At 36.8% G+C, this 144,179-nt stretch overlaps 1 protein-coding gene and 1 pseudogene across 1 annotated transcript; both read left to right on the plus strand.

Annotated features, from left to right (window-relative positions):
• The first annotated feature begins 57,278 nt into the window (after positions 1–57,278).
• Positions 57,279–62,502, plus strand: LOC123459526. Its single transcript, XM_045146284.1, is given in 3 exon segments — positions 57,279–61,158; positions 61,237–61,664; positions 61,666–62,502. Coding segments are annotated over 3 exon segments (5,037 nt in total). The 3' UTR covers positions 62,395–62,502.
• A 6,465-nt stretch (positions 62,503–68,967) lies between these two features.
• LOC123459409 lies at positions 68,968–96,713 on the plus strand (annotated as a pseudogene).
• Positions 96,714–144,179: the final 47,466 nt, after the last annotated feature.

Genomic DNA, 144,179 nt, shown 5'->3' on the forward strand with positions numbered 1-144,179 from the left:
GGGAAAAGACTTCCGAAACAAATCCTAGGTATCCCAGGAAATTAAACTAGCACTCAGCCAATGGGATCTCATGAAGCTAAAGAACTTTTGCACAGACAAACATACCATAAGCAGAGCCAATAGATTACCCACTGAATGGGGGAAAAAAAAATCTTTGCCAGCTATACCATGGACAGAAGCCTAGTGTTTAGAGCCTACAAAGAACTCAAAAATTATACATTAACAAAGTCAAGAAACCCACTCCAAAAGTGGGGCAGAGAACTGAATAGGGAGTTCTCAGAGGAAGAATTACAAATTGCTAACACACAGTTAAGATAAAGTTCAACATCCCTAACCATTGTAGAAATGGAAATTAAAACAACTATGAGATTCCACCTTACCCTAGTAAGGATAGCAAACATTAAAATATCAAATGAAAACAAATGTTGGTGAGGTTGTGTTGAAATGGTAACACTCTTCATGTGGTAGGAATGTAAGCTGGTACACCCATTATGGAAACCAGTATGGATACTCCTAAAAAGGATGAATATAGTTACCAACAGACCTCTCTGTTATTCCCTTAATGAGCATTTACCCAAAAAATCCACATCACATTTCAGCTCAGAGTTATTTTCTCAACCATGTTTATAGCTGCTGAATTCATAATAGCTCAAAACTGGAGTCAACCAAGGTGCCCATTGTTAAATGAATGGATAATCAACATGTGGTATATCTACACAATGGAATTCTACCCAGCAGTAAGAAAAAAAGTGAATAAGTGGAATTTGTATAAAAATAGTCAAACTTGGCACAGATCATTCTAAGTGCACACACACAATCACAGGTCTCACTTATGTGCGGTTCCTAAGCTGGATCAGCCCTTAATGGCTTCTTAAGGATTGGAAAAAAGATATGTAGGGTTTGGGAGAAGGGTGGGGGACATAATGCTGAATGCAAATTGAACTGGTGCCATATAAACCTATTTCCTGGAAGTTAGACTAAAAGATGGAACCCTCAAGAGGCCCTTAGGGGGAGTATCTGAATGGAAGATCCCTTGAGAGAGTGAGATGAAGCCTAAACTTAAATTTCTCCTGTTTTTCTTTCTTTTCTGATATATTCTTTTTTATTTTCCCTTGAGACTGGCCTGTAATTCCCCTATACCATTTTAATTAACACTGACAATGAGCTGTTTATCAGAGAGCTACAAGGTCTCCCGAAACAAACAATACAGACTTCTTCTGTCAGAGCACTTCATTACCCACCACAGGTTAACGGTAAGATCCTACTGCTGAAGACACCATATGCTGTCAGCACAGACCTTGGAGAAACCAGGTTGGAACCCTGAAGAGAGCCATTCCCTAAACAATTGGCTCATCTCATCAGGGAAGGTGCTACATGAACTACTGGGGAAAAGTGGCCAACATCTGTGCAAGCAGTTCAAAATCTAAGATGGCAGCTCCAATTTGAGGAACAGATTCTGTCTCAATGATGTACCTGCATCAGCAATAAATGAAGGCATTCAAAGTTCTCCTCTGGCCTCCTCTTGTAGTCCCTCTTGTACACCCACCCACCCACCCCTCCCACACACACACATAAACACACGTGGATATATTACTCATGATACATTACACTGCATATAATATGAGTACTCTGAAAACACATAAACACACTCACACATATGAGCAAACACACAAGCAAATATTGGACAAAATTACTTGCATGTGTAATTTCAGCACTTGGAAAGCAGAGACAGGCTGACCACTTTGGTTCTGTGGCCTGAAAATATAGACTGATTAGGTAATTTCCAGGCAAATGTGAGACCCTGTCTCCAAAGAGGAAATGGCCTGAGGAACAACACTGTTAGTGATCCCTGGCTTCCATACTCACATGCAGGATCACACACACACACACACAAACACATGCCATGCACACACATATGCACATAAATGTACCCACACAACAAACACAACTGATCACCTATCATACAAAGAAAAACAATTTAAATAATTATAAAATATAGATTTGGAGCTGGAAAGATGAGTAAGCAATTAAAGTCACTTGCTTGCAAAGCCATCAGTACTTCAGTACAGCCAGATAGAACAAACTTCTGGAGTTTGTTTGCAGAGGCAGGATGTCCTTACATACCTGTAACCTCTCTTCCTCTCTGTCTGCCTTTTTCTATCTGTCTCTCTCTCTCTCTCTCTCTTAAATAAATAAATAAATACATAAAAATATTTTAATATATAAATTTTGCTGAAAAGATCCAAGAGCTGATGAGCTTAAAGGAAATATTTTAACTACTTTTTCTTGAGACAGTCTCAGGTACCTTTGTCTGGCCTCAAACTCATTATGTAAATGAAGATAACTTTGCTCTTCTGATCTTCCTTCTTGTACCTCCCCTGTACTCTCTGTCAAGGTTATAGTTCAGTGATAAAATGCATGCACTGCATGTGGAGGCCCTAGGCTCAGTCTCCTGTATCCTGAACTACAAAAACATAGCACTTAGCAATTATAATACTTTCTATAACTCCCTTTCTTTTCTACCCAGATATTTAATATCCTCACCAAATTATTCAAATTCTAGACTGTTACAATTAGAGGAAATTTTCTTAGTTACTTTAGTCCAATCCTTTCACTTTGGATATCTAAAAAGTAATGTCTAGACACAGAAAATTGTTTCACACATCTAAAGCAATCAGACCCCTTTTAACTTCTGTTAAATGCATGAACAGAAAATCAACTGGGTGTGGTGGTATATGCATGAAGTCTGGTACTGAAGAGGTAGTGCAAGGTGGACCCGAAGACAGAGGTCATTTTCAACTACATGATAAGCTAGAGGACAGCCTAAGCTATCTGAGACTCATAAAAAGGAATTAAAAATTTCCTTTAAATCCCATATCTCTTGAAACTTGTTTATAAAACCTATAGTTATAGTAATATAAATTATTTCCCCTTGTATCAGCTGTTAAATTGTTTGGTTTGTTTGAATATGTGTATATGTGAGATAATCCAATAAATCCCCTTTTTAAATTTTTTTTTTAATTTATTTTTCCAGGAGAGTGAAAGGGAGCAAGAGAGAGAATGAGCATGACATGGTTTCTAGCCACAGTAAACAAACTCCATGTGCCACTTTATACATCTGGCTCCACATAGGTACTAAGGAATCAAAGTTAGGTCTTTAGGTTTTGCAGGCAAGTGCCTTAACTATAAAGCCATCACTTGAGCCCTGTATTCTTTTAGACATATTCGTTCTATTGGTTCTGTTCATCTAGAGGAACATGTCTAATAAATGGCCATGTTAATGTTTATGGGGAAGAAAGTGTGCATCTCTCTCTCTCTCTCTCTCTCTCTCTCTCTCTCTCTCTCTCTCTGTGTGTGTGTGTGTGTGTGTGTCTGTGTGTGTGTAACTCAAGGCACTACATCAAATAAGCCAAACATCACATGTTCTTTCTCATATGTAGATCTTACCTGCAAATGTATACACTTATGTGTGATCTGGAACCAAAAATCAGTGGCCGACACCCATAAGCTAGCAAAAGGTTATAAGGGAAGGAGGAGAGGGAAGGCCTTAAGGAGATGATAGTGTATATATATAAGTAGAAGAACAGATTACAGGGAGGGGAAAGGCCTAACTGAGATCAGGAGAAGAAATTGTATAAAAGAAATATGGGGGTGGGGGGAGGGGAAATCAAAATTCAAGATATTTTGAATAAGACATATGGAAATCTACTTTCTTGAATAATGGCACATCCAGAAGCCATAGATTGTTACTAGAAAATTTTCAGTGTTAGGGATGGGATACTTTCCAGTGAGTTGTTGGTCAGGGAGGTTCCTGTTGCCTCCAAAACATTACAGGTTATTGTTATGGCCCTTGGTTTCCCATGAGAAAGAGATAATAAGACCCTATTGCAGAAGACTTCACATGTCTGAGCAGCAGAGTCGCTGAGAAATCAAGCTGGAGCTGAACAGAAAACCTTGGGCCTGTAGCCCAGCCAACTGAGAGCTGGAAAAAGCTGTACTCTATGGGAGACAGTAGTCATTAGTGATGAAAACAATGGATACTGGAAGTCTCAAGTTTTGCCAGATAGGCTAAATGGCTGAACAGGTGCAATAGTGGCATGTCTGCTCTGGGGAAAATCAACAGCTCTCTAATTGGACTGAAGGCCCACTCTACAGGATAGAATACATGCCTGGTACTGAAAACCTAATGAAAAGTCTATGGCAGGAGAGGTCATGAGCCTTAGGTGTATAAAGCCTGCTGTTGTCAGAATAAATGCATTTATTACTCTCACCAAATTGCCCTGAAAGCACTACACTTAATGTTCACACTCACATTGATGCTACTCTCACTTCTGGTTACAGAAGCTTCTCTTTTCATATGGTGATGTCCACTGGGATGACCAAAAAGGCAACATAGTGCTGAGAAGAAGGGACAGAGGAGCGTCCAGCACTGTAACATCTCACACCCTCTAAGGCTCAGGGTCCATTGCAGAAGAGGTGGCAGAAAGAATGTAAGAGCCAAAGGAAGGGTACCACTCCTTACATACAACTGTACAGACAGAATTTGGCCTAGGTATTCATGACCTTGCAGTTCTTAGCAATACCTACACAAAACTCTCATAATAGGAGAAAAAGATGATGCCATCAAATTAAAATATAGACTAATGGTGAGAGGGAGAGGATATGAGGTATAGCACAGTTATGAAGGGGAAAGTGGGGAAAGGGAGGGAAATACCATGGTTTGTTGTCTGTAAGTATAGAAGTTATATATATATATGTAGTTTCTCAGGTCCCAACCATAGGGTCACTTATGCCTCCAAAATCATTACCATGTGTGTGTTACTAACAAGACACACTGTCATCTCACACTGGACTTACAGTACCCTCTGTATGATTGCCCTGGGGAGCAGAGAACTCCTTTAACATTCTCCTTTAAAGTTTCCTTCTTTCCAAAGTATTTCTGTTCACCACATTTGGTTGTACCCTCATTGCATCTTTCCTCTGCCCCCAGTCAAAACAGAGAACATCTTTTAATACTGTTAATCTCTTTATCAATTACAGCCCAAATGGCTATGGTCAACTTGCGTATGATTTTTTTTTTTTTTTTTTTTTTTTTTTTAGGTAGGGTTTCACTGAAGCTCAGGCTGACCTGAAATTAACTATGTATTCTCAGTGTGGCTTTTAACTATCCATGACCTCCTACCTCTGCCTCCCAAGTCTGGGATTAGAGGAATGCATCACCATGGCCAACTTGCATATGATTTTAAACATGCTTAAACATCTTTCCATTTTAAACAAAACATTTTTCATATCTTCGTCCTCTGCATTTTACTCTCTTTTATTGTAATGCTGAAAAAAAAATAGCTAAGTGAAGCCAATTTATATTCTCAATGTTATTCTGCTTTGGAATTTCTCCTAACAAACAAATTCAATTTTGGTCATGTTCCTAGGATATTGGTAAAATGCAGCAAGAAGTTTTGCCAGAATCTTACATGATCTGCCTTCAACCCAGTCCTTGTTTATTTCTGAAGCCTCATGAACTGAGCATCTACAGTACCTATTTATTTCAGCCTCTGATCTTTCATACTCCTTGGCCCATTGTTGCAATCAGGTTGGCATTACTGGTAGAAATCACCCAACCAAGAGCACCTTCTGGGAAAAACAGGTTTATTTTGGCTTATAGGCTCAAGGGGAAGCTCCATGATGGCAGGGGAAAACAGTGGCATGAGCAGAGGGTGGACATCATCCCCTTAGCCATCCTAAGGTGGACCATGCCAAGAGGAGAGTGTGCCAGACACTGCCATGGGGAAACTGGCTACAAAACCCATAAGCCTTCCCCCAACAGTAACACTGCCTCCTGAAGGCATTAATCCTCAAATCTCTTTCAGTTAGGAATCTAGCATTCAGAACACCTAAGTTTATAGGAGACACCTAAATCAAACCACCACATTCCACCCCTGGCCTTCATAATCTAATATTGATACCTGATGTAAAATGCAATGCATTAAGTCCAACTTTAAAAGTCCCCATAGTTTTTATCAATTCCAGTGATTTTCATAATCCCCATAGTCCAAGGTCTTTTAACTGAGCCATAATCCCCAAAAAAAATCCCCCCCTGCAAAACCCATAATGGCACAGAATAAACATTCACACTGACAAACATAGCAATGGGCATGGCAAAGAAATATTCAACCAATACAAGACTTAAAACAACCAGGGCAAACATCAATTTCTGTAGCTTCAAGTCCAACAACTCTAGTTAGTGACAAATTTCCAAGTCTGATAATTCTAACCAGCAACAAGTATCTAGAATTTTAATTCCACCCCTCCAGCTAGGCTACTCACAGTCCTGGAAAACTTCATCCAGGCCAGCAGCTTTCTTAGCAGCCATCTTATGTTCCTGGCATCTCCACTGGGTCTCCACTGCAAGCCATGGTTCATCTTCATGTCCCCATGGGGTCTCTATGCAAGTAACCAAGCAAACCTGCTTCACACTGCCCATAGCCATTTCCAAAACACAAGACCATGTTGCAAACTCAATGACTCTTTCCTGCATTTCTTATATTCTACAATACCAGGTAGGGTGCCAATTTGCTAATCCAGTGGTGAATAAAGCAGACTTTGAAGAACAGGACACTCCTTGAGCTCTCAGGCCCCTTCAAAAGAGTCTACATTCTTCTTGTTGCCCCAGTACAGGTCAGCTGGCCCAATCTCAAATACTGTAATGTCTCAGACAATTTGCAGGTGAATGTGCACCAATTTAGGCCTATAGATTTCATGTTTTCTGTGCCATATCCCTCTGCTCACACCAGTTCATTTTTACACAAAGCCACCCTGCACAATTTCTCAGGATGTGGGTATAACAGCAAGCTTTTCACATAAATTGCCTCTAGCCCAGTCCAAGGAAAGCTCTTTTTCATCCACATATGCCAAATCTCACAGTCCATAGTTCTTACTGCTTTCAGGTCTTTCAACTATGACCAGAATAGTCCATCAAGCTGTACTTACAGCACTGCAAGGCATCTCTTAGGCCAAGGTTTCAAGTCCTTCCACATTTCTCTTGCAAATCAATTCTAAAAGGCCAAAACCACACAGTCAGGTGTCTAGCAGAAACCCCAGTCTCAGTACCACTTTACTGTTGCAGTCAGGTTCACATTACTGGTAAAAATCAGCCAACCAAGAGCAGCTTCTGGGAAAAATACGTTTATTTTGGCTTATAAGCTCAAGAGGAAGCTACACAAGGCAGGGGAAAACAATGGCATGAGCAGAGGGTGGACATCACCCCACTGGCCATCATAAGGTGGACCATAGCAACAGGAGAGTGTGCCAAACACTGCCATCAGGAAATTAGCTATAAACCCCATAAACCCACCCCCAACAATAACACTGCCTCCAGAAGGCGTTAATTCCCAAATCTCCATCAGCTGGGAATAGAGCATTCAGGACACCAAAGTTTATAGGGGACACCTGAATCAAACCACAACACCCCTTAAGTTCTGATTACAGTATTTTGAGGCTTTCCTAATGTTAAATTTGAGATTGTTCCATATTCCATCTCACAGAGTACTTCCAAAAGCTGAGTAACTCCATGGACATGTTGATCACAGCAAATATCCCACTTCTGTTGAGAGATTTCCCTATTGCTTGATCTGTGGATCCTGTGCTCGGTCCCCAAACAAAACAACAACCAAAACCCAAACAATTCACCTTTTGGGAAAGCCTTGAGAGATGAGGTCACACCTGTTGTGTGAATACTTGGAGACCTAAGGACTGAAGTTGAAGGTCAGTCTGGGGTCCTCTGTGATATCTATTTCCAAAAGAGTAAAAATTAAAAAGCTTACCAGTCATGATGAATAACAAATGAACCTCTTAGAAATAGAAAATATTGTGTTTCTTTTTAAAAACTTATACCATCTTAATCTGAATTTGTAAAGTTGATTAACATCGTCCTTGTTTAGTTTAATAATATTCCCTGCAATTAAAAATATACGCTACTTTTCTCATCTGTTGTCATGTTTAATGTTTGTCTAGAATGTTTATTTTCTAAATTAGTTTTCTATTAATTTAGCTTGCATAATCTGTTATTTATCTATATTGGTTTCATCTATGTCTTATGACAAGGTATTTCTAATAACTACATTATTCTTATGGTATTAATTTTTACTACCATTTATTTGCATTTTAACATTTTGTTAAGTTTTATTATTTAAAGACAATTAAACAAATATAATCTTTATCCAATTTAAAAAATACATTTTCTTATATTTTATCTGAAAATAGTAATTAAATTAATTAAGTAAATATTAAATTATTTTAATTGTCTTAATATTAAATATTAAATTAAGTAAATATTAAATGCTTCTTTCCTCTTTCCCAAAGGACACTATCTGTAACTTTCAGGTAAGGTTCAGGAGTTAAGCAACCAGCAACAGTTTTTTCTAATTTTCCTGCTTTCCTTGAAGTTGCTTCTTGCTGGAATCTTCCTTATCTCTCCTCCCTTAAGGCAATGTTATAACAGATTCTGGCAGAAAGTCAGTAATTGCTATGAGGTGCTTGATTCCCTCCTGCTGATTGTCACCGAAAACAATTGAACATCATTTCCTTGAATATGTTAGTACTACAAACTAGCTCTTTACTTTTGACAACACTCAGTTCCAAATCAGTGACTTTTTCAATTATTCTTATTCCTTCAATTTTTAATTCTTTTATGCTTGAGAGAATGGCTGCTGGTGTCTCAATTGGTTCTTGGAATTTCTATAAATTAGGTAAGCAGTTTCTGAAGAACATTTTAGAGAAGACTTGCTCCTTGATTGTCTTGTGACTTCACTGCCGTGTTAACTAAGGGTACATTGTTAAACAAAAGAAAAAGTAAAACTTACATAAACTGTGTACAGGAAGGTGAGTGACAAATCACACCATAATCTCTTAAGAATATACCGTATTCAGATGTCTAAGTCCTTCAGCATAGAAATCAGTTCAGGTTTATAATACAATCCATTGCACAGTTTGATTTGTTTATTTGTGGTGTGTTTCTGGCTGTTAGCATCCAACAGAATTGGCAAGCTGCTCAAAACACTTTGCGGATGGGGGATTCTCATAATTCGGTGTTGGTCAGTGCTACCCAACTCAGGTGGTTTGAATTCATAATATTCTAAATACTTCTAAGGAAAGCAAACGTTTTGTATTATTGGGATAGACAGCTCTCAACAGAAAGTGTCTTTTCTACTTTAAAAGAAGGAACAAAGTTTCTTATGAGCCAAAAACATAGTTTTAAGTTACCGTAAGTGACATGGTCTGCCAGGAAGAGGAAACCAGAATCTCATGTCTGTACAACTCAGTGCTCTGCAATAAAGCAGTTGCAATAGAAGCAAGATAGTTTTTATTTTTTTCTTTCTTTTTATCTTTTTCCTTCTTTCATTTTTCTTTCATATATATATATATATATATATATATATATATATATATATATATATATGGAGAGAGAGAGAGAGAGAGAATGGGTGTGCCAGAGGCATGCACCACTTCTTGCATCTGCACTTTGTGGCAATAGATGAGCTAACTGTCTGGGACTAACTCTCTTCCAGATTCCAGCCATGTCACTCTATGTTCTGTATCAAAAGCATATGGTGTCTTCAGCAGTAGGGGCTTACCACTAATATCTGATGGGTCATCAAGTACTCTGAAAGAAATCTAGTTTCTTTTGGGAAACCTTGTAGGTCTCTCTGATCAACATCTCATTGTGGACGTTAGCTGGGAGTTACAGGTCAGTGCTCAAGAAAAGAAGGAAGAAAAAAGTAATATAAAAGGATAGAAGAGAGAGAGAGAGGAGAAGATTAGGGTAAGTTTTCATCATACTCTCTTCAGGGCATTATGATTCAGGTATTCTCTCTAGGGGCCTGATGAAGGTTCAACCATTTAGTCTGCCTTTAAGAATGTAGAATTTTATGGTACCATTGCCATTTGGGTCCAATTTTTGTGTCCTCCCTCACTCTTACCCTCCCCTCCCGCCCCATCCTCCCTATTGTCCAGTCCTGGAGATGCTTATTGGATATGTCAGCATCTCAGGCAGATTCAGGTTAGGAGCCAGAGATGAGTGAGACCATTCAGTGATTCTCTGTTCTGTTTCTGTGATTGGTTGAATTTGCTGAGGATGATCTCTTCCCAGTTCTATCATTTGTCTTCAAATTTCATTGTGCCATTTTTCCTTACTCCTGTGTAGCATTCAATCATGTAGATATACCATTATTTATTTATTTGTAGGCAGAAAGAGAGAGAAGAGAATGGGAGCTCCAGGGCCTTCAGCCACTGAAAAGGAACTCCAGATGCATGTGCCTCTTTTTAATTTAAACTTTTTTGTTCATTTTTTAATTTATTTAGTTGAGAGTGACATAGAGAGAAAGAGGGAGAGAGAGATAGATAGATAATGGGTGTGCTAAGGCCTCCAGCCACTGCAAATGAACTCCAGAGGCATATGCCCCCTTGTGCTTCTGGTTAATGTGGGTCCTGGGGAATCGAGCCTTGAACTGGGGTCCTTAGGTTTCACAGGCAAGCGCTTAATAACTAAGCCATCTCTCTAGCCCCTGAATGTGCCTTTTTATGCATCTGGCTTTACATGGGTACTAGGGCATCAAACCCAGGCAGTTAAGCTTTGCAAACAAACATCTCATCTGCTGAGCCACCTCCCTAGCCCTCTTGAGTGTCTATCTTTTTTTTTTTAAACTTTATTTTTATTTTTTATTTATTTATTTGAGAGCAACAGACACGGAGAGAAAGACAGATAGAGGGAGAGAGAGAGAATGGGCGCGCCAGGGCTTCCAGCCTCTGCAAACGAACTCCAGACGCGTGCGCCCCCTTGTGCATCTGGCTAATGTGGGACCTGGGAACCGAGCCTCGAACCGGGGTCCTTAGGCTTCACAGGCAAGCGCTTAACTGCTAAGCCATCTCTCCAGCCCTTGAGTGTCTATCTTGAAGCTATGAACCTTTTTCAATTTCCCTGCAAAGCTTCCTGCATGAGCTTTATTCTCTCCCCATTCCACATGGCAGGATGTCTCTGTATTCCTTCTCAAAATCTAATATAAAGTCTCCCTAAACCATACCCTCTCATCTATGGACTTTTTTTCATTAAGTAGAAACATGGTGTGGACTGATCATATATTGGTACCTTCTCCCTGCCACCACTCCACTGAGGGCCCTAATAATTTTTAAGACAACAATCTTGGGATACCCAAATTTATTGGTATGCTGGTATATACTGATGATACAGGAAATTAGCTTCCTTGTATGCCAAAGCACCAATAATTTGGGGGTGAGTGGCTAATTTAGACAGTTTGCTGCTGATGTCAGGAATTTTGGAATTCTTTGGGAAAGGAGTGGAAGGACTCCACAAAGGGACAGAGATAAGGAAGAGAATAGCCTTCTTACCTGTCATAAAGTTTAATGACCTAGATTTTTCCTACAGACCAAAGGACAATTGCACCACTTACTCAAAGAGACAGACATTAATTTGGGGTGTCTATTACCTCTAAGCTGCCTGGCCAATTTCTGTTTCCTATCACTGGCATATTGGTGAGGAACCCCAAAACTCCCATTTCACAGTGTCCAAGTAAATGGTGGAAGCAAACAAGGTAAAGGAGATAAAGAAGCCTCTACTTTGCAAATCTCTATCTTAGGGGCTCAAGAAATAAGAAGGGCTTTTATGGGATACAGAAGGGTGAAAGTGAAACCAGAGTAGAAAATTTTCATGATACTATTAACTTCCCTTCTTGAAATTCCAAGTAGGTCTTTATCTTCAGTAACAACATATTATTGCTTCTGAACACATTCTTTTCTTTAATGACTGGAAAAGAGGAGTGGGCATAACAGAGGGCGCCACATGAAAGAAGTTAGAGAAAGGAGTGTGAAGGTAGGCAAAAGCCAAAGGGCCCAATGTAGCTCATTGCTTCCCAAATTTCTTCCTTCATAATAGCAAATTTAGTAGGTATATCTTTAGTCTACTTTCACATGTATATAGTTTCTACCTATATATTCAGGTATAGGCAGTATGTGATGTGAGGCAAGAATTACTTTCTATTGGCTCTGTCATTGCAATGAATGTATCCCATGTCATACCTGTTCACGTCAGCCTAAGCAAGGACATTTTTTTAAAAGTTTATATGTATGTATATTTATATGTATATATATATGTATATATATAATTTAATATATAATATATAAATATATAATTAATTGTATATTAATTAATATATATATATATGGGAGAGAGAACATGTCCTCTAGCCTCTACAAACAAGCTCCAGAAGCATGCACTACCTTGTTCATCTGGCTTACATGGGTACTGGGGAATTGAACCTGGGTCTTTTGACTTTGCAGACAAATGCTTTACTGTTAAGCCATCTCTCTCTTTTTCTTTTCATCAGGACTTTTATCCAGCAGAATGTTTAGGGAAGCACAAAAGGCAAACATTAGAAAGTTGCAGATGTGTGAGTCACAGAATAAGGACAGCCATAAACCAATGCATTTGCCAACTGGAAAGGCATTAGCTGGGAGTCCAAAGAACAGCAGGGATATTTTTTTCAAATGTTGTAGATGTTATCTCAGCATTTTTACCTTTATGGTTGGTAGAGTCTCTGTATCTGCTAAATTTAGGGATGAAATCCCTTGTGGCTATTTAACCGTAAGGATGTTAGGTCAGATTCACAGATTGAATTTAAATAGCTACCAAAGCGATAAAAATAGTCCAAGATAATTTTAGCATTCCATCTGTATTCCAGAACATTCCATCTCTCCACAATTAAAGAGTGATTGTGTACTCAGCCAAGGTCAAATAGTATGAAGGATTGTTGATACACATACACACACACACACACACACACACACACACACACACACACACACATATGCGCATACACACATACACACATGTATATACATATATACATGCTTGTGTCTCTGTAGATCAGGAAACAGAGAGAGTGGGGCAGAACACAAGGCTTTGCTCTATTGCTTTAGGATTGTTCTCCAGTGACCCACTTCCTTGAGCTAAGCTCCACCTTCTTAGGGTCCCAGATCCTTCCAAAATAGCACCACTAGCAGATTGTGTGTGGGAAATTTTATTCATAAATTTTAACACACATAAAAATCATGTCTTTTCATGTAAGAAGTCCTTATAGTAGACAAGACTGAAAACTAGTAGCCAAGGAATGCATTATATGATGTATATAGAAAGATAAATTCCTAATAAAGCAAGATGTAAATACAAGTGAATATCTGTGCCTGATTCACTACAGTGACAAAAATATATTATGAGATGCAAAAATGGGACAGCTATATGTGAAGTATATATTCTGATAAATTGTAAATGAACAAAAATAGCTCCTGATTAGGGAAAGAAAAATAGTATAAAAGTAGCAAACTTTAGGATTTTGATTTAGTATAGGCTAGGCACATTGCAGATTTAAAGAAGTTATCTCTAAAAGGATAAAAGCCTTTATGAGATTCTAAAGAGAAATGCCAATATTAATTGCTATTTATTAAACAACTGCTCTTCACCAGGTTATCATTAAGAGGGAGTGGGATAATGCATAGTTTGTTGTTTTCTTAGAATTACAGAAACATATTTTAGCAAATTTGTATATTTCATCCTGTGTAATAATACAAGTGAGTCATGAATTTTTTGTATTTGCTTATTCTTGCAGCTTGAATTTACTGTGTGTGAATACGTATGCATGTGTGTGATAGAGAAAAGAAAGGGAGAAAACAGAAATAATAAAGATAAAATATTATAAGGAATTCTCTTCTTAAATTCAGCATTGAGTTATTCTTCTGCATTTGTACATATTTATAAAATAAGTAAATAATTTTGTCTGAAACGAAATGCCAGGCTGGGGGTGGTGGCACACACTTTTAATCCCAGCACTTGGGAGGCAGAGGTAGGTGGATCGCCATGAGTTCAAGGCCACCCTGAGACTACAGAGTTAATTCCAGGTCAGCCTGGACCAGAATGCGACCCTACCTTGAAAAACAAAACAAAACAAAACAAAACAAAACAAAACAAAACAAAACAAAACAAAACAAAACAAAACAAAACAAAAAAAAAAAAAAAAAGAAATGCCAGGTCCATAGTTTCCTCTTCATTCCTCTTCAATGTAATGAACATAATGTGTATCCACACCTAGAAATGGTTCCTTGGTTCAAATTACAGAGAAATTACAATGGAAAACTAAACAATTTATCTTGATTATTATTTTTATTTATACATGAAATTAAAGCTTATAAAACATATGATAAAATTTTGTTTCTAAAATGTATGCTTTGTTAAATTTAAACATGTATATTTATATTAATTATGCAAAATACATTGTGGTATTTACTTTCATATTGTTGGAACCAAACTCCTAAACAACAGTAGCTCACGGGAGAAACGGTTTTATTTTGGCTTGTAGTCCTGAACTTTATTATGGCAGGGAAAGCATGGTGGAGCAGCAGCAGGCCAATACAACCTCGCCCTACCTGGTGAAAAACAGCCCCAGGAGAGTGAGCTCTGCTCTGGAAATAGGGAGGTGGCTATCATACTCCAAAGCCCATCCCCCACAACACAAATAGATCCTTCAGCAAGGCTCTACCTTCCAAATTACCACCAGATGAGGACTAAGGTTTTAAGAAACACACATTTATGGGGTTCATCTATTCAACCCAATATATCCACTCCTGATCCCCATAAACTCACTACTATTGCATGATACAAAACTGCATTCATTTAGTCCAACTTTAAAAGTTCCCATGGTTTTTATCAATTCTACATTGTGGAAACATCCACGTAGTCCAAAATTCTCTTAACTATGACTCTACAAAACTAAGACATAAGTTAATTAAGTAAAGTGACAGAGAGTAAACACTAACACTGAAAAGTATAGCATGACAAGAAATGGGAAAAAAAAATTCAACCAATGGAAGATCTAAATGAAGCAGATCATATTCTGCAGCTCAGTGTTCGGCATGTTGACCTTACAATGAAGTCTCTGGAGCTCCAATCCCATTCTTCTAGCTAGTCGGCCCACAGTCCAGAGAAAGCTCATTCCAGAGCTGGCAGCAATCGTTGGTGGACAGTCTATACTCCTGATATCTTAAAAATCCTGGCATCTCCACTGCAACCCACAGTTCTATTCTCATGACTCCAGCAGAACTCCAGGCACGGACTCCAACAACCCTGTCACACATTGTCCAGTTGTCTATAAAATAGGAGACTGCAAATCTAACGATCCCTTCTTTCTTGTATTCGTTTACTTCCATAGTGTCTGATGGTATACCAAATGTTTTGAACCTGGCATGGGGAATAATGGTGGCTTTGAGGCATATGAAAACTCCTTCAGCCTTCTTCCTTCTTTCCCAGTCTTGTTGGCTGGCCTAATCTCAGTGGGATAATTTCACACACACACACACACACACACACACACAGAAAAAAAAAAAAAAAAGTAACTTAAGTGGCCTATAGTCTCTGGTCAGAAATTTCATTTCTTTCTGTGTCATATTCTTGTGTTTACACTAATCCAATGCTGCCCAAGTTCTGAGGACATCAGCAGCAAGCAGTAAACCTCTCATACAAACTGCATCTAGCCAAGTCTAGATAAAGCTCTCTTCTTACCTCAGAAACAAAGCCTGCACAGTTCATTCTGTATTTAAGTCTTTCAAAATATGAACAGAAAACACAATTTATAGCACTGGAAGGTATATCTTTTAGTCCAATATGGCAAACTCTTCTACATTCCTCCCACATATCTTCCAAAAGGCATACGGCTAGGTTTCTGATAGCAATGAACTACTATGACTCTTCTGGTACCAATTTTCTGTTGCAATTACTTTCATATTGCTGGGAGAGAACACCTGAGCAAATATATCTTATGGGAAGAAAGGATTTGTTTTGACGTATAGTCTCAAGCGGAAGCTTAATGATAACAAGGAAAAGCTGTTATGGCAGAAACTAGACTTCACCTCCTTACCATAGATATTGGAAAACAGCAGCAGGACAGTGAACAAAACTGGAAAGAAGGAACTGGCTATGATGCCCAAAAGCCCATCCCCTAACAACACATCTCCTCCAGCAAGGATTGACCTCACAAACTGTCATCAGCTGGGTAATAAACATTCAAAACACAAATGTTTATGGGGGACATCTGTTTCAAAACATCATATACATTCTAAACATTAAATTTCAATTTGTTCTTTTTTGGCAATGTTTCTTAGTATAATACAGAATGACATTACATTTAATAATTAATGATGATTTGTTTCCAAGTTATATAGAAGTACTTGTATATATCTATTGCTTTTAATGGATATACATTATATAATAATGGATCCTTACCTGTTCTCTCAGATTTAGACATTTTTGGAATATATATATGCATTTTAATAAAAATTATCTTTCTATTTACTTAGAGTTGATATTCCCAAATATGATTATTATTTTGATTAATTTAAATGAAGAAGTTTCCAATATGTTAATTTTAATAGCAAAATAAAATAAATTATGATATTATAAAATTTTATACTTAGAAAAAGTGTAAAAACAGAAATTGAGGAAACCAATGTATAAAAAGTATAAATGTTTTAGATTTCAGAGATATATTTCTGAAGCATTAAAATTCAATAAAGAAAAGATAATAAATTAGAGATAAGAATACTTCTTTTTTAGCAAAATGTAATGTCTCAAAATTACCAAACTTTGCATTGTAGGCATCATATATCAAGGAAAATATTTTGCTTAATAAATGTCAGCATAACTACTAATGAGAATTTTGGACTTTTTTCATTTCCTTTCTTTCTCTCTTTCTTTCTTTCTTTTTTGTTATTGTTGTCATGGACTCACTAGGTAGCCCAGGATGTCCTTAAACTCAGCCTTTCAATTATTGTAATTACTGATGCATATCTTCATCACCCCCAGCTAAATTGTTAACTTTAAAAGATTAGGGCTGGGAGTAGTTACACAGATGTGTTATCCCAACTACTCCAGAAGCTAGGCAGGGGAATCACAAGTTCAAAATCAGACTGGACAGGGTATTGAGACTTTTTTTGAATATAAACAGTTTAATAAGAGCTAGGGATATAGCTTAGTGCAGATGTGTACTGAGTTCAATCCCCAGTACTATAGAAAGACTGGGAGAAACCTCTTATTTTCATTTGTATAGGACTTGCTTTTGTTTTACCAATTCCTTAGATTTGGAATACATTTTATTGTTTTAACTTCCTAGCTAATCAAAATATGCAGATCCACTGTAGAAGCGATATTTAAATGGAAGAATATATGTTGAAATTGACTAACCAGTAGACATCAGCTATCACTTACATCAGTAAATATTGTGGGCAATAGGGACACAGATAACCTTCTGGGGCTTATGATAGGGGCAAACCAATATACTTAATGGCTTTCCAAGCCAGCACTAATGAGGTTGTTTAAGACTTTTTAAATTTTTAATGGGGTTTTAATTTTTAAAGGAACAATGCCAAGGTTTAATTATACTTCTTTGCCCTCATGGGTATAGATTTTTATCCACAGCTATCACAACCCCTACAACAAGAGTTGTTTCTTGTTTATACCCAAGAAGGAAATTAAGCCCAGAGAAGGGCTAAGTGACTAGCTAGAGGTCACAGAATTCATCAATGAAGTGGCTGTACAAGTTGCAGCAACACAAAAGTCTTTTCTAAGTCTGCCTACCAACTCATGAAAATTTCCACTTTTTATATGTCATTTTCTTTCAACAACAATAACATATTTTTATCATTGGGTTAAACAGAAGATAGCATCTCAGGCATTTCTATTAACAATATTATTTTTATCAGGTTTATTTATTATGAAGAATATTGTCTAAAATTAAGTTCTTATATATTTAGAGTTTTGTCAATTCAGAGTGGTGTAATACCAGGACACTCAGTATTGATTCGTTTTAGTCTGAATTGTACAGACATTGCCCTATCATATGTCCTTGAATCAGGATTGCAGAAATCCAATTGCCCTACCCTTAACCTCTTTCACAAAAGCTGATTTTAGTTATTGTGTGTACAAGGCCTGCAAAATAGCTATGTCCCCTTGGGAATCATGATAATGGAAATTAAACAAACCCAGCTACTGAAGCAAGCTTCATCATTCAATGTCACAAGCAGGCATGGACTTACAGTGTGGAATTTTACCATAACAAACTCCATTTGCTTGTCTTATACTTCGCTTTTCAATGTGAAAATTGTAATTATTTATTCAGCTTCAAAAATTTTTAGTGACGTATTGTTTTCTTGCCATGAAAAGTATGTATTGATTGAAGTCTCCTGACAGAAAATGTGTGTAGTCTGATATGTCAGCAAAACATCCCAATAGCAATGGGTGTGTTCCTATTGATCCTTCAACCTTGGAAAAAAGACAAGGGGCTTTCTAACACACCCCAAGAAATACTCCTAAGAGAAAAGACTATAATTCTGTGCATACAAATTTTATGTCATTTTATGTTGTACATCAATACTTAGTTCATTTCAATTCTCTTTGCAGGTCAGAAGATAGTGTTTATTCTGTGTGAAAAATAAACATATTTGTGTGCTTAGTCTTATACCTTAGAGTATGATTAAAATACCTTGCTATTTTTTCTTTTCCACTAAGTAACCTGTCCTTTTTTATAAGGCTTAAAATTGTTGTAGTGTTTACTTTTTCTCTCTGAGTTTATTAAGAAATGATGCAATTTCTTCTGGTCATTTAAGGCCAGAACAAAAATGGAAAGAAAAGTCTTTATAACATCGAGAAGAACCTAAGGATCTTCGTCTCAGAGAACGGGACAATCTTACAAGTGGAGACAAGGTTCTCTTGTTAAATCTTCTGTTCAGCTTTTTCTCTTAATACATTTTCTGATAAACTAGATGGCAGAATACCAGTAAGATTTAGAAAATTTGACAGAGCTTTAGGCACTTTTACAGGGCTAAGTTAAAAAGAAAATGAAGTTTGAGAGAGAAGATCCAAGGTACTTAATAAAAGGGAAGAACAGAGTGGAGCAGAGAAGTTCAACCCCTGCTTTCCCCTGGAGGCATTCGCACATTGTGCAGTGCAGACCTGGAAGATAGAGTGTCAGGTTGAAAGTAGCTGAAGTACAGAACGGTTTTCAGAAGTCTCACCGTTATGGGTAGCCTGAAGCTGGATTTCAAGAAGAAACAAGGGTCTTAGGCAACTGTGACCCTTCTACTCAGTTGGGATCAAGGTAGGTTATTCACTACTGTGGATAGCTTTTAAAGATAGACCACAACTTGCAAGAATTGAAACGAAGCCGAAGTGCCTGGTTGGATTGAATTATTTACTCCAAACTGAAGCCTCACAAAGGTTAACATGGATCTTCTCTGGAGAGAGGTAACATCACAGTACCAGTTGCTGTCAATTTTCCACTAATGCCCTGGAAGATTAATGATATTAACTTATGCCAATTCTGTGTCCAAACTGCAAAACCTGAATAGCTTTGCCTGAGGGCTTCCTCTGCTTCCCATATCCCTCTGGTCTATTATTAACATGGCAGACCAGCAATGGAGAGGGTTAATCATTTTCCACTCCCCTTAAACACAGCTTACCGAGTTACAATAACAGAAGCTCCTTGCCCCTAGGTGATATATCTATTGGCTACATACTATGAACTCCTTCCCAGACTTCTTCCATAGCATTAAGGAGTATTTCCTATTGAAGTGATCTATTTGCTAATACAACTTTTGTTGGCTTGTTTTTCCCTTCTCTAGCTTCCTCACACTGGCATTTGGCACTTTCTGAACGTCTCAAACAGTGCTCAAATTCTGTTTTTCTGGTTTGTTTATAGAGGATCCTAAATAAGTTAGTAATATGTCATTTTCTACTTCATATAATAGCTAGTTTTAAATTACTAAAAAAGTAGAGCATTGGGAAAATTAGATTGAAGGAAAAACATCACTTAAAATACACCAACAAGGCATACTACATGTTAGATTTTAAAACATATTGACTAAAATAACTGTGCTCTCTGATTATCCTCAATATTTCCACAATACATAATCATGAGTGACAGAATGTAAAATTGAGTGTAAAATGTCCCTCATAGCTTATGTGTTTGAATAATTGCTAGTACCCTTTAGGAAACTATAAGAGGTAGGGCTTCATTGGGAAAAAAAAAAAAAAAAGTGAATTATGGCTAATAGCTTTTAAGTTTACAGCTGGTCACTTGTCTTGCTTCCAGCCAAAATCCTAGCTTCCTGACCTCTGAGATGTGTGCAAGCCCAGCTGCTACTGCAGAGGCCCAGGTTCTTTAGCTACCGTACCTTCTCCACCATGACGGGCTGCGCCCTTCCAAACTGCAAGCTAGAAGTAGTCCTTCCTCTCTTCAGTTGCTTCTTGCCAGGTGTTTGATTACAATGATGAGAAAATTAACAAATACATACATATTCAACAATAATCTTGATTTCATTGTGATATAATTACTGAGGTTTATAAAGTTTTATTTTTAATTCAAACTAGTGATTTTCTAGAACATGAAGGTAACATGAAGGTACAGGGGCTTTTTTTTTTTTTTTTTTTTTTTAACCTTCAGCTTAGTTTAACTATAGCATGGCTTCTAACCAAGCATCACATTTTTATTTAATTTTTATTCAATCTGTCTGGACTAAAAATGAGAAGTGGATTGTGTACTTTTTAAAAACTTCTTAGTACTCATTGCGTTATAACATCCTTTCTCCCTTACTTTGCAGTGTTGTTTAAGAGCAATTGGACCTAAAATTAAATTTAATCTAATATATAAATTGTAATGGAAAAGTTTTAATTTGTTAATTCCATATTTTAAGAATTAACCCAGTCCCTACTCCCATTTACTATACTTAGTGTCTTGTCAGTACTTGATAAAACTCTTGTTGCATGAGCTAACACTGCATATTGGATAGGTAGTTATTTGCTCCATATTGGTCTTCATTATATTCTCTTTCAGGAAATCAACATTTGACTGAAGAAATTTTCAAAGGAGTAGATAATACAGGATAACAAAAGGCCTTTTCCATTCATCTGGATAGCCTAGATTAAATAGTTTTAAAGTTGTGATGGATATCACCATTTATCATCATTTCATATAGGACTTCAGCCCATGTAATTATTTCATCCAAGAATAAAATGCAAAGGTGAATTACCTTAAAAAGGCATTATTTCTAAACCTAATTGCCATGTTAAAATTTCTGAATGTGTGCATGTACTTTTTATCTTGCTTTTTAAGTAGTTAAAGAAAAATGAATTTTTTTTTCTTTTTTGGGTTTTCAAGGTTGGGTCTCGCTCTAGCTCAGGCTGACCTGGAATTCACTATGGAGTCTCAGGGTGGCCTCAAACTCATGGCAATCCTCCTACCTCTGCCTTCCCAGTGCTGCGATTAAAGGCATGCTTCACCATGCCCTGCTAAAATGTAAATTTTATTAAATAATAATTGTGAGCAGTATTTCATATTGAAATTAACTTGACATGCGCAAAATATTTACTTTGGGTAAACGGTAGGAACGCACAGTGTCACAGTGTTGTGTTCTACTGTACTTTAAGCTTCTTGTTGTGTCACTCAGAGTGTATGATCATTAATCTTGTCTATTTGATAGGATCAAGAGTCACAATGGAAACAAATTACTGGACTCTGAGGAGTTTCTGTATTAGTTTAGGTGAGGTTGAAAGTCTCACTGTAAATGCTTGCATTATTCCATGGGTAGGATGCTAGACTGCATGAAAAGGAAGTCTTTGGGAGCAGTATTCATTGCTCTTTGTTTCTTCACTGTGGATATTGCCATGCCTTCCCCATCACAAAGGACTGGACCCTCAAACTATGAGTTGAACTAATCCCCTATGTGGTGATCTGAATCAAATGGCCCCCACAAACTCACCTGTTTCAAATGCCTGGTCCCCAGTTGGTGGCAATTGGGAAGTGGAACCTTATTGGAGGAAGTGTGATGTTGGAGGCAAGTTGTGGTGTGTCATAGGCAGGTTCCCTCTTGCCACAACTCAGCTTGCTCTCTTGCTGGGTTTTCCACCTGCTGTGGCAGAAGTGCCATCACTGAGCTTCCCGTCAAGACTGTAAGCGAAAATAAGCCTGTTCTCATATTACCTGTCTTTAGTCAGAATTTTTTTTTAAATTTATTTGAAAGTGACAGAGAGAAAGAGAAAGACAGATAGAGAGAGAGAAAGAGAGAGAGAATGGACACACCAGGGCTTCCAGCCACTGCAAATGCACTCCAGATGTGTGCTCCCCTTTGTGCTTCTGGCTAAAGTGGGTCCTGGAAAACTGAGCCTCAATCCAGGGTCCTTAGGCTTCACAGGCAAATGATTAACCATGTAGCCATCTCTCCAGTCCCTTTAGCCAGATTTTTTTTGTTGTTGTTGTTATTTCCCCTCCCCCAACACTGCAAAGGTAACTGTAATAGCTTTCTTCCCTAAACTCTTTTTATCAGTTTTTTGTTATAACAAGAAAAGAAAATAATGTATTATTCATTAAATATTTAAACACATGTGACTAGGTATGCATATTTTTCAAAGAATAAAAAAATGCATTATCTTAGCTTTACTTATTGCACTACAAGAATATTTTATTTCTTCTTAAGTAGTTCTAAAATAAAAGACAAGTGAACTGATAAAAGAGTTAAGGAAGAATAGAATCATTCCTGTTCTACGTTTATTATAACTCTAAAATATTAACAATTTTATTACATTCCATATTTGGGCAAGAGAAATAAGAGATACTGGAACTTCCTTTGGCATGGCCGGAAGTGTCCACTTGTGTACATGGAATATTGTTTTCTTCTCTTTGCTTGTCACTTGCCTTATAACAGTTTCAAACAACAATCTAATGGCATCTGGAGACACACTTTTTTAACTGTCTTCTAAACTCCTTCACTTCACAGTGTTTCACACTGTACATGTTGCAAACTCTAATAAATATTTGATGAAGAAAGATGTAGGTACAAGGAAACCAGTCTGCAAGAAGTAGAAGATAGTGAAGTCTATGGAATGGTAATTAGGGAGAAACTCCATGTCAAATGTACACCCACACAAAATCCTACAGAGCAGGCTTCAAAGCGAGAAGCCAACTTTCCTAAATAATCTGTAGTGAGCTAGTTAAGACTATAAACAATGACAGTGTAGAGTGTGCCAGTCTGTGCGCCAAAATGAATATATGATTAAGAAAAGTAAGTAAAATAGTGAGACATGCTTGTGTTTGGCACATTTTTCTTTATATATGTGTTTTTATTTTCCTCCTTTTAGCTAGAAGTTTTCATTTCTCCCTTTTTAGGACTAGTATAATCTCACATGTAACCCCCATTCTGTGCACCTATGCTCAGAAACTGTTCTTCCCTTCATATATCCTTCCACCTTTATCATATAATAATTCTCTTATCATGTTTCATTCATTTTCATAGAGCTGGACGTAGTGTGTTACCTTTGTTATCTGATGAAATCATTCTTTCCATGTCACATACATGAAGAATGCTTCACCTTTCTAAATCCGTTTCATGTGGACAGAGATCAAGCATGTTGCATATTTTACATGTAGACTTCTCTTTATCTCCTTACTCAAATACACTCTCAAAAATGTGTATGATAATTTGAGTTTTGAGGAAGAACTGGGTAAACAAAGAGCCAATTATTCCACTTCTGCATCTTTGGGAGCAGTGTTATAGTTCCATATTTTACCTTGACCATCCCTGTCATATGTCACATCTTCCCTTAGTTTACCACTGCTGACCTATAGCTTTAAGGACAGGAGAATTATTGAGCGCATGTTCTGCAACATATTTGTTATCACAAAGAAAATTACAGTTTGGCCTCACTAGAGAATGTTTTCTTTCTCAGTAGTTCATAATCTGCATTTCATGAATGGATGCCAATTGTTTTCTGACCCTCAAATCACTACATTGTTGATAAAATTATCAAAAAAAAAAAAGTCACAATCCCCAAACTTATTTAATGAGAAGAGCATGTTGCTGAAATTTATTTTTTAAATTTATTTATTTTTATTTTAGAGAGAGAAAGACAAAGGGAGAGAGAGAGAGAGGGAGAGAGAGAGAATTGGCACGCCAGAGCCTCTGCTACTGCAATCGAACTCCAGATGCTTGCACCACCTAGTGGGCATGTGACCTTGAACTTTCCTCACCTTTGTACATCTGGCTTAGGTGGGATCTGGAGAGTCAAACATGGGTCCTTAGGAAAGTGCTTTAACTGCTAATCCATCTCTACAGCCCTGAAATTTAATTTTAATATTGTACAATCTAGGATTTTCTTTTTGTTTTCTCTTCTAAGCATAGGTAAATAAAAAGAATCAATAAAGAATCTAGTTTCAAACCAAAAATGTCTAACAAAACTAATGAAGGGCAAACATCATTACTATCATTTCCAAAGCCAAAACTCAAGTGTGAATTTCAATAAAATGGAACAAAAAAACTCCGGATAGATTCTGTTCTTAAAAATATATTGCTACAAGGAGATGGTGTTTATTCTTTTCCTTATATAACTTGGACCCCTTCCTGGATTTGTATTTTTTTTCTGGACCTTTCTAGTAATCTTCCTGTCATTTACATGGCCAGAGTTGAATACGTATATTTTAATAGAAACACAGCTCATACTATAGCCCCTTTTTAAGGTCTGCACTCATCTTGAAATACAAAGCTACTTAAATGTGTTATAATTTTGGGAGACTTGGGAAATGGCTTACCAGTTATGGCTTTTGCCTACAAAGCCTAAGGACCCAGGACTGATTCCCTAGGACCCACGTAAGCCACATCAACAAGGGGGCACATGTGTCTGGAGTTCATATGCAGTGGTTAGAGGCCCTGGCATGCCCATTCTCTCTTTCTCTCTATCTTTCTCTTTCTCATGAATAAATTAATAAAATATTTAATAAAATAAAATGTGTTATCATTTTGACTTGACGACTTGAATCCTGTAGAAGACAAGAGAAGTTCTAATGAAGTGCTATATAATGTAAACCACAGGAATTATCTGATGAGATATCCTGAGGAATTTCCTTTATAGAGAAAGAGAGCATTTATTGAATGTATGTCTCTTATCTTGGACCAAGATAAAAATATTAGTATTAGGTTGGTTCAACGAGATGTAGCAGAGGGATTGCTCGTTTCTTGATTACCAAAATACAATGTCACAGGAAGCAGGAGGAGGGAGGAAGAAAGAAAAGAGGGGAGAGAGGAAGAGAGAGAGAGAGAAAAAAAGAGAAGACAGAGGGAGGGAGGGAATGATATAGCCTTTGCTCCCAGTAACCTGCTTTGTTCAAGTCATTAAGTATTTACCACTTCCCATTAGCCACATTTCCTAGGGAGAAAGCCATAAACACATGCTTTATGGGACATTTATGCTTCAAACTATAACAAGGACCAATGTTCAGATAATTTGTGCATAATACACACAGTTGAGAAGAAGAAAAATAATTAGTTGGCTTAAGTGCTTCTCAATTTCTAAGAGTTTAGAAACAAGTTTTATGTGTGTGTGTGTGTGAATATAGTTGGTGTATTTTAGTTCTAAAGGATAAGTTAAACTTATGAATTTTCTTTAGAATTCACTTAAATTTTATTAATTATATGCATATCTTACGTAAGTAAAGCAAAATAATTAAAAACTAACTCACAGAACTAAATAATAAAATATTTGTTTCATTCCCCAATAGGAAAAGGCTTTTAAGCACTATATGTAGATCTTAATTTTTTAACTTCGCTCCAGTTTTCCCATTCTTCAAGATATGAACTTTGCCTATCTATTGATATTCCTTGTTCATTAATTTTTTTTTTAATTTTTTTTTTTGTTCATTTTTTATTTATTTATTTGAGAGCGACAGACACAGGGAGAAAGACAGATAGAGGGAGAGAGATAGAATGGGTGCGCCAGGGCTTCCAGCCACTGCAAACGAACTCCAGACGCATGCGCCCCCTTGTGCATCTGGCAAACGTGGGAAACCTGGGGAACCGAGACTTGAACCGGGGTCCTTAGGCTTCACAGGCAAGCGCTTAACCGCTAAGCCATCTCTCCAGCCCTGTTCATTAATTTTTTAACAAAGATTTTTAATATCTTTTATCTTTTTATTTTTATTTGTTTATTTGAAAGATAGAAGTGGGGAGGGAGAGAATTGGCATGCCAGAGTCTCTAGCTATTGAAAGCAAACTCTAGACAAATGTGCTACCTTGTCCTTTTGGCTTGTGTGTCCTGGGTCCTTTGGCTTTTCAAGCAAGTGCCTTACCTCCTAAGCCATCTTTTCAGCCCCCATGTTTATGATAAATAGTAGTATAAATGAGTGCGGTAGAACTAAACAGGGTTATCAGTCATCAGTCAACATTAATTGTTTTTTTTTTTTTTTATGTTCTACAAACATTAGCAGAAATATGTATTTTTAAAGTTCATGGAAAAACTCTAGCAAGACAGACCTACTCTGAGTCCTAAAAATATACTGTAACAAGATTGCTTCAACAAAAATCACAGAAAGCATGTCTTCAGACCACAGTACAATTCAGCTAGATGGTTGTAACGTGTAGAATGCTGGGAAATATCAAATACTAAGAGAATAAACAACACATTTCTGAATGAAACATATGTTATGAAAGTTAATTTTTTTCATGGAAAATGTTAATAAAAATTGAGAAAAACAAAAGTTAATTTTTTTGCTAAATGGAAGTGAAAATTCACCAAGATTATGGAAATGAAGTTAATCTCTTATTCATCTAACTAGAAACAAAGAGAAGACATAAAGTAATGATATTGAAAATTGGAACAGAAATGTCTATTTCATTGTCACTGAATGTGTGAAGGGGTAAATACTATGATAATAGCTGCAAACTTAATAACAAGTGTTAATTGAATGGAATCATAAAAGTTATAAAAACTCAAAACCTTTATGAAAACAAAGATATTGTCAGAATAGAATAGTCCCATATCAACTAAAGGAACTGAATCAATAAATGGCTCACATACTTTTCCTAGTAAGTTATAACAACTTTTTTAATCAGAAAAAACATACCAACTCTCCAGCACCTGTCAAATAAGATGGAAGCAGAGAGAATACTTTTAACTCCCTTTATGCAACTTGTATTGCCAAATTTTAATCTCAGTTAAAATTATTACAAGAGGAAAAGAGTAGAAAAATATTCTTGTTAATATAGGTGCAAATGGTTCTGTATTAAACAATATAAGGCAAATCCAAACATGTTTAACCTTTCTTGGGTGATAAGGTCATATGATAGGCTATGACCTCACATGAGTATTTCATACAAGCTAGTTATTTATCCAAAATGTCCAAGGGAAAAAAAAAAGGAAGATAAAGAAGTAGGAGCAAAAGGAAGAAGAAGAAAAGAAGGAGGTGGAGGTGGCTGTGGAGGACCAAGACAAATCAAAAGAGGAAGAAGAAACAATATAGTTTTTGCAATGTCATAACTTTTTTCTTCATTGTAGAGTAATTGAACTCCAAAGATGTTAGATGAACTTTCTGGGAAGAAGCAAGGAAGACAGGTCAATGAAAGAATTTCCCTCAAGTCTTGCTAAGGGGACAATGAATGTATTGACATACTTTCAGGGGTCTGGGTGACACAAAGCCAACTCCATCACAGAAAAGCTCACCCTAGCATGAGTGATGGCTCATTCAAGCTGCACCTCTGCGGCTCCCTGCCCAACTTTCAGGCAGCTCCATAAGACTGTGTCTCTCCAGCAATAATTTATTTCCTTATAATCATAGGGAAGGTCTTGCAAAACTCATAATTTTCTGAGCTTCCTGAATGTCAATGGACTTTGTTGGCTTCCTCATATCATGATTCCCTCCCCAATCCATGAACGGAATTTACATAAGCCAAAGAGGGAATTGAGTCAGTATTGCAAACTCAAAACTGCTGTTCTAAAGGTCTTTACATGCCATTTAAAAGAATATATTTTAAGATCTGAAAGGAAATGACTGAAATTCCTTTGCTGCTATGAATATTCCACTTTTGAGATTTCACATACATCATATATGAAATTCCTTGTTGGTGAAGTGTTTCTTCTTACTGGAAATAGGATTCACTATGTTGAGTCTCTGTGCAGGTGAGACGCCCCAGATGAACTTCCAGTGCAAGGATATCTTGTTCTCAGATATTTACGTTAATGGCTCCTAATACTACTGGGATAAACAAATTCCCACTTAAATTCATGAAAGGTCTCTTTACAAACTAATTTTTGACTTATAACTTCTGCGTCTCAGGGCTGCCTTATGGCATGTAAACAACTCATTGAATGTCTTGGGAACATATGATCATCTAGTTTTATAAATGTTGAACACAGACTCCAGTGTAGGGCTACAGCATGGAATGCCGCATCATCTATCAGTTTCAAAATTTCCCTTATTTGAAATACTTCTGAAGCTTCCAGTACATGAAGATTTCCTTAAAACTTGGTTTTGATGAATCTATCCTTTGTTTCACAGTCACCATCACTAAAGATGAAGTCTTCAGAGTTCTACTTATAATAGGTTCATTTTAAAAGCAATCCCAAAAGCCAGGCATGGTGGCGCATGCCTTTAATCCCAGCACTCAGGAGACAGAAGTAGGAGGATCGCCGTGAGTTCGAGGCCACCCTGAGACTACATAGTGAATTCCAGGTCAGCCTGAGCTAGAGTGAGAGCCTACCTCGAAAAACCAATATATATATATATATATATATATATCATAAAATATAAAATAAAATATAAAAAATATATAAAATAAAAATAAAAGCGACCCCTACTTAGACCACATTAAAAGCAAAAAGAAAAGCCTTATAGCTAGTATAAAAATAAAATTTTAGTAAAAAACTCTTAATTTTTCTTGACAAAGATCTTATCATATTTTTGGCATAGGGTGCTTAAGAAAAAGATGCATTTAAACAGCACTAATGCTTAAAAGATTGTTATCTTTTAATGAAAAATACCATCTACCGATTTTTTTGGTGAAAAAAAATAGTTTGTCATTTTATATACAGTTCTAAAAGTTGAATTCCTTCCCAATTTTAGACTGCATTTGAATGTTTTATTCTATTTTGACAAACATGAAATTTATACATTCTTTTAACATATGTATTGCATTTATCAATGAATGTAATAAGGTCAAAGATAATATAAGAAATCAATCATCTATACTGAATTGTTTTCAACTACAAATCATATTTCCTATGTTTCTCAATTCCTTTAACATCAAGAGAATAAATATTTCATCATCTGTATCTTATATGTCCAAATATGCTCTGAAATGTATTTTCCAGGGATTCCACTGTGGAAAAGTAAGTGGAATAGACCCATTTAATTGAAAGGAAATACTGTTAGCATATACATCCATTATTACAATCCTGTAACTGCTCCAAATATTAAAATACTAAGTTTTTGGCTAGAGATATGGCTTAGCAGTTAAAAACACTTTGATGTAAAGCCTGACAGTCTGGATTTGATTTCCCAGTACCCATGTAATGTCAGGTGCACAAAATGGTGGGTATGTCTAGAGTTCATTTTAAGTGGCAAGAGATCCTGGCACACTCGTTATCATTCTCTCTCTCCTTCCTTAAAAATAGATAAAAATATTAAAAAATATTAATTTCTTGACTGACAAAGACTGGTTGCTACCACATAGATTTCATTGCTTTAGGTTTCATATTAATATAAATACTTTAATATACTTTTCATATAAAACATATACATTGGCTGGGAAGATGATTATGCTGGTAGACCACTTAATGTGCAAGAATAAAGACTCAATTTACAACTCCCAAAACCCACATAAGTGTTAAGCATGGTGGCCTGCTAGAACTTCAAGTGATCCTGAGAAAAGACAGGGGATCCCTCCAGCTTGTTGGCTTGCTAGATTAGGAAAATCAGTGAGCTCTGGATTCAGTGTGACACCCTTTCTCAAACAATAAGGTCAAGAATGATAGAGACACCCAATATGGATACTTACCTCAACACACAAGTGAAAGCACATGCACAAACAACTACACAAAAATGTATGGGCGTGCACACACACACACCACATATGCATCCACAAAAGAGATATTTAAAACATATTTAAGCATGTATGCTTAAGGATGCTTAGTTGTTATCTAGATTTTTGTATTATTGAGTTCATGACCTCCTCTAAGAATGTAAATCTTTTTTTTTTAATTTCTGAAGGAAACATGTTCACTTGCTCAATAGCATTTTATTGTTTGCATAAATTCAGGTAGCATCAAAATGTCAGGGAACTGTGGTTCAGGGACATCAATTTGAGAAAACTCAATCTTTAGTATAATGATATATATATATGACATATCTGATTAAAGAAATTTAAAACATACCTGTCCTTGTAAAAAATGAATCTCTACCTCTCAGTAATAAACAGCATAACCTTCTGTAGTATAACCTTGTTTTTAAAAATGACACTTATGCACAGAAACAGCTTCCACTAAGTATAATAATTTAATAATCTAAAATTGCAAAGTTAAGATATACAGATATTAATTCCCCTCAGTATAAAAAAATTACCACTTGTAAAACCACTAATACATTACTGCCAAGGATGGCAGATCAAAGAAGCAAAATAGATTATGGAAATCAAATGGAATTTCACTGCGAACAATTAGAATCCCCAAGTGTTTTCAGTGAAATACACATATTTTATCTATAATAATAACATCCCATGAATTATTCATTCAGATTTTAATTCCACATTTGTTCTATTTTTAAAATCTTTCTCTTAATAGCATGTGCCTGTCCTAATCTATATAATGTCCCTTATCAAATAAGCTACATGAATGTAATTTTTGACAAGTGTCCCCCCAAAATTTGCTTAAATAAAATATAATTAGTGTTGAATATAATAGAAATGCAATCATGAAAATATAGTGACCTAAATTAATGAAGTAATTTTCATATAATTTAGGATCTTAAGAATTTTGAATGCAAATCATAATTTCCCCCAATCAGTTTAATTTATACAGTGCAAAAGAACAAAAAATGAAAAGGATTCACTCAGAATGTCTTTAAATTTGTTTTTTAGGGCTGGAGAGATGGCTTAGCGGTTAAGCGCTTGCCTATGAAGCCTAAGGACCCCAGTTCGAGGCTCGGATCCCCAGGTCCCACGTTAGCCAGATGCACAAGGGGGCGCACGTGTCTGGAGTTCGTTTGCAGTGGCTGGAAGCCCTGGCTCACCCATTCTCTCTCTCTCACTCTATCTGTCTTTCTCTCTGTGTCTGTTGCTCTCAAATAAATAAATAAAACATTTAAAAAAAATGTTTTTTATCATTATCATTTGAACATTCACATTGAAAAATATTACATTTACTGGACAAATGAATAGTAATTCTGCAGTTAAAATTATTATATTTCACCTATTATTTTAGGTAGCACATTAGAAAATATGCATGCTTATCATAAGTGATCCTTTTGCGGTAGTTTCCTTAAGTCCCTTGAATAGCTTAATCCTACTCTTATCATGCCTAATACAACTGAGCCTGTCCTAAGTCAGTCAGATTGGTGAACCATGGGTAAAACCTCCCTCTGAGCTAACACCTTCTGGAGGCCACTTATTATTTCTTGCTCATGCACCCAGTCACATAGCATAGCCCAGAAGTTTAACCCACCAATGGTTTAAAGAACTGAAGGTGAGGTTAGACTGCCTGTTATACTGTCTATATAAACTCTGAGTTCTGTGCTTAAGCTTAGAGGTTATTCTTCTAAGCCCCTTCCCACATAAATAAATTTCCTGTGTTTTAGTGCTGGCTCTGTAGGACTCAGTTTCCCACAATATTATAAAGATGATTTATTGGATTAGTTTATAGGATACAGGCTAGAAAGTCCAACAATAGCTCAATAACTGTCTTCCGGCTGCAGAGTCCAACAGCTGTTCAGTCTACAAGCCTGAATTATCATAGCACTTCCAATCTTGCACTGAAGATAGTAAGGATTCCTGGAGAGAAGCAGGTTCAGTCCATGTTGGAAGGCTGATGAAGCTGGGTTCTGAGGTCCAGGAGAAATAGCAGCAACAGCATAGATGCACGCATCAGTAGGTAAGGACAGACATGTTAAAGACACTGTGTTCTTTTCAAGCTTCTTTATGTATACTCCACCAACAGTAGCACGGTTCACTCTAGGTAAACATCTTTGTAACTCCATCAATCCATCCTGGAAACACCCTCACACACCTGCCCAAGTGGAGTGTGTGTTGTGAGATTCCTACCATGATGAAGTTGACAACAGTATTTCACCTCCATAGTCAGTTTGATCTATTTAATCTAGATTTAGGTAAAGATGATTTTATTGACCACCACATTTCTATAGTTGGGAATTCTTTGCATGGAAATGTAGTGGCATTGGAGTTGGATTTATAACAGATAGGCCTCTTCCGTCCTCTCACTTCACTTCATACTACAGGATAAAAGAATGGTGAAGAATGGAGAAAATAACAAGAATTTATTAATGAACTTGTTTCTTGACCCTTATGAATTTGCCTTCACAGCTGGTGGTTCAGGAAGCATCTAGATTGACCTCACAAATGGAAGCTTAAATGATCTTTATTGGCCCACTTTACTAAATCAACAAAATATTTCTGGCAGAGAAGTTCAGTCTGCAAAAATCACAAGTCGTGGTAGTTGTGGGATGGACTTTACTTCTTAGCACAATCTGATATTCGGCTCATTTTCTTCTTAGGATCTACTTTTTGACAAAATCATGCCATCACACTATTATTTTTTTAAAATTATCTGTACTAAGCTATTGTTTGTTTACTGAGTTTTTTAAAAGTTTAAATAATATACCCAAATAAGGAATTTCTCTGCCTGTTGCTAGTCTTGGGCCTTTAATAGCAGCAAAGACTCCAACATCAATTTATCCTTAACTTTACTATATTTTATCATGCCCTATTTTATTACTCAGGCTAAAATTTGATAGCAGTGTAGGAATCACGATTAGCTTTTGACTTCTCCTTTTTATTTCTTATTCTCAAGTTCAATTGCAAAGAAATGCATTACATGAAAAATTCCCACAATAAAAAAGTAGATGGCATTTATGAGTACAAGTATTTTTACACTTTTAAATTATTTTCTAACCATTCTCATAAGTATGAATATGTATGCACTGTTTCATCTTTTTATTTTGTTTTTACTCAATGTAGATTGAGATGATTCCATCATATTATTTAAAACTTGTATCATCCATTCATTCATATTTATTCAAAATGCAGCATTCATTGAGTATCTACTTTGGGTTTTATTCTAAATGTAGTTATATATTGGTAATAAGGATTATGTATATTTTTTCTAATTTTCAGAAGGCAAAATTTCCCATTTTATTTTCTATCACATGTGTTCATCTATGTTCTGACTATGGAAACTTAGTGGACAGACACATTTAAAGATAATTTTCCTATAGGTATCAAAATAATATTATAATCATTTTCTATTTATTAAAGAGAAATTTGTATGGACACATAATGTTTTTGTTCCATCATTTCCCCCTCCTTGTCCCAATTCCACTGAGGGACCTCCTTAGTAAGACTGCTGGTATTCACCATTGGGTTGTGTGTTATGAGTTGTGGGAGCAGCAGCCAGTCATTGTGGAGGGGAGTGCAATACCTCTGGATATTCCCACCCATTCTGTGGCTCTTGCATTCTTGCAGCCCCATATTCTGCAAAATTCCTTGAGCCTTGGTGGGTCAACATTTTCTGGATTTCTGCTTCGGTATGTTTTGAATATCCTCAATGTCTGTCTTCATCATCCTTGCACAGGTTGACAGGGTTGCCATGGAAGTAGCACTCTTGCTCATCTAGCCAACTTCTTTGTGGTTTCACTTGATCCCTGGCTGGTGTGAGAGGGGTGATTCATCTCTTGCCAGAGAGTCAGTGATCTTTTCTTTTCTTGCTGGTAGATTTTGTTTGTCTGTGGTTCTTGCTGCCTTCTGAAGCAAAACAAAAAAGATTCTCCAAAGGAGGTTGAGATCAGCATAGGCTAAAGGGGATAAACATTGTCAATTTCGAGAGATTTTGATGGGTGTAGCCTCTTTTTTGGCCATAAACTACTGGGAGATTCTTGTTGGAAACCATAACCTTGGTATCCATACTTCTAGGTATGGTTCCTTTCCACTGAACAGATCTCTAAGCCAATCAGAAAGGCATCGGTTAGCCACCTAAGCTGGGTGCTACCACTGTACAGGTGTGTACATCTTGTCCAGCTAGTATAGCAGTGTCCCCTGACTGCTCTCATTGTTGTTGACCATTCTTCCCCATCAGCTCATAGAGTGCTTTCTAGCACTATACAGACTAACCATCCAGGAAGTGGCTTCTGTCCATATTCCAGCCAGATCTCTGTATATTCTGTGTCAGCAGCATGTGGTGGCTTCGACAATAGGGTCTTACGTTTTACCTCAAATGGGTAATTAAGTGCTTTGACAGAAGCAGGTCTTGTTTTGGGGACCTTGTCAGTCTCTCTCATCAAAAGCTCAATGTTGTAACAAATTGCTGGTACTGGGAATTACAAGCCAGAGCCAAATGTTTCAGGGTTAGGATTCATCCTACCCTCTCCATGGCCCTTCTTACCAGGTGATTTCCCCCATACTCCTATTGAGAGTTATATCTTTTAATCTATTATCCACAAGTAAGGTTTCTATGGCTCCAATTCATTTAGTATTTAGTTCTGAGTGTATCCCCCCAACCTCCCATTCCCTCCTCCAAAACACATACACCCTATTACCTGTGCCTCAAGCAGCCTGTAATGTAAGCCTGCAACTCAAGTTGTTCGAGGCTATTGATCACAGATGAGGGAGAACATGTGGCACTAGTCATTTGTGCTTGTGTGAGTTTGATTAGTATGATCTGTTTTTTTATTATATATTTATTTGAGAGTGTCAGACAGAAAGAGAGAGAAAAGGCACGCCAAAGCCTCCAGCTATGGCAAACGAACTCCAGATGTGTGTGCCCCCTTGTGCATCTGGCTAATATGGGGCCTGAGGAATCGAGCCTTGAACTGGGGGTCCTTAGGCTTCACAGGCAAGTGCTTAATCGCTAAGCCATCTCTCCAGCCCAGTGTGATCTGCTTTAAGTCCATCCATTCCTACAAATTTCATTATTTTATTTTTCCTTACTGCTGAGTAGAATTCCCTTGTGCATATGCACCACATTTTCATTATCTGCTAGTCAATGAGGCTTCCTCTTTCCCTACATCCTCAATAACATTATTGTCATTTGATTTTTTAATGATTGGCATACTAACTAGTGTAAGGTGTAATCTCATAGTTGTTTTAATTTGCATTTCCCTGATGGTTAAGGATTTTGAGAATTTTCTTAAGTGTTTGAAGAATTATGAACTTAAGAACTTAAGCCATTTGTATTCCTTCCTTTGAGAATCCCCTATTCAGTTCCCTATCCCATATCCCCATTTTTTTTTGAGTAGATTGCTTAGTTTATTATTGCTTAATGATTTGAGTTCTTTGCAGAATTTAGATAATAGGTGTTGGGCTCTGAAAGGCCCAGGCGTGAGGCCTAGTGGAACTTCCTGAGCCTAGCTAAAGTTTGGCGACCTGTCTCTGGCCAGCTAGGACTCAGCAAGACACCTAATGGCTTCTAGCCTGCCAACTCCACGTGGCAATTGTAATTACCATTTCAATAGTTAACATTTATTATTGACCCTTACCTCTTCCCCCATCCTAAAATCCCTGCCTTTATCTCCAACATGATATAGGCAACTGCTCAGAGTAATAAAGCGAGTTTTTTCTGTGAGTTTCTGTATCGAAAAGACTCGGACTCAGTGTGGTTTTTCTCCGATGGCCAGGAGAGGTTTCTGAGTTGTCCGTCGCTCATCATCTTCCTCAACCCCTAGGGGGTACCAGTAGGCCTGGTTCTTCCCTCGGCACTACCTACTTGACCGGGAAGGAGCCCCACAAATAGGATCTGTCAGTAGTGTAGCTGGTGAGGTTTTTCTCTCATTTGGTCAATAGCTTGCTGGCTCTATTTATGGTATGTTTGTTTGTATAAATACATTTTAGATCCCACTGGTTGAATGAATGTTTAGTTTCCTGGGCTACTAGGGCATTGTTCATGAAGTCTTTCCCCACTCCAGTATCATGGAGAATTCCCACTATTTTTCTTCCAGTCAATTCTTACACATTAATATATATATATTCATTTTGGAGAGAGAAAGACAGAGAGAAAGAGAGAGAGATGGGCCTGGCAAGGTCTCCAACTGCAAACAAGCAATCCCCATATGATTGCCCCACTGTGCATCTGGCTGAACATGGATACTGGGTAATTACACTCAGTTCATTAGGGTTTGCAGGCAAATACCTTAAATGTTGAGCCATGTCTTCAGATCTTTTGGCAGTTTTAATCAATACCCTGTCTCTCTTTTCTTCTCATTAATAAATTAAACTATTGTATAACATTATCAGCTTCTATACCTCTTCATGTTACATTTTCTAATCATTATCATTGTTATACATTATTGTTTCTTCTCTCATTTTAAATGTCTTTTTAAACAGTCCAGCTTGCATTCTTTAATTCCAAGTTTGTCTTTCTGTACAGGAGTACAGGTATATTTCTATTTCTGTATTTAACTAGAAGTCCTTATATATTAATCTTTTTGACATTTTGTATCTTAGTATGTTTCCTATTCATTCTTATGCTTAATGACTCACTGATCAAATTAATTGAAATGCATACACAATGGGCTTCTATTCAACAGTAAGAAAAAAACAACACAATGAAATTTGTAGAAAAATGTACAGACTTGGAACAGATCATGCTTATTGAATTCACACAATCACCGAAAGGCAGTTGCCACATGGTCTCACTCATCTGTGGTTCCTCTCCTGGATGAGCTAGAGTTTCTGTCATATCTGATAGTCAACTCAAGGCCCATACAATAAGGATGCAAGGAATTGGGGGGAGGAGAAAGGGAGGGTGGGGTAAAAAATACACAAAACTAAACCCCAAATTAATTGGTACCAGAGAAATCTTTATCTCTGAACATAGACTAAAAGATTGAACCTTCAACAGGAGCATGGGTAGAGCACATGAAAAGAAGGGCCCTGAAGAGGATGAGATGAAGCCTAACCTTAAAACATATTTTTGGCTTTGGCCTGTAACTCCCAGTACCAGAAAGTGGTTGCTACATACAATGAGCTGCAGTACTATTTTAGGCAAATGGGTACACAGTACTTGCATATAATATCAACATGGTACTCCCTTACTACATGGAAATGGCACAATGTAATTCCTAAATTGTGACTATGTAGCAGACAGCTTCAGGTTTGCTGAGATGAACTTCCAGACTAGGCACAAGTATGGAGGAAGGGATATTTATTGAAGCTTACAGATCTAGAGAAGTTCTATAATGGTAGAAGAAGTTGATGCTGCTTTCTTAGGTCTAAGCAGAGAGAGAGAGAGAGACAGAGAAAAAGCCACAGGCCATAAGCCATACATCACACTTCAGGAACTCCAGGTGGAACTAGGTACTTTGCATATTTTAAGATTGGAATTTCAAACCCACCACCACACCTTAAGATCCACCCAGTGACATGTCCTCCAGCCAAGTGGTTGCAGATCCAAACTACAAACTAATGAAACATGGAATGTCCACCTTGAGACTACATAGTGAACCCCAGGTCAGCCTGGGCTACAGTGAGACCCTACCACCAAAAACTAAAAAAAATAAAATAAAACTTTGAATATATTGGGGCCATCTATCCAAAGTACTATGCTCTGGCCCTGGCCCCCAACAGATTTAAGAGTTAAAGTCATCACACATTGTAAATTATATTGAGTCCAATTTCAATGGTTCCCCACAGTCTTGATCAACTTAAGATAGTCCAAAAGTCCCAAGTCTCCTCTGAGATTTAAGATTGTCTTGAAGCTGTGTGTACTATAAAATCAAACAATTTATATACTTTCAATATTTAAAGGCACAGAATAAACATTTTCAAGTGGTATAAGGTGTAACAGAGAACCACTAAAATAACGTAAACTCAACAACCATCAAACAAACATCAAACTTCTGTAGTTCAAGTTCAATAATAACCAGTGACTGTTAGTCTCAGGATTTTTTATTTTCACCCTTCCAGCTTGGCTGTGTAGCCAGGGAAAAATTTTATCCCTAGCCAACAGCCTTTATGGTATCCCTTGCATAGTTTTGGTATATCCAAAACATCTTTAGGTCTCCATGTAAATTATGGTCTATCTTTTAAAGGCTTTTTTTTTGGCCTATTTATAAGGGTCATCATGCCCTACCTATGAGCTGTATCTCAGCAGCAGTTCCTGGAACTGTGTGTATTTTATGACCATTCCATGTATTTTTTGTTTCCGAAACCAGCAACAGGTGTGTAGGATACAGCTGCATTTTTAATTTAGGGATGAAATATATCATGACCTTGAAATGTAGATTCCTTCTCCAGTCAACTCTTTTTCAAAATAATTTTTATTTTTAACAATCTTTCTTCGTCCTCTCCATTGTTTTAATATAAAGATGTTTCAGGGAGATACATCTCTTGTCCTGCCATCATTCCTTTGGGGACTCTCCTCAGTGGGGTTTCAGGTATTCCCCATTGGGTTGTGGCTTATACATTATTGGAACAGTAGTTAATTATTTGGGTGGGGGAGGGAATGCCTATGGACATAATGTCTCAGCCTCTGGCTTTTACAATCATTCTATCCCCTCTTCCACAAAACTCCCTAAGCCGAGGTAGATGAGTTACAAGTCTACTTCAGTGATGAGCTCTTAGGGGCCTCTGGATCTCTGCTTCAGTAGGTGTTGAGTATCCTCAGGTTCTGTCTCCTATACCCAAGCACTGATTATGAGGAACAGCATGGAAGCAGCACTCTTGCTCATCTCCAATTCCTTTGTGGATTCAGCTGTGGCTTGGCTGAAGTATGAAGGGTAGTTTATCTCCTCTGGTCTTGATACCTTCTGAAAAAGAAGAAAAGATTCTCCAATGGATAGTGAAGTCAGCATAGTTTAAATGGAATAAGAATTACTAAGTTAGGGAGAATTTGATATATGTAACCATTCTTTTAGCCAAAGACTGGTGAGAGCTTGACATGGGAGAACATAATCTTTGTCTCCATAGGATTCTGATCTGTTTTTCAATTCAAGTTATGGGTTCCTTTACACTGAGTGGATCTCTTTGCCAGTCAGAAAGCTACTGGTTACCCATGAGGCTGTGTGCCACTATTGCACTGGCAAGTACATCGTGTCAGGGTGTTTGCTTGTGGGTAGTTTAGACCTGTGGTTGCTCAGATTGTTGTTGGCCATTTCCCCCCCCGGTAGCTCATGTAGCACTTCCCAGCACTTGATAGGCTGTCTGGGGACTGGATTTCTTCTGAATTCCAGCCAGGTCTCTCAGTGTGTTCTGTGTCAGCAGAATATAGTGTCTTCAGCAAAAGGGACTTGGCTTTTGCTTCAGGCAGGTAATCAGCAGCTTTGACGGAAAGCTGTTTTGATTTGGGAACTTCATATGTCTCTCCAAGCAACAGCTTCCTATGGGTAGCAACCAATCTCTGGTACTGGGAGTAACAAAGGTATTTTGAATAATCTACATTTAAGTTAATTCAAAGAACGTATTATCTATTACATTTATATGTTTTACTTCCCATTTAACATTAACACAGATTTGGAAGAGTTTTGTTTCTTAGATAAGGTATTTGCATTTAAAACTTCATTCTTCTCAGATCAAAGTTAATGTTTTCTTTAATGCTGCTCACTGTTATGTTGTTTCATTCCATAGAGCTTATTTTTTTGTTTAACTAGTTTAGACTATGCATTTATGACTGAATATATCCTTCACATAATACCTATTACTTTTTTCTATTTTTTTAGGAATATGACACAAAGTCATAAGAAAACTTTATATTAGTATCATGTAAATATTAGCTATTATTTCAATTACTAAATTACTTTGGTAATACTTAGGTTGCAGTTTCATAATATATTATTGGTAAAAGAATAAAACTTCCAGTAGAATAAAATTGCTTTCCTTTTCAAGTCCAATGAACAAATTTATGAATAATTGTAGTTATCTAGCATTATTAGTCCCCAGCAATGGAGATGTAAAACAATTCTTTAGTGCAACTGTTTCTTTGCTTAATTTTAGAGGCAAGTGATTTGTACTTTTTGGTTTTGTTTTGTTTTGTTCTCTGAGGCAGTATCCTAGTCTAGCCGAGGCCGACCTGGAACATACTCTGTAGTCCTAGATTTTTCTTGAATTCACAGTGATTATCCTACCTCAGCCTTCCAAGTGCTGGGATTAAAGGCATTCACCACCTTTCCTGGCATGATTTGAGCTTTTAATAATGAAAAACACTGTAATTATTTTAGCTAGAGTGGTGGGGGCAGATTATGGATTTTGTATAATTAGAACAATATCCAACCCATTTAACTGGATTTTTTCATTTATATATCATATTTTTTCAGACAGGAGGATTTTATGAGGATGCATTATAAAAACTATGAAAATTCAAATTTAGGACTTGCATTTAGAGACGGTTCTTCTTTCTGATGCCATAATTTGCATATTTTTTATTAATAGAATAACATTTATAGTAAAGGGCAGTTACTCATTTATTTTGACATGATCGATATTAATCAATCTTGTGAACTTATAAATGACAGTACATTAGTAGTATAAAATGTAAAACTTATCATCATGCTACACAGGGCTTTTCTAGATCACTACAATAAGCTATAGGTCACACAACAGAAATTTATGAGAATAATTACTTTTGTGGACTATTTTTGTGAAGTTTAGTAGTAGGGAAGACAGTAACTTTTATAGATGTTCTAAAATCTCAACATAGGAAACTTATAGTCAACCAATTACTTTCTTATAAATGAACAATAGGGGTGAATAGACAAATGTGCTGGGCCACAGGAAATATTGAAGGTTTAAAGTTAAAAATGTCCAACTGCTGAGCATTTCAACACTTATTACTTTAAAGTTGCTTAGCTAAAGGCATTCTTAAATATATCACTGAAAATCCAAATATTTTTCTATTAAGTGTTTTCAGCATGACATAAATCTATAAGTTTGGTTTAATGAGAGAAAAGCCGCTTTTATTTCTCTTTCTGGATTACTTAGCTAATTTACTTTGTTGAAATCATTTTATTTTAAAAAATATATAACTTTTGGTTGGCATCATTCTTTCTGGGAAAAAAATACATACTTTGGACTAAACAAACTCTCAGAATAAAAGCATTACAAAGATAAAAAAGAAAAAGAAAAATATATTTAACATATGGAAATACTATTAATCCAAATATATCCCTTATGTTAGAATAAGGTAGAGACTAAACATCTTCTATGAAACAGAGAAATACTGTTTTTAGTTTTAATTTTTTTCCAAAGAAGCAAAGGAAACCCATTATAGATATACAAGTTACTGTACCACAAAATTGCTCTACATTTATTTCTATAAGATCTAAGTAATATTGATTCTTCTAAATAAAACAACAAAATGAAGTATCAAACAAAGAGCAAATTAAAGAACAGCATGCTACTGCTTTGCATGGTCCACTGTCTTACCATCAGTCAAATTGAGTCACATGCATATCATGCATTATGCAGAGCATATTTGGCCACGGACCCAAGCTTGAACAAGGAGCAAAGAGAACAATCACAAGAAAATAGCAAGGTTTCTAAAGTAGCTACGGTTGTTTCTATGGGCGGTTTGTTTCTAAATTTTCTAATACTTTGTTTTCAAGAAGGTAATATCACAATATTTCTATAATGTAACTAGTTAGACTAATAAACTATCCCTTTTTGTGTTTTAGCCTGCTCAGACTGTGACATTATAAAGTGAATTCAAATATTTCTTTGTAAGAGGCTAGTGTGTGTAATTTGAAGATACTTATAAGGACTTGAGACCTAAGTCTTAAACAAATGGCAACCTACTATGAAGATAACCTTAGTGTATATTAGTTTCTTGCTGTGTGGTGCTGAAGTTCTTAGTCATAGTTATTACTTGTATCCATAGTTGTCTCCTCCTGGCTTCCAAGTACCATTTCCTGGCATTCAGACAAGAAGGAGGAATTAGAAAAGGAGCTAGATACAAAGCTGCCATTTTCTCCATTACCATCCTCATAGCAGAGACCTTTTGGTCCCTTCTGGATTTCAGCATTCGTTAAAAGTTTATAAAGTAGAGGGATCAAGCTATCACACAAGTTTGCATTCAACATATCCAATTAAAACTGAGTGCAGGGTATATTTTGCCCAAGTTCAGTTAGAAAGTCATAGAGGCAGGGCCCTCATTCTGAATATAAAACCATCCCAATTATGAACCCTAGCTTTGAAACAAAACCAAAGATTATTTTCTCCAGTGACATTTTCCCACTCACATTTTAGCTAAAAGTAAGAAACCCTCAGCTACAGTTCCACTGTACACTCCAAGTTTGTTCTCCTCATAATGATTAGTGTACATAGTAAATCTGCACTTTCTGTTTCTCAAGGCTATCTTGGCCATGTGTAACAGGGCACGAGAACTTGCACAAAGTGTTGGGTAAAGTCATTCTAGTCCTTTATTCACTTAGATTTAGTTTCTTTGCTTTTAAATGAGAAATCATGCCTTAAAGTATTTTTTGTTCCAAATGTAGATTCTTGTGATATGTCTAATTTTGATCTGGCTGTTCAAAGATGTGGGTTACATAGCATAAGTAAACACAATGGGAATTAGAAAAACACTAAAATGATCCTGTCTTCACCCTTCAGTTGAAACCTAAAAACACCTTAGGAATAGTACCAAATTTCAAGGAAACACAAACTGTAGCAAAATCTACAATCAGAAGTTGTCACTTGGGTTCCAGAGAGTCAAATAGAGAAGAAAGAAATTGAAAACAGTGGCAATATGCTATTTTCTTTATGACTTCCCTCAAAATAGTGAGTCATATACTAGATTTCACAGAAGTAAAGGACAATTTTGTAGCTGAAATCTTTTATAGTCAATGAGTTTAACTATGAACACTAATTTGAAGCTTTTCCCAATGCAAAATGTATTTGTTCACAAAGTGAACACCAGAGAACAATCAAGTAACTCTGGATAGGAATGTGACATTCTTTTCTGCAATAGAACTGATCTATGCAGATGCAAGTTCTCAGTTGTCTTTTCCTATAGCTATGACATGCTTTGGTTAGACATATTAATGAGTAATACTAAAGGAAGTATTGTATCTTTCAAAGGAAGGTATAGTTACCTTTATGTTGCTGAGATGAAACATCTCACCAAAAACAAATAAAAATGAGGAAAGGATTGATGCTGGCTTATATTCACTTGAAGAAGTTTCATCATGGCAAGGAAAAAAGAGGACAGAACAGAAACTGGACATCAATTCTTGCCATGACAGCTGGCAGGAAGCAGCATGAGAATGAGCTTAGCTGAGATGAGTTTGAAACACAGGAACATTGGGTTAATAAATCTCTGACCTCAGTGACTCATATTCTCCAGCAAAGTTCCACCTAGCAAATTACCACCAGTTGGTGAATAAACCCTCAAAACCAATGAGTATGTGGGAGAATTTGATTCAAAAACACCACAGAGCACTTTAATGTCACCAGAGAAGCATGTTTGTATTACTATTTATACTTGAATAACCACCCAGTAGTAAAATCAGAGAAGCAATTTACTAGCTTCTGATTTCTACCTGTAGCTCAGAAATGCACAAATTTCACATTATTTATAGTGCATATTTTAATCATAATTTATTATTAAAATACTATTGTAAATTAAACCTTAGTTATTAATTAGCTAGTAAATGCCATAGAATGCTTGCAATAGTTCCAATTTCTGTGCCATTGTATGCCAACTGTCCATAAATGTGATTTAACATTGAGAAGGGTGCTGAAAAGCTGTCTTAGTGGGTAATGTGTTTGTTAAACAACCATGACAATCTGAGCTTGGAACCCTAGCAACCAAACCAAACTCACCATCTGTAATCCCAGTTCTGGAAAGGCAGAGAAAGGAAGACTGTCAGGACTTGATGGCTAGCTAGTCTGGATGAATAGGTGAGTTTAGGGTTAAGTTCAAACACACACACACACACACACACACACACACACACACACACATATATACATATATACATATATGTATATATATATATATATATATATATATATATATATATATATATATATATGCATGCACTCACACATAAACATTGTAAATGGTATAAACTATATAATAAAGAGGTTAATTTTGAAAATTTCATATTTTATAACAACATTTGTAGGTATAAAATAACATGATTGTCATCTATTTTCAGCATGAGGAGGGAACCTACAATAGTTTTGCTTCTGAATTAGTTTATGTTTAGAAGTCATTTCTAGATGAAATTTAATGTGCACTAAACACATTGGAAATTTCACAGATAGTGCTAACAAATATGTTAGTGTCCCAGCCTGACAAGAAGTACACACCACTACAATGGCAGTACACAGCCTTGGTGGGTAATCAATGGCTTTCTGAGTGGCTAAGAGATCTGCTCAGTGGAAAAATGAACCCATATCTGGAACAGAGAACCAGGTCTGTATCCTATGGAGACAAAGATTTTGCTCTACAATGTCAAGCTCTCACTAGTCTTTGGCTAAAAGAGGGCTACATCTATCAAACTCTCCCTAAATTAACAATGCTCATCCAAATTAGTCTATTTTGACTTCACTCTCTGTTGGAGAATATAGTTTTCTTTTTCAGAAGGTAGTGAGACCAGGGGAGATAAACCACTCTTCACATCTCAGCCAAGACTCAGGCGAAACCACAGAGGAATTGTGGAGACAAATAAGAGTGTTGCTACCATGGTGATCCTGACAGTCAGTGTCAGGGTGAAGGAGACAGATGCTGAAGACAGTTAACACATACCAAGGTAGATCCAGAGAGAGGCTCTTGAGAGCTCATCACTAAAGTTGATGTAAAATATACCCATAAGTTTCAGAGAATTTTGTGGAATAGGGGGCAGAAAGAGTGTTAAGAGCCACAGGATGGGACATCATTCCCAGAGACATTGTCTCCACCAGTAACTAAGTATTGTTTCCACAACACATAAGCCATAACCCCTTAGGGGTTATGAGCAATCTCACTGAGGAGAGAACAGGGAGGAGGGAAAAGATGGTATCAACACATGATGTATACATACAAAGTATGTTTTTAATTTTAAAAAGGGAATTATAAACAAAGTATGGAACATTTAAGATGCAATTACTTGGTACTGTGCTACTATTTTGAAGCACAGCAAAATATCATGGTCTTAGGGACTTAAATAATCAAACTTGGTTTTCACTTATTAAGGCCAGAATTGGGCGATTAAGATGCAAGTATGTGTGTGTGTGGTGGTGGGGTTGATCATAGCATGAGGACTTGAGTTCAGATCTCAAGCAACCACATAAAGTAGGAAGCATTAACATGCTTCTGTAATCACAGCACTCATATGACAGTTCGGGAGGCAGAAATCGTAGAATCCGCCAGAATCTCACAGGCTAGGTAACCTGGTATATTTGTAGCTAATAAAAAGAAAGCCTACTTCAAACAAGAGGAAAGACAATGACCAATACCTAAGGTCGCTTTTTAACATTCAAACAAGTGATGCCATGTATGAGCACTATTCACTCAGATAAAACCCTTGTAGACCCAATTACAGCATATACATACATTTCTTAGAAGATACTGGCAAGAATGGTGGTTTCCCACGAAGCTTTTCATCTTTAATTACAAATGATTGTCTTCCTCTATGTTCTCATGTTGCATTTCCTCTATATCAAAATCTCTGATGTCAATCTGTGTGTCTAATCTGTTTTTAAACACATCAGTCAGATTAGCTCAAGGTTTGCTCAAATGTCCTTAATTTAAGTACCTATTAGTTTCTATTTCTTTTTTAAATTTTTTTGTTTATTTTTACTTATTTATTTGAGAGCGACAGACAGAGAGAGAAAGAAGTAGATATATATAGAGAGACAATGGTGTGCCAGGGCCTCCAGCCACTGCAAATGAACTCCAGACACGTGCGCCCCCTTGTGCATCTGGCTAACGTGGGTCCTGGGGAACCGAGCCTCGAACCGGAGTTCTTAAGCTTCACAGGCAAGCACTTAACCGCTAAGCCATCTCTCCAGCCCTAGTTTCTATTTCTAAAGGCAGGTTAATTCCAAAGAAAATTCAGTAAGTTGACCAATAACATTCATAGTATCGTCTGTGTGTTTGTCCAGATATCCTCTACCAATAGTCACACATAGATAAGAAGTTGTTGGAATTTCAGTCTTCTACTGTCAATGGTACAAAGTCAGCCTGAATTTAGTTTTGGAGAAAGGCATTAAACAACAATGCCATTTATTTGGCACAAAAAGAATTTAATTCACCTCTTTTAAGCTAAAATGTTCAAGTTGCCACTTCTTTCTACCTGAGGGATTACTTTTGCTATCAATTTTGTGTTATTCAAATATTATTTCAATAGGTTATAATTTCAGTCACATGAAGTGCTGACTTCTGTGCTTCATATTAAAGTAGATTGTGGAAGAAAATGTGCTTGATTAATATGATGATATTTAATCCAAAGCATCATTAAATCAGAATTATACAAAAATCAGCATTAATGTGTAGTGTTTTATTTATGAATATTGTTGTACTTTAGAACAGATGACATGCTTCATTTAGACCTTTTGTTTATGACAATGAACTTTATATCACAATAGTGAATAGAGAGCTAGCTAGAGATTGTTTAAGGAGCTTGTAGGAGGCATTATCAAAAAGGATGTGACTACAGGAATTGCAGTGACAGAACAGAAAAATAATTTAATTGCTTATAATAGTATAACAAAAATTACTTATTTGTTTATGAGTAATACTAAATGGGGGTGCCTCATATGCTTCCTCAACAGGTGTGTTTACACAGGGCTACAAAAAACACACGACTGCTAGTTATGCCATCTACTGAAGGACAGAAGACACTCACTATTTAAGGAGCTCACTTACACTTTTATTGATGGAGATTCTGGCCAATGTTCTACAGACACTACTGTTAGGACATTGCTGTGTTTTTAAAATATTTTATTTTTATTTATTTATTTATTTGAGAGAGGGAAAGAGGGAGAGAAAGAGACAGAGACAGACAGAGAGAGACGGGGGGGTGAATGGATGTATCAGGGCTTCTAGTCACTGCATACGAGCTCCAGATTCATGTCCCCCTTTGTGCATATGGCTTACATGGGTCCTGGGGAATTGAACTGAGGTCCTTTGGCTTTGCAGGCATGTGCCTTAACTGCTAAGCAATCCCTCCAGCCCCATTTCTGTGATTTTATGATATACACAGATTATAGTTGATAACTTTAACATACCCTGGATTATGATAGTAAGCCAGTTAATTTCAGACACATCAAATTTCAGACATCAAATTTCAGACATTGTTTTGGTTATCTGAACAACAAAATAAGGACCAATTAGTTCACTGTAACAGGAGAAATTTAACAAAAATATAAAAGAATATTTTCAGACAACAGACAAAAGCACAGGTTTATGATCTCTGAAAGAGAAGAAGCTGAATTTGTAAACACCACCAATAATGGAGTTACAGGGAAACATATCAAAGTGAAAATTGCTAACTCTCATTACATAAAGATATGGAGATAGAAATGTATGAATGAGTCCAAGTGAAGACGTATTCTGCAGGTAAAGTTTCTGTAAATATTACTGAACTCTGCTTGCATGCTTCTGGCGATGTATATTCTCAAGACAGACTCTTCCAACTAGCAAAATTGTTCAATAATGATTGGATAATTGAAAGATGAATGCTCAGGAATTACAAAGTAGGGAATATGAGAGGTCTGCAGAGCCAGAGTAGAAATGGTGATCATTTGAGTCAAATAGTGCCTATAGCAAAAAGTAAGATTATTTTAGATACTGGGCTCTGTTACCCATAGGCTGCTATATAATATTTACAAAATATTCCGCAAAGTGAAACATGGTATCCTCCTAAACAAATTCTAATACAAATATAAACAAAGAGTGTCAAACCTGAGGCTCAGAGCAATGCAAAAATTAAAAATTCCAAAATCTAATAAGAAAAACAACCAATAGCAACAACAAATGTTGCCCATGCAATTCAGAGAACAATAGTGCTAATAGTTAAGGATATTTGATGTGACGTACACAGTAACAGCACACACACACACACACACACACACACACACACACACACACTCAGAGGTCAAGACTTTTACAGTTCATATCATTACTGATTTTAAGTATTCAAAGGTATACCATAGGAAAGGTAAAGTGGCTGAAACTCCTGAATAAACCAGAGAAAGTCAAATGAAGGAACAGTGAGTATCAGAACAACTTATGAGCCAGGGAAAATGAAGAATTCTAGTTGTCTTACAAGTACTTCCAAATAGTGTCGGAGGTCTATTTTAAATAAAAAATAATAATTAGAGGAAAAGAAAGGCTATTGCAAATTGTAACACTGGAACTGGTCATTAGTTACTTTTGTCATATATTCCAATTAAAGCTGAAGTAAGTAGTACTAGATAGACCCCAAATATTGCTTAGTGGAATCAATGTGTATACTTGAGAAAAGTTGGGGTGGCTTTCAGTTAGATAGCCAGCCCATAACTATTTGTCACTTAAGGATATATGGCTGCTGTCCTATAACTCATATTTGCTAGGTTGTTTAAAGACTCTATTTCTTTTAATCTGTGGTTTCAACCTATCATAGGAGAAATATATAAAAGCTAGATTTAGATAAAATTTTGGAGAAAGTAAAGAAAAAATAAAAAATTTTTCAAACAAAGTAGCACTAAAATGTTATAAAATATTCTTCTAGTATAAAAAAACGATATGATACAGAAAGGCATGTCTCCACAAAGTAAATATTTAGAAATTGTAGCTATATGGATAATTATAAACTATCTTTAAGTTGTCTTTCAATGAGCCCCACTTCTTAGTATTCACTGTTTTGTGCAAATCTCTTCCTTTCAATGTGGGTAAATTTATGACTTATTTACAAGTATGAGAAATTGTAAAAAACTGCTACATGGTACAGCTTAATGGTAGAGTGTTTATCTGTCATGTCTGTTCTGAATTATATCCCCACTACTACAAAACAGCAAGCATCAAATAAATTATAAAGAAAATATCAGCTGATCATTGTGCCTACCTTAAATCCTATCACACAGGATCTAGAAACAAAAGGATATGACATTCAAAACCAGTTCAAACAACACAGAGAGTTCAAGTATAGCCTGAGGTATATGAGATCCTGTCTTATAAATAAAATAAATAAAGGACAAAAAAAGCAAAGATAAAGAAATTATAAAGGTGGTATGAAGTCACATCTCTGTCTAGCATACATAAACTTAATACTGACCTTAAGTTAGAGAAGACCACTGCATTACCACCTTGAACCATTTGATAAAGTAGAGCTTGATGTTAATAGTGACACACAGAAAGAAAGTCAGGATTTTTCCTGACCAAAATCCAGTTAGGAACCTATTCTTGCAGTACATAGACTTTGAGGAAAATATATCATCCCAATAAACCACCCTAACACACAAACCCTGTGGCAAAAGAAATGTGTATTATTTTAAATACATGAAATTAAGAGAATTGTATTAAAACATATTTATGTATTTTTAACCATTTAGAGGATGTGGCAGATTAAAACAAAAAAACAATAATGACATAGTTTACATAAAAGTAAATAATATGACAATAAATCATGTCTAAACTGATGCATATGAAAGTCTAGCACTCTAGCCATTGAACTTTATGTATATTTTTGTAGTACCACCTAAGGGTACATTACAATAAAGACACATGTTTAATATCCTAGAGCTATATGTAAATAGTAGGAATAAATAATATAAACTGATGTATATAAAAATTTAATGCTAAAAATAAAGAAGTTTCTAAAAACTCATTTTACTAAAAACACATTCAAATTTTGGAAAAATAAAAAAAAACAGATTGGTCACATGAAAAAATTCAAAACCAGGAAAAGAGATTAACATACAATTTTATACATACCAAAGTTATTTATAGAAAATGTTTTAAATAGTTTAGCAAAGGCATAGCTTCTCAGATTTGAAACAAATGTAACACATGTAGCTAACCTTTTTCTTCAAAACATAATTTATTTTAAAGTCAAAAAGAACAAACAAAACAGTAAACATTGTCATACAACCCTCAACAGGAGTATGCGGGGATTGTCAGATAAGAACTCTAAAACATTTGGCTCTGACTTGTAACTCCCAGTACCAGAAATCAGTTACAATCCACATTGAGCTATGGAAGGGAGAAACTTAAGAGGTCCCCAAAACAAGACCAGTTTCTGTTTAAGCAATTAATTATCTACCTGTTGTCAAAGGTAAAACCCTATTGCTGAAGACACCACATGCTGCCAACAAAGAGCATTGAGAGATACCTGGATGGAATTTGCAAGGAAGCCAGTTACCAAATGGTCTGCTGGTATAGTGCTGGAAAGTGCTCCCTGAGTTGCTTTGGGAAAATGGCCAAAAATGTTGTGTCCTAACAAGGGACACTGCTATATCAAGCAACCAGCCTGACAAGACGGCCATGCCTGTGCAATAGTGGCATCCAAACTAGGTGGGTAACCAGTGGCCCTCTGGCTAAGAGATTTGCTCAGTGATAAGGAACCCATAGCTGGAACTAGGAACCAAGTCAGAATCCTATGAAGACCAAAACTATGGACTCCTAAGAGGATCCCACTAATGGACTCAAGAGAGTCCATCAAAATCTCTCTTAACTAACAATGTATATCTTGTTGAACATAGGCTAACCTCAACCTACTTTGGAGAATCTTTTTTCTTTTTCAGAAGCAGCTAGAATGAGGAGATAAACCACCAGCCAGAGCCCAGTTTAAAAAATAAAAAGCACCCAGAAGATTTGGCAAGATGCACAAGACTGCTGCTTCAAACGCAAACCTATCATCCACACACCAAAGCAGAAATCCAGGACCTGCTGAGAGTACAACATTAAAGTAGACTTAAAACACACCCACCATGGCTAGGGAATTTTGCAGAAGAGAGGGCAGGAAGAATGTAAGAGGCAGAGTAGAAAGGAATGTCCAGAAGCACTGCCCCTCCACCCGGGCTTATGATGACTGTTGCTCTCACAACTCATAACCTGAAAACTCAGGGGGAATACGGGGGAACACCAGCAATCCAACCAGGGAAGGTCCTCAGCTGAATGGGGTCAGGGAGGAGGGAAATGATGGTTCTAACATATCCATACAACTTTCCTCTTAATGAAAAAAACTTAGTACATATTCATATTTCAAGACATAACATTTTAAGAAATGTTATATGTGCAAAGTTTCCGCTTATAGGAAAAAACTTAAAAAATTAAGTCAGTCTTTTGTGTGGGTAAATAAATGAGTTGAATATATATGTTAAAATTAAGTTCAGATAAAACATTACCACGAAGTGAAATATTTACTAACAATGAAGAAACATACATAATATTTTTATACACTTCTATCCAATCACACCTTAAAAGTTATAAAATTCAAAAAGTATTATAGAGAGAAAAATCAACTCCTACCAAATCAGAGAGCCAGAGCCTCAGAGGCCACCAACACCTCAGCACTGAAGCAGACCAAAAATGAACCCAACATGGCTCAAGGAAATTTTGTGGAAGAGGGGGCAGAAAGAATGTCAGAGCCACATGTTGGGTCAGGATATGCAGAGACATTTATCATACCAATAACTGTGGGCTAACTCCACAAGGCATGACCCATATACCTCAACAAGGAGGGGCCAATGGGGAGGGGGTAGGTCATGGATGAGCCTAATAATGGTACCAAACTGCCAGTATTTGCTGAATAGAAAACTAATAAAAAATTAAATAAATGAATAAAATAAAAAAATATTATAGAAAAAATATAACATTTGGAGTTTTCTATATTAATCACTCAGCAATTTATATAAATATTACATCAAACATCACTAATGATATAAAAGGCATGAATAATACTTAATGTTTTACCTAATTGATAGCTATTATAAGCTATATTTAATAAGAGCAAAGTAAATATTTTGTATGTACATGAAATAATTTTTATTTCATTTTGTTTTATTTGGAAGCAGAGAGAGAGGGAGAGAAAATGAGCATGCCAGAGCTTCTTGCCACTGGGGAAAAACAAACAGGTGCATGCGATTCTTTGTGCATCAGTTTTTATGCTAGGGAATCAAAGCCACCAGGTTTTGCAAGCAAGTGCTTATGGTTGCTGAGCCATCTCTTTAGCCTCTGCTCATTGTACTTTAAAGTGGGGCACTAAGTAATGTGTGAATCCTACCCACATTTAAACATGACCAACCTGAAAATGGCGAAGATGCGAAATGCTGTGTACTTCAACTTTATATATGGTAAGGTTATGCAGAAACAATTTTAAGATTACCCTGTTTTTCAGGATAGTCCTTTTCTATAGATATATTTATTAATGACTTGTCCTCTGTGTTTGCTGGCTTGCTTTTTCCAAGATAGTTAAAGGAACATCTTTTTCTTTATCAAACACATTTAAGTACCAATTGTTTTATATTTATCAACTAGGTCTATTTACTGTTTTATTTTTATTGATTAGTTTTGTACTCAGCCAATACTATCAATTTGGTACCATAGTTAGGCTCATTCATGACCTACTCCCTCACCTTGACCCCTCCTTGTTGAGGTATATGGGTCATGCATTCTGGAGTTATCCCACAGTTATGGGTAGGATAAATGTCTCTGCATATCATGACCCAACATGTGGCTCTGACATACTTTCCGCCCCCTCTTCTGCAAAATTTCTCTGAGATATGTTGGGTTCATTTTTGGTCTGCTTTAGTGATGAGGTATTGGAAGCCTCTGGGTCTCTGGATCTCTTATTTGGTAAGACTTGATTTTTCTCTGTGTTGATCTCTTTCACCCTTGTGCCAGTACCAGGTTCACCAAGAAAACAGCACCCTTGCTTGTTTTTCCAATTGTTCTTACTTTCAGCCAGAGCCCTTTGGAGGTATGATGGGGTGGCTCTCTCCTAAGGATCTACATCTATCTGAAAAAGAGAAGCAGATTCTACAATGGAGAGTAAGTTAGCACCACACAATGAGATAATCCATATTTTTTTTATAGAGAATTTAATAGGTATAGGCCCTCTTGCAGCCCATGATTGGTGGTAGCTTGATAATGGAGAGCAGGCTTATGTTTGGATATGGTTCTGACTTGTTTCCCAGCTCCAGCTATGGGTCCTGTAGCACTGAGGGGATAAGTTAGCTGAATCAAGAGCAGTTCATTTCCCACAAAGGCTGTGTGCCACTATTGCATTTGTGTGAGCATCACGACAGGTTATTTGCTGATAAGTAGGTTAGACCATGAGTTGCTTGGACAGACATTGGTCATTTTCCCCCAGAAGGCCTCACATATCCAAACATATCCTCAGCAAAAGACATGCCTCTGGAGGCTTCTCCATACCTGATCTAAAGCTGTATTACAAAGTCATAGTAATAAAAACAGCATGGTACTGGCATAAAAACAGGAGTATAGGCCAATGGAATAGACTTGAGGACCCAGACTTTGGGTCAAACAACTATAGCTACTTGATATTTGACAAAGGCCCTAACAATATAGGCTGGAAAAAAGACAGCATCTTCAACAAATGGTGCTGGACAAACTGGATAACCATATGCAGGAAAATGAAACTTGGTACACACATTTTGCATGCACTACACTCAAGCCCAAATAGAACAAAGACCTCAATATAAGATCAGAAACACAGCTGCTACTACAAGAAAATATAGGAAGTACTTTCCATGATATAGGAATGGAAAAAGACTTACTGAACAAAACACCAGTAGCTCAAAATCTTAAACAGTCACTCAACCAATGGGATCACATGAAGCTGAAGAGTTTCTTTATAGAAAAGCATTCAATAAGTAAAACCAATAGTATACCAACAAAATGGGAGAAAATATTTGCTGGTTATCCAACTGACAGAGGCCTAATCTCTAGAATCTGAAAAGAACTCAAAAATCTAAACAGTTAAAAGTCAAACACCCCACTCACAAAATGGTGCACAGAGCTGAACAGGCAGTTCACAGAGGAAGAAATACAAATGACAATCACACACTTAAGAAAATGTGCATCATCCCTAATCATCAGGGAAATGCAAATTAAAACTACTATGAGATTCCACCTTACCTCAGTAAGGATAGCAAACATCAAAAATCAAGGGAAAATAAATGCTGGTGAGGATGTGGAAAAGTAGGAACACTCCTCCACTGTGGGTGGGAAGGTAAGATGGTACAACCACTTTGGAAAACCATATGGAGATTCCTGAAAAAGCTGACTATAGAGATACCAATAGAACCAGTTATTCCATTACTGGGCATCTACCCTAAAACTTTCAAACCACAGGCCAGAGAGATTTTCTCAACCACATTTATAAAAGCTCAATTCATAATAGAGCTGGAATCAACCCAGATGTCCATCACTAGAAGAATAGATAACTAAGATGTTGTATATCTACACAATGGAACTCTATTTACTGTTTATTTTTTTTTTTAATTTTTTATTTTTTTTATTTGAGAGCGACAGACACAGAGAGAAAGACAGATAGAAGGAGAGAGAGAGAGAGAATGGGCACGCCAGGGCTTCCAGCCTCTGCAAACGAACTCCAGACGCGTGCGCCCCCTTGTGCATCTGGCTAACGTGGGACCTGGGAAACCGAGCCTCGAACCGGGGTCCTTAGGCTTCACAGGCAAGCGCTTAACCACTAAGCCATCTCTCCAGCCCATACTGTTTATTTTTGATGTGTTTGTTAATGTGCATGTGTGTATGCATTTGTGTGTGTGTGTGTGTGTGTGTTTGCATATGGAGGCTAGATATCAGCACTTGATGTCTTTTTCAATCCCTCTTCTTATAAACTTGTATGTTTCATACACATATATATTTATCACATATGTATCACAGCTTAACTGTGATTATGTGATCATGTATTTTTCTCATCTGTAGAGGGTTATGAAAGATTAGACTTACTAACAGTGAACAAGTGAGTTCAAGTACTTCAACTCTGCATGAGTGTCAGCTATTATAGCTATTATTTCTACTTCAACACCCTTGTTATAACCATCTCCAGATATCAATTATTTTGTAATTATGCTACCAAATAAGATATAAACTGTGCATGTACTCCTAATTTTAGTTAGATTTCATTGGTTATTTCAGTTAATTTTACTCTTTTAATAACCAGCCTAGACTTTCACATTGCACTTAAATATGCCTCAAAGTTACTGAGCAAAACTCTAGCAAAACTTTTTCCTATGTAGGTATCATAAATATTTAGAAATATAAAATAAACAAAATTCTTATGTGGCCATTAAGAATTCTGTATGTGATGATTAATGAAAGAAACAAAAGATTAGATCAGGTCTTTTGTCTTAGTCTTTGCAAATTGTCTCAGTTGAGGACTGAAACCACAATTTACAATTAAATTTTACCCAAACCAAAAGAGAAATCCAGATAGTAGAAATATTCTAAATTATTGTCCTTTGCTATGCTCTGTATAACTACCCAAGTATGCATTTTTCTTGAGGAAAAATTCCAGAAGATAGAAGAAATGAAAGTATGACTTCTGGAGGTGGCTTAGTATTTGAGATGCTTGCTTGCAAAGCTTAATAGCCTTGGTTCAATTCACCCGTACCCATGTAAAATCAGGTGCAGGAAGTGGATCATGCATCTGTAGTTAATTGTAGTCCCAAGAGGCCCTGATGTGCCCATTCCCTGTCAATCTGTCTCTGTCTGTCTGCCTCTCTGTATGTGTGTTTTCATAAATATATAACAATATATTTTTAAAAATAGCATGAATGGGGCTGGAGAGATGGCTTAGCAGTTAAGCGCTTGCCTGTGAAGCCTAAGTACCCCGGTTCGAGGCTCGGTTCCCCAGGTCCCACGTTAGCCAGATGCACAAGGGGGCGCATGCGTCTGGAGTTCGTTTGCAGTGGCTGGAAGCCCTGGCGCGCCCATTCTCTCTCTCTCCCTCTACCTGTCTTTCTCTCTGTGTCTGTCGCTCTTAAATAAATAAATAAAAAATGAACAACAAAAAAATAGCATGAATGCTGAATATTAAATTCTAAAATGATTTTAATGTAGTTAAACACAATCTGTCTTTAGTTATAATAAATGAGGTACTATAAAATTAAGAAAAACAGTAGTCAGAATGGCCATGCCATATGATTTTCTTGTGTGTGCAGAACATACTGACAGATCTCTTCTACAAGCCACATGTGTTTATATGATGCTTTCTGTAGCAGACAGATTCAGGTTCGCTGAGATGAACTGAAAGGATAAAAGTTGCCCTGTTTTCTAGTTGCTCCGCTAACCTGCCTTTTTAAGCTTCTGTAATAAGGCTTGCTTGCTGCTGCATTGAACCACAGAACTGCCATTTTACAACCGACTCCATTTTGTAAAATGCATACCATGAGGAACCTGACCTTTTGTACGCCTTACACAATGCCTAAATTCCAGGGACTCGAGCTGAACAAACAACTCCTAGTTCCTCACTAAGATAGCTCCCCACCTGGACACAACCAATCAACGGTCAACACATATCTGAAGCCCCCAGACACGAGCCCGCCCCGTGGGCCCCACCCAATCAAAGGGACCCACGGCTGGAAAGCCCCTATGAATATGTATACCTATGGTTTTAGCCTTTATAAGCTGACCAAACCCGTTGCTAGGGGCTCTTCACCCCCTCCTGCGAGAGGAATCTGTGTTGAGCCCCGATGCATCGGATTCAATAAACCTCGTGCGGTTTGCATTGAGAGCGTCCTGCGTGAGTGTTCTTGGGGTCCCGTAGACAGCCCTGAGCGGGGACCCCTCTGGGGAACCCCACATTTGGCGAGCCAGCCAGGAGTCTCTACAGGACCCCAGACCTCATCTAGGACCCCTCAGAGGTAAGAGGCGCCTCCCGTCTTGTCTGTGTATGTCTGTACCTTTATATCTGTCCTCTGGAAAAATTCTCGATTTCAACCGGTTTCAGTATCTGTATGCTTTCCCTTTGGGTGCTCTGAGTCGGGGCTGACGGGCCTGAGGACCACCACCCAGCAATCTGGAGGACGCTCCTGATTGCCCCCAGGAGACAGCTTTTTCTGTCTCCTATCTGAAGAACTCGGATCGAGTTCGCCTCTGTCGGGAAGCATCATCTGTGTCCCGCTCGCCGCCATCTGCTTCAGTTTCGTTTTTACTCGAGCAGCGAGCGGGCCGCCTTTGTCTCTTTGTTCTCTGTGTTCTCCAGATCCTTTTGTTCTCCTATCTCCTTTATTTCTCTTCTAACATGGGACAGACTATCTCAACCCCTTTGGACTTGACATTAGCTCACTGGACTGACGTTAAGAGCCGAGCTCATAATTTATCTGTTGAAATAAAGAAAGGAAAGTGGCAAACTCTATGTGAGGGAGAATGGACTATGTTTAATGTTGGATGGCCCCGAGGAGGGACCTTCAACCCAGATCTTATCCAGGCTGTTAAACGGATCATCTTGCAGGAGCCCGGAGGCCACCCCAACCAGATGCCTTACATTTTTACTTGGCAGGATCTTATCCAAGACCCGCCTTCCTGGTTGAAGCCCTGGATTCCTCCCCAACCCACTAACAATAGCCCCTCGGGGGATTCAAAAGTTCTCGTTGCAGGACCTCCCCAGAAGGAAAAGAAGATTTACCCGGACATTCAGACGGAGCTCCTCCTGGACTCACCACCTCCCTACCCGACAATCCACACCCCCACAGCTCCTCTTCCTGCCCCCTCACAAGAAGGGACACAGGGGGGCCCAGCCACGGGGACCCGGAGTAGGCGAGCTCTGTCTCCTGATACTACCGTTGCCCTACCACTTAGGGCTATAGGACCCCCACCCCCTTTAGGACCAGGGGATGACCCAACTCAGAGACCTCTGCCACCCCTACAATATTGGCCTTTCTCCTTTGCAGACCTTTATAATTGGAAGGCCAACCACCCTCCCTTCTCGGAGGACCCCTCAAAATTAACTGCACTCATGGAATCCCTAGTTTTCTCCCACCAGCCCACATGGGACGATTGCCAGCAGTTACTCCAGACCCTCTTCACGACTGAGGAGAGGGAACGTATCCTGTTGGAGGCCAGAAAGAATGTCCCTGGTGACGACGGGTGCCCAACCCAACTCCAGAACGTTATAGACGACGGGTTCCCCCTGATCAGACCCAACTGGGACTTCAACACCCCTGACGGTAGGGAGCATCTCCGAATCTATCTCCAGGCTCTGGTGGCTGGTCTCCGCGGGGCTGCAAGACACCCTACCAATTTGGCCAAGGTAAGGGAAGTCATTCAGGGACCTAATGAGGTCCCCTCTTTGTTCCTCGAGCGCCTCATGGAGGCCTATCGTAGATATACGCCCTTTGACCCTATGGCGGAGGAACAAAGGGTTTCAGTGCTGATGTATTTTGTAGACCAGTCAGCGCCAGATATCAGAAGGAAATTGCAAAGACTAGATGGGTTAAGCCGCTATACTCTGTCAGACTTAGTTAAGGAAGCAGAAAAGGTTTATAATAAAAGAGAAACTGAAGAGGAAAAAGAAGAGAGAAGGACAAAAGAACAGGAAGAAAGGGACTATAAACGTGATAAGAGACATGAGAAAAACATGACTCGAATTCTGGCCACCGTAATCCAGAATAGAAAAGACACAGGCAGACCTAGGGATACTAGACAGAAACAAAACCTGGGCAACAGGCGCCAATTAGAAAAGGACCAATGTGCCTATTGCAAAGAAAAGGGACACTGGATTAAGGACTGCCCCAAAAAGAAACCAAAAGAGGTTCTGACCCTAGAAGATGATGAATGAGGGGGACGGGGCTCGGATCCCCTCCCCAAGCCTAGGGTAACTTTGAAGGTGGAGGGGAAACCCATCCGGTTCCTAGTGGACACTGGCGCCCAACACTCGGTCCTACTGAAACCAGAAGGACCCCTTTCTAACAAGAAATCATGGGTGCTCGGGGCTACTGGAAATCAACAATTTTCATGGACTACCCGAAGAACGGTGGACCTAGGCGTGGGCGGGGTATCCCACTCGTTCCTCGTGATTCCAGGCTGCCCCGCTCCCTTATTGGGACGGGACTTATTAACAAAAATAGGAGCCCAAATTACCTTCACAAAGAAGGGCCCCCAAGTAACTGACCAACGTGGGGAAATTATCCATGTTCTAACCATGAAACTAGAAGATGAACATAGGCTATTTGAAAGGCCTCAGACCAGTGCAGACATTGGCAAATGGCTCACCAAAGTCCCGGGAGCATGGGCCGAGACTGCCGGGATGGGACTGGCCACCCATCAACCACCAATAATTGTTGATCTAAAGGCTTCCGCAACACCTGTCTCGGTACGTCAATACCCCATGAGTCAGGAGGCCAGAGAAGGAATAAAACCTCACATAATGAGGCTCTTAGAATTAGGAGTCCTAAGAAGGTGCCAATCTCCCTGGAATACCCCTTTGCTACCAGTGCGCAAGCCAAATACCAATGACTATTGCCCAGTTCAGGACTTAAGGGAGGTTAATAAGAGGGTCGAAGACCTACAGCCAACTGTGCCTAACCCCTATAACCTCCTGAGTTCACTACCTCCGGACCGAGACTGGTACACAGTCTTGGACCTAAAAGATGCTTTTTTCTGTCTACCACTGCATGAAAAAAGTCAACTTATCTTTGCCTTTGAGTGGAAGGACCCAGACTCCGGAATCTCCGGACAGCTGCCTTGGACTAGGTTGCCTCAAGGATTCAAAAATTCACCCACCATCTTTGACGAGGCACTTCACCAGGACCTGGCCTCCTTCCGAACCTCAAACCCCCAGGTAACTCTCCTCCAATACGTTGACGACTTACTCCTTGCGGCTGGAACCCAAACTGAATGTGAACAGGGGACAAAGGCACTATTAGAGGAACTGGCCCGCCTGGGTTACCGCGCCTCGGCGAAGAAAGCCCAACTCTGCAAAAGGCAAGTAACCTACTTGGGGTATTCCCTGAAAGGAGGGCGGAGATGGCTAACGGAAGCATGTAAACAGGCTGTGGAACAGATCCCAGTGCCTGCAAATGCCAAACAAGTACGGGAATTCCTGGGATCTGCAGGATTTTGTAGACTGTGGATACCGGGGTTCGCCGCCCTGGCGGCCCCCCTTTACCCCTTGACCAAGACTTCTGCAGTTTTCCAATGGGGAGAGGAACAACAACAGGCTTTTGACGACATCAAGCGTGCCCTCTTAAAGGCACCCGCTCTCTCCCTTCCCGACACCTCCAAGCCATTCTACTTGTATATACATGAGCAGAAAGGCATTGCAAAAGGGGTACTGACCCAGAAACTAGGGCCCTGGCGAAAGCCAGTGGCCTATTTATCAAAAAAGTTGGATCCTGTGGCCGCTGGGTGGCCCCCTTGCCTTAAGATTATTGCCGCCGTGGCTTTACTTTTGAAGGATGCTGATAAATTAACTCTGGGGCAGACTGTCACAGTCATTGCATCCCATGCACTGGAGAGTGTCATCCGCCAGCCTCCAGACCGATGGCTCTCAAACGCCCGAGTCACCCACTACCAGAGTCTCCTTCTTAACTCGGATAGAGTCAAGTTTGCACCCCCTACTCAACTAAACCCGGCTACCCTCTGGCCAGACCCCGACTCCACAGTAATCCACAGCTGTGGGGACATCTTGGCTGAGGTTACCGGAACGAGACCTGATCTGACGGACCAGCCACTACCGGACGCCAAGGTAACCTGGTTCACTGATGGCAGTAGCTACCTCCTTGAAGGTAAGCGGATGGCGGGGGCGGCAATTGTTGACGGAGACAGGGTGATTTGGGCTATCAAACTGCCTGAAGGGACTTCAGCCCAGAAGGCCGAACTAATTGCATTAACCCAGGCCCTAAATATGGCAGAGGGAAAAAAAGCTACCATATATACAGACAGCCGGTATGCTTTTGCAACTGCACATGTACATGGTGCCATATACCAACAGAGAGGATTATTAACCTCTGCAGGAAAAGAAATCAAAAACAAACAAGAAATTTTAGATTTACTCGATGCCCTGCATCGGCCGGCCAAGCTGGCCATAGTCCATTGTCCGGGGCACCAGAAAGGAAACTCTCTAGTGGCAAGAGGAAACAGGATGGCTGATGTAGAGGCCAAAAAGGCTGCTCAAGGAGCGTGTCTACTCCCCTTAGTTGAAAAAGAAACTGGCCTCCCAAAGTTACAGCCTTCAGAATATACTGAACAGGACCTAAAAGATATGACTAGGATACAAAAGAAATTTAATAAGGACACCCAGAGATGGGAGACAGAAGAAGGAAAACATATCCTACCTAGACAACAAGCAGAATCCACTCTGCAACAGTTACATAGGCTAACTCATTTTGGAGCTAGAAAATTAATAGAAACCTTCAAAAAGACTGACTACCACATAATAGGACTCAAAGAAATGGCTGAGAAGCTGGTAAAACAATGCATCCCATGTCAAAAAGTAAATGCCCAGACCTCCCAGACGGACCCTGGAAAGAGACTTCGCGGAGATCTACCAGGCTTATATTGGGAGACTGATTTCACTGAGCTGAAACCTGCTCGCTACAGGAATAAATATCTTCTAGTTTTTATAGACACATTCTCTGGATGGGTGGAAGCCTATCCCACTAAGAAAGAGACTGCCACAATGGTAACCAAAAAAACTTTTAGAAGAAATCATCCCCAGATATGGGGTACCTCAGGTAATAGGCTCAGACAACGGTCCTGCCTTTGTTGCCCAGGTAAGTCAGGAGGTGGCCAGAACTTTGGGGATCAATTGGAAATTACATTGTGCTTATAGACCCCAGAGCTCAGGACAGGTAGAAAGAATGAATAGAACATTAAAAGAGACCATAACTAAATTGTCCTTAGAGACTGGCTGTACAGATTGGGTGATGCTCCTTCCGTGGGCCCTCTTCCGAGTTCGCAACACCCCTTACAAGTTTAACCTAACTCCTTTTGAGATTTTATTTGGTGTCCCAACCCCACTTAATAAGTTGTTAATGCAGAACCCAGATATAATTTCTTCCTCTGATCTGAACCACAGGCTCCAGGCGCTATATATCCTCCAAAAGGACTTATGGCCAAAACTGAAGGAGAGCTATCTGCCTGCTAAAGACCCAGCCCTGCATTCATACCAGCCGGGGGACTCAGTCTACGTGAGGCGACACCGACCCTCAAACCTCAAACCTCGTTGGAAAGGGCCCTTCACGGTACTCCTGACGACACCCACCGCCATGAAGGTAGACGGGATAGCTGTCTGGATCCACGCATCCCATGTGAAACCAGCTCCATCACCTGACCCCCGCTGGCAGCTGACAAAGACTGATAACCCCCTTAAACTGCGTCTTCGCCGTGTCTCTGTCAGCCGCGATGAAGTTTCTTAAGGTTTGGACATTGTTAATTATATTGTTGCCTTGTTCTCTATCCTCTTCACCCTATCAACTTTACAATTATACCTGGCAAATCATTAACCAAGCAGGAGATGTAGCTAATTCCACATCTCAACTATCAACGTCTACTCCCTGGCCCCCTCTCGAGGTAGACCTGTGTGCCCTTGCACTAGGAGCCGACCCACAGTGGGGCACCCCCGACCATTTTTGGCCACAAAACAAGCCTATAAATACTGGAAATCGATACCTTCCCCAGTATGGGTGTGGCAACACGGTTGACAGAACCCTTCTCAATACGGCCCCAATTTATGTCTGCCCCGGACCCTCCCATAGACCAAGAACATCAAATTACTGCGGTTATTATAACGATTATTTTTGTGCCTCCTGGGGATGTGAAACTACTGGAGATGGGTCCTGGCGCCCCTACTCTTCATGGGACTATATTACAATAAAAAGAAAAAGCCCCATAGAAGAAAAAGACTTAGCCCACCACGTTGTAGGGGGACAACTTATAGTACTTCCCCAGGAGAGATGTAATAACTGGTGTAACCCCATCCTGATATCTTTTACAGAAAAAGGAAAAAGGGCAAAATGGGAAAATAATAGAGGACTTGAGTGGGGCCTTCACTTGTACGTGTCAGGGAAGGACATCGGCCTAACTTTTAAGATTAAGCTAACCAAAACTCTCCCAGATTCCCAAAAAGCCAGTATAGGCCCCAACCCTGTACTCCATAACCCACAATCCCCAGCTCAACCTGAACCACCCCAGCAATCACTCCCCTCTACTTCCCCAACTGCAGCTGCCTCCACCTTTTTCAGACCCACAGTTCCCCCAAGGTCCCCTTCCTCTGCCGACCTCATCCTAACTCTGATCAATTCCTCTATTCAGGTCTTTAATTCTGTCAACCACGCTCTGGGGGAATGTTGGATTTGTTACTCTTCCAGCCCCCCCTTCTATGAAGGACTAGCCGCCTCAAGAAAAGTAACGTTTACCAATGAGACCTCTGGCCTACGGTGGAGGCCCCCACCTGGCACTCAAGGACTCACTATGAGTTTTGTCTCTGGAGCAGGACTCTGTCTGGTAGGCCCTCATATGTTGCCCCCTACCTCCCTCCAAGAGATCTGTAATCAGACTCTCACCATAGATTCCAAAAGTTACACATATGCTTCGGCCCCCTCGGACGCCTACCTCGCCTGCTCCACAGGGTTAACTACCTATATAGAAATAACAACTTTCCTAGACAAAAAGGACTATTGTGTGCTTATCAACTTGCTGCCCAGGCTTACTATAAGAAACTCTGATGATTTTCAAAGAATCTGGAATCCTGACCTCTCTGCCCCCTCTAGGAATAAGAGAGAGCCCATAACTACTCTTACATTAGCCTTAATAACGGGGTTGGGTGTGGCAGGAGCAGGCACTGGCATAGCTTCCCTTGTCACCTCTAACCAACAATACGCTCAGCTTAGCTTAGCAATAGACAAAGATCTACAAGAGTTACAGTCAGGAATGCAGAACCTAAAGGACTCGGTTTCTTCACTTTCAGAGGTTGTATTACAAAATAGAAGGGGCCTAGATTTATTGTTTTTACAGCAGGGGGGACTCTGTGCAGCCCTAAAAGAAGAGTGCTGCTTCTATGCAGACAAGACTGGATTAGTAGAAAACAGCTTGCAGAAAGTACGAGAAAGCCTGGAACAACGTAAATGAGAGAGACAACAGAACCAGTCTTGGTATGAATCCTGGTTCACCAGGTCCCCCTGGATGACTACTTTAATCTCCACCTTGCTAGGGCCACTCATCATCTTAATTCTCCTCTTCACCTTTGGTCCGTGCATAATAAATAAATTAGTTACCTTTATTAGAGAAAGGATCAGCACAGTCCAAGTCATGATACTTAAACAACAGTACCAGTCTCTTGCAGAAACTGAAATTCCATGATTGGAATTATGACAAAGAAAAGGGGGAAATGAAAGGATAAAAGTTGCCCTGTTTTCTAGTTGCTCCGCTAACCTGCCTTTTTAAGCTTCTGTAATAAGGCTTGCTTGCTGCTGCATTGAACCACAGAACTGCCATTTTACAACCGACTCCATTTTGTAAAATGCATACCATGAGGAACCTGACCTTTTGTACGCCTTACACAATGCCTAAATTCCAGGGACTCGAGCTGAACAAACAACTCCTAGTTCCTCACTAAGATAGCTCCCCACCTGGACACAACCAATCAACGGTCAACACATATCTGAAGCCCCCAGACACGAGCCCGCCCCGTGGGCCCCACCCAATCAAAGGGACCCACGGCTGGAAAGCCCCTATGAATATGTATACCTATGGTTTTAGCCTTTATAAGCTGACCAAACCCGTTGCTAGGGGCTCTTCACCCCCTCCTGCGAGAGGAATCTGTGTTGAGCCCCGATGCATCGGATTCAATAAACCTCGTGCGGTTTGCATTGAGAGCGTCCTGCGTGAGTGTTCTTGGGGTCCCGTAGACAGCCCTGAGCGGGGACCCCTCCGGGGAACCCCACAGAACTTCCAGACCAGGCACAATTATGGAGGAAGGGATATTTATTGAAGCTTACAGATCCATGGGACATTTCATAAATGGCAGAAGAAGCCAGCCTGCCTTCACAGGCCCAAGCAGACACAGAGAAGTACAAGGCAAAAGCCACACAGCACACTTCAGGAACTCCAGCTAGGCATACTTTGCATATCTTTAGATTGAAATCTGAAACTCATCACCACACCTTAAGATCACAAGTAGCTTTGCCTCCAGCCAGGAGGCTACAGATGCAAACTACAAACAAATAAGTAACTGAATATATCGGGGGCCATCTATTCTATTCAAACCACCACATTCCAATTCCGGCCCCCAATAGATTTATAACCATCACACATTGTAAATTGTACTCAGGTCAATTTCAAAAGTTCCCACAGTCTTGACCAATTTAGGATATTAAGACCTGTAAAATCAAACAAGTTAAACCTATCTAACATACAAAGGCACAGAATAAACATTTTCAACTAGTATAAGGCATAACAAGGAAAGACTAAAACATTGCAAACTTAACCATCATCAAACAAACTTCAAACTTCTGCAGTTCAAGTCCAACATAACCAGAGACTGACAGTCTCCAGATTTTCCAATTCTGCCCCTCTAGCTGGGCAGAGTAGACAGGAAACTCTTCCATCTTAGGTCAACAGTGCACTCTATGGCAGCCCTCATATAGTTCTGGTATATCCAAAACATTTTGAGCTCTTCATGCAAACCACGGTCCATCTTCCAAAGGCTCTTTCAGCCTATCAGGGCATCATGCCCTGCCTCATGCTGCATCTCAGCAGCTGCTCCTGGAAGCATGTGCAATTCACGACCATTCCTCACATTTTCATGCTTCTCAAACCAATACCAGGTGTGCAGGACACAGGCATCCTTTCCATGGTAAAGCAATTGGACCATCTTCCTTAAAGATTGCTAATGTGTTTGAAAATAGCAGATTCAGTAACCTAAAACAAGTCTCAGTGCCTGTAATTTTAACTTGTTTGAGGTTTTCCAGCTTAAAATCTTAAATCTCCCAGTCGAATATCTCTAGCCAAGCACATCAATCCATTACAAATTTAACCTTGATTAACTCTCTGGGCCTGGGCAGCAGGACATGGCCAGCCCTTATGCCAGTAGCCCAGTTCCAACAAAGTCCTCTACAGTCTTTCCTTCTCCTTAGAAAGCTCATAAGCCAAGCCTCGAAGTTCAATGCTGCCTGTACTTAGCATTCTCAGACTCTCATCAGCATAGTCCATTAAACTTGGCTTACCACTCTAGAAGGTATCTTCAGTTGCAAGCACCAAGTCCATGCCTATGCCTCCAAAACAAAGGTTCCAAAAGATCAACATCCACCTGGTCAGGTTCATCTCACCCCACTTCTCGTACCAAATTCTGTAGCAGACAGATTCAGGTTCACTGAGATGAACTTCCAGACCAGGCACAGTTAGGGAGGAAGGGATATTTATTGAAACTTACAGAGCCAGGGAAAATTCCATAAATGGCAGAGGAAGCTGACCTGCCTTTGCAGGCCCAAGCAGACACAGAGGAATACAAGCCAAAAGCCAAAAGCCATAGAGCACACTTCAGGAACTCCTGCTAGGCACACTTTGCATATCTTTAGATTGAAACCTGAAGCCCACTACCATACCTTAAGATCACAAGTGACATTGCCTCCAGCCAGGTGGCTACAGATACAAACTACAAACAAATAAACAACTGAATATATTGGGGGCCATCTATTCTATTCAAACCACCACACTCTCCTGTTCTTGGCCTGACTAAATTTCTCAAACCATGATAGAATACATGCTCAATTTATGTGTTCAGCTCTTGATCAACATGTAATTTCCATGAATACTAACTGATCTGTTTTAGGTGATACTAAGCAAGCAGCTTTACTCTCCTATCATATAGTAAACTCTAGTTTTTGAACTATAGTTAGTGTCAAGATCCATTGTCTTTGAAGACCAAAGTCATGTCTATTGCTTATTGTACATTTCCTATGTTCAGCAAATTTTGTGGAAATTTTCAGCAAGCAATGAATATTGGATGGATTATTAGAAGGATAAAATCAGGCAAGTGTTTAGTTTTGATAATTGAAGATTTTTTTTTTCCTCCTCAATCCTCAGTTCCTTCAAAATGTTTTAATTTTATTTCATTTATCCCAGTTTTAAAAATAAATGAATAATACCCAGAGAATTGCATTAGATTTTGTGGATTTACTTTTTAGCCCAGAGTTATAATAGCTTTTATCCCAGTGGGGCTGACAATTACCTTTATTTCTTCACTTTAATGTGGTCACTGCAGTTGTATTAATTCCAAGTCAAAAGCCATTCCGACAGCCTTGTCATGCTACAGATCTCTTTTCCACTTGTAGTCAACTTATACTGCCAGTCCCTTTCACTTAAACTGTCTGAAATTCACCGCTCACCTGTCTTGCACTTCTGTATTTGGTTTCAGAATCTAAGGAAAGCAATAAATTGGTCTCAGAACAGTTTTTGACATGGAGACATAGGAGGATGTAAGAAAGGAGACAAAAAAAAAAAAAGACTTCTTGGATTAATGAAGTAAGGGAGATGAGGAGAACTAATAATGGGAAGGGAACGTGATCAAATTCCCACATGGTCATATATTAAAGTCCTCAAAATAATAAAATAAAAAATAATATATTAGGAAATGAAGCACTCACTATCACCAGTGGAAAATTTGCTTATCTTGTTTTCTACTTCAACACATCTAGTAGTACTTGGGAAATTTGAATAGCATTCACTCACTGTTCCTATTTTTAAAATCATAACAATCATGTAGGAAATATTCTAGAGATAAGATTCTTCCCTTCTGCTTTTGTTTTGTCATAGAAAATATGCGTGCTGACCTTTCTAAACTGTTGTACTATCACATTGCTTTCCTGGCTGCCTTGAGAAGCTCAGGTGATGAGAGAAGCTTTTGATGGTTTCCATAATTGACTGCTTTTATTCTGAGAATTATGAACCTGTTTTTTGTGTAACATATGTACATTATGTTACTTCTAATTTCTCTAAAACAACTTTTTAAAGCTTATATTAACTAATTAATATTTAGTCTGATATTTAGTTTTTAAATATAAATATTTTTCAGATACGTGTTTTAATTTATTGATATTTCAGGTTTGCTATAAATTACTATGTGAGAGTAATAAAATTATATCCTTTTTATGATATTGTACTTAGGACACTTGGAAACAGTTGTTTTAAGTGCCAATGGGTAATAACAAGGATGCTTGTTCAATTTCACTAAATATATAAACAAGAATATAATGTTTTAGTTCCTTTCAAGGAATTTTTTCTTTAATATGGGGTGGGTATGATAGCTGGCTATTTACGTCAGAAATTTCCTTACTGGAAAGTTTTATTTACAAATGAGATAGTCATATATTTATAATTTTTCTTCTCCATTTGTTAACTATAATTTATCATATATATAATGAATATCTATATACATGTATGCTGCTATTCATAATAATATATATTTTAGAGTGGTAAGCTGCGTATTTGACTTTAATTAAATAAAGAAAAGGACTGGAGAGTTGGCTTTGCAGTTAGGGTGCTTGCTGCAATACCAAAGAAGCCAAGTTCAATGCCCCAGGACACAGATAAGCTAGATGCACAAGGTGGCATATGCATTTAGAGTTTATTTGCCATAGATGGATGACCTGGAATGCCCATTCACTCTCTCTCTATCTGCCTCTTTCTCTTTCTCACTCTCTCTCAAATATGTAAATAAATAAAAATACTTGAAAGTCAGAATAAATCTTGTTTTCTTTGAATGATAAGTGCAAGGCAAATATTCAGTCATGGCTTATTTCAATCTCTCACTATTAAAAGATACCTCCTCAATCTTATGAAGTTGTATCCCAGGCTGGCCTCTACTTATTATCCTCTCACCTCATCCTCTTTAGCAATTGCCTACCACTCTATCCACCACAAGCAGCTACTCTTTAATCTTGCAGGGATACATTAGAGTTAAATCTTATCTCTTGTTATTTTTTTTTAGCATAATGCAATCTGAGTTGGTACTCATTGAATTAGACGAGCAGAAGGTAAAGAGAAGAGTAATGAAGAGTATATTTAGCATTATGTAATTACTAAGCATGCATAGTGCTATCTAAACATATGTCTAAAGGTGTACTTAAGAATGAAGAATATGTTATACAATTCAGATTAAGTAATACCAAGTATTGTCTCCATACAGGCTGTGGCAGACAGCTTCACATTGCTAGGATGCTTTTCCAAACTAGGCACAAATTATGGGAGGAAGGGTTATGTTCAAGCTTATATATCCAGGGGAAGTTCCATAATGGGAGAAAAAGATGCCCCCCACCCCCCTTCACAGATCCTTGTAGAGAACAATACCACCACCAGCACCATAAGCAAGCACACTCCAGAAAACCCAGGCAGAGCTCAAGCACTCTGCATATCTTTAGGTTGGAATTCCAGATCTGCCCTCACACTTTACTGCTGCCCCCAGGATCACTCTTCCCAATTATAGCTCCTCCAGCCAAGTAGCTGGAAATCCAAGAAGCTTTAATAAAACTCCTGAATCTATGGGGTCATTTATTCAAACAACAAAATTCTTCTCCTGGCCCCCAATAGATTCATAACCATCTTACATTTTGTATTGCTTTTAGCCCACCTTCAGTTTAAAATGTCAAGTCCATGTCCATTCCTCCAAAAACAAATGTTTCTAAGTGCCAAGGATCTCCATGGTTAGATTCCTCATGCAGTAACAACCCACTCTGGTACCAATTCTGTTGTACTCAACTTCATGTGCTGGGGTGAACTTCCAAATCAGCCACAAATTATGGAAGGAAGAAATTTTTGAAGCTTACAGGTCCAGGGAAAGATCCACAATGGTGAAAGAAGCTGACCCCCTTTCACAGGTCCACACAGAAGGAAATACCACCACCAACAACATAAGCAATCACACCCCAGGAGCCCCAGGTAGAGGTCAAGCACTCTGCATGCCTTAGGCTAGCATTGCAGATATGCCCCCACAATTTGGGGCTGGTCCTCAGGATCCACCCAGTTATACCTCTTACAGCTGGAAATCCAATAAACATTAACAAAACTCCTGAATTTATTGGGAGACATTCACTCAACCTGTCACATAGACCTAGTCATTTATTAAGTGAATGGAATGCAGTACAAACTTACTCAGATTATTTGATTTTATAGATAGAAATCATCTCTCCTATTCAGAAATGGCAAAGATTTTGTCCAGTTATCTGCATCTTCCACAGCTGCCTTTATCTATTATGTCACTCTGCTATGGGAACTGGGTAGTTCCACATTGACTTTCTTTAGCCCCACAAGTCCCAGTAATATACAATGATTTTCTAATATTTAAATTAGAGTTTTTCAGTTTATGACTCACAGTATCACCTATTCTTCTAAAGGTAACTATATCTTTATGATAGATCTTTTTTTTCAGGAGAAAGGTCATTCCACAACAGTGCAAATGACCTTAAAATAAATCCAAACCTGACATAAACCATAATTTCTTCACATGCTTATTTGTAGCCCTGACTCTACTCTTTAGTATTGTTGACTCACATTTTGTTTATTTTTTTAAATGATAAATTTTAATTAGCTTTGGCTAAAATTGAATGTGTTTTTACATAATTGATGTAAAAATATGTAAATTCTACCATGGCAAGGAAACAACCATTATTGGTAAATGGGGAAACCAGTTTTAACTAAGTCTAATGAAATCCTGATCTGCTGTACACTCAGGTGCAATGTTCCCTTTCAGTGTATTTTTTTTTAATAATATGAGATCATGCTTATATTCCTTTGTAAAATTGAATAGAAACATATTTTTCATAATTTGATTACTATTGATTTCCATTTGAGATTTGCCTTTCTCAGAATTCCTCTCACTTCTAGTGATAATGAATTAAGAATTAAGAATGAATTTTTTCAGATAATATAACATCTAAGATTGATTGAGATATGCTTAGATAAGGCTGGGTGAAACATCTTTTTTAAATTTTTTTTTGTTTACTTTATTTATTTATTTGAGAGCCACAGACAGAGAGAAGGAGAGAGGGAGAGAGAGAGGGATAGAGAGAGAGAGAGAATGGGCACCCTAGGGCTTCCAGCCACTGCAAATGAACTCCAGACACATGTGCCCCTTTGTGCATCTGGCTAATGTGGGACTGGGGAATCGAGCCTCAAACTGGGATCCTTAAGCTTCACAGGCAAGTGCTTAACCACTAAGCCATCACTCCAGCCCAAGTGTGAGACATCTTTATATTAAAATGATATACAAAATTATTTTGATATAGTTTATTGATGGTGTTCTGACATATACATAGATACTTGTCATAAATACTATTCACAAAGTATTAAGTCACTCTGTAACCAGAGAAGAAGGTGTGAAGATCAAATATCATTACGAGTGTGTTATCAGGTACAAAGGTTTTAAAAAGAATATATGAAGCTATGGACTGGGAAAATGGGCTCAGCAGGGAAAGGTAATTGCTTGTAAAACTTACCAGCCAAAGTCAATTCCCAAGCCACCCACATATGCCAGATGCAAACAGTGGTACAAGTTTCTGGTGTTCATTTGCAGTGGCATGAGGCCCTGGTATGCCCATACACATGCATACTGTCATATATATACACACATATACACACATACACACCACAAGAAAGTGAATAAATTAAAATAAAACACATAAAACTAGACTTTATTCTGAAGGAAATTATTCCAGACATTAAGTTGAAATTCAGTATAGAACTATTGAACATATATAACAATTTTAGTTGTAGTGTAAGTAGAGAATTTTATGGAAATTTTTGTGGAAAGAAATACCCAATTTTTCTTCCAAAGTGACTGTACCAATTTTACTTCAATCAGTAGAGAATGAAGTATTTGTTTTTGTCAAATGTCTGTTGATTTACTCTCTTACCAGCATTTGATGATTTCTGTGCCTTGGACTTTGCTCATTGTAACTGATGTGTACTATAACTCTTTGAAGTTTTATCCAGTAATTTTTGGCAATTTTAAGAGAAGTTAGAATGCTATATATCTTCAAAACAAGAACTTTAAAATACTAATATCTTTTAATGCTATATTTATTTTTATTTTTATGTTATATTTATTTTTCTTAAAAAATGTTTCAATAATATATTATTATATACCAGAGTGAATATCCAGGGACCCATAAATGTATGTCTTTCCAAACCAATGCTAACTAGTTAGCACTTGTTTCAAAGGATTTCTATGTACCATGAAGTACACCAATAAATCAAGAGATATGTACATTACGAATGGGTACTAAAATATGTTTATTTTAATGTCCACTTTTCAGTTACTTGTTCATTGACATTTTATTTTTCTAAGATGTGTATCTACTTATCTTTCTTAGTAGGTACACATAGTTTATGACTGTGTTGGGAAATTAAATTTAACCTATTTTATTATTATCATTTTAATAATGTAATTTTGCATAAGCAATGCTTCAGTGATATTCTTTATGCATGTATAGCTAATATTCTGTTACCCATATAACATTATTATTGCATGGTATTTTGTTATACAGTTTTAGTCTACAGAATTTAAAATGATTAAAAAATAGAAGACTTAAAACATTGTTTGGTCTTTACTGTTCAAATTACACTTTCATAATGCCCCATTAATTTCTGATATTATTATCAAATTACATACAATTGTAGTAGTTTGAATGTAGAATATCCCCACATCATCATTCTTGGTTCCCATTCCCCTTATGGCATTTCATGCCATAATGGGCTCTTGCTTGGACGTTTTGTCCCATCAAGAAGATAAATTGCTATTATTCTATGAATTCTTATTTTAAAATTTTTAGCCTGTTTAAATCTCTATTCATGTTTCCCCAGAAAATACCCTAAAAAATTGGTGATTCAATTGAATAAGGTCCTTCAGCCAGTTCATATATTATTGTATTGTATTGTATGTAATTCACTTTAGCTTAATGAAGACATATGTGAAATTCTATATGTTAAACATAGTATCTTTCTTCTCCCTAATTCAAACCCATCAGAATGAAAAGTTAAGAGCAAAAAGGAAACATTTGCTTGATTTGACTCAGAAATTATCACTTTTAGTGAATATCATTTTATATGTGTCATCAATATACTACTAATCAGAAAAAGAAAAATTCAACAATTACTAATTGCATATTCTAAAAAAGGAACCTCATTATCTGTTATAATTTGATACTTCATTAAGGCTTTTGTGTATATTATACCCTTTTTCATCATCAAAGAGTATCTGAAGCTCATTAACTATCTTGAAATGACAAATTACTTTCCTTCTTTGACTACAAGTTTCTCTCCCTTTTATCACTAAGCATTTTCTTTTCAAGATTACATTTAATCATTTTTACCTTTAAGTGATTTACTTCCTAACTACCATGAACAATTTTATAATTAAATGTTTTGACACACAAAAAAAAGCTTATCTGTTTTGCTAAAGAACATGGCAATAGATTGGCTTACTGTATAAAAAGTCTTTATCTCTAACAGTATGGAAATAGGAACCCCATGCAGATTATGAATAATCAATGTTGAAACATGATTAATACAAAAAGGTTTTCTTTCTTTTGTTCTTTGTGTTTTTTTTTGGGGGGGGGAGGTTTCAAGGTACAGTCTCGCTCTAGCCCAGGTTGACCAAGAATTCTGGCCTTAGACTCACAGTGATCCTTTTATCTCTGCCTCCCCAAGTGCTGGAATTAAAGATGTGTACCACCATGCACAGAATTTTTTTTTTAAATCAGTGATTTTGATAACTTAATATATTTCTTTTTCTTTTTGGTTAAGTATCCTCCGTGATAACTGCAAGCAATATAATTGAACTGGCCCCATATAAATATGGAGAAGTGTTTCTGCTGTGGAGTCAGTAATCACACCTGTTATTTTGTTTGCAATTTTTTGCTCAATTGATTTTCAAGCTAGAATTTTATAGGTTTCTTCTAGCAATGCAAACAACTAAATATACCACATTTCACAGGACATAAATCAACACTTGCAGTAGCTTCTAAGACAAAACCATGAAGGCTGTGTGTCCCACAAAGAACCAACGTAAATGGATTCACTGTTGATGAGCAACTCCATCCCTTACCTATTTAAAAGAAAAATTGCAAGGAATATGTTAAGATAGTAGAAAAGTATGCATTTCATAGGAACTTGGCTGTTGTTCAACTTTTAAAACTTAATTATGTTGATCAGTTTCCATTTTGCTGCATATCAAGAACACAGATGATACAGATTTATTAAAAGTGACATATATGTATACATAATGTATCATATATTAAGTAGTTTAGAGGTTTATAGTGTTCAGGGAAAGTTTCTTGGTTTGGAAGTAATGACACCAGAAAAAGGAGCAGAGTTGTTCACATCTCAAGACAGCCAGGAAGCAGAGTACTAGTACATGGGGTCAGTTATAGCCAGCCCCCAGTGACCCCTTCCTCCCTCAAGAATCCACCACCGACATGGGCTACCATCCTCCTGTATAGTGCCAACAACTGAGCAGCAAATATTCAAACACATAAGCTTATGGGGACATTTTATAATCAAACCACAATACTCCTATTGTTTTCTTATATTGTATATCCACTTTTTTTAATTTGTAAATATTTTTGTTTATTTTTGTTTATTTATTTGAGAGTGACACAGAGAGAGAGAGAGAGAGAGAGAGAGAGAGAGAGAGAGAATGAGAATGGGCAAGGCAGGGCCTCCAGCCACTGCAAATGAACTCCAGACACATGTGCCTCCTTGTGCATCTGGCTAACTGGGTCCTGGGGAACTGAGCCTTGAACCTCTGGGTCCTTAGGCTTCACAGGCAAGTGCTTAACCACTAAGCAATCTCTTCAGCCCTGTATATCCATTTTTATACATCTATACCATCGTTACTGGTAAAAGTGAATAATCACTGTGATTTTGGGTCTTGACTCAATGTAGAATCACCTAACAGACACACTTCTGAGTATACAGGACAGTTTTCAGAAAGGAGTGAGGAAGAAGCACCATTCTTAAATTGGGAAGTATCTAGTGCCTTTGAGCTTAGACACAGTGATAGGAGACAAAACCGGGTTAGTAGATTGACTTTTACTTCACATTTCTGAGCAAACTTATCTATTGTTGTTGGTGCTCTCCTCAGCTTACATCAGAAACCCTGCCATATTTATTTTTAGATGTGGATTCAATATAAGTAGTCTCAGGGAATTTCCAGGGCTTTAGCAATGGATGGAGACTGCAGAAGTATACAATTTCATGGACGGGGAAGCCACCAGACTCTCTTTCCAGCATGAAACAGAAAATGTTAGAATACCTAGTTCCTGTCATGTAAACTAATCTAATAATCCATCTTTTACTATATATACATACCCTATACACATACATATATATGCATATCTATATTCATGAGTAAATGTATATGTATATATGTATGCATATCTGCATCTATCCATGCATTTGTTTGTGTATGAATGTATATATATATATACATGTATCATGTATAACTATGTATGTATGTGTATATTTTGATATGTACTAAGTATTCCGTTGGTTTTTCTCCTTGCTGAATACAACCACCAAATGACAAAACTTTCTGTTCACAGTTTACATACCTTTATTTCAATAAATGAAATCAAATGAGCCTATTACATTAAAATGCCTAGCATTAAATTTTAATTACCTATTTAAGCAACATTGGAAAGATTTTTTGTAAATAGAGGTATTAATGATATTTGTAAGAAAATCAATCAGGTCTATCATGCAGAAAAATATTATGTTTCTGTTTTCTTATTTAGACATTCCTTATTTAGTGCTTTTTGAGAATCCATGTATGTTATTTGTGATCAGAGTCTTTTCTTCCAGGTAAAAGGAAAATATTTTGTAGCTCTTTACCTTTTCACAAATCTCTTTAAGTAGTCACTTTTCCTTGCTGTATTTGTTGTTTTCTTATATCAGCTACTGTATTTATTGATAACTAATATTTTTTCTTCTTTTTTCAAATCATGTTGGTATCTGTTTGGCCTTGGACCTAACCTCTATCATCCTACAAGCACACTAAAGTGTTTTCAAAAAATTCATTGTGTGACTGAACTCAAGTTCATATGTAAATGTATAAGATGGCAGAGTGTAAAGTCTTCATATATATTTAGGAAAATGGTAACAAATTCTCTAGAACAATAAGTACTGTGGAGAGTATTGCCTGACATATCTATTTATCTATATGCCCATCCATTGACAGCTATGTCTTCCTATTATCTATCTACCTGTCATCTATATGCATTATTTATCCAATTATCTGTCATCTATCTATTGATCTATCTCTGTACCTATGTATCTACCTATCATCTATGTATCTATATTTGTATTTTTTAATATTTTCTTTTTAATTATTTGACAGAAAAAGAGGGAGAGAGAGAGAGAGAGAGAGAGAGAGAGGGAATTAATGGGTACACCAGGGCCTCTAGCCACTGCAAAGAACTCCAGACACATTTCCCCTTTGTGCATCTGGCTAATGTGGGTCCTGTGGAATTGAAACTGGGTCCTTTGGCTTTGTAGACAAATGCTTTAACGGCTAAGCCATCCCTTCAGCCCTGTATTTCTATTTTTGAGACAGAGCATGACTATGGAATTATGCTCAGTCTTGCATGTGTAGTGCAATCAAGGGTGACCTTAAATGGAACTGGAAAAACTTCCTCAGGGCTACTACCAGAGCTTCATTATTTGAAATGTAACAAAGAAATGAACAGCAGTGTCCTTTACCTGCAGAACTAGAAAGTAAAGCCACACACCATCACCCAGACATATTCTCCTGTTTCTACTTCCAGAGTGAGGCATGCACCACCCCCCCCCCAGCATGAGGAATCTAGACCTGATATATCATATTTGGGTTATTTGAATGCACACTCTTCAGATCCCCAAAACAGTGCTTTTCACTCCATGTTTTTCTATAAAATTTGCATTTCTTGTAGGGCTAACATTTCATAAAACTGTAAGACAAGTTCAATATTGTGTTGAAAACTGACATTAAGAAAAAAATCACTTGAAATTCAGTTAGAATTTGTTGTTGTTGTTGTTTTTTTTTAATTTTCTTATTTATTTATTTGAGAGCGACAGACACAGAGAGAAAGACAGATAGAGGGAGAGAGAGAGAATGGGCGCGCCAGGGCTTCCAGCCTTTGCAAACGAACTCCAGACGCGTGCTCCCCCTTGTGCATCTGGCTAACGTGGGACCTGGGGAACTGAGCCTCGAACCGGGGTCCTTAGGCTTCACAGGCAAGCGCTTAACCGCTAAGCCATCTCTCCAGCCCTGTTGTTTGTTTTTTGAGATAGTATCTTACTCTAGCTCAGGCTGACCTGGAATTCACTATGTAGTCTCCGAGTGGCCTAGAACTCATGGCAATTCTACCTCTGCCTCCAGAGTGCTGGGATTAAAGGCATGAACCACCATGCCAGGCTTCAATATTTTTTTCATTTTTTTCATTTTTCATTTTTTTAAATTTATTTATTTGAGAGTGACAGACACAGAGAGAAAGACAGATAGAGGGAGAGATAGAGAATGGGCGAGCCAGGGCTTCCAGCCACTGCAAACGAACTCCAGACGCGTGCGCCCCCTTGTGCATCTGGCTAACGTGGGACCTGGGGAACCAAGCCTCGAACCGGGGTCCTTAGGCTTCACAGGCAAGCGCTTAACCACTAAGCCATCACTCCAGCCCCCGGCTTCAATATTTTTGACAATAGTGTCAGTAGTCCATAATCACTATGTCATATTGCTTATTGTTATTTATTCCTAAAGGAAATCCTTGTGTATGGTAATATGAAGTTTATAAAATTAAATAAACATGTGGACAGTAATTTGAGTATGAACATGCAAAAAAATTTCTGGATAGTTATATTGAAGGGCCCACATTATCTTATTATATAAAATATTTTAAATATCAAGTGTATTTCCATGTTTAGCAAACACTTTATAAAAGATTATATACTTATAAATTAGATATTTTAATCCCTATTTTATTTTATTTATTTAAGAGGAAGAGAGAGAAAAGCAGATTGGGAGAGAGACAAAAAGAGAGAGGGAGAGAATGGGCCTTCAGCCCCCTGCAAATGAACTCCAGATGCACATTTCACCTTGTACTTCTGGCTCACATGGGTCCTCGGGAATCAAATCTGGGTCCTTTAGCTTTGTAGGCAAGCACCTTACCACTAAGCCACTCCCTCCAGCCCAGGAATGGACATTTTAATAACATTAATAGATTACTATTACCCCTAAAATATTGTTAATTTAATTATATACATTATAAATTTTAATCACTACATCTTTTGTTATTGCTATGGCTATATTTTGTGGTATCATTTTTGAATATCTATACTAACTTCTAAAATTACATAATAAATAATTTCATTTAAAAAATCTATCAAGCTCTACTTGCATTACATTTCTGAGTTCCAGAGGATATCGCCTGGTTTTAAATTTTAATTTATCAATATGCATGCTAATTTAAAAGGTGAGATTTATGGCTGCTTTTACTCTTCTGTAATAGTTTCCTTTTCTTTGTCAGAATCCTTTGGGAATTTGAGTGATCTTCAGTGTTAATATATCTGGCTGGCATAAGAGATGGCCATGCATTTTCTTCTCTGTGAAAGACCCTGAGCTTAGGTGCAGTACTTGCAGAATATTTAAGATATAAATTATGCTTAATAGCATTAATGAGCATTTAAAATCATGTTGTTATTTTCTATTATTCTTTTATGCTCCCATCATGGATTTCTGAGTGATGGTTGTGGTTTTACTTTCTAGTTCTGCAGGTACAGGACACTGCTTTTCATTTATTTGTCACATTTCAAATAATGAAGCTATGACACTGAGGAAGTTATTCCTGATCTGATTAAGTTCTTGAAGATTCCAACCAGCTTTCTTTTATATTTGTACCCTCTACCTAATTCTTCCATGCCAGCTCTTTTCAAAATGTGATTGTTACACTGAGGTACCTTTTAGCTTTTCATTATCTAATGGGCTATAGACTTTTCTATCAAGAAATCAATATGTGAAGATGACAATCCTTTTTGTGGTCTATGTGGCATGTGACTTAGGTAAGAAAAATAATCACAATTAGCTTTTACTATTGCTAGTAATATATAGTGTGAGAAGGTAAGATCTACTTAATGATAAAATACATATTTTTTTATTTACATTTGATGTTATGTCCATTGTATTTCTGAAATTTCACATTTACTCAATATCATTACCACTCAATTAAAATAGGATAATGAATATTTAACACAGATTATGTAAAAATCATATTGACTTAAGTTTAAAAAAATTGCATTTCCTCTTAAATTTGAGAAGTTACAAGCAACTAGGAGTGATTTACAAAGAGAAAGGCTGGACTGGAGCCATGTAAAGTGAGAAAGGGCACTTGCTTGCAAGGTCTGATGGCCTAGGTTCAATTCCCCAAGTACCCAGAGCCAGGGGAACATGCATCTGTAGTCAGGTTACAAGGGTAGAAAGCCTTGGAAGCCCATCTCTCTGTCTCTGTCTCTCTCTCTCTCTCTCTGTCTCTCTCTCTCTCTCTCTCTCTCTCCCTCTCTTTCTTTTTCCTTGCCACTAAAAATATTTTCTGGAATTTCTAATCGAGAATTAAGTAGAACTCTCCAGCATCCTTGTTCTTTCTTTCTATACTTGCATGGCCCTAGCGGGCCCAAGAACCAGCTTTACTTTTCAAGCAATCAAAATAGGAAAGAGCTAAGGGGGAAAAGTGCCTTAATATAGTTTTGTGTCCCCCCAAACGCCTCATGTTCCTTCTGCTACATTCCAGAGTAATAGTCTTCCACCTATGATCACTGACAAATATCATGTTAATATTACAAACAGCACAGGCTGAGGGCATCTGCATTGTTTACTATGTAAAACTGTGCATATTCATTTAGCCTTCCAACTTTCTATATGTCCTCATCTTCCAACACAGAAAGTACTGTCAGGCCCTACTTATTCAAGAGGTGTAAGACAGGTCCTGAAGAGGTGGTTTTGCACTTAAGGCACTTGCATACAAAGCGTAAAGATCCAGGTTCAACTCCCCGGAATCCATGTAAGGTAGATAGATGCACAAGGTGGCTAGTGAGTCTGAAGTTCTTCTGAAGTGGCTAGAGGCCCTGATGTGCCCATTCTCTTCTCTCTCTCTCTCTTTCTCTCTCATAAATAAATACAATATTTTTAAAGAGGAATAAGACATAAATTTATCCAGGTTCTCTCTATGATTTATAATGAAAATGTGCAGAAATTACCCTTATAAACACTAAAATAATAGACTATGAACAAGAAGAGCAAACAAAATTAGCACTAGAGCACAGGGACATAACTTCCAATAATCAGAAGTTCCATTTTCTCAGTAATTACCATCGTATCCTTGGAGAGAACACAAACATGTCCTTCTCTCAATATGAATTATCAGTCAACTCTTCCAGCATCCCCAGTACTATTCATAAAAAGAAATATCTCACCCATTGCTTCTCAGGGTCATTGCTTTGTTTGCAGGCTACAACGGTTTGCATTGGTTGTCACCTTGTCAAGACCTACAATCATCAGTGAAGGATTGTCTTTATTTAACTGTTTGAGATGGACAGAACCAGCTTAACTGTGGCCATGATCCTGGTCTGTATAGAAAAGGAGATCCTGGCTACAGTCACACCAGCAATCATTGTTCTGTTGTGTTTCTTTACAGGTGGATTAAATGTGATGGGCTCTAACAATCATTCTTTCCCATTCATGATGGAATTGTGAGCTAAAATAAACCTCTCCTCCTTTGTCAGGTATTTTGTCTTAATGAGAATGCAAATGCTACCTAAGGGTTTCCTTGTATTCACCATATGACCTTTTAAACTACATGTTATGGAATTGTCATAGTTCTTCACGCTACACCCATTTTTGAGCCTGAATATTCCAAAGAGCTGCAAACAATAGTGTACAATGGTATCTTGACATTGCCCTCCTTTGGAAAATTACTAATTGTCCTATTATCACTCTGGCTAAATCTTGATGTAAGAACTCAGAGCAATGAGTTTTGATAGTCTTTTACAGTACTAAGATTGTTTCTTCATTTCAATGTGTATGTTTCCTGACCCTCACCTGTCTCTCAATACAATGTTATTATGATTTATGCCACTTAAAATAAGTGGGTTACATTTAAAAGCAATAGCCTTGATCCAGTTTCTACCAATAGCTTCTATTCTTTCATGCCAGGGAATCATGAGACTATTATTAAATCTATTTTAATATATCAATGTCCATAATTTCTTCCATTTGAAGTTCAGAAATGCTTAGTTTACTGTGCACTACAGTGCTGTTAATTTATAGAATTATAGTAAATTTGTGGAAAGCACTTAGTAATTTTTTGCTCCCTTGTTGTCTATAGTGGATGGTGAGTATCTGAGATGACATATAGGAAGAATGAATTGCAAACAACAAGAGTATTCCACAAGTATAGACACAGTGTCTCTCCTACTACCCAGAAGACACAACAATCATTAACCCGCATTGTTTACTTCTCTTCTGCAATCACTGAAAGTTACATATTTGTATTACTTTACTTTTAACATGCCAGTTATGATTCCTTTATTCAATGTAAATTATGATTTTGCCTAAAGTTATAAAGCTAGTAATATATCACACTCTTGGAAAATTATGAATGCAAACAATCTCATGCTTGCATCAGTTGGTTCATAGTTAATAATTTTCTTTATTAGTAAGATATTAAATTTGTTTCCATTTTACTTAGCTAATAGCATTATAATTTTATTAAGTATAATAAACTTAAAGCATGCACATTTATATTTGTCTGTACCATAGCTGTTTAATAAGGACATCAGATTAAATATTGATAATGTAACATAATATCTTTTAGTAGGTCATAATAACTAAAACATTTTATTTAATTTTTATTTATTTATTTTTTTACATTTTACCTTAAATTCTCTATAAAATACACTGATAGGTGCATTGGAGGTTAAACTTATATAAAATTCCATTTGCAATGAGGCCAGATGAGTGAGAGAATATAGAAAAAACCACAAATATTAATTGGATTTTAATATTTCCCCTTCTGTCATCCATCAAGACTTGCATAATGAATTTAGTATGAAAATCTAGCTCTTTACCAAGGCATTAGAGACCTCATGTGCTTTGATGTCAACCGCCATTTGTATCTCCAGTTACTATTTCTATCAGTATTGGGTTCTGTGGGTTCCTTAAGCATTACAAGCTCATTTGGACCTTGATAATTTCTGTTCTTCTCCTGTCTACCTGATGCAGGTTACCTCCTGATCTTTGTGGGGAGTAAATTTGATTTCATTTGGATTTTAATTATTATCCAATCAGATAAGACCAACTAACTTCAAATGTAAAATAATCTACTTTTTAAAGTACCACTTTTCTTTCTTCATAGAAACAATTTGAAACATTTTTAGTTTTGCCACTTTTATTTATTTATTTATTTGTGTATTTTTTGTTTGTTTGTGTATTAGAAAGAGAGGGGCAGGGGAGGGAGAGAAAGAAAAAGAGACAGATAGAAAATGGGGTAGTCAGGGCCTCCAGCCACTGCAAACAACTCCAGAAGCATGCATCACCTTGTGCATCTGTTTTACATGGGTACTGGCGAATCATAATTAGGACCTCATACTTTACAAACAAGTGTCCTAATCACTAAGCTATCTCTCCAGCCCAGTTTTTGTCACTTGAAATACATATGCTATATCTTCTATTAGAATGTAAAATCAATAAAGAAAAAAACTTCATGTTTCCTCAGTGTCTAGGTAATTTACATGTTCATAGTGGGACATCAAGTACATATTTATGTATAAATAAATGAGTACTATTTCTTTATAGGGAGAGTAGTTTTAACATAAGTCAAGGAGTTCTTTTTCCTACAAAATTTCTCTAACTTACTTTGCTACTATCCAGACTTTCAGAGTTCTGCTTTCTTTTGCCTCAATCTAAACTTAATCTATTTATATAATCACTTTAGACTGGATGGCTATCAGATTAGCTGATGTTTATTACAGTGCGTAATTGCATCCTCAACTTTCAGTAACTGTTAATTATCAATGATAGCAAAACATTCAACCAAAATTGGCCTCTAGCTCTTTTGAAATGCTATTCACAGAAGCTGCAATTCAAGGCTGACATTACTGAGGAGGATACAAGAAAGTACTTCAGTAATTATTTTTTAACAGTTTATGTAATGTGTGTGTGCACTGCCAACATTGTTGCAGTTAGTGTATTGGATATTGCCTTTCTTGGAAGCAAAAGATATTTCTTTTCTGAAAATGGGAACATGAATATTAAACAGTTGTCGATATATTAATTGTAATTCTTTAGAACTGGGTTTATTTTGTGTATCCATAAACACATAGATTTTTTAAAATTCTATGAAATTATCAACTCAGATTTTTAACACAGGACATCACTTTGTACTCTAGGCTATCCTTGATCATACTGCCTCAGTTTCCCAAGTGTTGGTGCTTAGATAAGGGTCATTATGATGAGTTTAAAATAATTAAATACAGTAGCAAAACAATGATAAAATATTTTCAAAGTGTTCAAAGGTTGCTATTAATGAATCTATTTCGTAGATAGATGTTATTCATTTTCTTTTATAATAAATTGAAATGAGTTAGGGATTACATTCTAAATAAGGGTCGTAAGATTAAAAGACCACAAAACATGCAAATGTGGGGTGTTTGTATGTGTGGGTGTGTGTGTTTCTGTTGTACAGGGTATTTACCTTTGCTTAATGAAATAAAAAAGTGAACAAAAATGTTCGATATACCCCCCATGTAACTCACTAGTAAAAGAACAAAAGTTATGAATGCTCTAGTAGTGTTCTTTGACATTTCATATAAGAATATTCTCTGAAATATTTGCTAATAAATTTAATATCTTATGGGCTGGACAGATGGCTTAGCAGTTAAGCACTTGCCTGTGAAACCTAAGGATCCTGGTTTGAGGCTCCATTCCCCAGGACCCATGTCATCCGATGCACAAGGTGGCACATGCGTGTGGAGTTAGTTTGAAGTGGCCATTCTCTCTCTTTCTCTCTATCTGCCTCTTTCTCTGTCTGTCTGCTGCTAATAAATGACAAACAAAAAACTTAAAAATATTAATACCTTATGCAAAAATAAAATTTGAAAGTATATCTTGGAGTCATATTTATCCTACTTACTCATGTTCTATGCACTTCTATTCTCCAACAATTAACAGAAACAAAAACATAAAATTATCATAAATGAGACAAATACCTTAAGTCAATCATATTTTATAATGAAAAGTAAGTTATAAAATATTTTGGAAGATTTTATTAAATAAGAGGTTTCATGATAACTGTATTTTCATCATCATTAAATGCATAATTTATACAAATGAAATATTTAAAATCAGGATAGACAGAGTAAGTTTACTTTACAATATAATTATGTGATAAATTAGGTGTGGTACCTTGGAATTTCTGAGAAAAAAATATTTAAAAACATGAACAGAATAGGAAAAATGGGGATATACATATTTGGATCCCTGTCATAAGCAGTCCCATTTCCTGCCTTCCTGGTCCCATTGTACTGAGGACCCTCCTTCATGGGATTGCTGGTATTCACCATGAAGTTGTGGATTATAAATTGTGAGAGCAGCAGCCTGTCATTGTGAGGAGAGCTATGTCGCTAGATATTCCTTCCCACCCTGTGGCTCTTACATTCTTTCCACCCTCTTTTCTGCAAAATTCCCTGAGCCTTGGTTGATGTGTTTTAATTCTATTTTAGTGTTCATCTGTCAGCAGTTTCTAGATTCCTGATTGGGTATGTTTTGTGTATCCTCAGTGTCTGCCTCCATCACCCTGGCCCAGGTTGACTGTGAAGACAGCACACTTGCTTATCTGGGCAGTTTCCCTATGGTTTCACCCAGATCTTGGCTGCTGTGTGAGGGGTGGTTCATCTCCTGCCAGGAACTCAGCTATCTATTCTTGTCTTATTGGTAGATTATGGGTTGTCCTCAGTTCTTGATGTTTTCTGAAAAGTAGAAACAGATTCTCCAATAAAGAGTGAGATCAGGATAGGTTAAAGAAGATAAGCATTGTTCATTTAGACAGACTTTGATGGGTGTAGCCTCATTTTTGAGACAATTTTCTGTTTTTTTTTTCCCCTTTGAAATAAATTTCTCTGTAATTATATTAGTTTATTATAAGATCTTTATGTTTATCTTAAAAACTATCAAGCTTGATATGTGTGAGAAATCTCTTCATTTAAGTAGTAAATAGAGAAAAATATTCCAGTCCAATTTGGGGAAGAGTTTCGGGGCATAGGAGAGCCCTGAAACATCCTTTACAAGGAGTGAATTGCCACTACGTGGAAAAAGGAGGTACAATTCATGGAGAGGATATATAGTTGTACAAAACATATCTACAGAAATGAGAATTGCTATATAGGAAAATCACTGCACTAATAACATAGATTGCTTCCCTGAGATTACTGTACAAGATAGAATATCTTTTCCTTTTCTATTATCTATTTAATCTTATCTTTAAATTACTCATCAAAATACTCATTACCCATAATGCTTGGTAGTGCTATGCAATATGGAGAGTTCAAGGTGTGTTGGGTCATTAAGCTTTTTAATGTGTGGGTCAGGCCTCACACATAAAGCTTTTATCAGATGTAGTGCATTCAGGTAACCTAACAGGAAATAAGCGTGATCCTGCAGGTTTTATTTAGGGAAAACTGAGTCAATGATATTTACAGAGATAGCAGTCAAAACTCTGAGGTCCTTCTAGCCACCTCATCCCAATAGCTCTGTCAGAGACCATGACCTGACCGCCCTAAGAACAAAAGAAGAACTAACAGCCTTAATATGGCCCCTCACTGCCCTGAGGACAAAAGAGAACTAGCAGCCCTCATGCAGCCCCTCCCCCGAGAACAAACAGCTACTCTGGGAGACTTACAAGAGAGATTCCGAGAAGATGCTCCAGAATATTACGGCCAGGTGGCTCTACTTCCTCCTTCCTTGTACCCCCTCCCCCTTCCCCCCCCCCTTATTGCCCTACCTGCTGGTTGATTATAAAAGAGCTAAAAAATCCGACATTAAACGAGACCTTGACAAAAAAAAAAAAAAAAAAAAAGAAAAAAAAACCTGGAGGAAATAGTCATTACTAGTTCACTTGAGCCCTCTCAATGCAAAAACAGATGCAAACTAACCTGTCAGCCAAGATCATTCTGACTCGTTGGCTTGGAAAATTTGTTTGTTGGATTTATTTTCAACTTTGCCCAGGGTCTAACAGAGGAGTCATCTTCTCCAAGTTCTGATAGTGTCTTCTGATAACAGTGACAGTCCATGTACACAGAGCCAGTCTAGAATGATGCTCAGATTTCCACTGTTGTCCTCTTATTAAAATGAAGAAGCAGGCTGGAGTGATGGCTTGCTGGTTAAGGCATTTGCCTGCAAAGCCAAAGGACACGACCTAGGCTCCATTCCCCAGGATCCACGTAAGCCAGAAACACAAGGGGTACATGCATCTGGAGTTCATTGGCAGTGGCTACAGGGCCTGGCGTGCACATTCTCTCTATCTCTGACTCTCTCTCTCTCTCCTTGCAAACAAATAAATAAAATTTTAAAAACAATATATAAAAAAAAACAAGAAACATGTGATCACATATATACCAATATGGACAAGAGAACAATTATACTTTTATTTAGCTGAGGAGCCTGATGGAAGCACATAAATAACAGACTACTTGCTAGTAACAGAAGCAGATATCCAGGTGATTCTTCCTAGAAGGACCCTGGCTTTACATATAGTCAGAAACTTGCTGGTGGCTCATTCCCTTGGCCAAGCCACTGGTTATATCCCTGTGTCAGTAAATATAGAGATAAGTCTTTGTAGCCAGTGATCATATATATTGCATGAAGCTCTGTCATTGAAGAATTGTGCTTTTATTCCTTTTTCAGAAGGTAGAAGGGATTGAGACAGTCCCATTTTGTAGGACCAGTTTAAATGGAATTCACCATGAAGGCCAAACTGACTTTGAAATTGACAGTCCTCTTTCCTCAGCCTCATGAGAGGTAGCATCACAGGCATGAGCTACCATGTCCATCATTGAGGCAAGTATCTGTTGCTGCTCTTTGTAAGTTCTCTTGTAGCTTGATCATAATTGTAACCTATCCCTAGCTATGGACCCAGAGACACTCAAGCCTTTGATGTTGTGAGGCAGGACTACCAGATGCTGGGTTGTGCATATGCCTATGGATATGTCAGAGCTACTCTTGAAGTATTTATGTGGAATTTGGCTAGTTATTGTTGGCTTTTGTCTTTTTTTTTTTTTTTTTTTTACTATATTAGAAAATCCTCCTGAGATCTCTCTACAGTGTGAGAGGTAAACTTGAACTCAATGATATCTGGATATGAGACTGCCTGATGACCAAAAGTCATGATTCATTAAGGATGACATCCCAACATCCCTAAGATGTTGACCATTCACTGGATTAGTAAATCCTATGGACAAGAGCTTCAGGCCCTCAAGGCCCAGGCAGTTTTTAGGACTTTGGCTACATCCATCTCCCACTGGGTCTGTCTAGAGGACTAGGACTTGGACTAGAGGACTTGTGAGCCAAACGGTAAATGTAGGTCAGTGGGAGAATTATATGTCATCATATATCAATTAACTATTTCATATGAATAATAAATACTAAAGCTTTACAAATATGTCTTGACACTCAGTAACTTCAAAGCCATGTATTAATATTCAGGATGCTGGGAATTTCTTTTTCTTTAGCAGGGTTAATTCTTCGGCAGTCAGCTGTGGGAGTCATAGTCACCACTGCTCAGCTTGATTTTGTTGCTTACTTAATAGGTGATGATTAGGTTGAGGTTGGATGAACAACAAAGGTGGTCAACTACCAGAACAATACTCCTGTCCTCCATTTTAAAAATTGCATTTTTACTTTATTCTACTAATCATATTAAAGAATAAGCATGCCTACATTCAAGAACATTGGTGAATATTTTTGTTCTCCAATCTGCAACATGGTACTGAAGAATGTATTTATGCAGCAACAATTTAAAGGCATGAATTATTTCAGTCCTATTATGGTTTTCAAATAATCATGTATTTTTTCTTTTTTCTTATTCATTTTTTGATGTTTTTATGCATGCATACAATGATTTTGGATCCCACTAGCCCCAATTATGCTCTCTATTTCCCTTTCCCCTCTCACCAAAACCATTCCTTTTCCACTTGAATCCCCATCTGTCCTTCATTTCTTATTTTTTAAATATCTTTTTATATTAACTAGTTTTGAACTCACTGAATACAGTCAAGTTGATACCATTTTATCTTCCTCCATGTATTCCCACTGGCTCCCTCCTTGTTGAGGTATATGGGTCATGCATTGTGGAGTTAGCCCTCAGTTATGGGTAGGAGGAAATGTCATTGTGTATCATGACCCAACGTGTGGCTCTGACATTCTTTCTGCACCCCCTCTTCTGCAAAATTTCCCTGAGCAATGTTAGGTTCATTTTAGGTCTGATTCAGTGATGAGGTCTTGGGAGCCTCAGTGTCTCTGGCTCTCTGATTTGGTAGGAGTTGATTGTTCTCTGTGTTGTTCTCCTTCACCCATGTGCTGGTACCAGGTTCACCAAGAAAACAGCACCCTTGCTTGTTTTGCCTATAATTCTTAGTTTCAGCTGGGGCCCTTTAGAGATATGATGGGAAGGTTCTGTCCTTAGGATCTGCATCTATCTGGAAAAGAGAAGCAGATGCTACAATGGACAGTAAAGTTAGCACTGGATAAATGGGATAACCCTATTTTTTTAAGAGAGAATTTAATATGTGTAGGCCCTCTTGTAGCCCACAGTCAGTGGTAGCTTGATAATGGAGAGCAGGCTTATATTTGGACATGGTTCTGACTTGTTTCCCAGCTCCAGCTATGGTTTCTGTTCCACTGAACAAATCAGTTATCCAAATCAAGAATAGTTGGTTTCCCAACATGGTTGGGTGCCACTGTGCTCTTGAGTGAGCATCACAACAAGTTATTTGTTGTTAAGTAGGTTAGGCCATGAGTTGCTTGGACGGATATCAGTCATTTTTCTCCAGTAGCCCATGTAGCACCTTCTGGCACTAGATGCTGTGTCTGGGGGCTGACTCTCTTCCAGCTTCCAACAAGGTCACTCCATGTTATGTGTCAAACACATATGGTGTCTTCAGAAGTAGGGTCTTACTGCTAACCTTTGGTCAGTAATCAAGTTCTCTGACAGAAATCAGTCATTCTTTTACAAAACCTTGTAGGTCTCTCTGATCAAAAACTCATTGTGGATGATAGCCACCTGCTGGTACTGGGAGTTACAGGTCAGTGACCACAAAGAGAAGGAAGAAAAAGGTGAGTAAGTGTTAGAAAGAAAAGGAAGAGAGAAAGAGAGAGAGAGAGAGAGAGAGAGAGAGAGAGAGAGAGAGAGAGGGAATGAGAGAGAGAGAGATTGAGAGAGAGGGAAGCTGTAGAAGATTAAAGTCAGTCATCCTCGTACCCTCTCCAGTAATTTGTAATTCAGGTGTTCGGTCTAAGGTCCTGGTCAAGGTTCAACCATTTGGTCTGCCTTTTAGTATGTATAATTTTATGGTACCATTGCCCTTTGGGTCTAGATTTATGTCCCCAACTTCCTCTCTCCCTCCCCACCTACCCTATTGTCCTGTCCTCAAGATGCTTGTGGGGCATGTTGACATCTTGGGTAGATTGAGGTTAGGTGCTGTGGGTGAGTGAGACTATGTGACAGTTATCTTTCTGTGATTGGGCAAGTGCAGTGAGAATGATCTGTTCCAGGTTCAAATATTTTTCAAGTTTCATTATCTACATTTTTCTTACTGCTATGTAGAATTCCATTGTGTAGACATGCCACATCTTAGTTATCTATTCTTCTACTGATGGAAATCTGGGCTGATTCCAGGTCTTAGCTATTACAAATTGAGCTACTATAAACATGGTTGAGCAAATCCATCTGGACTGAGGTTTGAAGGCTTTAGGGTACATGCCCAGTAAGGGAATAACTTGGTCTGTTGGGAACACTATAATCAGCTTTTCTAGGAGTCTCCATATTGATTTCCAAAGTGGTTGTACCATCTTACATTCCCACTAATAGTGGATAAGGGTTCTTATTTCTCCAAATCCTCACCAGCACTTATTTTCATTTGATTTTGGGATGTTTGCTATTCTTACTAGGGTAAGGTGGAATCTCGCAGTTGTTTTAATTTGCATTTCCCTGATGATTGGGGTGATGTACATTTTCTTACATATGTGTTTGTCATTTGTAGTTCTTGCTCTGTGAACTGCACATCCAGCTCTTTGCCCCATTTTGTGAGCGGGTTGTTTGACCTTTTATTGTTTAAATTTTTGAGTGCGTTTTAGATTCTAGAAATTAGGCCTCTGTCAGTTGGATAATCAGCAAATGTTTTCTCCCATTATGTGGGTAATCTATTGGCTTTTCTGATTGTATGTTTGTCTGTGAAGAAACTCTTTAGCTTCATGTGATCCCAGTGGTTGAGTGACTGATTAAGATTCTGTGCTACTGGGGTTTTGTTCAGGAAGTCTTTTTCCATTCCTATATCATGGAACGTTCCTCCTATATTTTCTTCCAGTAGTAGCTGTGTTTCCAGTCTTATATTGAGGTCTTTTATCCATTTGGACTTCAGTGTTGTGCATGGTGAGATGTGTGGATCAAGTTTCATTTTCCTGCATATGCTTGTCCAGTTTGTGCAGCACCATTTGTTGAAGATGTTGTGTTTTTTCCAGCCTATATTCTTAGGGCCTTTGCCAAATATCAAGTAGCTGTAGTTACTTGACCCAAAATTTGGGTCCTTAATTCTATTCCATTGGTCTATACTCCTTTCTTTTAATGCCAGTACCATGCTGTTTGTATTACTATGGCTTTGTAACATAGCTTTAGATCAGGTATGATGATTCCTCCAGTGGTATTTCTTTTGCTGAGGATATGCTTGTATACTTGATGCCTTCTGCCTTTCCATATGAATTTTGAGATTTTTTTTCTATTTCTGTGAAGAACAATGTTGGGATTTTAATTGGAATTGCATTAATTCTGTATATTGATTTTGGTAGGATTGCCATTTTCAAAATGTTAATTCTGTCTATCAAGCAGCATGGGAGGTCTTTCCATTTTCTCAAGTCCTCCTCAATTTCTTTTTGAGTGTTTTTCTATTTTCATTATATAGATCTTTTACATCCTTGGTTAATGTTATCCCAAGGTATTTTATTTTTTGTTGCTATTGAAAATGGGACAATGCTGCTAATTTATTTCTCTTTATCTTTGTCATTTGCATATAGAAAGGCTACTGATTTTTGTGCATTGATTTTTTATCCTGCTACTTTGCTGAAGGAGTTAATCACCTTAAAGATTTTTGAGATGGAGGTCCTTGGGACTTTGTTGTATAGAATCACATCATCTGAGAATAGACCTGACTTAACTTGTTCCTTTCTATTTTGTATCCTTTTTATTTCTTTATTCTGTCTTATTGCTTGAGCTAGGACTTCCAGTAATATATTAAAGAGTAGAGGTGAGAGAACCCCTGTGTTGTTCCTGATATTAATGAGACTTCTGGTCAAGATGGCAGCTGTCTAACTGTGACACTCTTCCACAGTAAATAAAGGCAAGGCATTAAGGGTTCACTGGGTCTTCTAGGGAAAGAAATCTCTAATAGATCATCAGTGGGAAGGTGCAGAGGGGGAAATTAGGTATCACTGAATCTCGAGGGTAGCCCACCAGTCCCCCAACCCCCACCCCAAGCAGCTGCTTTAGCCATAGTCCCAGCCTTAGGAGACTCCTGCACTTACTGTATGAAAGGTGATCCAGACCAGCATAGTTCCACTTGCCTCATTGCGCAAGGGTGATCTCCCTGCTACCCCCACCCACACGTGACTCGAACAGGCTCCTCCTGCTGGTCTGCCTGAGCTCAAGCTAAAACCATCCATGTGCCCACCACACACACTACCTATTCATGCAAGCTTAGAATGCTCTGCCCATTTGCCTGCTTACTGCTCAAGCCACCTGCCCATCCACACATGAGTTCAGGCCCATCCCACCTACCCAGGTGAGCTCAGCCTCACTCTGCCTGTCTGCCAGCTCCAAATCAGGCCCAATCTCATGTCTGCTGTGCCAGGTACCCGCCCATCTACCAACTGCAGGTGTCCCACTGTGCATGAGCTCAGGCTGCTTTGGCTCCTGCCTGGGGCTGCTTTGGCTCCTGCCTGGGGCTGCTTTGGCTTCACTCTGCACAAGAGCTAAGGCTGATTTGCCCACCCATGTGTTAGCTCAGGACAATTCTGCCCATAGATTTGATGCCCTGCTAGCTCAGGCCAGCTCCCCCAAGAAGCACCACTTCCCCCACCTATAGAGACCACAGTCCTACTCTCCCTGCCCATACAATGTGATGGGCAGCCCACAGCACAAAAGAAGTAATGTGAAAAATCAAGTATAAATAAATCCAGTAATATCACCCAGTCCTACAATGAATGTCTCTAATCAAAACATAGAAGAAACATTAGCACCAGAACACCAAAATGAGGCTTTGTGCTATGCAACCCTGACCAAGCTAACAGTAGAACTTGCAGAAAAGCAACAAAGGACCAATAATGGTGTGGATACTGCCATCACTAGACTATACCTAATAGATAAGAAAATGGAAGGAGTTCAAAGACAGTTAAGAGATATGACATAGAGTGGAAAAAAGAGGACCTCAAAAATCAGCTGGTGATTCTAAATGAAGACATAAAAAAATGCAGCTCTAGCCAGCCAGCAAAGCTCTTCTTTATCCTGGGAAGGTTGACCCATGTGGGAGGTTTTGTTTGACTAGGTCTCGTGCCTTTTGGCTTAGCACCTGTGATAGACCTGTGAACCAGAGTTCAAAAAAAAAAAAAAAAAAGAAAAGAATTCCAAGAAGCAACAATAAAATCAGAAAATTATGTGAAAAGGGAGTTTGACTGAGGGATGGAAATTATACATAGAAAAGTCATAGAAAATGCAAACCTAACTGAATAAGCCCAAAACTCCTTAGTAGCTCTCAACAACAGTGTCATCCATATGGAGGATAGAAACTCTGATCTGGAAAACAAGAAAGAAGAAACAGTTTGAGAGTTCAAAAGATTTAATAAGTTCAAATATTTCTGTGAACAGAACATGAGGGAATTGTGAAATACCCTAAAATGTCCTAATATCCAGATCATGAGAATAACAGAAGGAGAAGAAATTCAGACTAAAGGCATGGAGAGCTTATTTAACAAAATAATCAAAGAAACCTTTCCACTCTATCAAAACAAAGGCCATCAAGATACAAGAAGCTAACAGAACTCCAAACAGATTGGACCAAACAAGAATCTCTCCAAGACATATTGTCATTAAGACTCTAAATATTGACACCAAAGAGAAAATCCTAAAAGCAGGTAGTAAAAACAGCACATCATGTTTAAAGGTATCCCTATCAGAATTACTTCAGACTTCTCAATGGAAACCCTGAAAGTCAGAAGGACCTGGAATGGAATACTATAAAGTCTAAGAACCTATGGCTTCCAACCAAAACTACTCGACCTGGCAAAAGTATCCCTCATAACGATGGTGAAAGAAAAACTGTCCATGACAAAACTCAGCTTTACAATTATATGAACACAAAACCAAATTACAGAGAGTATTTCAGGAAATACTCCACACAGAAGAATCAAAGAATCAACCTTAAATACATACAAAAAGCAGATCACAATAATCAAACTCAGAGAATGCACAAAAAACGTCAAAGTTCATGAAAACACCAAACCACATATATCAACACAATATGGCAGTGATCAAATCAAACCTCATAGTCATTATCCTCAATACTAATGGCCTTAATTTACCCATCAAGAGACACAAGCTAACATGATGGATCAGAAAATTAGTCCCTTCATCTGTTGTCTTCAAGAAGCCCACCTTACCACTAAAGACAGACACCTCCTCAGGGTGAAAGGGTAGAAAAAAACTAGTAAAAGGAAATGAGAAAAAGAAACAAGCAGGCATAGTTATATTAATATCAGATAAAATTGATTTCAAACCAAAAATAATCAAAAAAGAGAAAGATAGCCACTTCTTACTTATCAAGGGAATGATCCATCAAGAGTATATTACAATCATAAATTTGTATGCACCAAATACAGGGGCAACACAGTTCATAAAGCAAAACCTACTTGACAATAAAACAGAAATAACCACTAACTCCATCATATTTGGGGACTTCAGTACACCATTACCAGTAATAGACAGATCATCCAAGCAGAAACTCAACAGGGAAGTAAGATTGCTCAACAAAACCATGTATCATTTAGACCTAATGGACATCTACAGAACATCCCATCCCAAATCCACAGACTACACATTCTTCTCAGCAGCTTATGGAGCATTCTTTAAAATAGATCGTATACTGGGTCACAAAGCCTCTCTCCATATATTTAGGAAGATTAACATAATGTCCTGCATGATATCAGATTGCAATGCTATATTGATAGAAATTGACAAAAAGAAGACCCATCAAGAATCCCATCATGTCCTGGAAACTGAACAGCACACTTTTAAACAACAAATGGGTAGTGTACAAAATAAAAAATGAAATTGCAAAATTTCTCAAAATGAAGGACGACAAGAACACAACATATCAAAACTTATGGGACACAATGAAGGCAGTCATCAGGGGAAAATATTAAATTCCTTCATAACAAAAATAGAGAGATCCCAATTTAGTAATCTAACCATCCACCTAAAGGCACTGGAAAAGCAAGAAGAATCTAACCCAAAAAGCTCCAGAAGGGAATTAAGATCAGAGCAGAAATGAATGAATTGTAAAATAAGAACAGAATTAGGAAATTCACAAAACAAAGAACTGGTTCTTTGAAAAAACAAATAAGATTGACAAATCCCTGGCCAATTTGATCAAGAAAAGAGAGAGAGAGAGAGAGAGAGAGAGAGAGAGAGAGATATGCTTCACATTAACAAAATTCAAAATGAAAAAGGAGAGATCATAACAGATATAAGTGAAATTGTGAGAATTATCAGGACTTATTTCAAAAACCTCTACTCCACAAAACTGAACAATATCGAGGAAATGGATGAATTCCTGGACACATACCATCTACCAAAGCTAAACTCAGAGCAGGTTAATCTCCTAAACAAGCCTATCACACTTATCAAGATTGAAAAGTTAATTAAAAAACCTTCCCCAAAAGAAGAGTCCAGATTGGTGGCCGGCACTCCTTGAGGACCCTCGGAAGAAGGCGTGGGCTCTGCTTCTGGTGCCTGGTTTCGCCGACGTTCCCCAAGCTCTGCTTGGGTATTGGCGTATTCCTGTCAGTAAAAGAGGCAACTCCAGAAGCTCCCGTGTTCTGTCGCAAGGTGCAATGACTACAAAAGTAGTCCTGTATCCACAAAGTCAACGCAGCCCTTTATCCTGAGAATTCCTCCAGGGTCCAAGTTCATCCAAGACCTCCTTCAAGATGCCACCAGCCAGTCCAGGACCATCCACCAGCTGGTGCTGGAGCATTTTCACCTCTTTCTGCCCAAGCTGTTGGTAGTCCATCCCGGTCAGAAAGCCAAAGACCACTTGGCTGTTATGAAGGGTGTGGGTTCGAGCCTTCCATATACAGTGGAGCTTCTGCCCAGAGGAGGAGTCCAGCAGAAACAGGAGACAGTGTCTCTGTGTTTTAAAGCTGATTCTGAGGCACTCACAGTCTTTGAGGATTTGAATGTCTATCACTCTCAGGAAGAATGTGTAAGCATGGATCCTGCTCAACAGCCCAACTCAGAGAAGGAAAATAATGATCGTGTTGGGGAAATGATGTTACTGGCCTCCAGGTTGCCAGGAAAGAAGACCAAATACACCCATTCTTCAGCCAAGGAGACTGAGAAGTCTGCTAGTTACCATTGAAAACAAGACCCCACTAGAGAAGCTGTCAAAATATGTGGACATCAGTATTACTGCACTTGCCTGTGATCAGAAAGTAAATAAATGCTACAAGTGTCCGCTGTGTGGGAAGCAGTTCAGTGACAGTTCTTACCTCATTTCCCACCAGAGGACTCACACTGGAGAGAAACCTTATGACTGTAGCCAGTGCGGGAGAAGGTTCAGTCACAAGACAAATCTCAATAAACATGAATAAATCCATATGGGAGCAAGGCCTTACTCCTGCGCTCAGTGTGGGAAAAACTTCCATCAGAATTCTCATCGTAGTCGCCATGAAGGAATCCATGTATGGGAGAAGATACTTAAGTGTTCGGAATGTGGGGAAACCTTCCCAAAAAATGAAGACTTTTTTTTTTTAAATACTTTTTTAATTATTTATTTATTTGAGAGCGACAGACACAGAGAGAAAGACAGAGGGAGAGAGAGAGAATGGGCGCGCCAGGGCTTCCAGCCTCTGCAAACGAACTCCAGACGCGTGCGCCCCCTTGTGCATCTGGCTAACGTGGGACCTGGGGAACCGAGCCTTGAACCGGGGTCCTTAGGCTTCTCAGGCAAGCGCTTAACCGCTAAGCCATCTCTCCAGCCCCAAAATGAAGACTTTTTACTTCATCTACAGAGTCATGTAACTGAGAAATCTTATGGTTGCAAGAAATGTGGGAAACGATTTGGTCGTCTGTCCAACTGTACCCGGCATGAAAGAACTCATTCAGTATGTAAGACCCAAAAGTAGGAATGATGTCAGGAAAGGTCCTGCCTCAGCCTGACAAGTTTCTTGGGGAATTCCCAAACTGCCTAAAAAGATACAGATACCTGAAAGCCTTGTTATCATCATTTTGGCTGAAGCCTCGGATTTTTAAGAGTTCTCCCAGGGAAGGAAACCTCCTCAAGGGCTGTACCTCAGTTGGCGCAGACCTTTCAGTCTACAGAGCTTTCCTCGTGAAGCTGTGCAACGGTATATGTCAAGTGGCCCCTCATGAGAGACTGAATATGAATTGTGCCTAGGGCTGTGTATCTCCCTAGGTGAACAAAGTGTCATTGAAATACGTCCCATTTCCTTCCCTCAACAAACACATAGGAATTTGCACTTGAGAAATAATGCCAAGGTCCTCTTCTGGAACTGTGTTCCATGGAAACAACCAAACCAGTGACTTCTAATGGCAAGTCATACAACCTTCAGGCACTCTGATAAGGTGTGGCTGTTGACTTGTTTACCTCGCGGTAAGGAAACGACAGCACATGAATGTCACAGAGTTGCTCTCATTTATATATGATTTAAAATTATGGTTAACTTCAATAATGTTGGCAATTTGTTATGAAATTTTTACAGAAATCCTTTTCACAGGAAAAAAAAAAAAGAAGAGTCCAGGAGCAGAAGTCTTCTCAGCTGAATTCTATCAAACCTTCATGGAAGAATTCAAACCAACCAATCTTTCTCAAACTGTGCCACACAATTGGAGAACAGGGAAAGCTCCCCAACTCTTTCTATGAAGCTAGTTTCACCCTAATTCCAAAACCAGGCAGAGATGCCACAAGAAAACTACTGGCCTATTTCCCTGATGAACTTACATGCAAAGATCCTGAACAAAATTCTCGCAAACCAAATCCAACAACACATCAAAAGCATTATCTACCTTAATCAAGTGGGATTCATCCCAGGAACTCAGGGGTGGTTCAACGTATGGAAATCTGTCAATGTAATACGACATATAAACGTAAACACCAAAACTACATGATCATTTCAATAGATACAGAAAAGGCCTTTGACAAAATACAACATCACTTTAAGACCAAAACATTGGAGACAATTGGCATGGTAGGTTCATATCTTAACATAATAAAGGCTATATACAAATCTCCTAAAGCCCAAATAATACTTAATGGAAAGAGACTGGAAGAATTCCTATTGAGATCAGGAACAAGACAGGGTGTCCACTCTCACCTTTGATCTTATTTACTAGAAGTCCTAGTTCAAGCAAGAAAACAGGAGAAAGAAATAAAAGGGATAAAATTTGGAAAGGAAGAAGTTAAGTTAGCTCTATTTGCTGACGATATGATTCTATACATAAGAGACCCGAGAGACTCCATCCCAAAAACTCTTGAAAGTGGGCTGGAGAGATGGCTTAGCGGTTAAGCGCTTGCCTGTGAAGCCTAAGGACCCCGGTTCGAGGCTCGGTTCCCCAGGTCCCACGTTAGCCAGATGCACAAGTGGACACACGCGTCTGGAGTGCGTTTGCAGAGGCTGGAAGCCCTGGTGCGCCCATTCTCTCTCTCTCTCCCTCTGTCTTTCTCTCTGTGTCTGTCGTTCTCAAATTAAAAAAAAAAAAAAAAAAAACTCTTGAAAGTGATTAACTCCTATAGCAAAGTATCAGGATACAAAATCAATGCAGAAAAATCAGTAGACTTCCTATATGCAAATGACAAAGATACAGAGAAAGAAATAAGGGACATGATCCCATTTTTAATAGCAACAAAAAATATCATATACTTAAAAAAAATTTATTTATTTTTGAAAAAGAGATATTATGGGGAGGACAGGGTTTCCTGCTGCAGCAAATTAAATCCAGATTCATGGCTTTACATGCTCAGTAAGTAACAAAACCCCAGGCCATCAGGCTTTGTAAGCAAGTGCCTTTATCCACTGAGCTATCTCTCCAGTCCACATTATGTATATTTTATGTCTTCTTAATTACAATGTTTTAAGAAATTTTATCTTTTACAGATAAATTCAGATTGCTTATTCTAGATACCACATTGCATTTTTTCATTCTATTCAAACTATACCATGTTAACCTTATCAGAAGATGTAATTTGTATTACATATGAACCTCTTAACTTTTATATGGTTGTTTAATTTTTATTATTTTGTAATAAAAGTATTAACACACAAATATTTATGCTTCAAGGAAACTCTTCTCAAGCACCTTTTATGGTCCCTGTCCCTGCTTTTTCCCTCTGTTGTTCCCTACCTTTGTCCTCCCAAACATAGCCTTTCTGTTTTCCATGTTACAAGAATCCTTTTGCTCTCCCCATCATTTCTCAAAACCTCTTTCTCCCCTTTGCTGCTTCACTGAATTTGACAGCTTATACTCACTAGCTCCCATCCCCTCTTTACATACAAACAGTAAAATTATAGATGTGCCTATGGAAGAAATCATATGCTGTTTTTGTCTTTCTTGGCCTGTGTTATCTCACTTTGTATAATAATATACAGTTTCATATATTTCCTTGAAAATTTTATAACTTCATTTTTTATTCTTAACTCATTTTTAATCTTATATCCTACCATCAATATTTTATAAAATGTAGTGTCATATCCTTAAGTAATGATATAGTCACCATGTATAAAATTAAAAAAAAAAATACATGACAGAGTTAAAATAAATATTTTCATTAATTTAGCTAGCCTAATTTTTCCCTACTTAATTTTTATTTCTTGAATTTAAGCTTTTATCTCAGTCTTTGTTTTTACTGAGTCATTACAAATATTTTTTTTTATTTTATTCACTTTTTTATCATAAATTTGCTCATATTTTCATTTAAATTCTCAAGATTTCTGTACATATCTCTTTAATGTTATGTTATGTATGTATATATAACATCCTAATAATAAATAGAATTTAACACAGGTATTAATAAATAGAATTTAATACAGAAAATATGTGCCTCTCACACTAATCCTGATTTTAGGATGTTTAAACAATTCACCCACTCTTTTGATTACAGTGAATAAAAGCAATCCATGAAGTATATACAATAAAATATTTTTGTATTATTACTAAAATGCCTTTCTTCTCTTAAAATTGTTCTGATATTTTGAAATCAAACACATTTTGATCTAAGTTTTCATTTCTGATCCCTAAGAGCAGCCAGCTGTGGATAATGCTTGGATTAAATTAATTCCTGTGAATCTACACATGGAGATTTTTCTGTAGTCCTGTTTTTCAGTTTCTGAAGAAATAATTATAGGAATAATTTATGCATTGTTCTTATCAACTTTATCTTAGCTTACTTTCTGAGTACTGTGAGTTTTGTTCTCTGTTTAGTGAAGTGTAATGTAATATAATGTAAAATGTAATGCAAGTGAATACAGGTTTTGAAAGGAATGGTTCTGCATTTTTCTTTTGACCCCAGCTATAGCCAGCCAGCAAAGCTCTTTTTCATCCTGGGAAGGTTGACCCATGTGGGAGGTTTTGTTTGACTAGGTCTCACTCATTCTTGTGCCTTTCGGCTTAGCACCTGTGATAGACCTGTGAATCAGAGTTCAAACAGATTTCAGTCTGAGTGCTCACGTTCTGCTCCATGGTGCCTTCCCATCCACCCTCTCTTCATACAGATTTTCAAATACTGCCTCTCGTTACTCCCCATGACAAAAGGGTGTATCTATAGTTTAAGTGTAAATTATTTCACTGTCACTTCTTTCCATATAACTTTTTTTCTATGTATCACATCTCTGAGAGATTTAAACAATTTAACTCATTTTAACAAACATTCACACATGAATAGCACAGTCTTGTGTGTTTCTCTTACTGAAGTTCTCTATATTAGAATGCTGTAGAGACATGAGTATAGTTTTCATCAGTTCCCAGCATAATGTTTCTGTATTGTGTCTCATAAGTGCCATCACTTCAATTCTGACATGAGCTAATTATTGAAAAGTAACTGGAAAGCACAAACATATAAATAATGTTATTGAATTTAGTCATACAATCTATGCATTATTTTTCCTACATTGTATACACCTTGTCAAGATACAGGCCAGGATATTTTAGTCATATTTATAAAACATGTTTCTTCTTGGTATATTAGCATATAAGATAGTAATATTAGCAATTTTACTTTTAGAGTTATGCTACTATAATACTTGTCACAGTATGTTTTTGTTTCAATGGGGAGAAAACATTCTAGGAATGTTCCTTTAACAAACATGTTTTTCAGAAATAAGAATACACACACACACACACACACACACACACACACACACACACACACATAGTACATCACAATATATAATAGATACCCTTTTATGCCTTAGAATTATTGGGATAATTGAATCAACCTTTACAAGTTTTTTTTTTTTTTATTTCTTTATGGGAAAGTAAACTGATGATTTTTTCTTAACATAATGGCAAGTGCTATTGCCTATTCTTGTGCTCCAATAGTAGCCAACAGAAAAGGAGCAGTGATAATCCAGTTGAGCTGTGTATTTGTTATTCTTCTCTACTTTTACTGTGGCCTTAATATTTTAGCCTTCCTCCTTGATGCATTTTCAATGCACTTAGACATGTGAGAGGTTGTAAGGAAAGCATTCATCTCCTGTGTAAGCAAAACTGATTCTAAGAAAGCAAGGTAAGCTCACATAAATAACAAAGCTAATCAATAATTGAGCACAGTTTAATAAGAACATGTATTTCAGGGGCTGGAGAGATTGCTTAGCAGTTAAGTGCTTGCCTATGAATCCTAAGGACTCTGGTTCAAGGCTCAATTCCCCAGGACCCACGTTAGCCAGATGCACAAGGGGGCACATGTGTCTGGAATTTGTTTGCAGTGGCTGGAGACCCTGACGTGCTTATTCTCTCTTTCTTGCTTTGTCTGTTGGTCTCAAATAAATAAATAAAAATAAACAATACATTTTTTAAAAAATAATGTATATGTATTTCAGGGCTGGAGGGATGGCTTAGAGGTTAAAGTGTTTGCCTACAAAGACAAAGGACCCAGGTACGATTCCCCAGGACCCACGTTAGCCAGATGCACAAGGGGGTGCACATGTCTGGAGTTCCTTTGTAGTGGCTGGAGGCCCTGACTTGCCCATTCTCTCTCTCTCCCTCTTTTGCTGTCAAATAAATAAGTAAATAAAAATAAAAAAAATAATTTAAAAACAAATATGTGTTTCATAGTGAATAGTAATATAGATTTTTCTTACTCCTTTATTACAATTTTAGTATCATTATCCTAAGTTAAACAAAGGGTTGAAATAGTTATTTCACATAATGATAGTAAACTTTTCAGGAATGGTATCAATAATGCTCTGAAATTAAAAAAAAACAAACAAACTTTGGACAAGACTTTCTATAAGAACATCTGTGAGACTACTATTAATTTGTACATTTTTATACTTTTTTTTTATCATGAAGTGATGTTGACTTTGTCAAAACTTTCTACATCTTTTACTTAATCATGTCATTTTTGTCACATACCCTGTTTTTGTTGTTGTTTTTGTTTTTTTGGTGAATGTTGTTTATATTCCTTATATTAAAAAAATCGTGGTTTTTGATATTAATAAAGTATTGTTTGAATTAATTGGATTGCAAGTATCTTATTGAGGAATTTTGTGTCTATATTCTGTAATGTCTATGGCCTATAATTTTATTCCTCTTTTTTCTTATCTTTTTGGAGCTTTGATAATCCTATTATATTAGCTCCCTAACATGAGTTATCAACTAGTTCTTTCTTTTCAATTGCAATCAGCACTCTGAGGAACAGTGATATCAACTCTGCTTTTCTGGTAGAACTCATCAGTGAATCAATCTGGTCATGGATTATTATTTGTTAGTATTTTATTACTGTTCCAGGCTGGTTGCTAAGCATTCATATACATTTTTTAATATATTTTATCAAGTTTGATAGGTTATGTGCATGTAGAAATGCATTATTTTATAAGTTTTCATTTTTTGTAGTATTTTTGAAAATATTCTATAATGGCCTACTGCAGTCCAGTGAAGTCTGTTGTAATAGTCTGATATCTTTCCCATCTAATTTTATTTTTTAAAATTCTTTTATTTTTCTTTTTTTTCTCAGTTTGTATTAACATTTTCCATGATTATAAAAAAAAATATCCCATGGTAATACCCTCCTTCCCCTCCACTTTCCCCTTTGAAATTCCATTCTCCTTCATATCCCCTCCCCATCTCAATTAGACTCTCTTTTACTTTGATGTCATGATCTTTTCCTCCTCTTATGATGGTCTTGTGTAGATAGTTTCAGGCACAGTGACGTCATGGATATCCAGGCCATTATTTTTCTTTTAGTTTATTTTCTCTTTTCTGTCTCCAGATATTGTAGGATTGAGTTGTTCTTTTTGAAAGATGTTCAGATGCTTAACTCAGTTACTCATTTGAGACTTCTTCCATTTTTCATGAGTCATTTAGAGCTATAAAATTATACTTTACAACCACTTTCATTGTCTCTCACAGCTGCAGGCATGCTGTTTTGTTATGTATATTTCATTGTGGAAATTTATTAATTCCCTCCTTAATTTCTGTCATGACCCACAGAATTTTGAGTAGGTCAATATTCATGGATATGCATGTCTTCTGTAGTTTCTGTCAGTTTATTTCTCTTATTAATATCTTTATTTAATACATTTAAGAAGTTGTTTTATGATTTTTGCATTTAAAACTTTTCTTTGTCACATTGAATGTGTTTTATTTTTGGAAAATATGGGTACTTGGCTGCAATCATAAAAATATAGTGAATATATTTGGTTAGTAGTCATTTTAATTTAAACATGTTTTATCTATTTGCAAGCAAAGAAAGATAGAGAAAAGAGAAATAGAGATAATGGAAATTCCACATCTTCTGGCTACTGCAAACAAATTCCAGATGCATGTGCCACCTTGTGCATCTGACTTACATAGGTACTGTGGAAGAGAATTTAGATCCTTAGGTTTCTCAGTCAAATGCCTTAATTGCTAAGCCATCTCTCCAGACCATAAAATTTATATTAATTAATTATTATGGCTTATGCATGCATGTGTACCTGCGTGTATAGTGTATATAAGTGTTTATGTGTGTCAAGGAAAATGACAACTTTGGGTGTCATTCCACTAATGCCATATACTTCCTTTGAAACAGGGTGTCTCACTGGCCTGGAGTTTGCCAATTGGACTATGTAGCCAGTGAACTACAGGTATAAACTCATCTCTTCCTCCCAGAGCTGAGTTGCATGAGCACACCACTATGGCCAGAATATTTCATGTCTACGGTGATCATATTCATGTCCTCATACTTGCAATGCAAGCATAGTACTGACTGAGCTATCTTCCCATCGCTGTAGTTTTATTTGGCTTTTTTTCTTTGTTGGATTAATTTTTCAAAAGGATAGTTGTTGTATGTGAATGTTCGTTATGTGTATGCATGTGCCCTGTATGCATGTGTGTGGAGGTAGGGGAGGATGTCAGGTCTCCATCTCTGTCACTTTTTTGTGCTGTGGCCTTGAAATGGGGTTTTGCACTGAGCCTTAAACTGTCAATCTTTAGCCAGACTGGCTGATTAACCAACCTTCAAAATTCTCTAGCCACAAATTCCACAGGACTTTGTTTACACACAGGCATATATGGCCGTGCCTGGCATTTTAATTGGCTTCTGGGAATTAAAGTCAGGTCTCCTTGGGTTCTTGTGCTTGGTAGCAAGCATTTTTACCCATGGATCCATCTTTACACTCCTGAATTATTATTTAATCTGCATAACCCAACGTACTGAGGAAAATGAGATCAAAGTACTCCTTAAAATAGATGTTTAGCTTTTTGTATTACTTCAATTGTTTAAATTGTTCTATGTCTATTTATAGATATTTTAAGGCTCTCAAAATAACTAGGCCAGACATAGTGGTACACACCTTTAATCTCAGGAGAGAGAGGTAGAAGGATCGCTATAAGTTTGAGGCCAACTTGTGTCTAAAGAGTTCCAGGTCAACCTGGGCTAGAGTGTGAATCTATCTAAAAAATAATAAAATGAGAATATTTAAAACACATATTAAGATAGTGTGTGTTTAACTGTCATTGTCAGAAAAGGAAATATGCTGTAAAATGTTGATTGAAGTTGAATAGTAATGGTCCAATTTATTCTCCTGGTACATCTTTATATATTCTGTTACATGCATGCATACATATACCATGCAAGAATGAGAAAATTGTGAGATAACAAATTTGTTTAGAACTACTTAGTACATGTAAGTCTTTAATCCTATTTGAGACATCAAAAGGAACAATGGCTTAGTTTTTGGTTAAGTATATACTAAATCCTATCTTCACCACTTACCAAATTGTGGAAATATTTAATGAATTTTAACAATAATGCTGCTCATATAGGTTTCAATCATATAAATATTTAGTATATGATAAAATACTTAGTAGAAATCTTTCCTATTTCAAATTGATTTACTTTTAATGCTAATTTATATTCTCCTTATTTAGGAGTAGAGACAGATTTCTTTGGTCTGAAAATGACAAGTTGTGTATTTGAGGATATCAATATCTAGAACATTTGTTTATAATCCTAGTTTTTAAACTTGTCTGTGCTTGGGAGATATTTCTTCTGTGACAATAAATGTGAATAGTTTGGACACAAGTCCAGATTAAGAAAATTAGTTGGTGCTGGACATGGTGGTGCACACCTTTAATCCCAGCACTTGGGAGGCAGAGGTAGGAGGACTGCCATGAGTTCAAGGCCACCCTGAGACTCCATAGTGAAGTCCAGGTCAGCCTGGGCTAGAGTGTGACCCTACCTCAAAAAACAAAAGAAAACAAAACAAAACAAAAAAAAAAAATGAACTGCATCTCATATACACAAAATGCTAAGAAATCCTGAGTGCACAAAATTCTATATTGTATAAATAGTACAAAGGCACCAGCATTCTGCAATACCATTAATATTTTCAAATGAAAAAATATTCATGCTATTATAAGATGACTACTCTAAAAATGTTGTTGACATAAAATATCTTTAGTCGTTCTTTTGCAAACTGAGCAGAAATATTAATTGTTATCTGCTTGTTGGTGTGGATGTTATATTCCAGTTTTAGACACCTGAAAGAGAAACATTACTATTGTTTAGAACAGTGATGGAATTTTAAGTACAACAAAAGTCATGATAAACCCTTCATTATTCTGAGCAAATCTCTGTATCTCGGTCTATAAATCTATATGTTTATCTATTCATTGTATTGCATAAGCACAATTAGAAATGGAAAATGATTAAAAATCTAATTAATGTGAAAAATTACAGTAAGATTTACTATTCTTCATGCATATTTTTCAACATTTAAAAATTCACCATTAGGTCTGGAGAGATGGCTTAGTGGTTAAGCACTTGCCTGTGAAGTCTAAGGACCCCAGTTCAAGGCTCTATTCCTCAGGACCCAGGTTAGCCAGATGGACAAGGGGGCATACACATTTAGAGTTCATTTGCAGTGGCTGGAAGCCCTGGAGCACCCATTCTCTCTCTTCTATATCTGCCTCTTACTCTCTCTCTCTGGCAATCTCCAATAAATAAATAAATAATGAACAAAAAATTAACAATTTCATGATTATGTTATTATTTAGATAATCTAACATGTAGTTTTAAAATGTAGTGTAATGGCATGATCATTATTTTTCCTAAAATGCAACATGGATGTTTGTGTCTGAGTGTGTGTGCATCTTCGTTTCTATGTTTATTTAGTTGCTGTAAATTCACTATCTATTTTACTTATAATGAAAATGTATACCTATCTTCAAATGTAGCAAAATAGCTGTGTAATCCTTTCTCAATACTTACTATATCATTATTTTGAGTAGATGCATTTGCTAGTATTGAAAGTCCATTAATTCATAATTTTTAATTCTTATACATTTTTTTTTCTTTTTTTTTTAAAAATTATTTCTTTATTTATTTGAGAGCGACAGACACAGAGAGAAAGACAGGTAGAGGGAGAGAGAGAGAATGGGCGCGCCAGGGCTTCCAGCCTCTGCAAACGAACTCCAGACGCGTGCGCCCCCTTGTGCATCTGGCTAACGTGGGACCTGGGGAACTGAGCCTCGAACCGGGGTCCTTAGGCTTCACAGGCAAGCGCTTAACCGCTAAGCCATCTCTCCAGCCCATCTTATACATTTTTTAAGTCTAAGTAGCTAACATATACTTTGTATACCAATATTTAAACAGAATTCATAGTGGCTCATATCTAGGACTCAATAAATAAAATGTAAGTCTGTTTCTTTCTATTACTAATATTCATATTTCATCAAGACATTAAGTAGCTATCATAATATGCTTTATAATTGATAAGCTAGACACAATTTTTTGGAAGAAATTCCTTTATTTATTTAGCAATAAAGTCAATTTGATGATTAAATTCTGTGTCCCGTAAGTAGTTCTCATAACCATCTCTAGGTTACAAAGGCATGGCTTACATGAAGGCCAATGTGATTTCTACTGAAAGAATAGCAATTTGTTTCAGGACAGAATGAGTTGTGACTCTTACATAGTCTGTGAGCTATGACAGCAATAATAAGGTAATACCCACAGGGTCCATTTACAAGATGAGGTTGCATAAAGTCCATCTGATTACATGTAAGTGGGTATTATAGGAAGTCTTCAACAAGAGAGGAGAGCTACAAATTCCTAAGCCATCTATTTTCAAGGCTTTTTATGAGAATTTTGGTTTCATGCATATTGGGTACTTCATTGTCACTGACTTTGGAACAAAAATAAATGGTACATTCACCAGGCAGTTACAGACTTCTTGGTTCACATGTCAGAATACGTTCTTCAACTAGCAGAGAAATATGAGAAGAGGAAAATAGCTATTGGCAACAATCACTTTCCTTTTGACAGAATAAAATAGGAATGTTAATTCACTACATATATCAGAAGCTATTATGTAATTCTACGGAAAAGTATATTTTATTCTTAAAAGATCATATAGTAATTTTTCAGCATAAAAACTCAAAATACTGTATGCCCCTTGGCTTGCTGTAAAAGAGAATCACAAACATACAGTACAAACTCTTCTCAGTATTCCTGTAGAGAAATTGTTTTAAGAAAAGAATCTTTGATTTTAGATTCCTAAAAATATGTTTGCTAATTCATTCAAGTATTGTAAGATCTCTTGCTCCCACAGTGATCTAGAGGTGGCCGGACTCACACAGAATGGTTCATAGAACAGCAAGAGTTCCTGCATGCTGAGGAAGAGATCCAGTTTACCCGAATAAGGGGCTACTGACCATTAAGTGGAAATAGAGGCTGAAAAATCCATCAAAGTCATGGGAATTCAGTTGTAAAACACACTACTTGTATTGTGCATTATTGTGTATATTTTTTAAGTTCATTTTGACATTAATGCCAATAAAATCTGACCATGAATGGAATGAATGCATTTTGTAGAGAAAATGCTTAAACAGGAGCTTGGAAGATGGCTCAGGGAGTAAGAACACTAGGCACACAAATATGGACAGGGAGGCCTGAATTTGATCCCAGCACATGTAAAGAAGTTGGTCATGGCCACCCCCACATGTAATCCAAGTCCTGTGTGGCTGAGACAGAAGAATCACTGGGGCTCATATGTCAGCCAGTGTGACCTGCAGGTTCAGGTTCAGTGGGAAAGTTAATTTCAAGGAACCAATACACAAAGGTGATGGGAGATATTCTTCCATGTCCTCTGCACATGTGCACCAGGATACCTTCATGTACATATACCCTTGCATTCACTATATGTACACAAACTGCATATGTACCCTACACACACACACACACACACACATACACACACACACACACACACACACACAACACCAAAAAAATGCACAAACAGGGACTGGAGGATGGCTTAATGTTTAAAGGTATTTGTTACATGCAGTGATTGGATTGTAAAATATCCCCCATAGACTCATGTGATTGAGTATTCAAGCCCATGTAATTGGCACTGTTGGGAAACGTGAAATCTTCAGAAGGTACAACCTTGCTATCACTGCAGGTAGGCTTTGAGAGTGTACAGGCCAATCCTGCTTGCCTTTCCCTTTGTACATCCTCCCTGAGGATGTGGTGATGGGAGGCCAGTCTCCTACTTCTGCAATGCTTTCCACACCATGAAACTGTAAGCCAAAAAGCCAACAATAAGCCCATTCCTTCCTTCAGCTGCTTCTGGGTGGGTATTATGCTGCTGCAATGAGAAAGTAAATGATGTACTACAAAAAGCCTGATGATCAGAGTGTGCATTGCTAGAGCTCACAAGTGGGTGGCTACAAGTGGTGCATATATCTGGAATTCCAACACACCACAAAGATGAGAGACAGACAGGAAAATCCTACAGTTGGGGTCAGTTAGTCTGGCATTCACAGTAGCAAACAACAACAGAAACCCTGTCTCACTCAAGGTGGAAGGTGAGAACTTACACACCAGAGCTGTCCACTGGCCTCTACATGTTCCATGTTACACAGCCACATACCCATGCAGGCACATGCACACACTCAGACATAATTGAAAAAGTGCATGAAGAATTGCTGTCTTATTTAGTTCTTCAAACTATTATGAGAATAATTATTAATTCGGATAGATAGTTATATTATTAAAAACAATCAAAATAAATAATTCTGCTATAATCATCACATACTATTTAATTTATAATACATAAAATGTATAAATGTGTATGTACACTTCCAATTTAAGCCTTCACATATAAATTCTTGATAGTTATCATTCCTCTATTCATAATTTATAAAGGAGCCAAATAGAGGCAAAACTGAGCTGTCCTGTCCAATGATATGAAGCCATGGGGAACTCCCTTTGTGCTCACAACTGGAGAGACATGTGAAATGCAACAATCACACTTGATCTCCCCTTACATGTGGGACAAAAGCAAATTTAGCAGATTTTGCAAGCCTTGATATATAGAGTGCTAGAGAAGCACACTCCTGTTTGCTGCAACTCTGTTCCCTTAAATATGATTATTCCTATGCATTACCATATCCAGAATCCTTGCTCAATGGCAGTCTGCAGATGATAAATATCAACCTCTGAAGGTCATATTCTTGAGATAATTATGGGCTCCTGTGACTAAGGAAAGTAGCTCTACTTGACTGCTCCTGGAAAACATGCTTAATTTGAGTCCACATGACTTTTTAGTGAGCCACTCTTAAGCCTTCCCTGACCTACATGTGATAGAAAGTTCATCAGTGAGTTGGGAGGGGGATAGAAGAAAGTGAGCTACTTGCCCTGGTCTCCAGCTCACACATCCAAAAATAACAATGCATGGAGTTAGATTCTGTGTGATGTGAATTTGATGCCTTCTGTTTATCACTGATCTATGGCTCATCTCAGTTAAATGAAAAGTTTGCCTAATAAACTTAGTTTTATTTCCTCTGTGAAATAAAATAGAATAAGAACCTAAAGAGATGTGTTTCTAGGGGCACACATATCTGTAAATTCCAAAATCTGGGAGGCAGTTGTATCACAATTTTGAGGCTGTCAAAAAACGTATGAAAAGACAGAAAGAAAAGAAAAAATAGAAGTGAGGAAATACAGCCAGGCGAATACATGTGACCACCTGTCTTTGGGGTATGGAACTGCTGCAAATTAAAGCATCAGTGAATGAATTCTGAAAAGTCAGGATGTCAGTACTAATAACATGAAATGCTGGAGAGCATTTGGAGCACAGGACTTCTCATGCATTACTCATTTGAATACAAGATGGAACATCCTCTTTAGTATGAAATTTGAAAAAAAAAATGTTGCAAAGTTACCTGTGGTCTAATTAGAATTTACCTTAGGCATGTATCAAGGTATTTATATAATCAAACAATATATGTCCACACAAACTAGGACCAAGTTATGCAGAGCAGATTTATTCATGAAAGCTATAAACTGGAAATATCCAATTTAAGTATTTAAGTTACTGAATTAGAGAAACAAGAAATATCACATACATACAAAGAAATTTGAGTAAAAGATAACACACATATGCTAAGAAGCCACATGATGGAGTTACAGATAAGCTGAAAATAAATATTAAGTGAATGAATTCATTTAAAAAGGTTATACATATTATGATTCTAGTCATATAATCTTCTGTAAAAGGCAAAACAAAAGACGTTGGGAATAAAATGTCAGGTGTCTATGCTGACATAATGAGATGATTTCATTGCAATTAGGGGAATCAGGCTAGGGCAGTGTCTTTAATGAGGGGACACATGAATCTCTGGGCCTGAAGTTTGGTCTGTGATTTTGCAAAGTACAGTATAAAACATGCAGAGGATGGAACAGTGATATCCGAAAGCCAGCATACCTCATCAATCATTAAAGACTTGTTTAGATACCTACCCCTAAATATGAGAAAAATGTAGCTTTAAACCTGTGGATTTTCTTCCCCAGGCCCATAACTGTAGTATAACCCCAGAAGAAAAGCATAACAAGCAATAAGAACATTCCCAAGAGAGTTGTTTAAAACTCCCTTACATTCCTTAATATTCTCTTGTCCAAACCTCAAACATCATCAAACACACAGGAAGCCTGAGAAGCTGCCACAGCCAAGAAAAGTCCAAGGAAGAGTCACAAGTAAGTGGAATGTTTTACAATGAAACTTGTGATAAAAGACACTTGTAAATTAAGGAAGTCACACCAAATTAAAAGTTTTAGTCAATAATAAATTATCAAACAATACAATATTTATAATGAATGAATCATATTCATTCATTGTGAATAATGAACAATTTTTTATAAGAAAACCATAAAGGTGTGTAGGAAAGTGTATTTGGACTCTGAACTATTGCTTGTTAAATGTGTACTTTTAATAAGTAAAAGTTTATTTTTCCAGGCATGGTGGCATGTGCCTTTAATCCTCACACTTGGGAGGCAGAGGTAGGAGGATTGCCGTGAGTTTGAGGTCATCCTGAGACTACATAGTGAATTCCAGGTCAGCCTGGGCCAGAGTGAGACCTTACCTCACCACCCCACCCGCACAAAAAAAGTTTATTTTAAGAAGTAAATTTTAATTTTATTTTAAGACACAAAATTGCTTATATGATCTAACATTGCCAAATATTTCTCAGAAATTCGTCTGGATTTTCATTGTATATATGGTTATAATGAGATGGATAATCCATTACTAAATAACACCATTTGTTGACAAGATTTTATTAGAAACTTCTGTTATTTTAAGTTTTAATATTTTGAGAACTGTCTTCAACTTCCTTAACTGTCAGAAAGTGAAGTGGGAAATGAAAAGCAAGCACTGTATGAATTGTTGTTATAATTTAGAAATTGACAGTTCTTTTTATACTGAAAATAATAGATATTTCATTAGCTTTTGTCTTCAGTGATAATTATATTCTTGCTTTTGGGAATGAGTGATGAAAGTCAACTTTTACTTGAATAAAATCAATGTTATGCAGTATTTTGTCTAAAAATAAAACTAACACACAAATCTATGTGAGATAAATTCAGACAATCAATATTTTGATTTTCACTTACTCTTTGACAAAACTGAGTTGATTAGTATTATATTCAGAACTAAATTAGCCATCAGCATTTTAGTTAGTCTTAAAATAACATGACATTTTCAACAAATTTTATTTATTTTAAGGTACTCTTTAATTTTATTATGTACTTGCCACCACCATGTCATGTCAAGATCCATTTTCAACAGAGAAAGTAAGTGCAATGTTGTCATACTTTGACTTTTGATCCACATTTGAAATCTCTTTTCAACTATAGTACTTCAGTGTTTATAGTTTAAATTTAAGATAACATTTACAGTTCAAAATATTGCCCAATGTTTTATTTTCGTATTTCATCCAGTGATTGATATTCTTTTCCTATCATGTTGCAGTGCTTGGCTATGCTATCACTGCAACAACAATGCTGTGTGGTGTGAAGGAGAGAAGATAAGGGTTATTTTGGTTTTCTGCTACTATAATGAAATTCATGAAATAATGAATCCATACAAAGCAAAGCATTACTTTGATTCTTAGGTTAGGTGTTTCCAGTCCACAATCTGTTAGCCTTGTGGTTTGGGTCCTGTGACAAGGTACTATAAAGAGGTCGTGGGCCAAAGCAGGGAAAGAAGAACATGCCACATCCCACAGTTCCCTTTGAGGGCACACCTTTGGTGCTTAATGCCACCCCACATGGTCTCAGCTCTCAAATAGTCAACTATCTTCCAGTAATAGTACACTCGGGAGCAAGGCTTTAGTACATGAGACTTTGGAGGACATTCAAGATCCAGACTTATATGTGAACACTGATTTCTAGTATAGCACTCTCTCTCTTTCTCTCATGTTGTCTATAATATACAGATGGATGTGTGGATATATGTATATATAAACATGCATGCATATATATAATTTATATTATATATTTTATATATATGCATGTATGTTTATACATGTTTATACAATACTTTCTATATATACAATATGATAATATACAATGATAATGGTACATGTTCTGAGCATAGTGTTCAATGGACTAGATTTATATTAGAATTAAATGGAGTATACATAACAATTCAAAAGTTTATCTCAGGGTTAGAAAGATGGCTCAGATCTTAATGGCACTTGCTTGCAAAGCCTTACGGCTTGGTGTTGATTCCCCAGTACGCATATAAATCCAAATGTATGCATGTGATGCATGTGTCTAAAGTTCATTTTGTAGCAGCAGAAGTTCCTGGCATGCTCATTCTCTCTTTCTGTTTCCCTGCCTCTTTCTATTGCTCTCAAATATACCTTTATTCCTGGTGGTCTAGTGGTTAGGATTCAGCACTTTCTCAAATATACCTTTAAACATATTTTATTTACTTATTTTAAATTAAACTATCTTCTCAATAAGAGTAAGGAAGCAAGTAAATAATAGTCATATTCAGACAGGCAAAAAGAAAGTGTCTATTTCCTTAACAATGCCTGATGTTCAGATAAATACTTAAAAATTCCCCCCTTTACTCCTGGAAGTGCTTTGTTTTATTATGTTCTATTTTATTCAAAGATAAAAGAGCTTGGGAATCATCTTTCAATGAGCCTTCTCATTTTATCAAAGGGAAAGCTTCTGATCTTTAAAATGACACTACATGTGTAAAAATTCCTTTCTTCTTTATTAATCTACATTTAAAACAATGGTTCAGAGGCTTGTGAAATGCCTCATTTATTTAAAAAAAAAAAAACTTGTTTCCAAGCCTGCTTATGTGTTTGTAATCCTAACTCAAGTACAGATGAGGAGAAGGAACCGTTAGGATATGGAAGCACACAAACAGTAGTGAAAAAAGGAGAAAAATGACCTTAGACAAAGGTGAAAGAAGAGGAGAAATAGCACAGCGTGTCCTCTGACCACCTGTCATGTGCCATGGCACACAAACACACATGCATTGTATGATATCAATATTCAAATAAATTTTACAACATTGGTCAAATCCTGGTACCCTCGGGTAACATTGAGGCAATGTTATAGGGTAACCCTGTAAGTAACATTAAGTAGTGACCATCATCTGTTGGATATACCTTTGTGCATGAATGAAAGCAAGAACAATGAAAGATATGTCCTTTAATGGAAGAAAACTTCTATTTAAATAAAAAGTCAAAGTGCATATAAAATCCAATATTGAAAACTAATCTTTCTCAATTGCAATGAATGCTTATATTTGGATCATTAAAATTTGCAAAAGTATAACATACATTCTTAGTAAACTCAAGTACTTGTGCTATTTTAATAACACTGGCATTTACTTTTAAGTAATTTATGATTTTAATAATTTCATCTTTATTGACTTATGTATAGGTTTCCCTGTACACATGTTGCACAAACAAAATAAATTTAACAATCTGTAGACAGTGGTTGGATTTCCTGTATGTTCTATTATTAATCCAAGCCACTAGTTTGAATTCTGTGGCATTTCCCTCTTCTTCTCTGGTCCAGTATAGCCCTTCATCTTCTGCTATTGTGTTTATGACTTCTATATTTTGAATAGCTATCCTCAGATATTTTTATATTCCCCAATGATTTGGTTTACTTTAAGGTAGATTGTGATGATGAATTTTAGTAGAAATACCACAAACGACTTCATTATATGGGGAGAGCATGATGTCAGCATGCCTTCCTTTACCACCGTGGTGCCAGACTCGACCTCTTGGCTATGGTGATGTCTATTATAATGCTGGTTATCAAAAGTGCTGCTGGACAGATAATGGGGAGATGTAGACCAAAGGAGATGAAATAGTTGACATATACATTGAATAAGTTTAGAGATCAAATGCACATACTTATAGTGATTATAATCAGTAAAATTGGATTGTATTTTGAATTCTTGGTAACAAAGATTTTATGTGGTCTCACCACATAAATGAAGGTACCTCCATGAACTGTTAAATAATTTAATTGCTTCACAATAATAATTTTATTATTTATCTGTATTCCATCTCAAGATATTATTAGATGATAAAATTAATTTAATTTAGTCCAGGAATGGTGGTGCAGGCTTTTAATCTCAGCACTCAGGAGGAAAAGGTAGGAGGATTGCTGTGAGTTTGAGGTCCATGAGACTACACAGTGAATTCCAGGTCATCCTGGGCTACAGCAAACTCTACCTTGACAAACAAAATATTAAAAATTCTTTAATTTTGGTATATTACTTATATTTAATGGTTTACATTTTAAACTAGAAAAAAAGTTTACTGAAAGCAATTGATTTTCTTTTTTTCTTTCTTTCTTTCTTTCTTTCTTTCTCTCTCTCTCTCTCTCTCTCTCTCTCTCTCTCTCTTTTTTTTTTTACTAACATTAAAGGTGCCTTTACTATGAAAGTATTTGGTAGTTTCCACTTTAAGCAAATGAACAAAGTATTATGGGTAGAAAGACAACATACTACATTGGGCAATTGCCTACATGACACTATAAATATTTGCTACCTGTGCAAGACTCATAGAAATGATATATCTAAATCCACTCATGAGGTCAGCTCCAGATACATTCAAGAAACTGAGTGGTCTTACCTTCACAACCATTCAAAATCATAGAAAAAGACACAGGAATATTCTAGATTAACATTGGCTAAAACTCTTCAAAGGCAATGCATGATTGTTAGTTGATGGAACCAAAGAAAATCAGGACAGGCAATTGCAAATATTTGAAAATAACTACATTTTGGTAATAGAATCACATAAGATTAACTACTTTAATGTTGCATTATACATGTTATTGCAGTTGTATTTTAAGTATTTTTATAAGAAACAATAATAATTTGCTTATTTGTGAAGCTATCAAGAAAAAAGGGGGAAGACAGATGCAGAGTCAATTACAGAGGGAAAAAAATAAAACAAATGAGATTAAAGAATAATTACCAAATATTTATGATGTGTACAAAGGTGCTCATGGTAATATTTTAGCTTAACTTGAGAGAAAAAAAACCATAAAAGTGAGACCTATAACCCAATATGCATACTTCAATGGCAAGCTAAGATTCTAGAATATCCAGGATTGTTAAATGTTCTGTTTCACATTTTGCTTCTGAACTAACATTTCTCACATTGCTGATGAGATTCAGGCTTTGGGCCTGCCTTCTATGTGTAGTTAGTTTGCACAGCAGATACTTAGAAATGCTAAGTAAATAGATTTTTTAATTGGTGTTTTAAACATCCAAAACAACTTGAAAAGGCACTCTGCTAAAAATTGATTAATATATTTCATAACTATTAATTATTACTTTCATATTCTATAATGCTAATGTTCAATGTTGCTCAAGAGTTTGCAAGTCTCTGGTAGAATATCAAGCTAAAAGTTTATTCATTTATTTATAACTATGTTTTTTTTAATGAGAATTGTTCCTTTGACTCATGAGTAACTTGTCAAATAGAGACTTTAACTCAGGACATTTCTTTCATAGAAAAAACATTCCACAAAACTCATCCCATCACCTTGTCTGATGACTTGCATGAATTGCTAAGGCTAGTACAAGTTTTTACATGACCTCATAATTAATACGATGCTCAGTGAGTGTAGGCTACACTACTTTCAGTTGTGTTAGTCTCCTGTTGATATGTCCTAATATGGCATGGTAAAAGTTATATACTTGGCATATTTTGGGGAAGTCATCAAATTTTAACATATTTCCTTGGTCTATTTATTTGTTTGTTTATTTATTATTAATTAGTTTTGTATCCAGCAAATACAGTCGGTTTGGTACCATTATTAGGCTCATCCGTCTTACCCCCTCCCCTTTGCCCCTCCTTGTTGAGGTATATGGGTCGTGCATTGTGGAGTTAGCCCTCAGTTATGGGTAGGATAAATGTCTCAGCGTATCATGACCCAACGTGTGCCTCTGACATTCTTTCCGCCCCCTCTTCCACAAAATTGATTTTCTTTACATGAACTTTTATTTTAACAAGTAATGTGCATATTTATTTCATGGGCTCATTTTTTTTCTTTTAGTTTATATGACTATAATTTATTATAACTTTGATTACATTCTTTTTTCTATTTTAAGGCTTCCTACTAAATAGAATTCCCTGAATTAACTGGAATATACACTCAACAGGATATGCACTTAATTGGCACCGTTTCCATGGTATTCAATGCAGTCTGATGACATAGTGTCCCACTTAATTGGAGTGGTAATTCCCCTTAATAGAGACACTTGCAGATAATTAAATGATATTCCAATGAGGCTTATGGGTCCATGGGAGGATCAAAGGTTGTTGATTCTTAGTTTACATTCAGAACTTCTGCCACCAATTATCTACTCACCACAGAGGTTTAAACATTTGGTAGGAGACATTTAAACCTGCTTCTCTTAGCTGAGCTTCCTTCAGACTTTTCTGTTACACCTGTTAAAATCTGCAAGAAAGTGCTGCCTCTGCCTTTCTTCACATTTATCACTCCTAGCACCTCTCCTGCCTTCTTGACACCAGCAAGTGACGCTGGCACTCATTCCTGCTTCCAGCAGACTAAAGGATATAGTTCTAAAACCATCAGCTGTGATTCCAATACTCACATATACTACATAGTTACCATTTTAAATAGTTTCAATAATCTTATTGCCAATTAGGACTTCTAATTATGATTGTGCTTTTCACAATAGGTGCATGTTGTGGAACCATTGCATGTAAATCATTATTGTCATTCACAAGAAAGAAGAAAAATGATATTTTTCTGAGAAATTTCTTTTCCCTAAATATTCTACATTTAAATAAGTGTTAATAAACCAGGGACAAAATATAGTTATATTGAATCAATTCACATGTAAATTTGTACTTTGTCACCTGGAAAATTAATACTTAATTAAAAAAATGAGTTAATAATATAGTAATTACTGAAATTTCATAATTTTATACCTGTTGGAAAAAATATATATGGGAATTCATGTATATATATTGGTACTGTACTTGCAGCACAGTTATGCAATATTTAAAAAAAAGTCTCCCAGATACATCATTATATCAATATAATATAATATAAACATAAACACATGTCCATAGCATTAGTAGCTTGGTGAACCACCAAATTTGTTAGGGTTAGTCACAGAAGCACAGGAACAACACATGCATATACACAAACAAAAAATCCCACACCAGCCCTTGTTTACCTTGTACACAGTGGTGATTGCAGTCTTGGAGATGTTGAGGCCTCGAAGATCTTGTGAAGGTCTCATGAGGGTACATAGGAACTGGTAACCTTCATGAGTCAAGTCTTATGACACTCCATCCTCCCTCCAGGAGAGAATGTTAGAAGCTGGCTTTCCTTAGCATCTACCACTGGTCACCACCACTGCTGCTCTGTCTGAAGAGCTCATATAGAAAGCCCAGAAAAATAGCTAAGTTTAAACCCCCAAGTATCCATTTACCCCATCTTTCCAAATTTCATCATTTTTAAACAATGTAGCTAAAACCAGTACCAAAATGTGTGGGTTCTACAGTTTACTATATGATTTTTACTAAGTTCTCAACTCATTACTTTATGAGTTTGAGGGGAGAACATGTCTCAGAAAAAAAGAAAGAGATAAAAGGAAGGAAGGAAGGGGAAAGCAAGAGAGAAAGAGAAAGAGAGATAAAGGAAGGATTGAAGGGAGAGAGAACAAAAAAGTAAGCAAGCAAGCGAAAGAAAGAAAGGAAGGAGGGAAGGAAGGAAGGAAGGAAGGAAGGAAGAAGGAAAGAAAGGAAGGTGGAAAAGAGGGACAGAAAGAATTCAGGTCTGTGACTAAATGTGTTTTATGAAATTGAAAGCTTCTTATTCCTTTTGTAATACAGTCAATATTTTTCTATACATTTACATGTATGTAACTTTATTATAGATGAGATTGGCATATAAACTAATATTTTCCAGTTGCTTTTTGCTTTACATAAAGGACCCTTCAGCAGTGGCCCAAAGCTCAGGATTTCTGATGAAATACAGCTTCAGGCATTAAGTGCTTGATGCATTTTGGCCAGTATTTTATTAGCTGAGATTCAAATGTTTCTCCCATAAAGCATATTTCATACATTATTAATACATATGATGACATTAATTTGTAACAGTGTCTATTAAATACTCACATATAGATATAACCCTTGCCCTATAGAAGGTAAATCATAAAGGGAAGAGAAAATGACTATTACGATGAAGAAGCATTGATAGTTTCCATGGAATCCAAACCCAGAATTCATATGTGAGAACAAAAACTATAGTTATTTACTTTATGGAAGTCATATTAGTTCTGACTTAGAGGTTCCATCTGATAGCGAAAGCCGGAAATTGAATCTAACATGTAATTTGTGCCAGGCTCCATTTTTTTGCTTAGGGGTGCACAAAAATATGATTCAACTGAGGTTATAAGAAAAATATCAATTGCTCGTTATCTTTATTCCATCATGGTCACACCTTCAATGTTCAATGTGCTCTTTATCTATACTCACTGAAAACTGAAGCTGTGGAAAAAAATACATACATACATATGAATATATATGTATATGTATGAATATATTATATATACATGAATTTTATGAATATATATGAATATACATATATATTTGTATGCCTACGTATATATCCTTCCAGTAGTATTCAATCTCATATCCAATAATATTTTCTGCAACATTTCACCTCACACCATAGCATTGCCCACCTGGAAGTGAAACCACCTTCGCTTTCTATTATGTTTTGTATCTAATTGGACTAGATAAAGTTCAATGAAAGTAGTTATTTTTATTTAAATTAATAATTTTTAAAATATATTTATTTATTTATTTATTCATTTGACAGACATAAAGAGGGAAAGAGAGAGAAAGAGGTAAAGAGATAGTATAGTAAACAGCCACACATACCACACTGGTGGGTTGAACCTCCAAGTCAGACACAGTTTATGGGAGGAAGAATGGGTTCATTTAAAGCTTATAGATCCTGGGGAACTTCCATAATGGTAGAAGAAGTTGGCCCACTTTCACAGACCCAGGCAGAGGTAAAAGTCACAAGCCACATCAGCACCACAAGCAAGGACACTTAGAAACTCCAGGCAAAGCTCAAAAATTTGTGCATTTTAGATTGAAGTTTAGATCTGCCCACAGTGACACCTCCTCCAGCCAGGTAGCTGGATATCCAAGAAGCTTTAATAAAACTTGTGAATCTATTTGGACATTCACTTAAACTACCACAGAGAGAATGGGGGCACCAGGGCCTTTAGCCATTGCCAATGAACTCCAGACACATGTACCACCTTATGCATATGACTTATGTGGGTCCTGGGAAATTGAACCTGGGTTCCTTGGCGTTACAGGCAAGTGCAAGTAGTCTCTTTTGTGTAACTCTTAAGACCTATGCTTTCCAAATAACAGTTATAGATGTCCAATTTTGAAGAATATTTGTATTTTCTTCTCATCTGACATTATTCACTATATCTAGCACATCTGAGGGTGGTGATGCAATATAAAACCCTTGTTGGCTGTTTAACATATCAAAGAAAAACAGAAACAACATCTAATGAATTTATCACATCATATCATTTGTGCTCACTACATGCCATAATAGTGAGGAGTATAATATTTGGGAAAAGCTGTGAAATCCATGTATGAGATGTTGATATAAATTATTCCTGAAGATGTTTCATTTATAATAAAATAATATAATTTCTTAAAATACTTCACACAAAGTCAATAATAAAATAACTCTAAAACTTTAAAATAGAAAATTAAGATAGGAAGCATTCAGAATGGCATGCAATACACACACGCATACAATATATATGTTCCAACAATATGTGAGCAAGGACTTAGTAGTATGTACGGGAAGAACAAAGAACCTTATCTCCAAAATTTTCTTAAAGCATTTGCTCAGAGGAAGAGATTTATGGTTAGAACCAGTGAACTGTGTACATTCAAAAAACTAAAGAAACATACACACACATACACACACCATTTACCATTCACAGGTATAATCACTCTAAGCCCACATATTACTTTCAGCATTCTTGTAGGAAGTTTTGCTTTCAATGTCTGCTGCTTTCAGTGGGGTGGTTAACATATCTTAGGGACATATAGATTGTTCTGGGTCAAGAGCGCAGCCAGGTCAATGGGGTCATAAACTAAGAAACATGGCTGAAATTCACTTTAGCATGTCTGACATTTCTTCTCAGTTTGACCATTTAGGCTGCTCAGGTGCATAGGCAATCTAAGGCATAGAAGGCTCAATTACATTATTTTAATCAGCATGATTACTTGATTATGAATAATTTCAGAGCATACATTTAACTTAGTTATAAGACAAGCATTTAATGTGAATTCAATCTCACAGAAATGTTATCATTACAGTTATTTGTAATTTCTATAAGTATTCCCACAACTGTTCCTCCACCTCACCCCTCATGGTCCATTCCCACACCTAAGTACTTTAGGGCTTCCTTTTGTGCTGTTATTATGAAAAATAACATTTTTAAACTTCAAACTCTATCTTTTAGTTTGTAAGGTATTAAAAAACATGGACATTTTTATTGATACTTTGTTTTGCTAAGTTGTTACTTATATTTTAGTGCTATTACTACATAATAGAGATTCTTTAGCTCTCTACATAAAGCATCATGTCATCAGCTAATAAGACAGATTTGGTTTTATATGTAAATACAGTAATCCTGAAGCTTGAGAGATTGCTCAGTGGTTAAGGCATTTACCTACAAGTCCTAACAAACTGAGTTTGATTCCCCAGATCCCATGTAAAGTCAGACACACAAAAGTGGAAAATGCATTTGAAGTCTGTTTGCAGTGGCTGGAGGTCCTGGCTCATTCATTCTCTCTGTCTGTCTGTCTTTTATCTCTGAGTGCAAAGAAATAAATAAATACTTGTTAAAATATAGTAGTCTTTGTAATTTGTTTTTGCACAATTAGGAAACAAAATAGGACCCCATCGCCTGTTTCCCTCTCATGGTAATAGACTGTGTCACATCAGGTTCTCATTGCTGGCAGAAATCACAGCTATTGAGAACAACAACAACAAAAAAATTTATTTTGGCTCACAGATTCGAAGGAAAGCTCCATGAAGGCAGGGGAAAACGATGCCATGAGCAGATGAGCAGAGAGTGAACATCACTCCCTGGCCAACATAAGGTGGACAATAGCAACAGGATAGTATGCCAAACACTGGCATGGGGAAATTGGCTATAACACCCCAAGAATACACAACCAATAAGAGGCTTTAATTTCCAATTGCCATCAGTTGGAGAACCTAGCATCCGGAACACCTACATTTATGAGGAACACCTGAATCAAACCACCATAGAGTGTGTCAAAATTTAATGATGAATGCTCATGACAAGAAGAAAACATTTCTCTTCATTCCTAGCTTCTGAGCATTCATAACATGAATGGATACTGAATTTTGCAAATATTTTGTGTGAAATTGATATTTTTTTTTCCTTCAAATAAACATTTGCTAGTATTGTATGATTTTGCAAGGACAATCTGGCTTGCCTAACACATATACTATGTAGTTGTGGTATATAATGAAATTCGTAACTAATTTTAACTTCCTAAAATTTTAAGGAAGCTTTTTCTGTGTGGATTTATGTGTGGTATTTATGTAAAATATTCCTTTTCTATGGTATTTTAACTGTTTGTAACATTGACATAACTTTGGCAAGTATTACATGTTAAGGATAATCCCCTGAGTCTACATTCTAGCAGCCATTAGGGAGAAGTACTGTGATGATTTCCTTTAATATTTGGCAAACCTTAACTGTAAAATCCTCTAGACCTCACACTAGTTCTTACACTTTTAAGATGGTCCATTTATATTTTATTAGCAAAGTGTGTGTATAGAATGACTCATAACTTTCTCTTTGAGCTTTTAATATGCATTGAACCATTAGTATCCATTATGTTGATTCCACTTTTATTTTTAATATTTATAATGTCTGCCTCAGCTACTACTTTTTATCCTGATCTGCAAAATGGTGTAGAACATTTCACTATACCAGCTTCTCATGTGGTTGAATTTTTTTTCTTCTCTTTTTTTACTTTTGCAGTTGCATTAGTTTCTGCTTTCGTGCTTTGTTATGAACTTCTACTAGTGATATATATCATACATATATATATAGAGAGAGAGACTATACATATATATATATATATATATATATGATGGTGAATGAGAGAGAGAGAATATGAATGTGAATGCCAGGGCCTCATGCCACTGTACATGGAATTCAGACACATGTGCCATTGTGTGTATCTGGCTTTCTAAGGGTACTGGGGAATTGCACCCAGGCTGGAAGATTGCAAGCAAGCACATTTATCAGCTGAGCCATTACTCCAGCCCCCAGCAAGTTATATGCTTAACTTATCTTTCTCCTTTCACTAAGATGGTAACCTGAGTTATTGATTTATATCATCTTTTCATACACATATGCATTTCATTTTAAAATAATATTTAAGCATTGCTTTAACTACATTTAAAACATTGAATATTATTTTTTCATTTATATTTGAAAGTGTCACAATTTCTTTAATTTTTTTTTTTTATTTGTTTTCAAGCAAGATAGAAGAGAGTCAGGCAGAAAGAATCAATGTGCCAGGGCCTCCAGTCACTGAAATGGACTCCAGAGACATGAGCCACTTTGTGCATTTGGCTCTATGTGGGTACTGGGAATCAGACTCGGGTCACCAGGCTCTGTAGGCAAGGGTTTAACCACTTATCCATCTCTCTGGCAAAATGCTTCACAATTTTTATTGGGAATTATCTTTTATCCAAGGTGTGTATATACATACATAGAATTATACTGTTGGAATTTGGTAAGTCCCCTACTTTTTTATTCATTACTAGCTGAATTTAATTAACATTCACTAACATTTTATGCTATCAAATTTAAATCTATTTTTATATCAGTATGTCATTATTTTGGCTGAATGTTTCACATGACCTTGAAAATAATGCATATGTGATCTCATCAGGGGAAACATTCAGTAAATTTCAATTGAATTATTTTCACAGTGATATTTCATAGTGATACTCCTATGGTTAGTTTTATGTTTACTTATTTGTTTTTAGATTGCTTGATCTATAACCAAGTAAAAGAAAAATTTTACTTCAAATATCAAATTGCCACATGATTATTTCATGCCATTTTAGAACAATTACAATCTAGACAAAATATATGGCAAACAGTGCTAAGTTAAAATATATTTTAAAAAATCTTTTTTAAAAGTATTGTATTTTTGCTGGGCGTGGTGGTGCACATCTTTAATCCCAGCACTTGGGAGGCAGAGGTAAGAGGATCGCTGTGAGTACAAGGCCACCCTGAGACTACATAGTGAATTCCAGGTCAGCCTGGGCTAGAGTGAGACCCTACCTCAAAAAACCAAAAAAAAAAAAAAAAAAAAAATTGTATTTTTATTTACCTACTTGAGAGAGAGAAAGAGGGGAGAGACAAAGAGAGAGAACTGGTTCACCGGGGCCTTTATATGCTACAAATAAACTCCAGATGGATGTTTACCATGGACCTCTGGCTTACATGGACACTGGGGAATCAGACATGGGTCCTTTGGCTTCACAGGCATGGTCCTTAACTGCCAAGCCATATATCTAGCTATAGTTAAAAAAAAAAACAAAAAAAAACAAAAAAAAACCTTTTGACACATGATCAAAATAGAGCTAAATACATGATACATTTTATAATTTACTTTCTGCAATTATAGTGTGAAAAAATAATTTTACTGTAAAGTTTTTAGTAGTTTGCTTTCCAAAACAATAGAACAGTAAATAATTAAGAGGAGGACTAAAGTGAAATACTTCCATATATTGAATACAAAGCTTACTGTTTTAATGATTAGAAAATTCTTCTTGGAAACATTGATATAAATTATAAGCAAACTTTTTTTAATTTGAAAATTAATATATATATATTAAAAATTAATTAATATGAAATTCATTTATTTATTTTCATTGCCTAAGTTTTGTGCTTAAAATTTATACTAGTAAAGTAAACAGAAATAGAAATAGGTATTATTGCCTTTTTAACAATTTCAAAATATAGCTTTCTCGACTTCAACATTAATGATGACTTGTGATCAGTTTTTCAAGCATGGTTTTATTATGTTATGATACCTTCTCATCATACTTTATTATAAACAGGTTTTACAGGTTTCTACATATTTTTATGACATGGTCACTTTTTCCCCATTTTTATTAATGTGAAATTAATGTAATATCTTGATAAGTCCTTAATTCTACAATAAAGACCATGTAGTAATGGCACATAATCATTATAACACATTACTGAAATCCCTTGGCTTTGTTGGTATTTTGGTCAGGAATTTTATTGGAACATTTGTAAGGTAACTCATCTGTAGTTTTCTTGCATTGAGTATGTCTGGATCCTCTGTCATTATTCATGAGCATATATTCGACTCTTGGTGTTTAGTAATTCTCTTATATGCTTCAGAAATATATAGTGGATTCCTTATGTCCACTGACTTTTAATGTCATGGTTCTGGGAAATAAATTTCTGCTATGGAGCGAAGAGCTAAACTTATCTGATAAAATAGACACATTTCGTCATTATACTCTTCCATTAGAAATTTCTAGCCCTTTATAAATTCCATAATTACAAACCAGCTAAAACCTAAACTGTTTATGGAATATTTCTCTGCATATATATGGGTTCCTGGTAGTCTGCCTTCTTTGTAGAATTTACTTTATAATTCACTTTTAACGCTGGCTATATAGAATGTTCAGCTTGCAAAGAGATTGAATATTTAATAACCAGTTCTCAGTATGGCTCTGCTCCAGCATACTACTTGCTATAAGCAACAGTATTTTCACAGTACATTGTACATGGTATAGAAGAGAGTCTAGATGGTTAGGGACGGCAATTTGAAAGGTCACATTTAAATGGTATAGAGGGAAAGCCAAGACTATATAAGGTCGATGGCAATACCTAACATAATAGGTATTTTGATGAGTAAAACCAACAAATACATACACAAATAATTTAATCTGTACTGTTACAGTGAGTAATAGAATGTTGAGTTTTATGTGAACTCATTGGTGTTGATATAGATGGACTCAATTCTCCAGACACAATATTTTCTTTGTCAGAGGTGATTATGAAAATATTAGCAGAGACACCTGATGAATTCAAACGTCGTGTATTCATAAAGCTTATACGGAATTTATTACTGATGCTTAAGCATCACTTGTGAAACTAGACAGGATATAATGTTAGAAAACCGATATTTCTTTTCCCCTTAGGCATTTTACTTTTACGTTTTAGGGTGTGAGTCAGCTATTTGTATAAAAACATCTGAGTGAATCAGAGATTTACCAATGCACTTTAACTATGTTTCAAAGAACATTTCTACGTGCACAGCACATACTATGGAACCTACCTAAGAAAATAATTTGAGTTGAGATTCATGACCAAATTTAGGAGACTGGGTATATTTTGCAGAAATGCCTGAGAAAGTGAGAAAAGTATAAAAGGCTGCAATATGAGTAGAGAACGTAAAGGAAAGGTGAGGCAGGCTATATTAATTATAAGATATGGGAGCATAATCAAACTCCCTAAACTTAAGATAGGAAGTACATGACCATCATAATTTAAAGTCAGGACTGCATTCACGATTGAAATGATGCAATCAAAAATTGACTCTCTTTAGATTGTTTAGCTTGGAATTTCTGTGTATTGGTCTGTCTTCCTAAGTGGCCACATTCTCTTCAGAAAAGCAGGCTTCCATTATATCTACTTTCCATCAGCACTAAGACTCAGCCACAAAGCCTCTCCTCTCACTAAAACTGATCAAATTCAGCTCACTTTTCCTTTAGCCTAATCTTGCACTAATAAAGATGGTAGGAGTGAGGACATATAATGAATTCTCCCACTTAAATCATATCTGTTGTGTTTAGCTTAAATCCTGTGAGCTAGTGTCTGTATCATTGAAAAAAATTTGAAAAACTTTTAATAGACAATAGGAAAAATATTCCCAAGCCTGCAAAGTAACAGATCTATAATAGCTCAGGAGCCATGCTGTGATGGGGAAAATTGGGGTTCTGAGGTGCTTCCTGGAACCCCAAGCCTTGAGTTCACATGTGTAAACTAACCAAAGAATTGACAATTTCAGATTCAAGAGAATGGTTTTCAAAATACCCGATTTTATTCAAATTTTACAAAGGAGTGTGGAAACGGGAAGGCTGAGAGGTAAGGGAAGATAAAGTCAGGAGAAGAAAAGTGCACTACATGGAGTCCAGAAGCTCATATGGGTCACGCACAGCTCATGAGTCCATGTAACCAGAAAGGGATCTGGGGATAAAAGCACTGAAAGACAACAGAAAGTTCAAGGAGCTCCTACCTTGGGGTGAGCTGGAGGGGATAAAGAACCCATCTGGAGACAGAGGATTAGGGGCCCCTCTAGGCTGGGCCTATGCCTGGGCGGAGCCAGCCCAGAGGGAAATCCACCCACAGCTGGAAGTTCCATCGTGATCAGAGAGCAAGAGCTTGCCGTCATCTTGCAAAGGTATTTATAAACTTAGGGTGGTGGGCTATCTTTTGACCCAGGTGAACCAGAGGGCCAGCTGCTTGGTTAAGGGTAGGGGCTATCTCAGGAAGAGATTAGCACTGGTATGGAGTTCCAGGGACTGAATTTGACCAACTACAATGTTTAAATCCTATGAAAGACCTCCCTCCCAGGAGGGGTATTGACTGTGAAAAAACAGTTCTTTGGAACTAAGTAAGAAATAAGAAAAACATGGGCTGGAGAGATGGCTTACCGGTTAAGTGCTAGCCTATGAAGCCTAAGGACCCCGGTTCAAGGCTCGGTTCCCCAGGACCCAGGTTAGCCAGATGCACAAGGGGGCGCACTCCTCTGGAGTTCGTTAGCAGTGGCTGGAAGCCCTGGCACGCCCATTCTCTCCCTCTTCCTCTCCCTCTCCCTCTCTCTCTCTCTCTCTCTCTCTGTCACACTCAAATAAATAAATAAAAATGAAACAAAAATTTAAAAAAAAAAAGAAATAAGAAAAACTTTCCTGCCTTTTTACCTGCAGAGGTCCAGTCACCCTAACTAATTCATTCTAAATTGATATCAATTATACTCTTACAAACCTGACTTTATAAAATGAAATATTCTCTTCATTCAATATTTCTCTTTGGAAATGCAGTTTCTCAATAATTCGTTTTGGATTTGTAGAGGAAATACCAATATTTGATATCATATGCCACTATTTTTCTGCCAAGAGATAAATATTGATACCACTACAACTCATTATTATTTTTGTCATAGATTAAAAAAACTACACCAAGAAATAATAAAACTATTTTCTTCCTGTGATTAATCATACCGGGAATAGAGCACCTGTTGGTGGGTTTGTGCTGTTTATATTATGTGGTTAGTACAGAGGAGGGTGGGTGTTCTCCCTGCTGCCCATACACATCTTTCTGCAGATGATTACAGAAAAATAACTTTTTCACTCCATGCTTGAGAAGATGAATGTAATAGTAGACTAAAAATTGAGTAGGGAATTGATCCCTCCATTGCTATCTCCTGGTAGAGATTATACATTTTTATTATATTTTCATTAAGCTTTTGGTAAGATTTTTCTACAAAGTTATTTGTACCTCCAGATTTCTTCTTTAGGAAATATACAAGTGTAAATTTAATATACTTTATCTCAGTCATAGTTCTTCCCTTCACTTGTGAACTGAGGATCCAATGGAAATTTAATCTTTAGAGACTCTCCAGCACTGTTTTTGTTCAGTTGGTTTACCTGGGACTGTATGACATGTCTGTGGCAAAGGAGGGTTCCAAGATCCTCCCCCTAATAACATCATCCTGGGCTAGCATCTCTGTGTAGAGGCTGAGTCTTGATTAACTTAGACAAAGAGCCTTTCTAAATTGAGAAATTTTCTGTGACCGAGTCTTATTTTCTGGCTCTACTTGTTCACATCAGTGTCTAATAGAGGAAAAATGAGTTCCCAGTCATGTTAAAAAAAAAAATGTGTTCTTTTTTCTTATAAATAGTTATGTTAGTCATGATGATTTCAGAGTAATTTGTCCAATGAGGAATATCAAGCTTGCTTGCTATTTTCTAATCCATTTATTATTTCATCTGTGAAGTGGCAACTTTGGCCTAGACCCAGGGTCAAACAACTTAGAGTCTGGGAGCTTTGTGCTATTTGTGGAAGATGACAGGTTATGTGCTGCAGGCTCACCCCCATCTGAGGTACAAACAGATGGACCTGCCTTATACTTTCAACATTCTTCTTTCACACACATCATTTCCCCGGTCTACAGTTGTTTTAGTAGTGCTAGTCTGAGGAAATAGTTCTCTAACATCTTGTATAAAACAAACTTTCTTTCTTTAAGCTCCATTTCCAAACCAGGGATGTTAATTTGAGAGATAGAGGAAAATGAGAGACAGAGAAAGGATGGGTGCATCAGAGCCTCTTGCCACTGTGAACAAACTCCAGATGCAAGTGTCACTTTGTCTATGTGGCTTTGTGTGAGTTTTGGGGAATCAAACTCCAGGGTCATCACTTGGAAGCAAGTGCTTCTATATACTGAAGCATCTTTCCAGCCCAGAAACAGTAACTTTATAGGGCCTAAAAATTGAAAAAAATACAGTTATTATGAGTCCAAATGATAAATAATATATTTTTAAAATTTTCCACTTACTGTTATATTCTCTATCTTGAAAGTGACCTGATGTCACCTACAATGACAGCCTCTTGACTAAATATGATAGAAATGAACAGGAAAATTTGGAAAAGTGACAGAAATTTTAAAAAGAACAAATAGCTACCATGTTAACATTCTGATATTTTGTCTCCTATCTACAAGGGGGAAAGAAATCAATAAACTTGAAAAATCAAAGCATGTTGGATGAAACAATATTTCCTTTTCCTATGCTGATGGGAAATAGACATCACTAACAGATATAATGTATTCTATATATTTCAATGTATACTTAGAGTTTTGTACATTTCAGAACATGAGACTATGCAGTCATTTATATCAGTAGTTAACCTTTAAGTTCTATGTAATGAAGAAAAAATTGACTAGAGATCAACTGCAATAAGGGGACCTGAAGTGATGTTTAATTTGAACAAAAAAGTACACAGAGAGGTTGAAAATCATATCCTTGTACAAAGGTATATACACATCCCAATATTGGTTTTTATATTTCACTGCAACAAGAAGAGGATAAAAGAAAGAAAATGCTAATAATGTGAGGTAATGGATATATCAACTGCCTTCATTTTAGTTGTTAATTTTCATTATATACATATAAAACATTATTTTTTATGCCCAATATAGCAATAAGCTAAAAAAATTCTTCATGAAATGGAAGTAAATAGAAACAAGTAAATCACACATGATCCTAGTTATTTTTTTATGTACGATGTTCTTGAACTTGGACTGTGCATGATTTAAAATGGTACATAATGTACATATATGCCATTACAGTCTAGTGGTGATTAATTGCAATCATACATTGTACTAAACATAGAACCTGACATATGTGTACCTAGTAGAGTTGACAATGAGAGATGCTTAGCATTTATGTCCAGCATTAAATGACTCTATCATTGTTAGAATATTTATGGATCAGATTAGTGACTTTATAGAAGAAAGTAGAGAACTTTCACGGTCCTCCACAAGTGGGTGCAGTGAGGAAGCATCTTCTATGAACCAGGAAGTCAGCACTCATCCGGCTTACCATCTGACATTAGAATCTTGATATTGAACTTCAGCTTCCAGAAATGCATGGAAAAAAAATCAGTGGAATGTAAGCTACCTGAATTATAATACTTTGTTATTTCATTCTCAATAGATTGAAACAAGACTACACACACATGCACAGCTCTTTATGTGCATTTTAGGATACTATGTAAACATTTCTCCCATAATGGAAATTTGATTTAATGTTTGCCAATGCATGCACACACTCACTATATTAGCATAATCAAACATTTTCAAAAGGGTTCTCGTAGCAGATTCAGCAAATGATTCATCAAAATCCAACACTATTATGTTACAGTTAAAAATAGAAACATTCCAGAGCTAGAGAGATGGCTTAGTGGTTAAGCGCTTGCCTATGAAGCCCAGAGACTCCGGTTCGAGGCTTGATTCCCCAGGACCCACGTTAGCCAGATGCACAAGGGGGCGCACGCCTCTGGAGTTCGTTTGCAGAGGCTGGAGGTCAGTGGCACGTCCATTCTCTCTCTGCCTCTTTATCTCTCTGTTGTCGCTTTCAAATAAATAAATAAAAGTAAACAAAAAAATAAATAAATAATAGAAAACATTCCAGATAAATAAAAATGGAAAACTATTGTTAATCTTATTGACTAGAGATGTGCATTATTAAAAATATATATAATGAGGGCTGGAGAGATGTCTTAGTGGTTAAGCGCTTGCGTGCCAAGCCTAAGGAGCCCAGGTTGAGGCTCGATTCCCCAAGACCCACGTTAACCAGATGCACAAGGGAGCGCATGTCTGGAGTTTGTTTGCAGTGGCTGGGGGCCCTGGTGCGCCCATTTTCTCCCTCTCTCTCTCTCTCTCTCTCTCTCTCTCTCTCTCTCTCTCTCTCTCTCTCATAAATAAATAAAAATAAACAAAACAAAAAATTAAATATAATAAACAGCGTATTTAATGATCTAATATTGAATACAAACACTAGGGACCTGAACGTCAAGTGTTCTGACTACTATGCTATGCAGTGCTAGAATAACTAGATATTACTTAAGAAGAGGAAAATACATAATGTGTTTGATCAGGAAATGAATACTAAGTTCAACGCTTTGTGCCTACGGTCCTCGAAATGTGTTTCTATATCTTTGCAACTTTTTTTTCTCCATTATTTTATGGTGCAAAATATAAGTCCTCTGTATTTTACTTACAGAGACATTAGTTTATAGCATTTCTTGCGGGAAACATTTCAATTTTGCTACTCCATCATATCAGCAATCAAAGCTTTAATGATATTTGTCTTGAAAATGTAAATCTCAATCATAAACATGATTCATTTGCTAACCATCTTCCTCTGAAAGGGAAAGCCAAAACAAGTACTTAGTTATTTGATATGTGAAAGTGAAACTACCACCAAGACAAAATTTTGAGCTGTGGTAGAATTAATGAAGGTTCAGATTTTTTTTCACAGAAAAAAAGACATGATTATAAATCAAATATCTGTAATCTATACTCTAGATTGATAAATTTTATATTTAAGAAATCTAGTGAACTTCAAAGTACATAAAACTTTTGTAAAATTTCTCTGATAAAATTATATTCTTTAGAAATAAAATAGTGACTTTTGAATTTTAGCCTAATTAGTTCAGGTCAGTGAGAAATACCAGTCATTTTGTTCACCAGGAAATATATTAAATTACAAAGCATATGCTGACACATTAAATACCTAACCTTATAAATTGAAAAGAGTGTCTTCTGAGAATATAATTTGGCAGTAAGTTATTCTAGTCTGATAACTATAAATAAATAGAGTTTAATATTGAATGAGAGAAGTTATCAAAAACTATTTGAACATGTATTAGTCACATTATTGCAGGTATATATTTATTTACATCAATATTCTTAAGTAATTTAAATATAATGACACATTAGCTATTTCACAGTTTTGACATTTTTGAAGCCACATTTCAGTAACACAAACTTGAATACCCAATATTTTAAAGTCACTATAAATGGACTTTGAAATCACAAATAAGTGTTTGATATGTAAACAGGCAAACACAAGACTTAAATAGACCTAGAAATGAGTGATGTTGTAGCAATTATTAAAAATCTCAACTTAAATAGGAGTTGATCCATAAATTATATATTAAACCAGATTGAATGTATAGCAAAAAATGAAAAGTATACTAGATTATCATTTACTTTGTATTGTTTCAATACATATGGATTAGGAATATTTCTTTTAAATTAGGAGAAATCATGAAATCAGAACATTGAATATAAATGGATGTTAATCTGCTTGTATTTACACTGGTTTGTTTTTATTTCTCTCATTGTGTCTCCTACTTAGTATTTTAAATTTAATAAAAATTTTCTGGGTGTAGTACCTCTGAGTTATTTTGCAATTATACCTATAGTATTTAATATACTAAGTAAATAGTGGTGTTTGTTAATTAAATAATGTGTGAATCTCAACTCGGGATTAATTACTTTGTTTACAGAAATCTTACATTCATCAACATATATATAACTTACACTACATACTTGGAAGTCTGTCAAGTAAAGACATTGAAATTAAAACGTGATGCTTCTTTGCATGACTTAATTTCATTGATCACTAAAAAAAAAGTTAACAATTAACTACTCTAGAAGGTTTGATTTGTATATAATATCTGACACATTTTTTTGTCCATAAGTCATTTCATCCAAACCACCTACATGTAAATACTGAGTAACAAATATAATTGATAATCATTTCTACGTATGAGAATTATTAAATTGTTATTAAATATATTTATTTTATAAAACTAATTCAATTATTCTTGATAATCTTTGAAAATAATATTATAAAATATTTTATACTAAAATTCATTTCAATGAGGGAATAAGGATATAAAATAATATTGCATATCACAATGTTTGCATATATTATTACTGAAAATATATAGTTTTTAAAAATAGCATATGAAATGGATGACTACTGTAACAGATAGACATTATAATTAGGAGATAAATAGGTCCAATCTTTATGAATACACTGTGGGTTTAACTTAGAAAAAGCCATTTAACCACTGATACTGAGAAGAAAATAATTTGTAAGTGCAAGTGCTCTTGACTCAGAAATAATTTTGATAATTTAATCTTTAATGTGAAAACGAGTTAACACACTGCTGTTAAGAAAGCTCACAAAGGTCATATACAGAAAATATTTATAAGTAAAAGGAAATAGTCAAAGTGACAAATGCTCAGTAGTTTTAATATATTTCTAAATGATATAAAGTTAGTTATTTTTGCACAGAAAAAAGATTTTATTAATAGATTTTACAAAGTAAAGGAAATATATAGGGCTATATAATAAAAATCAATTTCTTATATCTATCTTAGCACATATGTTTCTCTTGCTTCCATGTGAATTTTTGATATTGGGTTTCTATAATTCAAACTGTAGTAGTATTCATGCCTATTATATGTGTATTCTATACTATAGAATTTTGCTTTAAGGAGGTTCATATGTGACAAAAAAAAAAAAAAACAAGCACCACATACAGCAGAATTAATTAATAAAAGTCCAAAGTTTGTGTCATTTGTTCTCATTTGAAACTAAGGAAGGCTGTGTGAAGGACATTGGAGTTATTAACCCTGAGCCTCAGGGAGTTAATAATTGAATAATTTGAAATTTCATGTGATGGCACTAACAAAATTTTCAAATATTTAGTTAAACAATAAAAATTTTGTCACTGATTTGGTTATTTCATGTAGTTATATAGTTTCAAACAATTCCATAATCTGGATTCATGGGAAAAGATGTATGTGCAGTGTTTACTTGCACTTTAGACTACATAATAACATATTATTTCAGCAGGAAATTATAAATAGCCAACCAAGGGCAAGAGTGTGAGAATAAATAATGTGTCTTTTTCAAAATTAAATGTAAATTCACGTTTTAGTAAATTCTTTGCTTCATTGATAAGTAATTATAATTTCAACATAAACTTATATTTGATATCTTACTATTAAAAGAAATTGATTACTGTTGTGCATTATCAATGATTTTTCATAATATCCATTGTAGTAAAGGTAACAGAAATCATTTCATAGTTTAAATGTAATATAGAATCTATATCCAAGAAAGATGAGAAGAATTTGATAGATATGTAAATCTGAAAGTCTTATCTTATATAGCCCCCTGAGGCTTGTGTTTCAGCAAGAGCTTAGAGTAATTTTGACTCACATAAATCACTACTGAACTGCCAGATCATTCAGCAGAAAATAGAACATGGTGACACAGAAAAGGACATTGGAAAATTTTCTAACAAGAAATTGAGCTTGCATTTTGTACAAGCAAGATATTATTTGAAGTAATGAGGGAGGAGGAGAGGGGAGAGTATATAGAGTATATATAGAGTATATATATAGAGTATATAGATATTTAAGAAATGGGGCCCAATAGTGGGGCTAAATTGGCTTTAATGAGGTCAGAGGAAGGTATGAATGATAGAAGGGGTTAGTTGGAAGGGTAATCAAAATTTAAAATGTTATGAATAAACCATATGGAAACCAACCTCACTGGCTAATAAAATATATGCTATAAAAAGAGAGAGCATTGGGGCAAACATATCCTGTGAAGGTGAATTATATCGTGGCCTGAAGTCATAGATTATTACTAGAAAAATTTCAGTGCCCAGAGTGGGATACTTCCCAGCCAGTTGTTGGACAGGAAGGTACCTCATGCCACCCACACTATAGGCTATTGCCAAAGTTCCTGGTCACATGTTAGAAATAAATGGTAAGAACCAGTTATTGAATATACTACATGCTTGGGTTTTAAGTCATTAAGAAATCAAGCTAGAGCTGAGCTGGAAGCCTCCTCCCATTTGACTAGCTGTCAGAATGTTGGAAAGACCTATGTACCACGATAGGAGAGTAAAAACATGGGAAGTGTCTACCAGAAGTGGTCCCTGCAAGCTTCATGGCTGTTGTGCCAGGAGAAATGCACCAACTAGTGTAAAGGTGGCAAACTACTATGAAGGAAGCAGCTGGGAAACAGTGATTGGATTTGAGGCCCACTCCAAGGTTGGGGGGAAAGGGGTATTCATGTCTGGCACTGAAAACCTAATGAAAGTCCTATAGCTAGGAAGCTCATAAGCTCTAGGTAGGGAGAAACTATTATTTTGGTCTTAGTAAATGAATATTTATGTCCACTAAACTCCCTTTGCTATTCTCAGTTTTGGTTAAACTTTTTTTTTTTTTAAAAGGAGAAACTATTTTTTTTAATTATTTATTTATTTATTTGAGAGTGACAGACACAGAGAGAAAGACAGATGGAGAGAGAGAGAGAGAATGGGCGCGCCAGGGCTTCCAGACTCTGCAAACGAACTCCAGACGCGTGCGCCCTCTTGTGCATCTGGCTAACGTGGGACCTGGTGCTTAACCGCTAAGCCATCTCTCCAGCCCTTGGTTAAACTTTTATTCCTGTATGGTAGTGAACATTGTTGTGACTCAAAACTTAACAAAATGTTGAAAAGAAGTGACAGTAGAGTGATCAGCACTAAGTAAGACATCTCTATCACACCCTATAAGGCTCAGGGTCCATTGGAGAAAATGTGGCTCAAAGAATGTAAGAGAAAAAGGAAGCCAGGCATCACCTTCAACCTCAGCACTTGGGAGGCAGAGGTAGAAGGATTGCTGTGAATTTGAGGCTAGAGTGAGTTCTCAGTTTGTCTGGACTACAGCAAGACCCTACCTTAATAAATAAAAGGAAAGGGATGAGTTCTTACAATGCTGTTTTCCAGACACAAAGTGTCCATGATATTCAAATCTTCACAGAGGATATTATCTGTAAAAGACATTCATAATGGAAGGGGGAAATGATAGCATCAGTACATAAGAGAGGCTAGCTGGAAAGCAGAAGGGATTCAGTGGAAGGAACATAGAAAGAAATTAAGTTCAGAACGTTTTAAGTGAATAATATTAACCAGTGTCTGGAGAGATAGCTTAGAGATTAAAGTCACATGCTTTAAAGCCTGACAGCCTAGGTTTGGTTCCCCACGGCCCACATAAAGCCAGATGCACAAAGCGGTGCATGAAACTAGAGTTTTTTTGCAGGAGCAAGATGGCTTTGTGTATTTATTTTTATTCCCTCTCTCTCTCTCTCTCTCTCTCTCTCTTTCTATCCTTGTTAATAAAAAAATAAATGAAGGAAAAATATCATCAAACTCTGATTCAAATGATATTTTACTTTTCTGAAATCTTGTACTTTAATAATATTAGAAAATAATACTTTTATCTTTCCTTGTATTATGCATTACATTTTTAATATGCTGTACCCTTTCATTTCATTTCTTAATAAATGAATATTTATGTACATATATATACATGTATATATGTTGACAGTTTTTGTACATATATATGTATGTATATATGTACAAATATTTATATAAATGTGTGTGTAGAGTGAAAGAGATGGAAAGAGGATATAGATAGACAATATAGACAAATACAGATGTAGGCTAGAAATATGGATTGCTATAGGTATAGATACAGGTGATATAGATAATGTTGCAGATATAGATATAGATAGATACATATAGATATAGATTAGATGTAGTTATATAGGTAGATGTAGATAAATTCGCATGTTTTTCCATTTCCTTAACCATGACCATAACTCTGTTCTTCTGCATTGGTATTTGTAAAATGGTATTTAGTATTATTCTAACAGTATTTGATTACTGACTAAACTAACATAAAGTGCTGTGAGGATATAAATTTTAAAAAGCTACCAAAAAGTCAGGATATTGAACTGATTATAATTACAATTATGGTGGCACTTTTAGAAAGGGAGTAAATTATTGTGAAGTCAAAATGAATCTATAAAACAGTCTTAGAGAATGTGTGTGTGTGTGTGTGTGTGTGTGTGTGTGTGTGTATACATATATATTGTTCTCTGGTTTAGTGCTCAGTGTTTTAACCTGTATTTGGGGAGTACCTGGTGCTATCTATGAGCAACTAACCTTGCAAGACATGCATCTTCTGTGCTCTGCAATTTCTTTTCCTCACAGAGCATCCACAAGACATGATGCATTATATGTAAGCATTCTGATCCCAAAATTCACTTAAGTTGCTGCAAAAAATGAAGAAGGAGCCAGACCATGGAAAATTCTGATGCTTTTTTAATACTATACTATTTTGAGAGATTTAAACATCTTCTGAATAGTGGGGGTGGGGTCTCCTGAGCATTACAAGCAGTGTTAGATGACCATCAGTGAAAGAAGTAATATCAACCAATTAAAAATGAATGGGGCTGATTTCCACAGAGAGAAGCCTGACAGATGAAGTGAAGAGCTCAAGGGCACATGAATATCGTAGAAGATGGACCTGTCTCACTGAGTCATGTTCAGGCTATCTGACAGCCTGATATAAAAGTGAGTAGATCCTTGTTCGTTTTTAATAAGCTGACCTCGACCAGCTTCAAATTTTCATTGTGTGTATTGGTGCGAATACTAGGGACTAAGTGGAATTTCAAAAGCATTCTGTTAAGCAGACAGACTTTGAACTTGTTCAAAATGAGGCAGAGAAGAGAAATAATGATTAAGTGTAAACAGAAATCCTTACCCTGACATCTTTACAAAAACAGGGCAAACCGTTGGGGTTACTAATAAAAATATGTAGGAAATTCATGCTTTTAGCACTTGAGACTTCTCATCTCTGGTATTTTATGAAGTAATGTTAAATAAAATGCCTTGGTTGAGATATCAGTTACTTATGTCTATGTTCTCTTGAATATTTACATATTAAAGCTATAACTTTATGTTTTGGCAATGTGATAAAGTTCAGGTGAGTTCATTTGTTAGATACATATTCATCTTTAAAATTCTGTAGAATTTAGGTGAAAGAATATTTTTACTCACTGATGGCTTTTCTAATTTGTCAGCTGAGGGAGCATTAATGAGGACCTTGACTCTTCTACCTTTTAGCTTCTAATGTGGAACTATTCAAACCTTTAATAAATTAAAAAAATCTGCTACAGCATAAGTCCATTTTAAAGATATCCTTCAGAAAGTTTCAACTTTAAAAATCTGATTTTTGAATGTGGCTATAGCATTTCCATAACCTTATCATTTTGTGTGAAAGAGATGTATTCTTCATAACCTGGAGGCCAAATAACTGATATTAAGATGAGATAGTCATCTTCCTTCCTGATTTTCTCGCATCTAGTATTTTGTTTTATTATTATTATTAATTATTATTATTTATGTGTAAATGGACCTCATATCACTGCAAACAGATGCTTGAGCCTCCTTCAATCTCCTTTTTGTGTCTTGCTTGCATAATTGACTTAGAAATTGAACCAGAGTCCACAGGTTTTGCAAGTAAGCACGTTATACAACTGAGCCATTTTCCAAGCCCCACATCTCTTGTCTTTTGACATTTCTCTTTCATTTTACTACACTTGTAAAATTGTAGCCACCTTTATTACAACACCTCCACTTCTGTACCTCAGAACAAATTTGTCCATATGATAGTTACTTTCATCACATCCTTGAAGGTAATAATCACATAGCAAACATGCATATTTATTGCACTATTCACTCTAGTGTATATTCTAACCCTACTTACAAATAAGACTAATTGTATGTGTCCTAACACAAACACTTTTGCTGAAATCCATGATTTAAATTTTTTAAATAAAGATAATTTTACTGTAAGCCAAAAGAAGAAGCAACATAGTAGTTAGAACAAAATAGTCTGTATTTTTTTTCTATATGTTATCTCATATCAACTGTATTTGTTCAAACACTTTTTTTGTTTTGTTTGTTTGTTTGCTTTTTTGTATTTTAAGGTTTGGTCTCACTCTAGTCCAGGATGACCTGGAACTTACTCAGTAGGTCCAGGTTATCTTTAAACACACAATAATCCTAATTCTGCCTCCTGAGTACTGGGATTAATAGTATGTACCACCACACTCAGCTCAAAAACATTTTTATCAATTTGCTTTATGTTTGAAACAACGGATCGCAGATAGTGATGCAGCAAACAGACTCACAAAAATACTACAAATTAATAGATATCTAGACCCATAATATTGGCATAAAAGCAAAACCATGGATTAGTGAAACAAAACATAAAGTTCATAAAGTGTTTTTGAAGAATTTTTGTGGACATTGAGCTATCATTTGTTTTTATCTCGTTTTGCTATATAAAGAGTTTGTTTTCAAATATTTCTTTTTTTTTTTTCTTTTATTTGATGAAACAGCTTGAGAAGTACTGGCTGTAGTTCTTTGAATATCTGACAAAAAAAAATGGGTCTGGACTTCTTTAGTCAGTTGATTTTGTTTTACTATTTCAATCTCACTGCAAGTCATAGTTCTGCTTAAATTATTTCTTTTATCTTGGTTTAAGTATGGTAGGTCATATGTCTTGATATTAATCTATTTCTTTTATATTTTCCATGTTACTGAAGTATGTATACTAAAGTATGTTCTAACAATTTTTTGAATTTCATTTTATCTGTCCCCATGGCTCCATTTTTATTTGTAATTTTATTAATTTGTGCCATCTCTATCTTTCTTTTCGTTAGTTTGACTGAGGGTTTTTTTTTTTTTTTTGTTTGTTTGTATTTAAGAAATGGAATCCACCCATATGCCTATCACATAGTTAATGGATAATAGAAATGTGGAACATAGATGCAGTGGAATTATATTCAGCTATAAGTAAAAATGAAATTACGAACCATGCAGAAAGATGGATGGAGGTAGAAAATATACTAAGTGCAGTAACTCAGGCTGAGACAGAAAAATGGCTCATGTTCTTTCTTACACGCAGATGTGAGCTTGAAAGTCTTTAGAATTGTGTGCTTAACTGGAGTTAGTGTTTGCAGATTCCAAGAATATATCAGTGTTTCAGAAATGTACCAGAAAGTGTTAATTGTGGGAGGTTAGTAAAACATATGGGATATCAAAGTAAAAGTAGGTGAAAGATGTCAGGGGTGGGGATATGAGCAGTTATGAGGGGAGGGTTAACCTAAAGTAAAGGTGGAGTAATAACTACTGAAATTTGCTAACATGTAAACTAAATGATATATAATTTATAAAATAAATAAAGAACAATTTAAGTTAATGTTCTCTGACTGGAATGATCTTTCCCACAGAAGCCATAGGTCATTAAAAAAATTCCGACAAAAATTATTGAATGCCTCCCTAAGAGTTGCTGGTCATGGAGGGCCAAGAGTTCCTCCAAATATACTGAGCCATTGCTATTGCCATTGGTTGCCAACCATAACCACATGGTAAGTCCTATTGCTTGAGGCATGATGCACTTCAAAGTTAAGCTGGAAATGAGCTGGAGGCTTTCTCCCTGAGGGTTACCATTCATGATGCCCAATGGTATTAGACAGGCTGCTTGGGGAACAAAAGACGAGCACCCTGAATGCTACAATATGATATCCCAGGCAAGAAATCTGGCTAGTGTTGCTATGGTCCACCCTATGTTGGCCAGGGGGAGATGGCCACCCTGTGCTCATGCTGTCATTTTTCCTGCCATTGTGGAGCTTTCCCCTCTAGCCTGTAAGCCAAAATAAACTTTTTCCCACAAGCTTCTCTTTTTGGGTGATTTCTATCAATGCAAATCTGACTACTACATAAGGGAAAAGAAAAATCAGGTTAGTTTTTTGTTTTTTTTTTTTTGTTTTTTCCTTTTTCAGAAATTGTATTTGTAGGCGTATCTATAATCTCTTTTAAAGTAATGGATAAATGTCATGTGTAATATGTGGACAAAGAATTTCATGCCAGGCATGGTGGCGCACGCCTTTAATCCCAGCACTCGGGAGGCAGAGGTAGGAGGATCGCCATGAGGTCAATGCCACACTGAGACTCCATAGTGAATCCCAGGTCAGCCTGGAGTGAGTCAGCTAGAGTGAGACCCTATCTTGAGAAACCAAAAAAAAAAAAAAAAAAAAAAGAATTTCAGATTAATTGTATGTATTAATATGTATTAATAGGTATGATAATATGTGCCTACAATACCATCGTTGAGAAGGTAAACACAGGGAATCTCTAGACAATGCTGGCTAGCTAGTCAAGCTGAATCAATGAATTCTTGGTTCAGCAAGGCTTTTGACATCATAGTCCATGTGGACTCCCAATCTCAACGTGAGGATTCCAGTTTATGGACCAAGTGATTTGTGGTTTGCCACACAATCCAAACAGTAGAAGACAACTTGTGTGGGACTCAGTCTCTGGTTGTATAAAGCAATCTAATAAATTCTCTCTAACTGCATATAGATTCTACTGTTTCTGTTCCTCTAGAGAACAATATTAATCTAATATATTAATTATATATGATAATCAGGTACAATATGATATTTCAACACATGCATACAGTGTATACTGATAAAATCTCAGTAATTGGTCCTTTCCTTATCATTTATACTTTGAGGTTTCCAGTAGAATGATGGAGACTAAGACAATAGAAGGTATAATAGTAGAAAACTGGAAGATTTTCACATGAGACTTGTGCTTAAATATTGCTAATACAATACATGTTGTTTTGGAAAAAAATCAGGTATCACCTATCCTTACTGATGGTTGAATAGTTTTATAATATGTATCAAAACAAAAACAAAAGACAAAAAGAACCTGAACTTATGTATTTAAGTACAGATAATATAGCCATATTGATTGAAATCTCAAACCTACCACCACACTTTAAAATCCACCCAGTGACATCACCTCCAGCCAGCTGGCTGCAGATGCAAACTACAAAGTAATAAAACACTAAATATATTGGGGGGCATCTATTCACACTACCACATACAGTTTCAGCAAGAGGCCCTGCCTCAATCAATATGGAGGGTAACAATTGAGGAAGACCCTTGACAGTGACCTCTAGTCTCCACAGACAGACACACAGCCAGCTATTAATCCACAAGTGAACATATATATGCATACACACGATATATGGACCAAGATTTTTTTTTTTTTTTTTTTATAAATTGATGCTGGCTACATACCTCCAAGGAGGTTAGCACAATTCTTTTTTTTTTTATTTTTTATTTATTTTTTATTTATTTGAGAGCGTTAGACACAGAGAGAAGGACAGCTAGAGGGAGAGAGAGAGAATGGGCGCACCAGGGCTTCCAGCCTCTGCAAACGAACTCCAGACGCGTGCGCCCCCTTGTGCATCTGGCTAACGTGGGACCTGGGGAACCGAGCCTCGAACCAGGGTCCTTAGGCTTCACAGGCAAGCGCTTAACCGCTAAGCCATCTCTCCAGCCCAGGACCAAGATTTTTAATGAATCAACTTTAATTGTACCATGCTCACTTTTTCAAATTAAGATTTTAAAGATATGTCAACTTTGTTTTTAGTTTCTTACAAATATTTTTAAATTAGTAAAGTTAATTGAAATTTTATATTGATTAGTTAAACAATGATAATTATATGTCAATTTCCAAAATATATAAAGTCTCATAGTTTCAAAATAATACATTATACAATTATAATGTGTTTCATTAAATAAAGTAATTATTTTAAGATCAATGATATAACCAGCAATTGGCTATGATAAAGTTATCAACAATTAATATAAAAGCCCACCTGGGTTCTGAAATGCATAACATTTTAAATTCATGTTTTCAAGTTCACAGTCACACTCCCATTAATATTAAATGAAAGTAATGTAATATTTCTAAACATTAATAATGTTCAGATCACGAGAATTTTACAAAAATTTAGTGTATATATCACCCCAATATTGTTTTTGTCACTAAGATGCTATTTATCAATGCATATATAATTATGTCTTATATGCCAGGATGTATATAGTTTGTTCTAATATATGGTCTTAGAGTAGCAAACAATTCAATATTCACTAGAAGTCCCCTAGCCAGTGACTCTCCAGTTTCCTTTTGTTACATCTTGACAAGAATTGGCAAAAGTAGACACACAGAAGGGGAAGTTAACAAAGACTTTTTAGGAAAATAAAACAGAACCTGAAGGAGAAAATACTCTGCTCTGGGAGAGGTCCTAGTGGGCATGGTACTTGGATCAAGTTTTCTCATATCCCTGTAGATAAAAAGTAAGCATCCCATTGAGATGTGCTGTGGTAGTTTGAATAGATGGCCCCCAATATATTCAGTGTTTCATTAGCTTGTAGTTTGGATCTTCAGCCATGTGGCTGGAGGCAGTGTCACTGGGAGATTTTAAGGTATGTTAGTGGGTCTGAGATTTCAATCTAAAGATAGGCAAAGTGTGCTAGCAGGCGTTCCTGAAGTGTGCTGTGCTGTGTGGCATTTGGCGTGTACTTCCCTCTCTGTGTTTGGTCCTGTGAAAGTCCA

Source organism: Jaculus jaculus, chromosome 3 (assembly GCF_020740685.1).
Source record: "Jaculus jaculus isolate mJacJac1 chromosome 3, mJacJac1.mat.Y.cur, whole genome shotgun sequence".
NCBI lineage: Eukaryota > Metazoa > Chordata > Mammalia > Rodentia > Dipodidae > Jaculus > Jaculus jaculus.